This window comes from Castor canadensis, chromosome 4, assembly GCF_047511655.1.
Source record: "Castor canadensis chromosome 4, mCasCan1.hap1v2, whole genome shotgun sequence".
Classification (NCBI taxonomy): Eukaryota; Metazoa; Chordata; class Mammalia; order Rodentia; family Castoridae; genus Castor; species Castor canadensis.
The window spans coordinates 67,176,226-67,301,554 of NC_133389.1; the positions used below are offsets into that span (position 1 = coordinate 67,176,226).

At 41.5% G+C, this 125,329-nt stretch overlaps 1 protein-coding gene across 14 annotated transcripts; it reads right to left on the reverse strand.

The window, feature by feature from the left end:
• Nucleotides 1-9,079: 9,079 nt before the first annotated feature.
• On the reverse strand, nucleotides 9,080-103,979 carry LOC109699702 (uncharacterized). 14 transcript variants are annotated; one of them, XM_074070401.1, is made up of 46 exons: nucleotides 94,299-103,979; nucleotides 93,900-94,080; nucleotides 92,370-92,431; nucleotides 89,545-89,757; nucleotides 87,483-87,582; nucleotides 86,832-87,013; nucleotides 75,993-76,044; nucleotides 75,150-75,319; nucleotides 74,194-74,245; nucleotides 73,268-73,434; nucleotides 72,194-72,245; nucleotides 71,478-71,692; nucleotides 70,489-70,555; nucleotides 69,654-69,868; nucleotides 68,571-68,631; nucleotides 67,529-67,752; nucleotides 66,568-66,616; nucleotides 65,612-65,784; nucleotides 65,002-65,205; nucleotides 62,971-63,162; nucleotides 62,724-62,879; nucleotides 59,179-59,370; nucleotides 58,932-59,087; nucleotides 55,386-55,577; nucleotides 55,139-55,294; nucleotides 51,593-51,784; nucleotides 51,346-51,501; nucleotides 47,800-47,991; nucleotides 47,553-47,708; nucleotides 44,007-44,198; nucleotides 43,760-43,915; nucleotides 40,214-40,405; nucleotides 39,967-40,122; nucleotides 36,421-36,612; nucleotides 36,174-36,329; nucleotides 32,628-32,819; nucleotides 32,381-32,536; nucleotides 28,835-29,026; nucleotides 28,588-28,743; nucleotides 25,042-25,233; nucleotides 24,795-24,950; nucleotides 14,548-14,739; nucleotides 14,300-14,455; nucleotides 13,124-13,327; nucleotides 12,877-13,032; nucleotides 9,081-10,244 (listed from the first exon to the last, which is right to left on the reverse strand). In XM_074070401.1, exons 2-46 carry the CDS (start codon nucleotides 94,052-94,054, stop codon nucleotides 10,210-10,212), a joined length of 6,984 nt encoding a protein of 2,327 aa, XP_073926502.1. In that variant the 5' UTR covers nucleotides 94,055-94,080; nucleotides 94,299-103,979; the 3' UTR covers nucleotides 9,081-10,209. The 14 variants fall into 14 exon arrangements, with proteins under 14 accessions (XP_073926505.1, XP_073926514.1, XP_073926513.1 ...); XM_074070400.1 differs by having other exon boundaries at nucleotides 65,612-65,787; XM_074070404.1 differs by lacking the exon at nucleotides 58,932-59,087 and having other exon boundaries at nucleotides 9,080-10,244; nucleotides 65,612-65,787.
• Between the last annotated feature and the right edge of the window lie 21,350 nt (nucleotides 103,980-125,329).

A 125,329-nucleotide genomic window follows, 5' to 3' on the forward strand; every position in this document is an offset into this window, starting at 1 on the left:
AGCAACAGAACAGCCAAGATGCCCCACTATTGATGAATGAAGAAAATGTTGTATTTACATATGATGGAATTTTACTTCAGTCATAAAGAATGAAATTTTGTAATTTTCAGATACATGGATGGAATTGGAGCACATGGTCTTAAGTGATTACCCAGGTGCAGAAAGCCAAAGGCTGTATGTTTACTTTCATATGTGGAATATAGACCCACTACAAATACTAGCACTATTATGAAAAGCAGGTCACATGAAGAAGAGTTCACATATTAGAGAGGGAGGGTAAAGGAAGGAAGTTAAGAAGGTGAATATGGTTGATATACTTCCTGAACAAGAATAAATATAAAAATTTTAAGCCTGTTGAAATCACCATAAGAAGGAATAAAGTAGAAAGGAGAAAAATAGAGAGGATGAAACAATTCAGGTTACACAACATATACACATGGAAATGTCACAATGAATCATCCTGAATAACTATCGTAAACAGAAAGGTCATTTTTTTATAAAAATTGAGAACAGGAACAAAACAGGTTGTGTGGGGGTAGGTAACAGTTGGATGGATAGAGGAAAAAGGGATATGAGTGTGAATATGGTGGAAATATTGTGTACACATGTAAAATGGAAAAATGAGACCTGTTGAAACTATTCCAGGAATGGGGGGAGGGGAATAAAAGAGAATGATGGAGGGAGTAAATTCAACTAGGATATATTGCAATAACTTTTGTAAATGTCACAACATACTCTCAGAATAACAATAATTTGAAAAAAGGAAAACAAGGATGTGGAAAGAAAGACACTGTAAAAAAGTAGATGACAGGAGCTTGACAGGAGGAATCAAACACAGGATAGAGCAATAAACAGAATCCACACTCTGCCTGCTCTCCAAACCTCTCCTGAGCTGTCTTATTGTTCTGGCATTTGTGGAAGGCAAACAGGACACAGAGTGACAGGGAGCAGGGGCTGAGATGTGGTGTAGGTCATGGGAAGCCAAGGAGAAGGAAAAGAGGACAGGTGGAAGAGAAGATGGTCCAATAGTACAAGTTATCACCCTGTCAGGGATTTCTCATAGGAACTTTCCAAGTGTGAGACTTTGGCCTCTTATGCCACATCATCTCCTCCTTCGGACATTAGCATCAGGCAGCATCAGAGGCTCTAGGAGGTGACACTGAGAGTGACAAACAGCAAAGATGAATGTGATCCAGATGAAGCAGACATGAAGAGTTGAAATCTCACTCTTAAGAACATCTGGAGCTTGCCAGGCATGGTTCTTATGCCTGTAATCATAGCTACTTGAGAGGCAAAGATTGGTAGTGAAACCCAACTTAACCAATAAGCTGGGCTTCATGGAGTGTGCCTGTCATCGCAACTATGATGGAGGTAAGTAGCAGGGTCATGGTTCAAGGCAGACCCAAGGAAAACATGAGACCTTACTTAGAAAAATGAAGAAAAATGGCTGGGGTCATACCTCAAGTGGTAGAACACTTGCCTAGCAAGCAAGAGGCCCTGAGTTCAAAGTGTAGCATGGTGAAAAAAGCAAAGAAAAGAAAGAAAAAGAGAGTGATTTGTGCTCTTTACATATGAAGGTTTCAAAAAAGGGAACCCTAGAAAGATGAGTGTCTTTATTACTGAGGAATTGCTGTACCTCGGACAAAAAAAATCCCAAAGAGATAAACTTGTGTTAAATCAACAGAATGATCTAGGAATTCAGTATTAAATACTCAAAGCTGTACTGAATTCAATTGAGATGGGAACTGTGGAGACTAACTTCCCTGATGACACAAAAACATTCTAAATAGACATTATTTTTCAGGTCTCTCAGGTAAGGGAATTGAGATGGAAATAGCTAGAAAACAAATAACCTGCCAAGGCCAACTCAGTAAGTGGCCAGCCTGGGACCTGAAGCAGATGAGCTCTTCAAGCTCCAGCTTCTCCTAGTGCTTTTTTGAACAGGGTCTCACCTGGGCTAAAGCGATGCTCCTGCCTCAGCCTCTGGAGTACCAAGTAGTGGAGTAACAAGTGTGCACCACAGTGCCTGACTTCGCCAGTCTTAGGACAGAAAGTATTGTTCATCACATTCCTAATCTGCTTGTAAAAATGTTCTCTCCAGTGCCCATTAAACAATTCTAACTCCTCACCCACTTTTAATTAATCCTGGCTGCACACACTTATCCAACCACTCTTCCCACCAGTCCCTTACACAAATCATGGGCTGCAACCAGGTTGGCCCCTTTCTAAGTCCTGCTAAATGGCATGTGTCTTCCAGCATCCAGGTGTCTACAGGGATTTTCTTAGCCTATTGGTCTCCATGTTTGTACAAAGGCAGTTTATTCATTGCTAGTCATCAAACACTTAGGATACTCATAAGATTGGGTCATAGGACCTCATTTATAGAGGTCAACATCTTAATTCAACAAAAATGTTTTTTAGGGTTGGCGAGCAGCTTAAGTGGTAGAGTGCCTGCCTGATAAGTTCAAACCCAAAAAAAAGTTTGTTAAAGAAATTGTTAAGCACAGAATGAAAGGGGCCACTGCCACAAGATTCTTAAGGACCTTTGGCATGTCATGCATCTTCTTAGAAGTCTTGTGAGGCCAGCTTACTCACAAGGGTCCAGTCCAACATTACACAACTTGTGGTCAGGAGAGCATCTTCTATTCATCCAACCTGATGTCCTGAACTCTTCCTTCACATATTTTCCTTGTTTTGCCCCATGACGTCACAAAGGAATCTGCTCTCTTCTTACTAATTCCTTCAAATATTTGAAACTGCAGCCTGTCCCCAGATGATGGCCTGGTTCTTCCTAGGTTTTTATAGTAAAATATAAAAGCATAGTGATGAAAGTAAAGAAAGAATTGTTAAGTCAAAAGACTGTTAAGCCAATGGAGTTGGGTCCCATGGAGAAGACTAGTAGGTGGTTCCCCCCACACACCTGGACAATTTCCACCTGCCAGTTGCTAGTGCAGTGTTGCTTATTGCTAGTGCAGTGTTGCTTCCTTTTCCATGGAATGGCAGATTTGCTCCACCTCCAGTCCTGCCCCCACTCCCAATAAGTACATATGTCTCAGGTAAGGTTCTGAGATACAGCTATGGCCCACATCTTTGAAAATTCCTTTCACTGCACCCAGCATTCTTTCAAAAGTTTATAAATTCTCAATAACTGAATCCAAAGATACTGAAGTGATTGACATGCCAATCAAAGAAATAAAAAATGTAGTTTAAAAATGACTAAAGGAAATTCAAACAAATAGATGAATGAAGTAAGGAAGTCAATTCAAGAACCTGGATGAAAAGTTCAGCAATGTGGATGAGAACAGGAAATGTTGAAAATGAAAAAGCTAATAAAACAAATTTAAGATCACAGTAGAATGTATCATCAACAGAAAAAAAGAGTATCAGGGATTGAAGCAAAGGTTAAGGAATTCAGACGGCAATAAAGAAAAAATAAGAAATCATGATCACAACTTTCAAGACCTAGGGACATGATTAAAACACCAAACGTAAGCGTCCACGTGGTAGAAGGAGCTGAGATAAAAAATAAAGAAACAAAATTTACTCCATGAAAATATAGCAGAAACCTTCCCAAATCTAGGGAAAGAAAAGGACAGTCATTTAAAGGAGGCAGTTAGAACCACAAATAAGACATGACCAGGAAAGAACCTTTCTAGGTCACAATATAGTTAAAACACCAAGTATACAGAACAGAGACAATTAAAAGCTAAAAGAGAAAAATGCTAACTTAATTACAAAGACAAACCCATAGGAATTAATTAGACCTCTCAGCAAAATGCTGAAATCCAAGAAACAGAATAATATATTTCACACAATGAGACTAAATAAGTGCCATACATGATTACTATATTCAGCAAAGTTACTCTTTAAAATTGATGGTGAAAGAAGATCTTCCAAGATAAGCATAAGCTATAGAAATATATTACCACCTAGCCAGCACTGCAGAAGATACTTATGGGAAGCCTACGCAAATGAGGAAGAAAGTCAGTCACAATCACAAGAGCTCAAGAAAGACTACATTTCATAAGAGAAAGAGGAAAACAAATTAGGAATTAGGAAAGAATCAAACATGTTCAACTCTAAATCAGCAAAGATGGTTCCCTAACATGAAGAAATGAGAAAGAAAAAACAATACTCAAATCAACCAGGAAAAACAGCAACAAAATTACTGGAATCAGCAACATCTTTTAATAACAATGCTAAATGTAAATTTAACTCTCCAAAACAGGTCTGGGTGATTGGATTGAGTACATATCCAACTGTTTGTTGTCTGCAATAACATACTATAATGGGAAATACACAGATTTAAAATTGAAAGGATGGAAGATGATATTCTAAGCAAAAGAAATCTAAAAGCAAACAGGAATAGAGATATTCAAAAGGCAGACTTCAAGCCTGAGAAGAGACAAGGTCATTATATACTAATAAATGGAACAATCCAGCAAAAGATAGAACAATTGGGAAAATACATGTATTGAGTATCAGTGTACTCAATCTCTTAAATCAAATACTACTGGATAAAAGGGATAAATAGGCCCAAATACAATAATGGTGGGAATTTCAATACCACCCTCTTTACCAACAGACAGATCATCTAAGCAGGACACTGGTAGCTCACACCTGTAATCCTAGCTACTTAGGAGGCAGAGATCAGGAAGATTGTGGTTCCAAGCTAGCCTGGGCAAATAGTTCCACGAGACCCTATCTCACAAAAACCCTTCAAGAAAATGGACTGGTGGAGTAGCTCAATGTGTAGGCTTTGAGTTTAAGTACCACAAAAAATAACAAATAAAATATAGATCATCCAGGCCAAAACAAAGAAACTTCAGAGTTAAACTGCATCATAGGACTTAACAGGTAGCTATAGAATATTCTATCCAACATCTGTGGTGTATAAACTCTTCTCAGCAGCCCATGGAACAGTCTCCAAAACAGATCACATTTTCCGTCATAAAAGGAGCAGTAACAGCAACAACAACAGGACTGGAGGTGGGGCTCAAGTGGTAGAGCCTGAGTTAAAAACCTCAGTACTGACAAAACCAAGTATTAACAAATACACAAAAAAATTGAAAGAATTTCTTGTGTCTTATTGGATTATAATAGAATAAAAGTGGAAGCCAGAAGCATGAGAAAATACAGAAAACACACTAACACATGCAGATACAATTCACTTCTGAATGACCACTAGGTCACTGAAGAAATAAGAAAAAAAAATCAGTATTTCTTATAATCCAATGTAAATGAAAACAGCAGTAACCAGCATCCGTGGAATACAGCAAACAACGTTCTAAGAGGGAAGTGGATAGTGACGCGTGTCTACATTAAAAAAATAGAGATATAAAAAATATAAAACCTCAAGGTTGATACACCTGAAGTTCCTTAAAAAATAAGAATAAGCCAAACCCAAAATTAGTAGAAGGAAAGAAATAATAAAGATCAGAGCTGAAATAAATGAAATGGAAACCAAAAGAAAAATACAAAGGATCAATGAAACAGAGCTGGCTCTATGTAAAGATTAACAAGATTGACAAACACTCAGCCAAAGTAACCAGGTGAAAGAAAGAGAAGACCCAAATTATTAAAATTAGTGCTGAAAACGAGGCTACTATAACAGATACCACTAAAATACAGAGGAGCATTAAGGAATATCTTTAAAAACTATATTACAATAAATTGGAAAGGCAAGAAGAAATGGATACGTTACTAGACACAGTTGACCTACCAAAATTAAACCAAGAAGATCTAGGAAACCTAAATATATCTGCAAAGAGCAATGAGACTGAAGTAGTAATAAAAGTCTCTGAACAAAGAAATACCAGGACTGGACTGAAAATACCAGGACTCACAGCTGAGTTTGGCCAGACCTTTAAAGAACTAACAACAACATTTCTCAAACTATTACATCATATAGAACTGTAAGAAATGCTTCCAAACGCATTCTACGAAGTCAGCATTATCCTGATACAAAACCCAGATAAAGACAGAGTAAAACAGAAAGCTATAGACCACATTCTTCAATGAACATAGATACAAATATCTTCAATGATAGCCTTGCAAACTGAATTCAACAAGACATTAAAAAGATCAAATACCATCACTGAGTACATGTACATGTAATCTCAACATATACATGTAATCTCACAAATATGTGTAATCTCAGCATAAGAAACCAATAAAAATAATATAGCACAAAATTAGAATAAAGAACAAAAAATGCATGATCATTTTAATAGATTCAAAACATACCTTGGACAAAATTCAACATCTCTTCATGACTAATCCTGAACAATTAGGATTATAAGGAATATACTTTTAACTTAATAAAAGCAATATATAACAAACAAATAGTTAACATTATGCTGAATGGTAAAAAGCTGAATTCTCTGTAAAATTAGGAATGAGACAAGGATGTCTACTCTTACCTCCCTGAGTCAATACAATCCTAACCAGAGCAAGAAAGCAAGAGAAAGAAATACAAGTGATATGAATAGGAAAGGAAGAAGTCAAATTTTCCATTTACAAATGCCATGATTCTACATGAAAAAGACCTGAAAGAATCCAGCAGAACACACTTAGATACATCGAACACTTTCAACGAAGTAGCAGGACAAAAATGTAACATAAAAATCAGTACTTTGTCCATATACCAATAATGGACTTCCTGAAAAAGAAATCACAAACACATTCCCACTCACACTAGCCTCAAAAAACCAAAACCAAAACAAAAAAGGGCTGGGCACTGGTGGCTCATGCCTGTAAGCCTAGCTACACAGGAGGCAGAGATCAGGAGGATTGTGGTTCAAAGCCAGCCTGAGCAAATTGTTTGACAGATCTGATCTCAAAAAAAAAAAAAGACAAAAAAGGGCTAGTGGAGTGGTTCAAGGTATAGGCCCTGAATTCAACCCCCAGTACCGCAAAGTCAGCCAAAGGTTTTGAAGAACTCTACAATTAAAATGATAAAAAACTGAAAGATTGAAGAAGACACTAGAAGCTGGAAAGACTCCCATGTTCTTGGATCAGAATATTATGAAAATGGTTACACTATCAAAAGTGATACAGATTCACAGCAATTCCCATCAAAATTCCAGTGACAGTCTTCATGGAATTAGGAAAAACAATCTCAAAATGCATATGGAAGGACAAACCATTCTGAATAGCAACAGAAATTCAGAGCAAAAAGAGTATGGCTGGAAGTATCACATCTGACTTGAAACTACATTAGAGAACCATAGTAAAAAAAAAAAAACAGCACAGTACTGGTGCAAAGAGAAACATGTAGACCAATGAAACAGAATAGAAGATCCAGAAATAAGTCCACATAGCTACAGTCATCTGATTCTCAACAAAGGTGCCAAAACCATACACTGGAAAAAAGCTTCTTTAATGAGTGGCACTGGCAAAACTGGATATCCATGTGTAGAAGACTGAAACTACATCTCCATGTCCACTCTGTACAAAAATCAACTCAAAATGGATCAAAGACCTTAATGTAAGACCTAAAACGTTGAAATGACTACAAGAAAATATAGGGAAAACACTTCAGTGACTTTCTGAATAGGACACCAATAGCTTAGGAAATGACAGCAAGCATTGACTGGCTGGCAGCATGGCTCAAGTGGTAGCACAGCTGCATAGAAAATACGAGTCCCCGTATCCAAGCTCCAGTACTGCACCAAAAAAAAAAAAAAAAAAAAAAAAGGAAAGAAAAAAAAGTTGGCAAGGTTTCACAAGCGAGACTGCATCAAACTAAAAAAGACTTCTGCACAGCAAAGGAAACAATTACTGGAGCAAAGAGACAGGTATGGAATAGAGACAATCTTTGCCAGCTGTTCATCCACCAGGGGATCAATACCCAGGATATACAAAGAACTCAAATATCAAGCACCACAATATCAATCCAATAAATTGTATGGGCAAATGAACCGAGCATACAATTTTCAAATGAAGTAATACAAATAGGCATTACAAATACATGAAAACATGTTTAACATCTTTAGCCATCCAGGAAATGCAAGTCAAAACTACACTGACTTCATTCTGACTTCAATCAGAATGGCTACCATTAAGCAAACAAAAACCAGCAAATGCTGGTAAGGATGTGAGGACAAAGGAAACCTTATACACAGCTTTGTGGAATGCAAATTAGTTCAGTCCCTAAGCAAATAAGTATGGAGGTTCTGCAAAAAAAAATTCAAAACAGGACTTCCATATGATCCAGCTATACCAAATCTGGGTATATACAAAGAGGGACCCAGGTCAGCATGCAATAGAGATGCCTACATTCACACATTTATCACTGTAGTACTGGAGACCCAAACTGAGGATGCATCCCCTGGACACCTGTGGTGGAAAGAAGGAATGAAACAGCTGGTAGAAATTTAAGACTGAAAACCAGAATACAAATATAAAACATGCTTACCTACAAAAGCAAGGCATATAAATCTCAGGCAACTTGTGTCCTCTAAGGTACCTGTGTATCAAGGCAGTAGAAATGGAGTGTTAAATCATGCAAAACTTGGAGCCTGCTGACTCCACCCTGAGCTCTGTCCAGCAGGAATGCCACCAAGTGGTGAATGAGCAACTCAGCTTTGGTGAGCATTAATAGATCCAATTTTTATCTGAATCAAAATGCAAGGTGTGGAAAATATGGAAGAAATAGTTTGGGTTGAAATAACACTATAAATGGCAGGCACAGTGAGTAGAAATAAAGAAAGAAAATAATGTCATTGATTGCCTCAGCTGAAGTAGAATGGTTTCATGGAAAACTTACAAACCAATTATCAGATGTTTGTCAATTAAAGGATGCTAAAGATGTCAAAAACATTATCAGGATAATACTAAAGATAAAGCTATATAATGCTTCTTAAATGCCAAACCCCCCACCCCCCCACACACCCCATGGAGAAAGAACTATAATAAATCCCATCTACTACCTATGGTAAACACAGCCTAAATTATATGGAAGAGCTTGTACTCATTTATATCCTTACCCCAAAAATTTGATTATAGTAATAAAAGAACTTCAATAAAAACATGACTCCATAGTGAGGAACACAAATGTTTTAATCATTCTGGTTAATACTCACTTTGGATTAAATTAAAATTCAGGGAGAAAATGTCCTTTTTAAAACAGAATGCCAGCAAAAACAAGTATATGGAAAGAACTGAATTTTAGAACATTCAGGATATATATATATATATGAATGTTCAATTTTGGTATAAAACAAAAACCAAGATGTGGGCAAGGTGGAATGATGGACAGTAGTATTTTTAGAGGAAGATCATTGGAGACAAGAATATTTATACATTCTCAAAGTATTACTCTCCACATTGCTTAACAGTTTTAAGGAAAACAATAAGTCATTTTCATGAGCTCCCACAGTGGATGTCTCCTTCTCCAAGTGACAGTCCTAGATAGAGAAATGAGTGACAAACTGGTAGGTCTTCAAGTAGGATGCTACAGGAAGCATATGGCATTAGCTGTACATGGGATTTGCTAAAAGTTTAGGCTAAATTTAATGCTGAGAAAATTATGAGACAACTGAAGAATGTGGGCCATGTTGCCAGACACCTGACCTGTCCCCTGCAAACAGGTCAAGGTCACCACAGACTGACAACAAAAAAGAGAAGAGACATTTTTGATTCAAAAAGACTAAAAAAAATTTATCTTTTTATTCTTTTTCAACCGAAATGTCTCCTCTCCTTTGTTGTTGTATCATTTATGGTGACCCTGACAGAAGAAGATAGGTCAGTAGTCTCATTCATTGGTCTATATTCTTCATGTGTCTGATAATTTCCTGTGCTTAAATTCATTCTAAACATCTTTAGCAAAACCACTACAATGCTAATACTGCCTGCTTATAGCATTTGTGATCCTGAAATGGTCCAGTTTGGTCTGTTCTTTTCTTCCTGCTGTTCCTGCCCTTGCTTTTCTAGAGTGGGAACTTCAAGGGCTGGGATTAAGGTCACTCAATAGTGGTTATGGACCTTGGTCTTGGTCTTGGATAGTAATCACAATTAGAGGCTCAGAAACTGTTAATTTCTCCAATAAAACTGGTCTTTTGGAGTGTCAAGAGCCATTCATGGTTGTGAAATCCAATGATCATGAAGGATGTCTCCAGTGTTCTATTTGGCCATTCACTTGGTTTGTTGTTTTGTATTTCTTCAAGTGGAAAAGGCACTTTCTGTGATGCAGACTTATTTAAATGGTCAATATCTCTTCTTGTTCCAGCAACATTTAGTATCTGAGAGAGGGAGAGAGAAATCAAATGAGAGTCTTGGTCAGGTCCTGGGGATGGTTGATCCAGGAAGTACTGCCCATTGATAACAGAGGACAGAGACCACTTGAGCTCCTTTGTGAGAAGGAGCTGAATTGCTGGAACTCAGGCTGGCTAAAGTGGAAGGTGGCATCCACAACAATGTAGAGAAAACCCTCCTGAACTTTCAGTTCAGCTTGTGGTACAGGAATCAGGGTCCCTCCCTTGTACCATACAGAAGCTGGTGGTCTCAGCCACTTTCCTCCTATCCTTTTTATCCTGACCAAATCAAGCGCTTTTCATGCTTCTCAGTGCTCATTGTTCTTAGCACCCAGGATACACATTCAGAAACAGACTGCTGTGGGAGGGAGAAACAACTTTTATGACTCCAAAAAGGGAAGAGAGGGTGGGCAGTTGGCAGAGCCATAGGAAAGAGAGATAGCAGGCTTCAGACCACATCCAAGTCCAGTCCCACCTTTATTAAAGAGGAGACAGTGATGCCTGGGGGCTGACCTTTAACTGACTCTTTTCAAAGAGTTCATGAACACGTGAACTCTTAATAACACATGAACTCTGAAAACACTGGAGCAGACCCTCTTCATAAACATTTAGGAAGAGCAAGAAGGCACCCAATGGAGCAATAGACACAATGGATATTGGGTCACCTTGGCTAGACAGGGACAAAAAATTTAAAGAAAGCTCTGTACTGTTTTTCCACAGCAGATTAGGAAAGACAAGAAAAAGGACTCACTAAAAATGGAAAGAATGAAGGGAGAGTAGTGAGTTCAACCAGAGCACAACTCTTTTCTCTAAATTCCTGAAGGCTATTCCACACCAGGACATACCACAAAGCATTTCTAGGAACAGTCTCAATAGCTAGACTCATCAATCTCCAAAACAAAAGGGACTGCACTGTGTTTTACTATACTCTCCTCTGTTTGTGCTTTTCTTTCTCAATACTACTCTTTCAGAAAAGATTCCTTTAAGTTTTTCATGGCTGTCAAGAATGGCATAGAAGCTGGGCACTGGTGTCTCATGCCCAGCTGCTTACGAGGCAAAGCACAGGAAGATCCTGGTTCTAATCCAGCATGGGCAAATACTTTAAAAAACCCTATTTCAAAAATACTCTACACAAAAAAGGGATGGCAGAGTGGCTCAAATGGTAGAGTGCCTGGATAGTAATTGCGAGGCCACAAATTCAGTATCACCAGAAAAAAAAAGAATGACAAAGAAGTGTAAGTATAAAAATATTTCTTGACATTCAGTTTTGATGTATTATTATATGTTCTTCAGGAAAAGGAGACTGAAAAGTTTTATGTGGGGATTTTCTCTGACCAAAAGTAAAATATAAAAATAGTGCTCTTAATCACATTAGAGGAGTGGGAAGTTAATAATATATAATGCAAACTGACAGATTTATGGTAAAAAATGAAAAAGAAAAAACTGAGTAACATTATGTGTAATTGGAGGAAATATTTTTTTGGACACTGAGTTTCAGTGTAGCTACTATTTCTTAGTTCATCTTGTTACCACTTTGTGCACATGTGCTTCAAGTATGGAGGCTACAGGCCCAATTCATTCATCACCATGTTTTTCTGTGGTATGCAGAGTTTTGTTGAGAGGGAGATACAAATTTCATCAGCAGCTAATGGATGCTCAGCTTTTTCTATGGAGTAAGCCACACAAGTGGGAAAATTCCATACTGACAACTTGAGATCATCAAGAATCAGTGTTCCTAATTTTCTAAATATGTTAGAATCACTTGGGACCTTCTTAAAATCACTGATGCCTGTATGTCATCCCAGACTATTCACATGAGACTCTCATGTGTGAGTTCAAGGCACTCATTACCTCAGGTGCTTGTATTAGGGCATCTTGATCTGGAGATACTGAACGACCACTGATCCCATAACTTTCATTTCATCTCCCCCATCTCTCTCATGACTGGCTCCTGACCTACTGGCTCTATGGATTTTACTCTTCATTCTGATAGTTTGAAGCAAATCACTCTTTTGTCAGTTGAAATGGATTGATGCAAAGCTCATCCAGTATTTTCAATCAATCATACTAGGTCATGATATACATGGGGTTGGACTCCATCTTCCAATAAGTTAGTTAAATAAAAGTTGTGAAGTACTGCAATTGGAATATCATTTTTGACCATTGTCCCTTTACAGTACCATTTAATATCCTCCAGGTAATTTAAGAACCCAAGCAGTAAAGACAATGTGTCCTGGAAAACCCATGAAAATGGGCACAGGGCTCTACACACTGGGCTGAAGATAACACTGATTCCAGGTTATTATGCGCCTCCCACCTAAAGCCCAGCTTGCAATTTAGTTTTTTTAATCAGAGCACCTTATTGTTAATTTTAACCATTTTCATGTGCATGCCCAATTTAAGAATTAGGGATTGATGTGGTCTTGTTCCCTGAAGCAGGCACAAGAGGAGAAACTGTACAAGTAATTTTAAAGAGCACGGACCCAGAAGAAAGAGGCAGTGGAATTGGGAAGCTGGGAAGACAGGTGAAAAGCCAAGAAAGTATGGGGTTATGGGAAACTATATGTACTAAAAACCTCAAATAATGCTCTCCATAACATGAAACATGGGTCGGGCTTACCTGTGACATTTAAAGTATGAGGATGACAGCACTGGGGAGGAGCAGCATTCAGAATGCAAACAGGAGATGTGGATGGAGGATCAGACAGGGTAGCAGTCCTCAGAAATCCAAGGTAAGGATAGATAGAGATTACATCACTTGTTGGACAGAACATACCTTAAAGAGAAAACACAGTAGGAGAATGAGCTCAAACCTACATAGAGAATCATAAGGATTAAGTGCATCCAAGAGCCACAGGGGTGACTACCTCTGTATGTTGATCCAGGGAATCTGCTCTCTATTCTGCGCTTGCTGAGCAATAGTATTCTTTTGATAACCTTCTGCTTCAGGACATTTGGGGCGTCAATGAAGCCATGGTGAATCCCACATGCGTGGTCAACTGAGTCTTCCGGAACATCACCTTCTATCTTGGGAGGTTGTTTCATTCCAAAGAAAGCATTCAAATTCAGCTCTGAAAACAAAACCATACCCATTGTTACCTATGTCCTTACTGGGGTTTACGAGGGACATAAGGAAAAGAAAGGCCGGGACAAGGAAGTCCAGGAGGGACACGAAGTCTGTAGACAACTTTGCTATTTCCATAACGCAGACAGCTTTCACATATCCAGTCAAGTTAAGATCGCAGAAGACAAACGTACTTGCAATTTATTAAAAATCAAGAAAAACAAGACCAGTGAAACGCAGTATCTCCCAAGAATATGAGACAAAACAAGGAAATGACACCGGATATGGGCTGTGCTTTTGGAATGGAAGAGAAGATTAAAATGAAGCAAAATCAAAGTCCACAGAAAACCCTATGACAGAAAAGAGAACTGTGGGAGAATAAACCTAAGGAATTATTATAACATGCAAAAATATTTGATATCTTTTCATTGCACAACAGGTATAAAATACCTACCACAAACATAATACATGGGTTCCAGATACAAGTTTCATTATTCATATCTGGTGAGAACATCATGTACATATGCTTAATTATCTGAGCATGAATTTTTACATTAGAAACAGGAGGAATAAAATATAATATCACAATTACTATTTCAGTCAGTTGAATCAGAAATGAAATAAAAATATGGAAAGGAAGATGCTGTGAAAAGGAGATGATCTGTTACACATGAAGAAAACTCATAGCATAGGTCAGTGACTGAAGATGTACAACAAACCTCCTCCCCAAATGTCACCTGAGCAGGCTTACTGCGCTACAACCAAAGGAAGGCTAGCAACAGATACTGTGACTGAGTCCAGGTGATGAGTATTGGCGGGGAATGCAAAAAGCAAAAGGAGGGGAAAACACAAGCCATATGGCTGACGGGAAGACAAGTAAAAAGCCAACAAAGAGAGAGGTTTGGGGAAATTAGTTGCATGTGCATAGCAGGCCAAGAAATGCTCTTCCTATAGTAATGATAACATGGGGTGCACTTACTTATGACACTTAAAATGTTGGGACACCAGCGCTGGGTGGGAACACAGTTCACAGTACAAACAGGAGATGGAGATGGACGACCAGACCAGGTGGCAGCCCATGGAAATCCAAGGTACGAACACGCAGAGATTACAGGAGCTGTTATACAAGACAAACCTTGAGGAGAAAACATAGTAGGGGATGAGCTCAATCCAACATGAAGGGTCACAAGCAGTAATAAGTGTATCTAAGAGCCAGAGGTGGGTTACCTCTTCGTCCCAGTTCAGGAAATCTGCATCCTATTTGGCACCTGCTGAACAGTTGTTTTGTCTTCAAGATCTTCCGTTTCAGGTCGTTTGTGGCATTAATGAGGCCATGTTGAAACCCCGGTGTGTGGTCAACTGGTCCTTCAGGAGCACTACCCTCCAGCTTCACTTCAAAGCAGGCGTCCGAATTCAGTTCTGAAAATGCAATCACAGACATTGTTCCCTATGCCATCACAGACATTGTTCCCTATGCCCTGATTGGGACAAAAGAGCATCATCAAGGAAAACAGAGTCCAAGGCTGGGAGAGGCTGGCCAGGAGGCAAAGGTACTTCCAATTTATTAACATATTCAAGAGAAACTGGACTAGGAAAACCCAGTATCTCCCAAGAATATATGGCAAGACAAGGAAATGACACTGGGCATGGGCTATACTATTGGAGAGGAAGAGATTTTAACACCAAGCAAAATTAAAGATCAAGGAAAACCCCAGGATACAAACTAACTTGGGGACATTAATCCTGAGAAACTTACAAAACTTGCTTAAGTATCTGATATACTTCCTGTATGCATTCTGTTTAGAAAACACACCTGCCACAAACACATAATGTATATGCTCCAGATATAGATCCATTCATTATTCACATTTCTGAGGATAGAATTGTACAAGCACTTAATTATCTGATTTCACCACTTCTTCCACTGGAAAATACAGGGATCTTATACGAGATTATAATTCTATTTCACAGAGATAAAATTAGATATTGTTGAGAAATATGAGAAGAAAGTGGATAAAAAGAGCTTGTGAAAAGCAGATGGCCCTATAAGACATCAGGAAATGATAGTGTGGAGCAACAGACCAAGGATTAACACTCTCCCTGCTCCCCTAACATCCTCTGAGCTGGCTTACTGCTCTGGCATCTGTGGAATGTGAGCAGGAGACAGAGTAAATGAGTCCCATTGCTGAGTATTGTCTGGGCTTGGGGGAAGCCAGTGGCAAGGAAACGGCATGCCAGATGGATGGCAAGATGGTTAAATGCTCCAAGTTATTCACATGGGTCAGGTACTGCATGTCCCCAAAGACTCAGTAGTACTTTCCATAGGAACACTCCAAGTGGGTGACTGGGGCCCCTAATCCCACATGACCTTCCACCTCCTGACATCACCATCAGGAAGCATCCCCAGCTCAAGGTGTCATCATTTGGAATGATACTGAGGGTGAGCAAGACCCAGATAAAGTGGGCGTGAAGGACTGAAACCTCAGTCTTAAGAACATCTGGAGCAAGCCAGGGGTGGCGGACCAAGCCTGTAATCCACGCTACGTGGGAGGAAGAGATGGAGTGGACAGAAGGAAGAGATGGAGAGGACAGAGTTTGGTAGTGAGGCATCTTTTAAGACACTAGGTAAGCAGGGCTTTGTGGCATGCACCTGCCATTGCAGGCTTTTGGAGTGGTAGAGGCCCTAACATATGGGAGGCCTGGAGTTCAAATGCCAGCAATAACAAAAAGAGAGAGATGGAAACTCTTTGTTAAAGAAATTGTCAACAGAGACCGATTCAAGATGGTGACTAGAGTGCAGAAGAAGACAACATGAGCTCTGTAAATCAAAAATCTTGCTGAGACACTGGAGCCGCACTTGGCAGAAATAAAGCATCAAGAAGAATCAGAAGTTTGACACCCTGAACCTCAATCCCATACAAAGCTTCTCTTCACCATATTACACTGAGAATACAGGAGAGCTGCTGTGCTGCCAGACACCAGCTCCAAACCTGCTTGGGAGACATCAGCAGACCAAAGGTAAGCACCAGGCATCATGCGGTATTCCCATAGCCACCCCTAGGATACAACCAGTATAGCCTCCTGGACAGACTGACTCCCTGCCCCGCAAAAGAAATAAAACTGAGTAACAAACAAGGAACATGCAGCAGAGGGGCAGGGTACTGTAAGTGCACTAGAGATAGGGGGAGAGGCGAGGAGCTGATCTCCACTCAAACTTTCAGTAAACAAAGGCAGGAAAGGCACAAGGGCGACAGCAGGCAGGTGATAAGCTGCTATCGGAGACAGGGCAGCTATCAGTTCACAAAGCTCATCTCCTGAGCCTGTGAGCAACATCCAAATTCAAATGACACTGCCAAATTGAAAAACAATCAGCAAACCATCATAACATGCTGACAGCAGGGAGCCGGCTGACGGATCTCTGACCTTGCCCCAGAGAAAGGGAGCAAGGCAAAGGAACAAGCCCCCAGTAAACCAACATGGTGAAAACTCAACCTCAAAGCAGATGGCTGGTGGGCTACAGAGCTGTTCTCTGAAACCAAAGGACAATATACAAACTCAAACTGCCACACCTCACTGAGGGAGGAGCTGACTAATGAGCTGCTGCTGAAAGACAGAAAAAAAAAAAACAAACAAACTGGTGAGACTCCCCAACCACTTGGCGAGACTAAGATAGAGCCTGTCTTAAATATCAACACCAGGACTGGATGCTGAAGGAGTAATACCAGAACTACTAAGACAGAAATAGCATACATATACTAATTTAAAGCCAAACACATCCACAAAACAAAATTAAACTAAGGGAAAGAAAACAGGTGACTGAAACCATCAATAGTCTATCAAGAACATAGTTACACAGTACCATGTGGAGCGATGGGAAGACAAAACAGGGCTGGATACCATTCTCACTTTAAAAATAATTTAATACAGAGGGAAATGAAGAAAATTGATACCCAATTCCAGACTCCAACAAAACAAAGATAAGCTACACCAAGGAACCCAACAGATCCCACAAGAACACCTGAAGGAAGAAATCCTGCAAGTAATCACTGAGAATTTAATGGATATGTTACTGCACATGGTCACGCACAATGTACAAGAGGTAGTCAAGAAATTCCAAAACACCAAAAATAAAGAATATGAGAAGACACAGAAACAAATAAATGAACTCATAGGAGCCCTAAATAAACACCAAACTGAAGCAGAGAACACTACAAACAGAGAGATAAGTGAATTAAAGAAGAAAATTGACAATATTACAGAGGAGTGACTAGTAATATGGAAAACCTCAGAAAAAAGGATGAAACAGAAATACAAAATGATATGGAAGGTCAGTTCAGCAGACTAGAACAAGCAGAATATAGAATCTCAGAACTTGAAGATGAAATGAAAATTAAAGGAAAAACTGAAGAGCTATCAGTCAAACCACTCAAGACCTGTGTAAGGAATATGCAAGAACTCACCAACTCCAAACCTGAGAATCATGGGCACTGAAGAAGAAGAGGTGCAAGCAAAAGGAATTTGTAATATATTCAACAAAATAAAAACAGAAAATTTCCCAAAGCTAGAGAATGCTATGCCCATTCAGGTACAGGAAGCCTCAGGGCACCAAACAGACTTGACCAAACTAGAACTACCCCACAACATATTACCATTAAAACAAAAAGCACAGAGAATAAAGAACATTAAAGGCTATAAGAGAGAAAAAACAAATAATGTACAAAGGTAAACTCATCAAAATCACACCAGATTTCTCAATGGAAACCTTAAAACAAGGACATGGAGTGAGGTATTCCGGGCACTGAATGAAAATAACCTCAACCCTAGGATACACTACCCAGCAAAACTATCATTCAAAATAGATGATGCAATAAAAGTCTTCCATGATAAGCAGAAATTCAAACAATATATGACCACCAAGCCACCACTACAAAAGATTCTTCAAGGAATTCTGCACACATAAGATGAAACCAATCAAAACCATGAGAGGACAAAAAGTACCATACCACAGGAGAAGAAAAGACAAGGAATCAGAGAGTAACACTGATGCAGCTGCACACAAACCCTTAAACAACAAAAACAACTAAATGACAGGAATCACCACATACCTATCAATACTAACACTGAATGTTAACGGACTTAACTCCCTCATCAAAAGATATCATTTGGCAAATTCAATTAAAAAGGAAGATCCAACACTCTTGTTATTTACAGGAGACCCATCTCAACGAAAGAAACACTGGCTTAGGGTGAAAAGCTGGAAGAAAAAGATTTACCAAGCCAATGGCCCCTGAAAACAGGCAGGCGAAGCAATACTTATATCAGACAAAGTAGACTTCCATACTAACAAAAGGTGAAATACACCAAAAGGAAATAACAATTAACCTATATGCACACAATGTCAGTGCACACAATGTCATCAAACATACCCTGAAGGACATAATAGCATATATAGACTCCAACACAGTGGTTATGGTAGTGGGAGACTTTAATACTCCCAACCACCAATAAATAGGTCATCAAAAAAAATCCATAAAGAAATTCTAGAACTAAATCACAACACAAATCAAATGGACCTAGTTGATGTCTACAGAATATTTCATCCAGCTTCTGCACAATGTGCATTCTTCTCAACAGCCCATAGAACCTTCTCCAAAATTGATCATATATTAGGGCACAAAGAAAGCCTCAGCAAATGTAAGAAAACAGAAATAATCCCAGGCATTCTATCTGATCACATTGCATTAAAACTAGAAATCAACAACAAAAACAACAGCAGAAAATATGCAAACAACTGGAAGCTGAACAACACATTGCTCAATTATCAGTGAGTCATTGATGAAATAAAAGAGGAAATTAAAAAGCTTCTGGAAGTTAATGAAAATGAAAACACAACTTACCAGAACACATAGGACATATAAAAAGCAGTCTTAAGAGGAAAGTTTATAGCCATGAGTGCATATATTTAAAGGACAGAAAGATCTCAAATCAATGACCTAATGCTAAATCTCAAACTCATAGGAAAACAAGAACAAGCAAAACTGAAAACAAGCAGAAGGAGAGAAATAATAAAAATAAGGGCCAAAATTAATGAAATAGAAACAAACAAAAAAACATACAAAGAATCAATTAAACAAAAAACTGGTTCTTTGAAAAAATAAACAAGATTGACAGATCCCTGGCAAATCAGACTAAAATGAGGAGACAGAAAACCCAAATAGGGTGCAAAAAGGGTGGTAACAACAAACACCACAGAAATCCAAGAAATCATCAGAGACTACTTTAGGAACTTGTATTTCAATAAATTTGAAAATCTTGAAGAAATAGACAGATTACTAGGTATTTATGACCATCCACAATTGAACCAAGAGGATATTAAATCCCTGAATACATCTATAACACAAAATGAAATTGACGCAGCAATGAAGAGACTCCCAAAAAGAAAAGTGTAGGCCCTGATAGGTTTCTCTGCTGAATTCTATCAGACTTTGAAAGAAGAACTAATACCAATGCTCCTTAAGTTCTTCCATGAAATAGAAAGGGAAGGAACACTAACTCATTTTATGAAGCCACTATTACACTTATCCCAAAAGCAGAAAAAGACACCTCCAAAAAGGAGAACTATAGGACAGTCTCCTTAATGAACATAGATGCAAACATCCTCAATAAAACAATGGCAAACCAAATCCAACAACATCAGAACAATCATTCACCACGACCAAGTCGGCTTCATCCCAGGAATCCAGGGGTGGTTCAACATATGCAAATCTATAAATGTAATGCAGCACATTAATGGAAGCAAAGACAACAACCACTTGATCATCTCAATAGATGCAGAAAAAGCCTTTGATAAGATCCAACACCATTTCATGATAACAGCTCTAAGGAAACTAGGAATAGAAGGAATGTACCTCAACATTGTAAAGGCTATATATGACAAACCTATAGCCAACATCATACTTAATGGAGAAAAACTGAAACCATTTCCCCTAAAATCAGGAGCGAAACAAGGATGCTCTCTATCCCCACTATTATTCTACACAGTCCTGAATTCCTAGGTAGAACAACTAGGCAAGAAGAAGCAATAAAAGGAATCCAAATAGGTAAAGAAACTGTCAAAAAATCAGTATATGCAGATGACATGATCCTATATCTTAAAGACCCAAAAATCTCTACCCCAAAACTCCTAGACACCACAAACAGCTACAGCAAAGTGGCAGGATACAAAATCAACTTAACAAAAATCATTCGCTTTTCTATATACCACAATGAACAAATTAAAAAACAATATATGGAAATGATTCCATTGACAATAGCCTAAAAAAATAAAAATCAAATGCCAAGGAGTAAACTTAACAAAAGATGTGAATGACCTTTATAAGAGAGAACTACAAATCCTCAAAGATAGAGATAGAAGATGACTACAGAAGGTGGAAAGACCTCCTATGCTCATGGATTGGTAGAATCAACATAGTAAAAATGGCTATACTACCAAAAGCAATCTACATGTTTAATGCAATTCCCATCAAAATCCCAATGGCATTCATCACAGAGATTGAAAAATCAACCCTAAAGTTCACTTGGAAACACAAGAGACCATGAATAGCCGAGGCAATACTCAGTGAAAAGAGCAATGCTGGAGGTATCATAATACCCAACTTAAAACTATATTACAAAGCAATAGCAATAAAAACAGCATGGTATTGGCACAAAAACAGACATGAAGAACAGTCAAACAGAATAGAGGATCTGGATATGAATCCACACAGCTATGCCCATCTTATTTTTGACAAAGAAGCCAAAAACATACGATGGAGAAAAGACAGCCTCTTCAACAAATGTTGCTGGGAAAAGTGGTTATTCATCTGCTAAAAACTGAAACTCGATCCATGTTTAACACCCTATACTAGTATTAACTCAAAATGGGTCAAGGATCTTATTATCAGACCTGAAACTCTAAAGTTACTACAGGAAGGAACAGGGAGTACGCTGGAAGTAATAGGTATAGGCAAGTACTTCCTCAATAGACCCTCAGCATCTCAACCACTAAGAGAAAGGGTGGACAAATGGGACAACATAAAACTAAAAAGCATCTGCACAACAAAAGAAATGGTCTCTAAACTGAAGAGACCACCCACAGAGTGGGAGAAAATATTTGGCAGCTGTACATCAGACAAAGGACTGATAACCAGAATATACAGTGAACTTAAAAAACTCAACACTCCCCAAATTGATGAACCAATAAAGAAATGGGCCGCTGAACTAAACAGAACATTCTCAAAAGAAGAAATTCCAATGGCAAAAAACACATGAAAAAATGCTCACCATCTCTGGTCATAAAGGAAATGCAAATCAAAACCACACAAAGATTCCACCTCACCCGTTAGAATAGCCATCATCAAAAACACCACCACCAACAGGTATTGGCAAGGATGTGGGGAAAAAGGAACTCTTGTACACTGCTGGTAGGAATGTAAGCTAGTGCACCCACTCTGGAAAAAAGTATGGAGGTGTCTTAAAAATCTAAACAGAGATCCGCCATGTGATCCAGCAATCCTACTCCTGGGGATATATGCAAAGGAATGTGACTCAGGTTACTTCAGAGGTACTTGCACACCCATGTTTATTGCAGTGCTATTCACAATAGCCAAGTTATGGAAACTGCCAAGGTACCCCACTACTGATGAATAGATTAAGAAAATGTGGCACTTATACACAATGGAGTTTTACTCAGTCATGAAGAATGAAATTTTATTATTCTCAAATAAATGGATAGAACTGGGGAACATCTTCTTGAATGAGGTTAGCCTGGCTCAGAAAACCAAAAATCCTATGTTCTCCATCATACCCGGACTTTAGATGTATGGAAAATGCAGTAGTGTTGCTGGACTTGGGTCACAAGCTAAGGAGAGAGTACAACAGGATGTGTGAGGACAGGTAGGAAACCCAAAATTTGAAAGTGTTTCATGTCTCCACTTCAGAGGAGCTAATACAGTAACCTTAATGTGACAGAGGCCAATATGGAAAGGTGATTGGGAACTAGTTAAAAGGTCAGGTAGAGATGAATAAATTAGGGTTGTAATACACTTGTGAATGGAAGCAATGCTAGGAATCTCTCTGTACAGCTATCCTTATCTCAACTAGCAAAAATGCTGTGTCTTTCTTACTATTATTATGCTTTCTAATTATTGCTTATGTCTTCTCTTCAGCAAAATTGGAGAAAAGGGCAAAACAGGTTCTGCTTGGAAGTGAGAGAGGTGGGGGGAGAGGGAAGGGATGCGGGCCATGGGAGAGAAATGGCTGAAATAATGTATGCACACATGAATAAATGAATAAATTTTTAAAAATCTCAATTTAAAAGGAGGAAAGAAAGAAAAAAAAAACAAAAAAAGACCAACTGAAAAAGAGAAACATGTTCTCTCAGCCCCCAGATTCCACCATGTTCCCCTTTGTATTTTCCTTAACTAACTTTTAATGAACTCCGCTTACACCTCCCCAAAACAAATTGTCAAAAAGAGTATGCAAACACAGGAAAGGCCACGGGCACAAGATCCAAGTCCAGGCCTGACTTTTACTAAAGTGGAGACACTCATCCCTAGGCACTGAGCTTTTAATGAACTCATGTGACCTCTTGACAAACCTGGAGCAGACCCTTTCCATAAATGTGGATGAAGAGCAAGGTGGGTACCTTGCTACACAGGAAAGGTTTGAGAGTGCTTTTCCAAACAGATCAGGAAAAGCAGAAGAAAGCAGAGTGAACAGAGAGCAGTGAGTCTAACCAGAGCACAACTCTTTTTCCTACTTTCTGGAAGAAATACCACTCCAGGTCACCTGTAAAGCATTTCTAGGATAAGCTCGAATATGTAGACCCACAGACATTTAAATCAAAAGGCACTGCAGTATGCTGCTGCCTTTTTCCGTTTTCAAAGCGCTCCTTCAAAAAAAGATCCCTCTCTAGTAGTTCATACCATTCTAGAATGGCATAGAAGTGTAAACATACAACTTCCTATGTTTCACCTTTGAGGTGTATCATTTTTCCTTCAAGGGAGGATTTTTATTTCAGGAGTTTTGAGGATTTTTGTTTCAGGAAAATCATGGATGAAAAGTAAAACTTTTATACCATGGTACCTATCCCCTCACAGGCCAGACAAGTAAAGATGGCAAAGGCAGGCTATAAGTTTTATTTGAAGATGAAAAGGAAAATACTAAATTCCACCATGTGCACTTGGAGGAGGTTCTCCATGTACTTTCAGTTCCAAAACAGCTATTATTCTTTTCCGCTCTTGTACTCAAACATTTTGAGCACATGTGCTACTACATGGGTCTCTCCCATCCATCTCCACATTCTACTGTGGCACTAAAATAGTTTTGTTCAGAGGGAAGTACAAATTCAACGGTTAACACATTCTATGCTTTCTCTATGGCCTGTGCCACACAGCTGGGACAATACCGTCTTGTCAACCTGTCAACAGCTTAAGTCCACGCTCCACAGTTCATGCCACATATTACAGTCACCTGGGAGCTTTTTCAACACACTGATGCCCTAACCACATCCCAGACTATTTCGTGAGCCCCTCCGTTCCTTATTCCTGGCAGCAGGATCTGCACATAGGGAATGGACCACCCCCATTCCATCATCCCATCTCAATCATGCCTGGTTCCTTACCTGCTGGCTCTATGGATTTTGTCATTCCTCATGACAGTTTCAAGCAAATGACCCTCCTGTCATCTGCAGTGGCCTGTCCTGATGCCACTTTGGTCCTGTATTCACAATCAATTTTATTGGGTCTTGATGTAACTGACCCCCGACCCACATCCCTTTGAGTGACTTAAACAAAAGGCTCTCTTAGCCTCAGTCCTCAAGAGTCAATGGGGTTGTATTTAGACTCGAAGCTGGACATGTTAATGGAAACGACAATAAGGAAGAGGAGAGGACAAGGACCACCTAAGTCGTCCTTGATCTGTGCAGATTTGAGGTACTGCCCTTGGCCTCTCCTTATGGACTGACATACCTTTAAAGTTCCACTCAGTGTCCTCCAGTTAACGTCAGAGTTCATGAGATAGAGATACTGACTCCTGATGAAAACATGCACATTGGCAAAGGCCTGGAGATATGGCACTGAAGACAACACTGGCACTAGGGCCTAGCTTTCTCTCACCAATACCCCAGTTTGCAATGTGGGTTTTTGTAATCAGGGCTACATCTCATAATATTGGCACTTTTCATGTGCAGGTCCAATTTAAAAGTTCAGGAACTGACATGGTCTGGTTCCCCAAAGCAAGCACAAGAGGAGAATCCCATGATAGAGAATAGTTTAGGACATGCTCCCAGAGGAAAGCTCCCAGTGGGAGCCTGGGTAGCCGGGAAAACAGACAAAAAAGCCAACAAAGACTGGGGTTCTGGGGAATTAGTTGCTTGTGCATAGCAGGCCAATTGGTGCTCTCATACAGTAATGATAACAACAGTCTGGGCTTACCTAGGGCACTTGAAGTGTCGGGACACCAGTGCTGGGTGGGAACACACTCCACTATACAAACAGGAGATGGAGATGGATGTACAGACCAGGTGGAGGCCCGTGGACATTCGAGGTATGAACACTCAGAGGATACATTAGGTATTGGACAGAACAAACCTTGAGGAGAAAACACAGAAGGAGGATGAGCTCAATCCTCCATGAAGGGTTACAAGGAGTAAGTGCATCCAAGAGACAAAGGGGGAATTACCTGTTTGTTCCAGTTCAGGGAATATGCATACTATTCGGCACCTGCTGAACAGTAGTTTTCTCTGCATGATCTTCCCTTTCAGGACATTTGTGGCATCAATGAGGCCATGTTGAAACCATGGTGTGTAGTCAACTGAGCCTTCGGGAGCATCACCCTCCAGCTCCATTTCAAAGCAGACATCTGAATTCAGCACTGAAAATACAACCACAGACATTGTTCCCTGTGCCCTGACTGGGACAGAAGAGTGTCACCAAGGAAAGAAAGTAAGCTGGGACAACAAAGTCCAAGGCTGGGAGAGGAGGCCTAGAGACACACTTATATTTTCATGATGGCTGATGTTTCTCACGTATCCAGTAATGGTAAGATGGCCAGGAGGCAAAGGTACTTCGAATTTATTAACATATTCAGGAGAAACTGGACTAGCAAAACCCAGCACCTCCCAAGAATATACAGCAAGACAAGGAAATGTCACTGGCCATGGGCTGTGTGATTTTGGGGAGGAAGAGATTTTAATACCAAGCACAATCAAAGTTCAAGGAAAACCCTATGACACAAACTAACTGTGGGAGATTAATCCTGGGAAACTTACAAAATTTGCATAAGGATCTGATATACTTCCCGTATGCACATTCTATTTAGAAAACACACCTGCCACAAACACATAATGTATATGCTCCAGATACAGATTCATTCATTATTCCCATTTGCTGAGGATACAAATACACATGCATTTAATTATCTGATTGCACCACTTCTCACACTGCAAGATGGAGGGATCTTATACAGATTATAATTCTTATTCCACAGAGCTGAAATTAGAAATCGGTGAAAAATGTGGATAAAAAGAGCTTGTGAAAAGCAGATGGCCCGTTAAGACATCAGGAAATGATAGCACTGAGCAATAGAGCAAAGCTGCACACTCTCCCTGCTCCCCAAATGTCCTCTGAGCTGGCTTATTGCTCCGGCATCCACGGAAGGTGAGCAACAGACAGAGTAAATGAGTTAGGCTGCTGAGTATTGTCTGGGCTTGGGGGAAGCCAGTGGCAAGGAAAAGGCATGCCAGATGGATGGCAAGACAGTTAAATGCTCCATGTTATTCACATGGGTAAGGCACTGCATGTCCCCAAAGATGCAGGAGCACTTCCCATAGGAACACTCCAAGTGTATGACTGGGGCCCCTAATCCCAACGACCTTCCACCTCCTGACATCACCACCAGGAAGCGTCCATGGCTCAATGTGTTGTCATTGGAGTGACACTGAGGAAGGATGTGCAAGACCCAGATAAAGTGGACGTGAAGGGTTGAAACCTCAGTCTTAAGAACATCTGGAGCAAATGAGGGGTGGTGGACCAAGCCTGTAATACAAGCTGCATGGGAGGCAGAGACGGAGAGGACTGAGGTCGGAGTGAGACCCCATTTAAGACACCAAGTAAGAAGGGATTTGTGGCGTGCGCCTGCCATCCCAGGCTTTTGGAGCCTATGCAGTGGGAGAGGCCCTGACACAGGGAGGGTCTGGAATTCAAATGCCAGCAATAAGAAAAAGAGAAAGGCAGAAACTATTTGTAAAAGAAATTGTCAAGCACGGAATGGGAACAGTGAAAAGGGCCACTGGCACAAGATCCAAGTCCAGCCTGCCTTTTACTAAAGCGGAGACACTCATTCCTAGGTGCTGAACTTCTAATGAACCCACATGACCACTTGACAAACCTGGAGCAGACCCTTTCCATAAATGTGGATGAAGAGCAAGATGGGTACCTTGCCACACAGGAAAGGTTTGAGAGTGCTTTTCCAAGCAGATCAGGAAAAGCAGAAGAAAGCAGAGTGAGTGGAGAGCAGTGAGTTCAACCACAGCACAACTATTTCTCTACTTTCTGGAAGAAATACCACTCCAGGTCACCTGTAAAGCATTTCTAGGATAAGCTCGAATATCTAGACCCACAGATATTTAAATCAGAAGGCACTGCAGTATGCTGCTGCCTTTTTCCACCTTCAAAGCGCTCCTTCAAAAAACGATCCCTCTCTAGTAGTTCATAGCGTTCTAGAATGGCACAGAAGTGTAAATATAGAACAACTTACTACATTTCACGTTTGAGGTGTGTAATTTTTCCTTCAAGGGAGGACTTTTATTTCAGGAGTTTTGAGGATTTTTGTTTCAGAAAAATCATGGATGAAAAGTAAAACTTTCATATCGTGCTCCCCATCTCCTCACAGGCCTGGCAAGTAAAGGTGGAAAAGGCAGGCTGCACGTATTATTTGAAAATGAAAAAGAAAATACTAAATTCCACCATGTGCACTTGGAGGAGGTTCTCCATGTACTTTCAGTTCCAAAACAGCTATTATTCTTTTCCGCTCTTGTACTCAAACATTTTGAGCACATGTGCTACTACATGGGTCTCTCCCATCCATCTCCACATTCTACTGTGGCACTAAAATAGTTTTGTTCAGAGGGAAGTACAAATTCAACGGTTAACACATTCTATGCTTTCTCTATGGCCTGTGCCACACAGCTGGGACAATACCGTCTTGTCAACCTGTCAACAGCTTAAGTCCACGCTCCACAGTTCATGCCACATATTACAGTCACCTGGGAGCTTTTTCAACACACTGATGCCCTAACCACATCCCAGACTATTTCGTGAGCCCCTCCGTTCCTTATTCCTGGCAGCAGGATCTGCACATAGGGAATGGACCACCCCCATTCCATCATCCCATCTCAATCATGCCTGGTTCCTTACCTGCTGGCTCTATGGATTTTGTCATTCCTCATGACAGTTTCAAGCAAATGACCCTCCTGTCATCTGCAGTGGCCTGTCCTGATGCCACTTTGGTCCTGTATTCACAATCAATTTTATTGGGTCTTGATGTAACTGACCCCCGACCCACATCCCTTTGAGTGACTTAAACAAAAGGCTCTCTTAGCCTCAGTCCTCAAGAGTCAATGGGGTTGTATTTAGACTCGAAGCTGGACATGTTAATGGAAACGACAATAAGGAAGAGGAGAGGACAAGGACCACCTAAGTCGTCCTTGATCTGTGCAGATTTGAGGTACTGCCCTTGGCCTCTCCTTATGGACTGACATACCTTTAAAGTTCCACTCAGTGTCCTCCAGTTAACGTCAGAGTTCATGAGATAGAGATACTGACTCCTGATGAAAACATGCACATTGGCAAAGGCCTGGAGATATGGCACTGAAGACAACACTGGCACTAGGGCCTAGCTTTCTCTCACCAATACCCCAGTTTGCAATGTGGGTTTTTGTAATCAGGGCTACATCTCATAATATTGGCACTTTTCATGTGCAGGTCCAATTTAAAAGTTCAGGAACTGACATGGTCTGGTTCCCCAAAGCAAGCACAAGAGGAGAATCCCATGATAGAGAATAGTTTAGGACATGCTCCCAGAGGAAAGCTCCCAGTGGGAGCCTGGGTAGCCGGGAAAACAGACAAAAAAGCCAACAAAGACTGGGGTTCTGGGGAATTAGTTGCTTGTGCATAGCAGGCCAATTGGTGCTCTCATACAGTAATGATAACAACAGTCTGGGCTTACCTAGGGCACTTGAAGTGTCGGGACACCAGTGCTGGGTGGGAACACACTCCACTATACAAACAGGAGATGGAGATGGATGTACAGACCAGGTGGAGGCCCGTGGACATTCGAGGTATGAACACTCAGAGGATACATTAGGTATTGGACAGAACAAACCTTGAGGAGAAAACACAGAAGGAGGATGAGCTCAATCCTCCATGAAGGGTTACAAGGAGTAAGTGCATCCAAGAGACAAAGGGGGAATTACCTGTTTGTTCCAGTTCAGGGAATATGCATACTATTCGGCACCTGCTGAACAGTAGTTTTCTCTGCATGATCTTCCCTTTCAGGACATTTGTGGCATCAATGAGGCCATGTTGAAACCATGGTGTGTAGTCAACTGAGCCTTCGGGAGCATCACCCTCCAGCTCCATTTCAAAGCAGACATCTGAATTCAGCACTGAAAATACAACCACAGACATTGTTCCCTGTGCCCTGACTGGGACAGAAGAGTGTCACCAAGGAAAGAAAGTAAGCTGGGACAACAAAGTCCAAGGCTGGGAGAGGAGGCCTAGAGACACACTTATATTTTCATGATGGCTGATGTTTCTCACGTATCCAGTAATGGTAAGATGGCCAGGAGGCAAAGGTACTTCGAATTTATTAACATATTCAGGAGAAACTGGACTAGCAAAACCCAGCACCTCCCAAGAATATACAGCAAGACAAGGAAATGTCACTGGCCATGGGCTGTGTGATTTTGGGGAGGAAGAGATTTTAATACCAAGCACAATCAAAGTTCAAGGAAAACCCTATGACACAAACTAACTGTGGGAGATTAATCCTGGGAAACTTACAAAATTTGCATAAGGATCTGATATACTTCCCGTATGCACATTCTATTTAGAAAACACACCTGCCACAAACACATAATGTATATGCTCCAGATACAGATTCATTCATTATTCCCATTTGCTGAGGATACAAATACACATGCATTTAATTATCTGATTGCACCACTTCTCACACTGCAAGATGGAGGGATCTTATACAGATTATAATTCTTATTCCACAGAGCTGAAATTAGAAATCGGTGAAAAATGTGGATAAAAAGAGCTTGTGAAAAGCAGATGGCCCGTTAAGACATCAGGAAATGATAGCACTGAGCAATAGAGCAAAGCTGCACACTCTCCCTGCTCCCCAAATGTCCTCTGAGCTGGCTTATTGCTCCGGCATCCACGGAAGGTGAGCAACAGACAGAGTAAATGAGTTAGGCTGCTGAGTATTGTCTGGGCTTGGGGGAAGCCAGTGGCAAGGAAAAGGCATGCCAGATGGATGGCAAGACAGTTAAATGCTCCATGTTATTCACATGGGTAAGGCACTGCATGTCCCCAAAGATGCAGGAGCACTTCCCATAGGAACACTCCAAGTGTATGACTGGGGCCCCTAATCCCAACGACCTTCCACCTCCTGACATCACCACCAGGAAGCGTCCATGGCTCAATGTGTTGTCATTGGAGTGACACTGAGGAAGGATGTGCAAGACCCAGATAAAGTGGACGTGAAGGGTTGAAACCTCAGTCTTAAGAACATCTGGAGCAAATGAGGGGTGGTGGACCAAGCCTGTAATACAAGCTGCATGGGAGGCAGAGACGGAGAGGACTGAGGTCGGAGTGAGACCCCATTTAAGACACCAAGTAAGAAGGGATTTGTGGCGTGCGCCTGCCATCCCAGGCTTTTGGAGCCTATGCAGTGGGAGAGGCCCTGACACAGGGAGGGTCTGGAATTCAAATGCCAGCAATAAGAAAAAGAGAAAGGCAGAAACTATTTGTAAAAGAAATTGTCAAGCACGGAATGGGAACAGTGAAAAGGGCCACTGGCACAAGATCCAAGTCCAGCCTGCCTTTTACTAAAGCGGAGACACTCATTCCTAGGTGCTGAACTTCTAATGAACCCACATGACCACTTGACAAACCTGGAGCAGACCCTTTCCATAAATGTGGATGAAGAGCAAGATGGGTACCTTGCCACACAGGAAAGGTTTGAGAGTGCTTTTCCAAGCAGATCAGGAAAAGCAGAAGAAAGCAGAGTGAGTGGAGAGCAGTGAGTTCAACCACAGCACAACTATTTCTCTACTTTCTGGAAGAAATACCACTCCAGGTCACCTGTAAAGCATTTCTAGGATAAGCTCGAATATCTAGACCCACAGATATTTAAATCAGAAGGCACTGCAGTATGCTGCTGCCTTTTTCCACCTTCAAAGCGCTCCTTCAAAAAACGATCCCTCTCTAGTAGTTCATAGCGTTCTAGAATGGCACAGAAGTGTAAATATAGAACAACTTACTACATTTCACGTTTGAGGTGTGTAATTTTTCCTTCAAGGGAGGACTTTTATTTCAGGAGTTTTGAGGATTTTTGTTTCAGAAAAATCATGGATGAAAAGTAAAACTTTCATATCGTGCTCCCCATCTCCTCACAGGCCTGGCAAGTAAAGGTGGAAAAGGCAGGCTGCACGTATTATTTGAAAATGAAAAAGAAAATACTAAATTCCACCATGTGCACTTGGAGGAGGTTCTCCATGTACTTTCAGTTCCAAAACAGCTATTATTCTTTTCCGCTCTTGTACTCAAACATTTTGAGCACATGTGCTACTACATGGGTCTCTCCCATCCATCTCCACATTCTACTGTGGCACTAAAATAGTTTTGTTCAGAGGGAAGTACAAATTCAACGGTTAACAGATTCTATGCTTTCTCTATGGCCTGTGCCACACAGCTGGGACAATACCGTCTTGTCAACCTGTCAACAGCTTAAGTCCACGCTCCACAGTTCATGCCACATATTACAGTCACCTGGGAGCTTTTTCAACACACTGATGCCCTAACCACATCCCAGACTATTTCGTGAGCCCCTCCGTTCCTTATTCCTGGCAGCAGGATCTGCACATAGGGAATGGACCACCCCCATTCCATCATCCCATCTCAATCATGCCTGGTTCCTTACCTGCTGGCTCTATGGATTTTGTCATTCCTCATGACAGTTTCAAGCAAATGACCCTCCTGTCATCTGCAGTGGCCTGTCCTGATGCCACTTTGGTCCTGTATTCACAATCAATTTTATTGGGTCTTGATGTAACTGACCCCCGACCCACATCCCTTTGAGTGACTTAAACAAAAGGCTCTCTTAGCCTCAGTCCTCAAGAGTCAATGGGGTTGTATTTAGACTCGAAGCTGGACATGTTAATGGAAACGACAATAAGGAAGAGGAGAGGACAAGGACCACCTAAGTCGTCCTTGATCTGTGCAGATTTGAGGTACTGCCCTTGGCCTCTCCTTATGGACTGACATACCTTTAAAGTTCCACTCAGTGTCCTCCAGTTAACGTCAGAGTTCATGAGATAGAGATACTGACTCCTGATGAAAACATGCACATTGGCAAAGGCCTGGAGATATGGCACTGAAGACAACACTGGCACTAGGGCCTAGCTTTCTCTCACCAATACCCCAGTTTGCAATGTGGGTTTTTGTAATCAGGGCTACATCTCATAATATTGGCACTTTTCATGTGCAGGTCCAATTTAAAAGTTCAGGAACTGACATGGTCTGGTTCCCCAAAGCAAGCACAAGAGGAGAATCCCATGATAGAGAATAGTTTAGGACATGCTCCCAGAGGAAAGCTCCCAGTGGGAGCCTGGGTAGCCGGGAAAACAGACAAAAAAGCCAACAAAGACTGGGGTTCTGGGGAATTAGTTGCTTGTGCATAGCAGGCCAATTGGTGCTCTCATACAGTAATGATAACAACAGTCTGGGCTTACCTAGGGCACTTGAAGTGTCGGGACACCAGTGCTGGGTGGGAACACACTCCACTATACAAACAGGAGATGGAGATGGATGTACAGACCAGGTGGAGGCCCGTGGACATTCGAGGTATGAACACTCAGAGGATACATTAGGTATTGGACAGAACAAACCTTGAGGAGAAAACACAGAAGGAGGATGAGCTCAATCCTCCATGAAGGGTTACAAGGAGTAAGTGCATCCAAGAGACAAAGGGGGAATTACCTGTTTGTTCCAGTTCAGGGAATATGCATACTATTCGGCACCTGCTGAACAGTAGTTTTCTCTGCATGATCTTCCCTTTCAGGACATTTGTGGCATCAATGAGGCCATGTTGAAACCATGGTGTGTAGTCAACTGAGCCTTCGGGAGCATCACCCTCCAGCTCCATTTCAAAGCAGACATCTGAATTCAGCACTGAAAATACAACCACAGACATTGTTCCCTGTGCCCTGACTGGGACAGAAGAGTGTCACCAAGGAAAGAAAGTAAGCTGGGACAACAAAGTCCAAGGCTGGGAGAGGAGGCCTAGAGACACACTTATATTTTCATGATGGCTGATGTTTCTCACGTATCCAGTAATGGTAAGATGGCCAGGAGGCAAAGGTACTTCGAATTTATTAACATATTCAGGAGAAACTGGACTAGCAAAACCCAGCACCTCCCAAGAATATACAGCAAGACAAGGAAATGTCACTGGCCATGGGCTGTGTGATTTTGGGGAGGAAGAGATTTTAATACCAAGCACAATCAAAGTTCAAGGAAAACCCTATGACACAAACTAACTGTGGGAGATTAATCCTGGGAAACTTACAAAATTTGCATAAGGATCTGATATACTTCCCGTATGCACATTCTATTTAGAAAACACACCTGCCACAAACACATAATGTATATGCTCCAGATACAGATTCATTCATTATTCCCATTTGCTGAGGATACAAATACACATGCATTTAATTATCTGATTGCACCACTTCTCACACTGCAAGATGGAGGGATCTTATACAGATTATAATTCTTATTCCACAGAGCTGAAATTAGAAATCGGTGAAAAATGTGGATAAAAAGAGCTTGTGAAAAGCAGATGGCCCGTTAAGACATCAGGAAATGATAGCACTGAGCAATAGAGCAAAGCTGCACACTCTCCCTGCTCCCCAAATGTCCTCTGAGCTGGCTTATTGCTCCGGCATCCACGGAAGGTGAGCAACAGACAGAGTAAATGAGTTAGGCTGCTGAGTATTGTCTGGGCTTGGGGGAAGCCAGTGGCAAGGAAAAGGCATGCCAGATGGATGGCAAGACAGTTAAATGCTCCATGTTATTCACATGGGTAAGGCACTGCATGTCCCCAAAGATGCAGGAGCACTTCCCATAGGAACACTCCAAGTGTATGACTGGGGCCCCTAATCCCAACGACCTTCCACCTCCTGACATCACCACCAGGAAGCGTCCATGGCTCAATGTGTTGTCATTGGAGTGACACTGAGGAAGGATGTGCAAGACCCAGATAAAGTGGACGTGAAGGGTTGAAACCTCAGTCTTAAGAACATCTGGAGCAAATGAGGGGTGGTGGACCAAGCCTGTAATACAAGCTGCATGGGAGGCAGAGACGGAGAGGACTGAGGTCGGAGTGAGACCCCATTTAAGACACCAAGTAAGAAGGGATTTGTGGCGTGCGCCTGCCATCCCAGGCTTTTGGAGCCTATGCAGTGGGAGAGGCCCTGACACAGGGAGGGTCTGGAATTCAAATGCCAGCAATAAGAAAAAGAGAAAGGCAGAAACTATTTGTAAAAGAAATTGTCAAGCACGGAATGGGAACAGTGAAAAGGGCCACTGGCACAAGATCCAAGTCCAGCCTGCCTTTTACTAAAGCGGAGACACTCATTCCTAGGTGCTGAACTTCTAATGAACCCACATGACCACTTGACAAACCTGGAGCAGACCCTTTCCATAAATGTGGATGAAGAGCAAGATGGGTACCTTGCCACACAGGAAAGGTTTGAGAGTGCTTTTCCAAGCAGATCAGGAAAAGCAGAAGAAAGCAGAGTGAGTGGAGAGCAGTGAGTTCAACCACAGCACAACTATTTCTCTACTTTCTGGAAGAAATACCACTCCAGGTCACCTGTAAAGCATTTCTAGGATAAGCTCGAATATCTAGACCCACAGATATTTAAATCAGAAGGCACTGCAGTATGCTGCTGCCTTTTTCCACCTTCAAAGCGCTCCTTCAAAAAACGATCCCTCTCTAGTAGTTCATAGCGTTCTAGAATGGCACAGAAGTGTAAATATAGAACAACTTACTACATTTCACGTTTGAGGTGTGTAATTTTTCCTTCAAGGGAGGACTTTTATTTCAGGAGTTTTGAGGATTTTTGTTTCAGAAAAATCATGGATGAAAAGTAAAACTTTCATATCGTGCTCCCCATCTCCTCACAGGCCTGGCAAGTAAAGGTGGAAAAGGCAGGCTGCACGTATTATTTGAAAATGAAAAAGAAAATACTAAATTCCACCATGTGCACTTGGAGGAGGTTCTCCATGTACTTTCAGTTCCAAAACAGCTATTATTCTTTTCCGCTCTTGTACTCAAACATTTTGAGCACATGTGCTACTACATGGGTCTCTCCCATCCATCTCCACATTCTACTGTGGCACTAAAATAGTTTTGTTCAGAGGGAAGTACAAATTCAACGGTTAACAGATTCTATGCTTTCTCTATGGCCTGTGCCACACAGCTGGGACAATACCGTCTTGTCAACCTGTCAACAGCTTAAGTCCACGCTCCACAGTTCATGCCACATATTACAGTCACCTGGGAGCTTTTTCAACACACTGATGCCCTAACCACATCCCAGACTATTTCGTGAGCCCCTCCGTTCCTTATTCCTGGCAGCAGGATCTGCACATAGGGAATGGACCACCCCCATTCCATCATCCCATCTCAATCATGCCTGGTTCCTTACCTGCTGGCTCTATGGATTTTGTCATTCCTCATGACAGTTTCAAGCAAATGACCCTCCTGTCATCTGCAGTGGCCTGTCCTGATGCCACTTTGGTCCTGTATTCACAATCAATTTTATTGGGTCTTGATGTAACTGACCCCCGACCCACATCCCTTTGAGTGACTTAAACAAAAGGCTCTCTTAGCCTCAGTCCTCAAGAGTCAATGGGGTTGTATTTAGACTCGAAGCTGGACATGTTAATGGAAACGACAATAAGGAAGAGGAGAGGACAAGGACCACCTAAGTCGTCCTTGATCTGTGCAGATTTGAGGTACTGCCCTTGGCCTCTCCTTATGGACTGACATACCTTTAAAGTTCCACTCAGTGTCCTCCAGTTAACGTCAGAGTTCATGAGATAGAGATACTGACTCCTGATGAAAACATGCACATTGGCAAAGGCCTGGAGATATGGCACTGAAGACAACACTGGCACTAGGGCCTAGCTTTCTCTCACCAATACCCCAGTTTGCAATGTGGGTTTTTGTAATCAGGGCTACATCTCATAATATTGGCACTTTTCATGTGCAGGTCCAATTTAAAAGTTCAGGAACTGACATGGTCTGGTTCCCCAAAGCAAGCACAAGAGGAGAATCCCATGATAGAGAATAGTTTAGGACATGCTCCCAGAGGAAAGCTCCCAGTGGGAGCCTGGGTAGCCGGGAAAACAGACAAAAAAGCCAACAAAGACTGGGGTTCTGGGGAATTAGTTGCTTGTGCATAGCAGGCCAATTGGTGCTCTCATACAGTAATGATAACAACAGTCTGGGCTTACCTAGGGCACTTGAAGTGTCGGGACACCAGTGCTGGGTGGGAACACACTCCACTATACAAACAGGAGATGGAGATGGATGTACAGACCAGGTGGAGGCCCGTGGACATTCGAGGTATGAACACTCAGAGGATACATTAGGTATTGGACAGAACAAACCTTGAGGAGAAAACACAGAAGGAGGATGAGCTCAATCCTCCATGAAGGGTTACAAGGAGTAAGTGCATCCAAGAGACAAAGGGGGAATTACCTGTTTGTTCCAGTTCAGGGAATATGCATACTATTCGGCACCTGCTGAACAGTAGTTTTCTCTGCATGATCTTCCCTTTCAGGACATTTGTGGCATCAATGAGGCCATGTTGAAACCATGGTGTGTAGTCAACTGAGCCTTCGGGAGCATCACCCTCCAGCTCCATTTCAAAGCAGACATCTGAATTCAGCACTGAAAATACAACCACAGACATTGTTCCCTGTGCCCTGACTGGGACAGAAGAGTGTCACCAAGGAAAGAAAGTAAGCTGGGACAACAAAGTCCAAGGCTGGGAGAGGAGGCCTAGAGACACACTTATATTTTCATGATGGCTGATGTTTCTCACGTATCCAGTAATGGTAAGATGGCCAGGAGGCAAAGGTACTTCGAATTTATTAACATATTCAGGAGAAACTGGACTAGCAAAACCCAGCACCTCCCAAGAATATACAGCAAGACAAGGAAATGTCACTGGCCATGGGCTGTGTGATTTTGGGGAGGAAGAGATTTTAATACCAAGCACAATCAAAGTTCAAGGAAAACCCTATGACACAAACTAACTGTGGGAGATTAATCCTGGGAAACTTACAAAATTTGCATAAGGATCTGATATACTTCCCGTATGCACATTCTATTTAGAAAACACACCTGCCACAAACACATAATGTATATGCTCCAGATACAGATTCATTCATTATTCCCATTTGCTGAGGATACAAATACACATGCATTTAATTATCTGATTGCACCACTTCTCACACTGCAAGATGGAGGGATCTTATACAGATTATAATTCTTATTCCACAGAGCTGAAATTAGAAATCGGTGAAAAATGTGGATAAAAAGAGCTTGTGAAAAGCAGATGGCCCGTTAAGACATCAGGAAATGATAGCACTGAGCAATAGAGCAAAGCTGCACACTCTCCCTGCTCCCCAAATGTCCTCTGAGCTGGCTTATTGCTCCGGCATCCACGGAAGGTGAGCAACAGACAGAGTAAATGAGTTAGGCTGCTGAGTATTGTCTGGGCTTGGGGGAAGCCAGTGGCAAGGAAAAGGCATGCCAGATGGATGGCAAGACAGTTAAATGCTCCATGTTATTCACATGGGTAAGGCACTGCATGTCCCCAAAGATGCAGGAGCACTTCCCATAGGAACACTCCAAGTGTATGACTGGGGCCCCTAATCCCAACGACCTTCCACCTCCTGACATCACCACCAGGAAGCGTCCATGGCTCAATGTGTTGTCATTGGAGTGACACTGAGGAAGGATGTGCAAGACCCAGATAAAGTGGACGTGAAGGGTTGAAACCTCAGTCTTAAGAACATCTGGAGCAAATGAGGGGTGGTGGACCAAGCCTGTAATACAAGCTGCATGGGAGGCAGAGACGGAGAGGACTGAGGTCGGAGTGAGACCCCATTTAAGACACCAAGTAAGAAGGGATTTGTGGCGTGCGCCTGCCATCCCAGGCTTTTGGAGCCTATGCAGTGGGAGAGGCCCTGACACAGGGAGGGTCTGGAATTCAAATGCCAGCAATAAGAAAAAGAGAAAGGCAGAAACTATTTGTAAAAGAAATTGTCAAGCACGGAATGGGAACAGTGAAAAGGGCCACTGGCACAAGATCCAAGTCCAGCCTGCCTTTTACTAAAGCGGAGACACTCATTCCTAGGTGCTGAACTTCTAATGAACCCACATGACCACTTGACAAACCTGGAGCAGACCCTTTCCATAAATGTGGATGAAGAGCAAGATGGGTACCTTGCCACACAGGAAAGGTTTGAGAGTGCTTTTCCAAGCAGATCAGGAAAAGCAGAAGAAAGCAGAGTGAGTGGAGAGCAGTGAGTTCAACCACAGCACAACTATTTCTCTACTTTCTGGAAGAAATACCACTCCAGGTCACCTGTAAAGCATTTCTAGGATAAGCTCGAATATCTAGACCCACAGATATTTAAATCAGAAGGCACTGCAGTATGCTGCTGCCTTTTTCCACCTTCAAAGCGCTCCTTCAAAAAACGATCCCTCTCTAGTAGTTCATAGCGTTCTAGAATGGCACAGAAGTGTAAATATAGAACAACTTACTACATTTCACGTTTGAGGTGTGTAATTTTTCCTTCAAGGGAGGACTTTTATTTCAGGAGTTTTGAGGATTTTTGTTTCAGAAAAATCATGGATGAAAAGTAAAACTTTCATATCGTGCTCCCCATCTCCTCACAGGCCTGGCAAGTAAAGGTGGAAAAGGCAGGCTGCACGTATTATTTGAAAATGAAAAAGAAAATACTAAATTCCACCATGTGCACTTGGAGGAGGTTCTCCATGTACTTTCAGTTCCAAAACAGCTATTATTCTTTTCCGCTCTTGTACTCAAACATTTTGAGCACATGTGCTACTACATGGGTCTCTCCCATCCATCTCCACATTCTACTGTGGCACTAAAATAGTTTTGTTCAGAGGGAAGTACAAATTCAACGGTTAACAGATTCTATGCTTTCTCTATGGCCTGTGCCACACAGCTGGGACAATACCGTCTTGTCAACCTGTCAACAGCTTAAGTCCACGCTCCACAGTTCATGCCACATATTACAGTCACCTGGGAGCTTTTTCAACACACTGATGCCCTAACCACATCCCAGACTATTTCGTGAGCCCCTCCGTTCCTTATTCCTGGCAGCAGGATCTGCACATAGGGAATGGACCACCCCCATTCCATCATCCCATCTCAATCATGCCTGGTTCCTTACCTGCTGGCTCTATGGATTTTGTCATTCCTCATGACAGTTTCAAGCAAATGACCCTCCTGTCATCTGCAGTGGCCTGTCCTGATGCCACTTTGGTCCTGTATTCACAATCAATTTTATTGGGTCTTGATGTAACTGACCCCCGACCCACATCCCTTTGAGTGACTTAAACAAAAGGCTCTCTTAGCCTCAGTCCTCAAGAGTCAATGGGGTTGTATTTAGACTCGAAGCTGGACATGTTAATGGAAACGACAATAAGGAAGAGGAGAGGACAAGGACCACCTAAGTCGTCCTTGATCTGTGCAGATTTGAGGTACTGCCCTTGGCCTCTCCTTATGGACTGACATACCTTTAAAGTTCCACTCAGTGTCCTCCAGTTAACGTCAGAGTTCATGAGATAGAGATACTGACTCCTGATGAAAACATGCACATTGGCAAAGGCCTGGAGATATGGCACTGAAGACAACACTGGCACTAGGGCCTAGCTTTCTCTCACCAATACCCCAGTTTGCAATGTGGGTTTTTGTAATCAGGGCTACATCTCATAATATTGGCACTTTTCATGTGCAGGTCCAATTTAAAAGTTCAGGAACTGACATGGTCTGGTTCCCCAAAGCAAGCACAAGAGGAGAATCCCATGATAGAGAATAGTTTAGGACATGCTCCCAGAGGAAAGCTCCCAGTGGGAGCCTGGGTAGCCGGGAAAACAGACAAAAAAGCCAACAAAGACTGGGGTTCTGGGGAATTAGTTGCTTGTGCATAGCAGGCCAATTGGTGCTCTCATACAGTAATGATAACAACAGTCTGGGCTTACCTAGGGCACTTGAAGTGTCGGGACACCAGTGCTGGGTGGGAACACACTCCACTATACAAACAGGAGATGGAGATGGATGTACAGACCAGGTGGAGGCCCGTGGACATTCGAGGTATGAACACTCAGAGGATACATTAGGTATTGGACAGAACAAACCTTGAGGAGAAAACACAGAAGGAGGATGAGCTCAATCCTCCATGAAGGGTTACAAGGAGTAAGTGCATCCAAGAGACAAAGGGGGAATTACCTGTTTGTTCCAGTTCAGGGAATATGCATACTATTCGGCACCTGCTGAACAGTAGTTTTCTCTGCATGATCTTCCCTTTCAGGACATTTGTGGCATCAATGAGGCCATGTTGAAACCATGGTGTGTAGTCAACTGAGCCTTCGGGAGCATCACCCTCCAGCTCCATTTCAAAGCAGACATCTGAATTCAGCACTGAAAATACAACCACAGACATTGTTCCCTGTGCCCTGACTGGGACAGAAGAGTGTCACCAAGGAAAGAAAGTAAGCTGGGACAACAAAGTCCAAGGCTGGGAGAGGAGGCCTAGAGACACACCTATATTTTCATGATGGCTGATGTTTCTCACGTATCCAGTAATGGTAAGATGGCCAGGAGGCAAAGGTACTTCGAATTTATTAACATATTCAGGAGAAACTGGACTAGCAAAACCCAGCACCTCCCAAGAATATACAGCAAGACAAGGAAATGTCACTGGCCATGGGCTGTGTGATTTTGGGGAGGAAGAGATTTTAATACCAAGCACAATCAAAGTTCAAGGAAAACCCTATGACACAAACTAACTGTGGGAGATTAATCCTGGGAAACTTACAAAATTTGCATAAGGATCTGATATACTTCCCGTATGCACATTCTATTTAGAAAACACACCTGCCACAAACACATAATGTATATGCTCCAGATACAGATTCATTCATTATTCCCATTTGCTGAGGATACAAATACACATGCATTTAATTATCTGATTGCACCACTTCTCACACTGCAAGATGGAGGGATCTTATACAGATTATAATTCTTATTCCACAGAGCTGAAATTAGAAATCGGTGAAAAATGTGGATAAAAAGAGCTTGTGAAAAGCAGATGGCCCGTTAAGACATCAGGAAATGATAGCACTGAGCAATAGAGCAAAGCTGCACACTCTCCCTGCTCCCCAAATGTCCTCTGAGCTGGCTTATTGCTCCGGCATCCACGGAAGGTGAGCAACAGACAGAGTAAATGAGTTAGGCTGCTGAGTATTGTCTGGGCTTGGGGGAAGCCAGTGGCAAGGAAAAGGCATGCCAGATGGATGGCAAGACAGTTAAATGCTCCATGTTATTCACATGGGTAAGGCACTGCATGTCCCCAAAGATGCAGGAGCACTTCCCATAGGAACACTCCAAGTGTATGACTGGGGCCCCTAATCCCAACGACCTTCCACCTCCTGACATCACCACCAGGAAGCGTCCATGGCTCAATGTGTTGTCATTGGAGTGACACTGAGGAAGGATGTGCAAGACCCAGATAAAGTGGACGTGAAGGGTTGAAACCTCAGTCTTAAGAACATCTGGAGCAAATGAGGGGTGGTGGACCAAGCCTGTAATACAAGCTGCATGGGAGGCAGAGACGGAGAGGACTGAGGTCGGAGTGAGACCCCATTTAAGACACCAAGTAAGAAGGGATTTGTGGCGTGCGCCTGCCATCCCAGGCTTTTGGAGCCTATGCAGTGGGAGAGGCCCTGACACAGGGAGGGTCTGGAATTCAAATGCCAGCAATAAGAAAAAGAGAAAGGCAGAAACTATTTGTAAAAGAAATTGTCAAGCACGGAATGGGAACAGTGAAAAGGGCCACTGGCACAAGATCCAAGTCCAGCCTGCCTTTTACTAAAGCGGAGACACTCATTCCTAGGTGCTGAACTTCTAATGAACCCACATGACCACTTGACAAACCTGGAGCAGACCCTTTCCATAAATGTGGATGAAGAGCAAGATGGGTACCTTGCCACACAGGAAAGGTTTGAGAGTGCTTTTCCAAGCAGATCAGGAAAAGCAGAAGAAAGCAGAGTGAGTGGAGAGCAGTGAGTTCAACCACAGCACAACTATTTCTCTACTTTCTGGAAGAAATACCACTCCAGGTCACCTGTAAAGCATTTCTAGGATAAGCTCGAATATCTAGACCCACAGATATTTAAATCAGAAGGCACTGCAGTATGCTGCTGCCTTTTTCCACCTTCAAAGCGCTCCTTCAAAAAACGATCCCTCTCTAGTAGTTCATAGCGTTCTAGAATGGCACAGAAGTGTAAATATAGAACAACTTACTACATTTCACGTTTGAGGTGTGTAATTTTTCCTTCAAGGGAGGACTTTTATTTCAGGAGTTTTGAGGATTTTTGTTTCAGAAAAATCATGGATGAAAAGTAAAACTTTCATATCGTGCTCCCCATCTCCTCACAGGCCTGGCAAGTAAAGGTGGAAAAGGCAGGCTGCACGTATTATTTGAAAATGAAAAAGAAAATACTAAATTCCACCATGTGCACTTGGAGGAGGTTCTCCATGTACTTTCAGTTCCAAAACAGCTATTATTCTTTTCCGCTCTTGTACTCAAACATTTTGAGCACATGTGCTACTACATGGGTCTCTCCCATCCATCTCCACATTCTACTGTGGCACTAAAATAGTTTTGTTCAGAGGGAAGTACAAATTCAACGGTTAACACATTCTATGCTTTCTCTATGGCCTGTGCCACACAGCTGGGACAATACCGTCTTGTCAACCTGTCAACAGCTTAAGTCCACGCTCCACAGTTCATGCCACATATTACAGTCACCTGGGAGCTTTTTCAACACACTGATGCCCTAACCACATCCCAGACTATTTCGTGAGCCCCTCCGTTCCTTATTCCTGGCAGCAGGATCTGCACATAGGGAATGGACCACCCCCATTCCATCATCCCATCTCAATCATGCCTGGTTCCTTACCTGCTGGCTCTATGGATTTTGTCATTCCTCATGACAGTTTCAAGCAAATGACCCTCCTGTCATCTGCAGTGGCCTGTCCTGATGCCACTTTGGTCCTGTATTCACAATCAATTTTATTGGGTCTTGATGTAACTGACCCCCGACCCACATCCCTTTGAGTGACTTAAACAAAAGGCTCTCTTAGCCTCAGTCCTCAAGAGTCAATGGGGTTGTATTTAGACTCGAAGCTGGACATGTTAATGGAAACGACAATAAGGAAGAGGAGAGGACAAGGACCACCTAAGTCGTCCTTGATCTGTGCAGATTTGAGGTACTGCCCTTGGCCTCTCCTTATGGACTGACATACCTTTAAAGTTCCACTCAGTGTCCTCCAGTTAACGTCAGAGTTCATGAGATAGAGATACTGACTCCTGATGAAAACATGCACATTGGCAAAGGCCTGGAGATATGGCACTGAAGACAACACTGGCACTAGGGCCTAGCTTTCTCTCACCAATACCCCAGTTTGCAATGTGGGTTTTTGTAATCAGGGCTACATCTCATAATATTGGCACTTTTCATGTGCAGGTCCAATTTAAAAGTTCAGGAACTGACATGGTCTGGTTCCCCAAAGCAAGCACAAGAGGAGAATCCCATGATAGAGAATAGTTTAGGACATGCTCCCAGAGGAAAGCTCCCAGTGGGAGCCTGGGTAGCCGGGAAAACAGACAAAAAAGCCAACAAAGACTGGGGTTCTGGGGAATTAGTTGCTTGTGCATAGCAGGCCAATTGGTGCTCTCATACAGTAATGATAACAACAGTCTGGGCTTACCTAGGGCACTTGAAGTGTCGGGACACCAGTGCTGGGTGGGAACACACTCCACTATACAAACAGGAGATGGAGATGGATGTACAGACCAGGTGGAGGCCCGTGGACATTCGAGGTATGAACACTCAGAGGATACATTAGGTATTGGACAGAACAAACCTTGAGGAGAAAACACAGAAGGAGGATGAGCTCAATCCTCCATGAAGGGTTACAAGGAGTAAGTGCATCCAAGAGACAAAGGGGGAATTACCTGTTTGTTCCAGTTCAGGGAATATGCATACTATTCGGCACCTGCTGAACAGTAGTTTTCTCTGCATGATCTTCCCTTTCAGGACATTTGTGGCATCAATGAGGCCATGTTGAAACCATGGTGTGTAGTCAACTGAGCCTTCGGGAGCATCACCCTCCAGCTCCATTTCAAAGCAGACATCTGAATTCAGCACTGAAAATACAACCACAGACATTGTTCCCTGTGCCCTGACTGGGACAGAAGAGTGTCACCAAGGAAAGAAAGTAAGCTGGGACAACAAAGTCCAAGGCTGGGAGAGGAGGCCTAGAGACACACTTATATTTTCATGATGGCTGATGTTTCTCACGTATCCAGTAATGGTAAGATGGCCAGGAGGCAAAGGTACTTCGAATTTATTAACATATTCAGGAGAAACTGGACTAGCAAAACCCAGCACCTCCCAAGAATATACAGCAAGACAAGGAAATGTCACTGGCCATGGGCTGTGTGATTTTGGGGAGGAAGAGATTTTAATACCAAGCACAATCAAAGTTCAAGGAAAACCCTATGACACAAACTAACTGTGGGAGATTAATCCTGGGAAACTTACAAAATTTGCATAAGGATCTGATATACTTCCCGTATGCACATTCTATTTAGAAAACACACCTGCCACAAACACATAATGTATATGCTCCAGATACAGATTCATTCATTATTCCCATTTGCTGAGGATACAAATACACATGCATTTAATTATCTGATTGCACCACTTCTCACACTGCAAGATGGAGGGATCTTATACAGATTATAATTCTTATTCCACAGAGCTGAAATTAGAAATCGGTGAAAAATGTGGATAAAAAGAGCTTGTGAAAAGCAGATGGCCCGTTAAGACATCAGGAAATGATAGCACTGAGCAATAGAGCAAAGCTGCACACTCTCCCTGCTCCCCAAATGTCCTCTGAGCTGGCTTATTGCTCCGGCATCCACGGAAGGTGAGCAACAGACAGAGTAAATGAGTTAGGCTGCTGAGTATTGTCTGGGCTTGGGGGAAGCCAGTGGCAAGGAAAAGGCATGCCAGATGGATGGCAAGACAGTTAAATGCTCCATGTTATTCACATGGGTAAGGCACTGCATGTCCCCAAAGATGCAGGAGCACTTCCCATAGGAACACTCCAAGTGTATGACTGGGGCCCCTAATCCCAACGACCTTCCACCTCCTGACATCACCACCAGGAAGCGTCCATGGCTCAATGTGTTGTCATTGGAGTGACACTGAGGAAGGATGTGCAAGACCCAGATAAAGTGGACGTGAAGGGTTGAAACCTCAGTCTTAAGAACATCTGGAGCAAATGAGGGGTGGTGGACCAAGCCTGTAATACAAGCTGCATGGGAGGCAGAGACGGAGAGGACTGAGGTCGGAGTGAGACCCCATTTAAGACACCAAGTAAGAAGGGATTTGTGGCGTGCGCCTGCCATCCCAGGCTTTTGGAGCCTATGCAGTGGGAGAGGCCCTGACACAGGGAGGGTCTGGAATTCAAATGCCAGCAATAAGAAAAAGAGAAAGGCAGAAACTATTTGTAAAAGAAATTGTCAAGCACGGAATGGGAACAGTGAAAAGGGCCACTGGCACAAGATCCAAGTCCAGCCTGCCTTTTACTAAAGCGGAGACACTCATTCCTAGGTGCTGAACTTCTAATGAACCCACATGACCACTTGACAAACCTGGAGCAGACCCTTTCCATAAATGTGGATGAAGAGCAAGATGGGTACCTTGCCACACAGGAAAGGTTTGAGAGTGCTTTTCCAAGCAGATCAGGAAAAGCAGAAGAAAGCAGAGTGAGTGGAGAGCAGTGAGTTCAACCACAGCACAACTATTTCTCTACTTTCTGGAAGAAATACCACTCCAGGTCACCTGTAAAGCATTTCTAGGATAAGCTCGAATATCTAGACCCACAGATATTTAAATCAGAAGGCACTGCAGTATGCTGCTGCCTTTTTCCACCTTCAAAGCGCTCCTTCAAAAAACGATCCCTCTCTAGTAGTTCATAGCGTTCTAGAATGGCACAGAAGTGTAAATATAGAACAACTTACTACATTTCACGTTTGAGGTGTGTAATTTTTCCTTCAAGGGAGGACTTTTATTTCAGGAGTTTTGAGGATTTTTGTTTCAGAAAAATCATGGATGAAAAGTAAAACTTTCATATCGTGCTCCCCATCTCCTCACAGGCCTGGCAAGTAAAGGTGGAAAAGGCAGGCTGCACGTATTATTTGAAAATGAAAAAGAAAATACTAAATTCCACCATGTGCACTTGGAGGAGGTTCTCCATGTACTTTCAGTTCCAAAACAGCTATTATTCTTTTCCGCTCTTGTACTCAAACATTTTGAGCACATGTGCTACTACATGGGTCTCTCCCATCCATCTCCACATTCTACTGTGGCACTAAAATAGTTTTGTTCAGAGGGAAGTACAAATTCAACGGTTAACAGATTCTATGCTTTCTCTATGGCCTGTGCCACACAGCTGGGACAATACCGTCTTGTCAACCTGTCAACAGCTTAAGTCCACGCTCCACAGTTCATGCCACATATTACAGTCACCTGGGAGCTTTTTCAACACACTGATGCCCTAACCACATCCCAGACTATTTCGTGAGCCCCTCCGTTCCTTATTCCTGGCAGCAGGATCTGCACATAGGGAATGGACCACCCCCATTCCATCATCCCATCTCAATCATGCCTGGTTCCTTACCTGCTGGCTCTATGGATTTTGTCATTCCTCATGACAGTTTCAAGCAAATGACCCTCCTGTCATCTGCAGTGGCCTGTCCTGATGCCACTTTGGTCCTGTATTCACAATCAATTTTATTGGGTCTTGATGTAACTGACCCCCGACCCACATCCCTTTGAGTGACTTAAACAAAAGGCTCTCTTAGCCTCAGTCCTCAAGAGTCAATGGGGTTGTATTTAGACTCGAAGCTGGACATGTTAATGGAAACGACAATAAGGAAGAGGAGAGGACAAGGACCACCTAAGTCGTCCTTGATCTGTGCAGATTTGAGGTACTGCCCTTGGCCTCTCCTTATGGACTGACATACCTTTAAAGTTCCACTCAGTGTCCTCCAGTTAACGTCAGAGTTCATGAGATAGAGATACTGACTCCTGATGAAAACATGCACATTGGCAAAGGCCTGGAGATATGGCACTGAAGACAACACTGGCACTAGGGCCTAGCTTTCTCTCACCAATACCCCAGTTTGCAATGTGGGTTTTTGTAATCAGGGCTACATCTCATAATATTGGCACTTTTCATGTGCAGGTCCAATTTAAAAGTTCAGGAACTGACATGGTCTGGTTCCCCAAAGCAAGCACAAGAGGAGAATCCCATGATAGAGAATAGTTTAGGACATGCTCCCAGAGGAAAGCTCCCAGTGGGAGCCTGGGTAGCCGGGAAAACAGACAAAAAAGCCAACAAAGACTGGGGTTCTGGGGAATTAGTTGCTTGTGCATAGCAGGCCAATTGGTGCTCTCATACAGTAATGATAACAACAGTCTGGGCTTACCTAGGGCACTTGAAGTGTCGGGACACCAGTGCTGGGTGGGAACACACTCCACTATACAAACAGGAGATGGAGATGGATGTACAGACCAGGTGGAGGCCCGTGGACATTCGAGGTATGAACACTCAGAGGATACATTAGGTATTGGACAGAACAAACCTTGAGGAGAAAACACAGAAGGAGGATGAGCTCAATCCTCCATGAAGGGTTACAAGGAGTAAGTGCATCCAAGAGACAAAGGGGGAATTACCTGTTTGTTCCAGTTCAGGGAATATGCATACTATTCGGCACCTGCTGAACAGTAGTTTTCTCTGCATGATCTTCCCTTTCAGGACATTTGTGGCATCAATGAGGCCATGTTGAAACCATGGTGTGTAGTCAACTGAGCCTTCGGGAGCATCACCCTCCAGCTCCATTTCAAAGCAGACATCTGAATTCAGCACTGAAAATACAACCACAGACATTGTTCCCTGTGCCCTGACTGGGACAGAAGAGTGTCACCAAGGAAAGAAAGTAAGCTGGGACAACAAAGTCCAAGGCTGGGAGAGGAGGCCTAGAGACACACTTATATTTTCATGATGGCTGATGTTTCTCACGTATCCAGTAATGGTAAGATGGCCAGGAGGCAAAGGTACTTCGAATTTATTAACATATTCAGGAGAAACTGGACTAGCAAAACCCAGCACCTCCCAAGAATATACAGCAAGACAAGGAAATGTCACTGGCCATGGGCTGTGTGATTTTGGGGAGGAAGAGATTTTAATACCAAGCACAATCAAAGTTCAAGGAAAACCCTATGACACAAACTAACTGTGGGAGATTAATCCTGGGAAACTTACAAAATTTGCATAAGGATCTGATATACTTCCCGTATGCACATTCTATTTAGAAAACACACCTGCCACAAACACATAATGTATATGCTCCAGATACAGATTCATTCATTATTCCCATTTGCTGAGGATACAAATACACATGCATTTAATTATCTGATTGCACCACTTCTCACACTGCAAGATGGAGGGATCTTATACAGATTATAATTCTTATTCCACAGAGCTGAAATTAGAAATCGGTGAAAAATGTGGATAAAAAGAGCTTGTGAAAAGCAGATGGCCCGTTAAGACATCAGGAAATGATAGCACTGAGCAATAGAGCAAAGCTGCACACTCTCCCTGCTCCCCAAATGTCCTCTGAGCTGGCTTATTGCTCCGGCATCCACGGAAGGTGAGCAACAGACAGAGTAAATGAGTTAGGCTGCTGAGTATTGTCTGGGCTTGGGGGAAGCCAGTGGCAAGGAAAAGGCATGCCAGATGGATGGCAAGACAGTTAAATGCTCCATGTTATTCACATGGGTAAGGCACTGCATGTCCCCAAAGATGCAGGAGCACTTCCCATAGGAACACTCCAAGTGTATGACTGGGGCCCCTAATCCCAACGACCTTCCACCTCCTGACATCACCACCAGGAAGCGTCCATGGCTCAATGTGTTGTCATTGGAGTGACACTGAGGAAGGATGTGCAAGACCCAGATAAAGTGGACGTGAAGGGTTGAAACCTCAGTCTTAAGAACATCTGGAGCAAATGAGGGGTGGTGGACCAAGCCTGTAATACAAGCTGCATGGGAGGCAGAGACGGAGAGGACTGAGGTCGGAGTGAGACCCCATTTAAGACACCAAGTAAGAAGGGATTTGTGGCGTGCGCCTGCCATCCCAGGCTTTTGGAGCCTATGCAGTGGGAGAGGCCCTGACACAGGGAGGGTCTGGAATTCAAATGCCAGCAATAAGAAAAAGAGAAAGGCAGAAACTATTTGTAAAAGAAATTGTCAAGCACGGAATGGGAACAGTGAAAAGGGCCACTGGCACAAGATCCAAGTCCAGCCTGCCTTTTACTAAAGCGGAGACACTCATTCCTAGGTGCTGAACTTCTAATGAACCCACATGACCACTTGACAAACCTGGAGCAGACCCTTTCCATAAATGTGGATGAAGAGCAAGATGGGTACCTTGCCACACAGGAAAGGTTTGAGAGTGCTTTTCCAAGCAGATCAGGAAAAGCAGAAGAAAGCAGAGTGAGTGGAGAGCAGTGAGTTCAACCACAGCACAACTATTTCTCTACTTTCTGGAAGAAATACCACTCCAGGTCACCTGTAAAGCATTTCTAGGATAAGCTCGAATATCTAGACCCACAGATATTTAAATCAGAAGGCACTGCAGTATGCTGCTGCCTTTTTCCACCTTCAAAGCGCTCCTTCAAAAAACGATCCCTCTCTAGTAGTTCATAGCGTTCTAGAATGGCACAGAAGTGTAAATATAGAACAACTTACTACATTTCACGTTTGAGGTGTGTAATTTTTCCTTCAAGGGAGGACTTTTATTTCAGGAGTTTTGAGGATTTTTGTTTCAGAAAAATCATGGATGAAAAGTAAAACTTTCATATCGTGCTCCCCATCTCCTCACAGGCCTGGCAAGTAAAGGTGGAAAAGGCAGGCTGCACGTATTATTTGAAAATGAAAAAGAAAATACTAAATTCCACCATGTGCACTTGGAGGAGGTTCTCCATGTACTTTCAGTTCCAAAACAGCTATTATTCTTTTCCGCTCTTGTACTCAAACATTTTGAGCACATGTGCTACTACATGGGTCTCTCCCATCCATCTCCACATTCTACTGTGGCACTAAAATAGTTTTGTTCAGAGGGAAGTACAAATTCAACGGTTAACACATTCTATGCTTTCTCTATGGCCTGTGCCACACAGCTGGGACAATACCGTCTTGTCAACCTGTCAACAGCTTAAGTCCACGCTCCACAGTTCATGCCACATATTACAGTCACCTGGGAGCTTTTTCAACACACTGATGCCCTAACCACATCCCAGACTATTTCGTGAGCCCCTCCGTTCCTTATTCCTGGCAGCAGGATCTGCACATAGGGAATGGACCACCCCCATTCCATCATCCCATCTCAATCATGCCTGGTTCCTTACCTGCTGGCTCTATGGATTTTGTCATTCCTCATGACAGTTTCAAGCAAATGACCCTCCTGTCATCTGCAGTGGCCTGTCCTGATGCCACTTTGGTCCTGTATTCACAATCAATTTTATTGGGTCTTGATGTAACTGACCCCCGACCCACATCCCTTTGAGTGACTTAAACAAAAGGCTCTCTTAGCCTCAGTCCTCAAGAGTCAATGGGGTTGTATTTAGACTCGAAGCTGGACATGTTAATGGAAACGACAATAAGGAAGAGGAGAGGACAAGGACCACCTAAGTCGTCCTTGATCTGTGCAGATTTGAGGTACTGCCCTTGGCCTCTCCTTATGGACTGACATACCTTTAAAGTTCCACTCAGTGTCCTCCAGTTAACGTCAGAGTTCATGAGATAGAGATACTGACTCCTGATGAAAACATGCACATTGGCAAAGGCCTGGAGATATGGCACTGAAGACAACACTGGCACTAGGGCCTAGCTTTCTCTCACCAATACCCCAGTTTGCAATGTGGGTTTTTGTAATCAGGGCTACATCTCATAATATTGGCACTTTTCATGTGCAGGTCCAATTTAAAAGTTCAGGAACTGACATGGTCTGGTTCCCCAAAGCAAGCACAAGAGGAGAATCCCATGATAGAGAATAGTTTAGGACATGCTCCCAGAGGAAAGCTCCCAGTGGGAGCCTGGGTAGCCGGGAAAACAGACAAAAAAGCCAACAAAGACTGGGGTTCTGGGGAATTAGTTGCTTGTGCATAGCAGGCCAATTGGTGCTCTCATACAGTAATGATAACAACAGTCTGGGCTTACCTAGGGCACTTGAAGTGTCGGGACACCAGTGCTGGGTGGGAACACACTCCACTATACAAACAGGAGATGGAGATGGATGTACAGACCAGGTGGAGGCCCGTGGACATTCGAGGTATGAACACTCAGAGGATACATTAGGTATTGGACAGAACAAACCTTGAGGAGAAAACACAGAAGGAGGATGAGCTCAATCCTCCATGAAGGGTTACAAGGAGTAAGTGCATCCAAGAGACAAAGGGGGAATTACCTGTTTGTTCCAGTTCAGGGAATATGCATACTATTCGGCACCTGCTGAACAGTAGTTTTCTCTGCATGATCTTCCCTTTCAGGACATTTGTGGCATCAATGAGGCCATGTTGAAACCATGGTGTGTAGTCAACTGAGCCTTCGGGAGCATCACCCTCCAGCTCCATTTCAAAGCAGACATCTGAATTCAGCACTGAAAATACAACCACAGACATTGTTCCCTGTGCCCTGACTGGGACAGAAGAGTGTCACCAAGGAAAGAAAGTAAGCTGGGACAACAAAGTCCAAGGCTGGGAGAGGAGGCCTAGAGACACACTTATATTTTCATGATGGCTGATGTTTCTCACGTATCCAGTAATGGTAAGATGGCCAGGAGGCAAAGGTACTTCGAATTTATTAACATATTCAGGAGAAACTGGACTAGCAAAACCCAGCACCTCCCAAGAATATACAGCAAGACAAGGAAATGTCACTGGCCATGGGCTGTGTGATTTTGGGGAGGAAGAGATTTTAATACCAAGCACAATCAAAGTTCAAGGAAAACCCTATGACACAAACTAACTGTGGGAGATTAATCCTGGGAAACTTACAAAATTTGCATAAGGATCTGATATACTTCCCGTATGCACATTCTATTTAGAAAACACACCTGCCACAAACACATAATGTATATGCTCCAGATACAGATTCATTCATTATTCCCATTTGCTGAGGATACAAATACACATGCATTTAATTATCTGATTGCACCACTTCTCACACTGCAAGATGGAGGGATCTTATACAGATTATAATTCTTATTCCACAGAGCTGAAATTAGAAATCGGTGAAAAATGTGGATAAAAAGAGCTTGTGAAAAGCAGATGGCCCGTTAAGACATCAGGAAATGATAGCACTGAGCAATAGAGCAAAGCTGCACACTCTCCCTGCTCCCCAAATGTCCTCTGAGCTGGCTTATTGCTCCGGCATCCACGGAAGGTGAGCAACAGACAGAGTAAATGAGTTAGGCTGCTGAGTATTGTCTGGGCTTGGGGGAAGCCAGTGGCAAGGAAAAGGCATGCCAGATGGATGGCAAGACAGTTAAATGCTCCATGTTATTCACATGGGTAAGGCACTGCATGTCCCCAAAGATGCAGGAGCACTTCCCATAGGAACACTCCAAGTGTATGACTGGGGCCCCTAATCCCAACGACCTTCCACCTCCTGACATCACCACCAGGAAGCGTCCATGGCTCAATGTGTTGTCATTGGAGTGACACTGAGGAAGGATGTGCAAGACCCAGATAAAGTGGACGTGAAGGGTTGAAACCTCAGTCTTAAGAACATCTGGAGCAAATGAGGGGTGGTGGACCAAGCCTTTAATACAAGCTGCATGGGAGGCAGAGACGGAGAGGACTGAGGTCGGAGTGAGACCCCATTTAAGACACCAAGTAAGAAGGGATTTGTGGCGTGCGCCTGCCATCCCAGGCTTTTGGAGCCTATGCAGTGGGAGAGGCCCTGACACAGGGAGGGTCTGGAATTCAAATGCCAGCAATAAGAAAAAGAGAAAGGCAGAAACTATTTGTAAAAGAAATTGTCAAGCACGGAATGGGAACAGTGAAAAGGGCCACTGGCACAAGATCCAAGTCCAGCCTGCCTTTTACTAAAGCGGAGACACTCATTCCTAGGTGCTGAACTTCTAATGAACCCACATGACCACTTGACAAACCTGGAGCAGACCCTTTCCATAAATGTGGATGAAGAGCAAGATGGGTACCTTGCCACACAGGAAAGGTTTGAGAGTGCTTTTCCAAGCAGATCAGGAAAAGCAGAAGAAAGCAGAGTGAGTGGAGAGCAGTGAGTTCAACCACAGCACAACTATTTCTCTACTTTCTGGAAGAAATACCACTCCAGGTCACCTGTAAAGCATTTCTAGGATAAGCTCGAATATCTAGACCCACAGATATTTAAATCAGAAGGCACTGCAGTATGCTGCTGCCTTTTTCCACCTTCAAAGCGCTCCTTCAAAAAACGATCCCTCTCTAGTAGTTCATAGCGTTCTAGAATGGCACAGAAGTGTAAATATAGAACAACTTACTACATTTCACGTTTGAGGTGTGTAATTTTTCCTTCAAGGGAGGACTTTTATTTCAGGAGTTTTGAGGATTTTTGTTTCAGAAAAATCATGGATGAAAAGTAAAACTTTCATATCGTGCTCCCCATCTCCTCACAGGCCTGGCAAGTAAAGGTGGAAAAGGCAGGCTGCACGTATTATTTGAAAATGAAAAAGAAAATACTAAATTCCACCATGTGCACTTGGAGGAGGTTCTCCATGTACTTTCAGTTCCAAAACAGCTATTATTCTTTTCCGCTCTTGTACTCAAACATTTTGAGCACATGTGCTACTACATGGGTCTCTCCCATCCATCTCCACATTCTACTGTGGCACTAAAATAGTTTTGTTCAGAGGGAAGTACAAATTCAACGGTTAACACATTCTATGCTTTCTCTATGGCCTGTGCCACACAGCTGGGACAATACCGTCTTGTCAACCTGTCAACAGCTTAAGTCCACGCTCCACAGTTCATGCCACATATTACAGTCACCTGGGAGCTTTTTCAACACACTGATGCCCTAACCACATCCCAGACTATTTCGTGAGCCCCTCCGTTCCTTATTCCTGGCAGCAGGATCTGCACATAGGGAATGGACCACCCCCATTCCATCATCCCATCTCAATCATGCCTGGTTCCTTACCTGCTGGCTCTATGGATTTTGTCATTCCTCATGACAGTTTCAAGCAAATGACCCTCCTGTCATCTGCAGTGGCCTGTCCTGATGCCACTTTGGTCCTGTATTCACAATCAATTTTATTGGGTCTTGATGTAACTGACCCCCGACCCACATCCCTTTGAGTGACTTAAACAAAAGGCTCTCTTAGCCTCAGTCCTCAAGAGTCAATGGGGTTGTATTTAGACTCGAAGCTGGACATGTTAATGGAAACGACAATAAGGAAGAGGAGAGGACAAGGACCACCTAAGTCGTCCTTGATCTGTGCAGATTTGAGGTACTGCCCTTGGCCTCTCCTTATGGACTGACATACCTTTAAAGTTCCACTCAGTGTCCTCCAGTTAACGTCAGAGTTCATGAGATAGAGATACTGACTCCTGATGAAAACATGCACATTGGCAAAGGCCTGGAGATATGGCACTGAAGACAACACTGGCACTAGGGCCTAGCTTTCTCTCACCAATACCCCAGTTTGCAATGTGGGTTTTTGTAATCAGGGCTACATCTCATAATATTGGCACTTTTCATGTGCAGGTCCAATTTAAAAGTTCAGGAACTGACATGGTCTGGTTCCCCAAAGCAAGCACAAGAGGAGAATCCCATGATAGAGAATAGTTTAGGACATGCTCCCAGAGGAAAGCTCCCAGTGGGAGCCTGGGTAGCCGGGAAAACAGACAAAAAAGCCAACAAAGACTGGGGTTCTGGGGAATTAGTTGCTTGTGCATAGCAGGCCAATTGGTGCTCTCATACAGTAATGATAACAACAGTCTGGGCTTACCTAGGGCACTTGAAGTGTCGGGACACCAGTGCTGGGTGGGAACACACTCCACTATACAAACAGGAGATGGAGATGGATGTACAGACCAGGTGGAGGCCCGTGGACATTCGAGGTATGAACACTCAGAGGATACATTAGGTATTGGACAGAACAAACCTTGAGGAGAAAACACAGAAGGAGGATGAGCTCAATCCTCCATGAAGGGTTACAAGGAGTAAGTGCATCCAAGAGACAAAGGGGGAATTACCTGTTTGTTCCAGTTCAGGGAATATGCATACTATTCGGCACCTGCTGAACAGTAGTTTTCTCTGCATGATCTTCCCTTTCAGGACATTTGTGGCATCAATGAGGCCATGTTGAAACCATGGTGTGTAGTCAACTGAGCCTTCGGGAGCATCACCCTCCAGCTCCATTTCAAAGCAGACATCTGAATTCAGCACTGAAAATACAACCACAGACATTGTTCCCTGTGCCCTGACTGGGACAGAAGAGTGTCACCAAGGAAAGAAAGTAAGCTGGGACAACAAAGTCCAAGGCTGGGAGAGGAGGCCTAGAGACACACTTATATTTTCATGATGGCTGATGTTTCTCACGTATCCAGTAATGGTAAGATGGCCAGGAGGCAAAGGTACTTCGAATTTATTAACATATTCAAGAGAAACTGGACTAGCAAAACCCAGCACCTCCCAAGAATATACAGCAAGACAAGGAAATGTCACTGGCCATGGGCTGTGTGATTTTGGGGAGGAAGAGATTTTAATACCAAGCACAATCAAAGTTCAAGGAAAACCCTATGACACAAACTAACTGTGGGAGATTAATCCTGGGAAACTTACAAAATTTGCATAAGGATCTGATATACTTCCCGTATGCACATTCTATTTAGAAAACACACCTGCCACAAACACATAATGTATATGCTCCAGATACAGATTCATTCATTATTCCCATTTGCTGAGGATACAAATACACATGCATTTAATTATCTGATTGCACCACTTCTCACACTGCAAGATGGAGGGATCTTATACAGATTATAATTCTTATTCCACAGAGCTGAAATTAGAAATCGGTGAAAAATGTGGATAAAAAGAGCTTGTGAAAAGCAGATGGCCCGTTAAGACATCAGGAAATGATAGCACTGAGCAATAGAGCAAAGCTGCACACTCTCCCTGCTCCCCAAATGTCCTCTGAGCTGGCTTATTGCTCCGGCATCCACGGAAGGTGAGCAACAGACAGAGTAAATGAGTTAGGCTGCTGAGTATTGTCTGGGCTTGGGGGAAGCCAGTGGCAAGGAAAAGGCATGCCAGATGGATGGCAAGACAGTTAAATGCTCCATGTTATTCACATGGGTAAGGCACTGCATGTCCCCAAAGATGCAGGAGCACTTCCCATAGGAACACTCCAAGTGTATGACTGGGGCCCCTAATCCCAACGACCTTCCACCTCCTGACATCACCACCAGGAAGCGTCCATGGCTCAATGTGTTGTCATTGGAGTGACACTGAGGAAGGATGTGCAAGACCCAGATAAAGTGGACGTGAAGGGTTGAAACCTCAGTCTTAAGAACATCTGGAGCAAATGAGGGGTGGTGGACCAAGCCTTTAATACAAGCTGCATGGGAGGCAGAGACGGAGAGGACTGAGGTCGGAGTGAGACCCCATTTAAGACACCAAGTAAGAAGGGATTTGTGGCGTGCGCCTGCCATCCCAGGCTTTTGGAGCCTATGCAGTGGGAGAGGCCCTGACACAGGGAGGGTCTGGAATTCAAATGCCAGCAATAAGAAAAAGAGAAAGGCAGAAACTATTTGTAAAAGAAATTGTCAAGCACGGAATGGGAACAGTGAAAAGGGCCACTGGCACAAGATCCAAGTCCAGCCTGCCTTTTACTAAAGCGGAGACACTCATTCCTAGGTGCTGAACTTCTAATGAACCCACATGACCACTTGACAAACCTGGAGCAGACCCTTTCCATAAATGTGGATGAAGAGCAAGATGGGTACCTTGCCACACAGGAAAGGTTTGAGAGTGCTTTTCCAAGCAGATCAGGAAAAGCAGAAGAAAGCAGAGTGAGTGGAGAGCAGTGAGTTCAACCACAGCACAACTATTTCTCTACTTTCTGGAAGAAATACCACTCCAGGTCACCTGTAAAGCATTTCTAGGATAAGCTCGAATATCTAGACCCACAGATATTTAAATCAGAAGGCACTGCAGTATGCTGCTGCCTTTTTCCACCTTCAAAGCGCTCCTTCAAAAAACGATCCCTCTCTAGTAGTTCATAGCGTTCTAGAATGGCACAGAAGTGTAAATATAGAACAACTTACTACATTTCACGTTTGAGGTGTGTAATTTTTCCTTCAAGGGAGGACTTTTATTTCAGGAGTTTTGAGGATTTTTGTTTCAGAAAAATCATGGATGAAAAGTAAAACTTTCATATCGTGCTCCCCATCTCCTCACAGGCCTGGCAAGTAAAGGTGGAAAAGGCAGGCTGCACGTATTATTTGAAAATGAAAAAGAAAATACTAAATTCCACCATGTGCACTTGGAGGAGGTTCTCCATGTACTTTCAGTTCCAAAACAGCTATTATTCTTTTCCGCTCTTGTACTCAAACATTTTGAGCACATGTGCTACTACATGGGTCTCTCCCATCCATCTCCACATTCTACTGTGGCACTAAAATAGTTTTGTTCAGAGGGAAGTACAAATTCAACGGTTAACAGATTCTATGCTTTCTCTATGGCCTGTGCCACACAGCTGGGACAATACCGTCTTGTCAACCTGTCAACAGCTTAAGTCCACGCTCCACAGTTCATGCCACATATTACAGTCACCTGGGAGCTTTTTCAACACACTGATGCCCTAACCACATCCCAGACTATTTCGTGAGCCCCTCCGTTCCTTATTCCTGGCAGCAGGATCTGCACATAGGGAATGGACCACCCCCATTCCATCATCCCATCTCAATCATGCCTGGTTCCTTACCTGCTGGCTCTATGGATTTTGTCATTCCTCATGACAGTTTCAAGCAAATGACCCTCCTGTCATCTGCAGTGGCCTGTCCTGATGCCACTTTGGTCCTGTATTCACAATCAATTTTATTGGGTCTTGATGTAACTGACCCCCGACCCACATCCCTTTGAGTGACTTAAACAAAAGGCTCTCTTAGCCTCAGTCCTCAAGAGTCAATGGGGTTGTATTTAGACTCGAAGCTGGACATGTTAATGGAAACGACAATAAGGAAGAGGAGAGGACAAGGACCACCTAAGTCGTCCTTGATCTGTGCAGATTTGAGGTACTGCCCTTGGCCTCTCCTTATGGACTGACATACCTTTAAAGTTCCACTCAGTGTCCTCCAGTTAACGTCAGAGTTCATGAGATAGAGATACTGACTCCTGATGAAAACATGCACATTGGCAAAGGCCTGGAGATATGGCACTGAAGACAACACTGGCACTAGGGCCTAGCTTTCTCTCACCAATACCCCAGTTTGCAATGTGGGTTTTTGTAATCAGGGCTACATCTCATAATATTGGCACTTTTCATGTGCAGGTCCAATTTAAAAGTTCAGGAACTGACATGGTCTGGTTCCCCAAAGCAAGCACAAGAGGAGAATCCCATGATAGAGAATAGTTTAGGACATGCTCCCAGAGGAAAGCTCCCAGTGGGAGCCTGGGTAGCCGGGAAAACAGACAAAAAAGCCAACAAAGACTGGGGTTCTGGGGAATTAGTTGCTTGTGCATAGCAGGCCAATTGGTGCTCTCATACAGTAATGATAACAACAGTCTGGGCTTACCTAGGGCACTTGAAGTGTCGGGACACCAGTGCTGGGTGGGAACACACTCCACTATACAAACAGGAGATGGAGATGGATGTACAGACCAGGTGGAGGCCCGTGGACATTCGAGGTATGAACACTCAGAGGATACATTAGGTATTGGACAGAACAAACCTTGAGGAGAAAACACAGAAGGAGGATGAGCTCAATCCTCCATGAAGGGTTACAAGGAGTAAGTGCATCCAAGAGACAAAGGGGGAATTACCTGTTTGTTCCAGTTCAGGGAATATGCATACTATTCGGCACCTGCTGAACAGTAGTTTTCTCTGCATGATCTTCCCTTTCAGGACATTTGTGGCATCAATGAGGCCATGTTGAAACCATGGTGTGTAGTCAACTGAGCCTTCGGGAGCATCACCCTCCAGCTCCATTTCAAAGCAGACATCTGAATTCAGCACTGAAAATACAACCACAGACATTGTTCCCTGTGCCCTGACTGGGACAGAAGAGTGTCACCAAGGAAAGAAAGTAAGCTGGGACAACAAAGTCCAAGGCTGGGAGAGGAGGCCTAGAGACACACTTATATTTTCATGATGGCTGATGTTTCTCACGTATCCAGTAATGGTAAGATGGCCAGGAGGCAAAGGTACTTCGAATTTATTAACATATTCAAGAGAAACTGGACTAGCAAAACCCAGCACCTCCCAAGAATATACAGCAAGACAAGGAAATGTCACTGGCCATGGGCTGTGTGATTTTGGGGAGGAAGAGATTTTAATACCAAGCACAATCAAAGTTCAAGGAAAACCCTATGACACAAACTAACTGTGGGAGATTAATCCTGGGAAACTTACAAAATTTGCATAAGGATCTGATATACTTCCCGTATGCACATTCTATTTAGAAAACACACCTGCCACAAACACATAATGTATATGCTCCAGATACAGATTCATTCATTATTCCCATTTGCTGAGGATACAAATACACATGCATTTAATTATCTGATTGCACCACTTCTCACACTGCAAGATGGAGGGATCTTATACAGATTATAATTCTTATTCCACAGAGCTGAAATTAGAAATCGGTGAAAAATGTGGATAAAAAGAGCTTGTGAAAAGCAGATGGCCCGTTAAGACATCAGGAAATGATAGCACTGAGCAATAGAGCAAAGCTGCACACTCTCCCTGCTCCCCAAATGTCCTCTGAGCTGGCTTATTGCTCCGGCATCCACGGAAGGTGAGCAACAGACAGAGTAAATGAGTTAGGCTGCTGAGTATTGTCTGGGCTTGGGGGAAGCCAGTGGCAAGGAAAAGGCATGCCAGATGGATGGCAAGACAGTTAAATGCTCCATGTTATTCACATGGGTAAGGCACTGCATGTCCCCAAAGATGCAGGAGCACTTCCCATAGGAACACTCCAAGTGTATGACTGGGGCCCCTAATCCCAACGACCTTCCACCTCCTGACATCACCACCAGGAAGCGTCCATGGCTCAATGTGTTGTCATTGGAGTGACACTGAGGAAGGATGTGCAAGACCCAGATAAAGTGGACGTGAAGGGTTGAAACCTCAGTCTTAAGAACATCTGGAGCAAATGAGGGGTGGTGGACCAAGCCTTTAATACAAGCTGCATGGGAGGCAGAGACGGAGAGGACTGAGGTCGGAGTGAGACCCCATTTAAGACACCAAGTAAGAAGGGATTTGTGGCGTGCGCCTGCCATCCCAGGCTTTTGGAGCCTATGCAGTGGGAGAGGCCCTGACACAGGGAGGGTCTGGAATTCAAATGCCAGCAATAAGAAAAAGAGAAAGGCAGAAACTATTTGTAAAAGAAATTGTCAAGCACGGAATGGGAACAGTGAAAAGGGCCACTGGCACAAGATCCAAGTCCAGCCTGCCTTTTACTAAAGCGGAGACACTCATTCCTAGGTGCTGAACTTCTAATGAACCCACATGACCACTTGACAAACCTGGAGCAGACCCTTTCCATAAATGTGGATGAAGAGCAAGATGGGTACCTTGCCACACAGGAAAGGTTTGAGAGTGCTTTTCCAAGCAGATCAGGAAAAGCAGAAGAAAGCAGAGTGAGTGGAGAGCAGTGAGTTCAACCACAGCACAACTATTTCTCTACTTTCTGGAAGAAATACCACTCCAGGTCACCTGTAAAGCATTTCTAGGATAAGCTCGAATATCTAGACCCACAGATATTTAAATCAGAAGGCACTGCAGTATGCTGCTGCCTTTTTCCACCTTCAAAGCGCTCCTTCAAAAAACGATCCCTCTCTAGTAGTTCATAGCGTTCTAGAATGGCACAGAAGTGTAAATATAGAACAACTTACTACATTTCACGTTTGAGGTGTGTAATTTTTCCTTCAAGGGAGGACTTTTATTTCAGGAGTTTTGAGGATTTTTGTTTCAGAAAAATCATGGATGAAAAGTAAAACTTTCATATCGTGCTCCCCATCTCCTCACAGGCCTGGCAAGTAAAGGTGGAAAAGGCAAGGCTGCACGTATTATTTGAAAATGAAAAAGAAAATACTAAATTCCACCATGTGCACTTGGAGGAGGTTCTCCATGTACTTTCAGTTCCAAAACAGCTATTATTCTTTTCCGCTCTTGTACTCAAACATTTTGAGCACATGTGCTACTACATGGGTCTCTCCCATCCATCTCCACATTCTACTGTGGCACTAAAATAGTTTTGTTCAGAGGGAAGTACAAATTCAACGGTTAACAGATTCTATGCTTTCTCTATGGCCTGTGCCACACAGCTGGGACAATACCGTCTTGTCAACCTGTCAACAGCTTAAGTCCACGCTCCACAGTTCATGCCACATATTACAGTCACCTGGGAGCTTTTTCAACACACTGATGCCCTAACCACATCCCAGACTATTTCGTGAGCCCCTCCGTTCCTTATTCCTGGCAGCAGGATCTGCACATAGGGAATGGACCACCCCCATTCCATCATCCCATCTCAATCATGCCTGGTTCCTTACCTGCTGGCTCTATGGATTTTGTCATTCCTCATGACAGTTTCAAGCAAATCACTCTCGTGTCATCTGCAGTGGCCTGGCCTGATGCAAACTTTGGTGCTGTATTCACAACCAATTTCATTGGGTCTTGATGTAACTGACCCCTGACCTACAACCCTTTGAGTGACTTAAACAAAAGGCTCTCTTAGCCTCAGTCCTCAAGAGTCAATGGGGTTGTATTTTAGACTTGAAGCTGGACATGTTAATGGAAACGACAATAAGGAAGAGGAGAGGACAAGGACCGCCTAAGTCATCCTTGATCTATGGAGGTTTGGAGTTGTGCCCTTGGCATCACCTTTTGGACTGACATACCTTTAAGGTTCCACTCAGTGTTTTACAGCTAATGTGAGAGTTCATGAAATGGAGATAGTGACTCCTGATCAAACCATGCACATTGCCAAAGTTTTGGAGAAATGGTGTGGATGACAATATTGGCACTAGGGCCTACCTTTCTCTCACCAATACCCCAGTTTGTAATGTAGTTTTTTGTAATCAGGGCTACTTCTCATCACATTAGCACTCTTCATATGCAGGTCCAATTTAAGAATTCAGGAACTGACATGGTCTGGTTCCCAAAAGCAGCAGAAGAGGAGAATCGCACACTAGAGATTGGTTTAGGGTTTGTTCCCAGAGGAAAGTGGCAGTGGGAGCCTGGGTAGCTGGGGAGACAGACAAAAAGCCAACCAAGACTGGGGTTCTGGGGAAATAGTTGCATGTGCTTAGCAGGCCAGAGATGCTCTCATACAGTAATGGTAACAACAGGTTGGGCTTACCTCGGGCACTTAAAGTGTCAGGACACCAGCGCTGCTTGGGAACACAGTCCTCAGTACAAACAGGAGATGGAGATGGATGACCAGACCAGGTGGAGGCCCATGGAAATTCGAGGTATGGATACACAGAGGTTACATGGGCTGTTGGACAGGACAAACCTTTAGGAGAAAACAGAGTAGGAGGATGAACTCAATCGTATATGAAGGGTCACAAGGAGTAAGTGCATCCAAGAGCCACAGGTGGGATTACCTGTCTGTTCCAGTTCAGCGAATCTGCATACTATGCGGCACCTGCTGAACAGTAGTTTTCTCTTCAGGATCTTCCATTTCCTGACATTTGTGACATCAGTGAGGCTGTGTTGAAACCCTGGTTTGTGGTCAACTGAGCCTTTGGGAGCATCATCCTCCAGCTTCATTTCAAAGCGGGCGCCTAAATTCAGCTCTGAAAATACAACCACAGACATTGTTCCCTATGCCCTGATTTGGACAAAACAGTGTCATCATGGAAAGAAAGTAAGCTGGGACAACAGAGTTCATGGCTGAAAGAGGAGGCCTATTGACACACTTATATTTTCATGATTGCTGATGTTTCTCACATATCCAGTAAACTAAGATGTCCAGGAGGCAAAAGTACTTTCAATTTTTAACATATTCAAGAGAAATTGGACTAGTAATACCAAGTACCTCCCAAGAATATATGGCAAGACAAGGAAATGACACTGGCACTGATTTTGGAGAGAAAGAGATTTTAATACCAAGCAAAATCAAATTTCAAGGAAAACCCTATGACAGAAACTAACTGGGGGAGGTTAATCCTGCAAAACTTACAAAACTTGCATACATATCTGATATACTTCCTGTATGCTCATTCTGTTTAGAAAACACACCTCCCACAAACACATAATTTGTATGGTCCAGATACAGGCTTCATTCATTATTCACATTTGCTTAGGATAGAATGTACATGCATTTAATTATCTGATTTCACCACTTCTTACACTGTACAATGGAGGGATCTTATACAAGGTTATAATCCCTATTCCACAGAGCTGAAATTAGAAATCGTTGAGAAATGTGAGAAGAAAGTGGATAAAAAGAGCTTGTGGAAAGCAGGTGGCTTTTTAAGCATCAGGCTTTCTCTATGGTCTGTGCCATACCTTTGGGAAAATTCTGTCTTCTGAACCTGCAAACAGCATAAATCAGTGATCAACAATTCATGACACATGTTAGTCTCTTGTGTTCTTTTTTAAAACACTGATGCCCAAAGCACATCCCAGACATTTTACAGAAGTCTGTAGACTTCTTCATGGCAGCATGATCTGGGATAGGGAACAGGCCACTGATTCTCATCTCATGGCCCCATCTGTCATCCTTATCTACCGGCATAATGGATTTTCCAATCCTTTTGTCAATTTCAAGCAAATTCCTCTCTTGTTAATTACACTGGCCTGATGAAAGGCTTGTCCTGTATCCACAATCAAATTGGGTCTTCATATAATTGGCCCTGGAGTCACTTCTCATTGTTATTTAAATAAATTGTGCAAGTACTGCCTTTGGTTTCTATTTTGGTCTCGTGTTGCATTACAGTGCCATTTAATATCCTCTAGTTGACTTCAGAGTCTATGAATTACAGACCTTGAGTTCTGGAAAATCCTTGCATATTGACACAGGGCTTACACATGGACCTAAAGACAACAATGACTCCAGGCCAGTATATATCTCCCGCCTATACTCCTGTTTGTAATTTAGTTTTTGCAATCAGGGTACCTTCTCATTAATTTTAGTAATTTTCATTTGCATGTCTAATTGAAGACTTAGGGAATGACTTAGCCTGGTTTCCCAAATACGGCAGAATAGACTCTGCATAAGTGATTTATAATGGGTGTGCTCCCAGAGGAAAGGGCCAGGGGAGCTAGGGCAGCTGGGAGTTGAAGGCTAAAAGCCACGAATGTGTGGTGTTTCCAAGAAATCACATATAATCAGCAGCCAAAGAAATGGTCTTCATACAATGAGTGTAACAACTGGCTGAGCTTCCCTGTGGCAGTTATAGTATCAAGACAGCAGTAGTGGTTAGAAATAAAGTTCAGAGAACAAATAGGAGATGAAGATGGAAGGGCCTGCAGAGTGGCTCCCAATGGAAATTTGAGGTAAGCACAGACAGAGGTTACATTAGCTGTTGGACAGAACAAATGCTGAAGGGAAAACACAGTAGGCAGTGAGCTCAACCCAACATAGAGTGCCTTAAGGACTACGTGCATCTGAGAGCCACCGGGGTGATTACCTTTGTAACCTGGGCCAGGGAATCTGCATGCTATTCTCCACTTGCTGAGTAATGGTTTTCCTTTGATAATTTTCTCTTTCAGGACACTTGCAGCCTCAATGAAGCCATCTTGAATCACACGTGTGTTTTCAACTGAACCTTCAGGAGTATCACCCTCCTTTGTGGCAGGTTTCCTCATTTGAAAGGAGGCATCGGAATTCACTTCTGAAAATAAAAATACAATCATTGTTATCTATGACCTTATTGGGATGTAAGAGGGTCTTCAAATTAAGATAGTAGGCTAGGAGGGTAAAATGGTCTAAGGATAAGATGGCCCCTTCAGACAGGTCCGACACACCCTTGCTGCTAACAGGCTCATGGCTCATTATTCCCTCCCCAATCTGCTGCCTATGGATCTCTGGCCTCCCTCAGGACCTGGCTAAGAAAGACCTGGCCTGCCACAAGGAAGACAGCAAAGCTCTAGAGCCACCTGACCTCTCATCTTTCCTGAACCAAAATGGGCCTCATAGGTGGCCTATGAACAAACTTCAGCTCAGACAGGATGGGAGCACTGGAATGGGGGTTCCCTTGGGAGACCAGCTGTGTTTACTGCATTGTCAGGAGTACTCACTGTCTTGATTCAGAGCAGGACTGACTTTAGGCCCATCCAAAGGCAGGGCACTGCCTCTGAGAAGTTCTTGTGAGTCCAATAAATATGGAGGAGTAAAAGGGTGGAAATACTGTTCACCTAATGAATCTGTGAAGACTTCTTTCACTTTATCCTCCTGCAGATGACTGGTATGTCTACTGAGATCAGGAAGAACAAAAAATGAATTCAAGATGGATTATACACCACAGCAACCCAGCTAGTCCTGATCAGAAGCTTATAGGTGGAGCCCAATAGTATGGAGCTCTCTTTTCAAAAGGGACAAAGGAAACCATTGTCCTCTGACTTCAGCACAGCTTGATTGCCATGGACATAAGAGAGTGGCAGAGAGACAGAGATTGAGTGCAGTTCTGGATCAGTGCACTGGGCAGCTAACAAGCTGATGAGGAAGGAGACCGAGCTTCACCTGAACGTGCAGAGGACACAGCCAAGGAGAACCACGATGGTGGGTGGACCTTCTTCATAAATGACACTGAATTTTACATACAGCTGTCCAGTGAATTTGGACTCCATCAATATGGACTCCCAGTGAACTTATGCCTTCTAGGCCCTTTTCTATCAATAGTGGGATGTGACAGGACTATTTACATTTCATGGCATATCTGTGCATGACCTGGGGCCAACAGTGCAGAAAAGAGATGTGCATCTCATCCTGATTTTAGCCTTACAAAGGGAACAAGGGATTTCTTTCAGTGTGAGAAGTCCTGCGACTGCTTCCTTCTCCTTGGTCACTCACTCTACAAGTAGGTAACCTTGCTAATGGGTTATGTCATCTTGGTTGAGTGAGTGACATCACTATACCTCACCAGTCTTTATCTTCAGTGAGGAAATCTGCAGCTATTTTCACCTATATATGTTTACAGCCCTCCTGCTGCCAATATGTTAACCTTGCTTTTTAATCCCTAATCTTTCAACATTACCTGGAAACCAGTGACTCTTCTTCATCATCATCTTCACCATTACGATTTTCTGTAAAAAAGTACAGGCATGTCCAGAGTCATGAAAGAGTTCTACCTGACCTATTTCAGTGGCTTATCTGAGCATTCAGCTATAAATCATGTAAGTATGAGTTTAGAATGCACTTGGAAAACTGTACTCAATGATCTCATATGCTGACTTTGGTAATAGGGAGATAAATACAATCGAAGTACCATATGGACAAGTAGGAAAAATCATACCAAAACACTCTTTTGTAAAATGAATTTACACTAATAAAGAATCCAAGTAGCATCCAAAGAAAAAGAATGATATGGTCTGTGACAATATGCAGAATACCCTGAGTTGATGGATCATTATTACGGCATGCTGGTGTTTAATTGGGCAAAGTTAAAGTATATTTTGGTCTCCTGATCACTGGATACTTGCCCATTTTCTTCTGGATTTATCTAGCTATGTCTTTCTTCCTTCTACAATGCTATTGCAAAGCTTTAGGAGCACTGAAGTGTTTTATTCTCACTTAAGTGTGTGCACTTGTTCACACTCCCTCATTTGATCTTTACAACTAGGAAGCAAAACATGATTTGTTCCATTTTACAGATGAGAATGCTGAAATCTAGAAAGGATAAATCAGCCACTTGGCTACAGTCATGAAGTGAGTGCTCAGGCAAATATGGGAAGCTTTCATTCTTAGTCCAGGCTCTCAGTACTCTCAGAATCTGCTTCCTGTCCTTGATCACTTGATGGATGCATCTTAGGCCCCAAAAGCAGCTGCCACCCTTCATGGATGACAGAGAAAACTGTCATACTTCCAGGCTTTGTGCACCCTCCCATGACCTCACTTATGACTGGAAACCAGGACAGCTGGTAAAAGGTTACTACTGAGGTTGTGGAGTGTCCTCTGAGCTGGGAACCTTGGTACACTCAGGGCTGTGGCCAATGTACCTGCACCTTTCTTGTAGACAAAGGGCTCAACCAGCCTGGACCACTCAGTCAGCTGCTCTCCATGGTCCTGTCTCTGGTGGTTGTTGGGGATTTTCTGTGTGAAGAGGTCCTTGAGATGCTGACTGGGGGAGAAGTAGGTCTCTCTTTCTTCCAGCAGTAGTAGTAACTGCTGGAGCAACTGAGTCACCTCTCCCACCTGAACTTCAGCCAGGACATCTTTGTTCCTAAGGTGGGATAGAAGAAATTGTTAAAGTAGAAATAGTATAATCAGAGATTATATATTAATATATATATATTATATATATTATATATATATAATAATATATAATTATATATATAATATATAATATATATTATATATTATTATATATATTAATTATTATAATATATATTATATATATATAATAATATATAATTTATATATATATAATATATATAATATATATTATATATTAATAAATATATAATTATATATATATATTAATAGTATAATAAGAGATTTCTGTCAGAATAATCCCAAAGTGTCTTTCAGGTGTAATTCTGACTCATTCCTTGGTGAACTGTGCCTTTCTCTATAATTATATTCTGTATTCAGTGATTCAGTGGAAACATGCTCTTGAGCTATTTATAGACCCCTGGAAGTATTGTGACTTCTAGGCACATTTTTCTTAATGTTAGGGCAGGAAAAAAACTTTTATTTTTGTGGGGGCTTTTCATTTGTTTGGCTGTGAAATGAATGCCAACAAGTGAAAGTGAACAATGCAGAAAATAGATGCACCTCTAGATCTTAAGGAGTTAGAAGAGAACATGTCTTCTTTGAATGCAGGATATTCCTTACCCTGCTTGGGTTCGATCTGGATGAGACAGACTGCAAAATGCAGAACAGATAATGCTTACAGGCTGAGTAAATGAAACCAGAGTAACAGCAGCTTTTCTTTACCCCTGCCTCACGTATGGCTACCTTTGGCTTCTTGTATGATCTTCAGGGGTAGCTCTCCATAGTTTTCATTATCAATACCTTCCCCTGATCTCTGGTTTTTACCTGGAGTCCAATTCTGATGGTACTTGTTCTTCATCATCATCATCCTCATCTTCAAGGTTTTCTACAATCAAATTCAAACAAGCTCACTTAGATATTAGGTAGTTCTACTCGAGCATTAGAAGTACAGTGGCTTATCTTGGCACAGAGACATAAATTATCTATGTGTGAATTCAGAAGTGCCTCATGTTTGTCTTTAAAGAGATGCATGCCATGACATTCTAACCCATGAAGTGAGTGGCCACAATCTAAGGGACCTCCATAATGGCATGCTCTACATTTAATTTGGCAAAGAAAGAAAAATGTCTTTTGTTATCCAGATCCACACTGGATCTGGAGAATCCAGCTACCATCAGGCCTTTCCAGTTATACCTCCCACTGGAACATAGCTGGTCCTGAGGTTCAGTGGATCTACCATGGCTCTCAAATCAAACCAACTACCTTCTCTAGGAAGAGGAAAAATAGCCCTATTCCATGTCTCTCCATATATCTAGGGATTTCACTGGTTCCTTCATGCCTGCTTTGTCATTTGTTCAGACATATTACTTATTAAATATTCCAGTATCCAGCATTCCACTGCCATATTCTACTACATCAGGTCCCTACTCCAACCAGTGACTTTGTCCTACTATACGTATACTCATGAATAGTACTTATTCCAATGCTACAACTACCCATAACACATATGTTGAACATGTTAGAGATGAGGAAACAGAAATCCAGGAAGCAAAATCACCTCTTGCCCACAATACATCAGGGTGAGGATACCTGGAAAGCTTCCATTCCCATCCCAAGGTCTTTTCTAAGCATCTGCCTGTCATACCCTCCTTTCTGTGGGGTTGCTGATAGATGCTACCTGTGTCCAAACACCACTTTCCATCAGGGAGCACAGCAGCATTGAAATACACTGCCATCTACCCAGTGCATTTCTTCTCTCCTCAAACTGAGGCAGTTCTGCTCTGTCAAGGATCCAAATGAAATGTAGATAGCAGGAGAGCCAGAAAAAGCATCATTTTCTAATGGAGTCTCATGTGAGCGGAGCACAGGGGAGCAGCTCAGTGGAAAGCGGGGCTGTGGCCTCCTCACCTGGGCAGAGCCTGCGGGCTAGGCACTGTGCCAGCCTACACCCCTCAGCCAGCTGCTCTCGGGGGTTCTGCCCCTCCTGGCTGTCAAAGTCGTCCTGGGTGAAAAGTTCGTTAACATGCTGACTGAGGAAGGAGGCGGCCTCTCTACCTTCCTGCAACTTCTGCCTTAACTGGGTCAAGTCTCGTGCCTGAACTTGAATTAGAGAATTGAGTTCCCTAAGGTGGATATAGAAGGGAAAATTAAGTTAGAACAAAACGAATAACACATTATTAGGACTTTCACAGATATTACTATGAGAATGTCCTTTGAAGATATAATTCTGGTACATTTTGGGCAACTATATGTAAGTTTTTAAATGTTAAATACAATATTCTGGGCAGCTCCTAGAGCCTTTCAAAAACCCAGAGTTCTTGTATTTCATGGGTTTCTTTTACTATGGTTTTTCTATATACATATAAACGTATATATGTTTATATGTATACATCACATATGCATTTATACTTATGTATGTATGTTTTATAGAGAGATAGAGATAAATACTACACACGCACACATCTAACTTCCTTTCTTGCTGGTAACTGCCTGTCAGTGACCTAGATGCAATATGGAACCAGGCATGAATCTCACCTGGCCATTTTTACCATACATATGAGAAAGGAGTCTGAGAGAACAGAAAATCCCCTGAGACTGATTCAATCAACCCTACAAGTACCAGAAAGAGAATATATGTGGTTGACTGGGTGAATGAAATTTGTTAAATCTGTATGTTTAAACTGGCATCATGAATGTGACTACATCATTCTTTTTCCTTTCAACAACTCTCTCCATATTTCACCTGTCTGTATCATTCATTTTTGACAGTGGTTCCTTTTCTTTTTTTTCTTCTTCATTTTCATGATTTTCTGCAAATTCAGAAAAGACAAGTCAGACATAGTTCTGTGTCTCCCTGGTCCTCCTGACATGGTGACATAAATATTTGTGAATAATTTTAAAGTGCACTGAGAGAATTGCACTGAATGGTACCACATTTAGTCTTTAATGAAACTGTCTAGCTTACTTTTATGATCCTTCAGAAAAAGCATCAGTGACCTGGTGAATCCCATCCTGGAATTCTGTCTAAAACTGTGGGAAAGTTTAAAATGCCTTTGGCTCCCTTGGTCACCAGATCCTTGTCTGGCTTCCTTCTGGACTCATCCATCTGTATCCCACCTCCCGCCACAAATCGGGAGCCTGGCACAGACTCTTATGTATTGACGCGGTTCTCATACGGGGTCAACTCCTATCTCTGAAAAGGTCATAGTTGATCCTGTCCCAAGCCCCTTACCCATCTCAGCACCACAGGGGACTGCCAAGTCAGCCTCTGCTGTGTTATCCTGGAAAGTCCTCTGTGTGAAAAGTTTTTCACTGTAGACCAACATTCCCACCACCAAGTTCCTCTGCATCAAGTTCTTTGCATAACCCCACCCACAATGGCTGTATCGTTTTTGAAGTGTATTCACAAATATTCCCATGTTTATTGCTACAGCTACGTTACAAAACATCTGTCATCACATCATAGAGGAAGAAACAGAACAGAAGGAAGGAGAACTCAATCACGTGCCTCTGAGAAAATCACTCTGCTTCCACAGCTTCCTTCCCTCCAAAACCATGTCTCCTGCTACCCCAGAGCACTTCTCCTCTACCTTCCCAACCACACAAGACTGATCTTCACACCACTCCAAGAGAGATGTGAAAGGATAAGCTTTGAAAAAAGAGATGCAGAGTGTCCTGTGAACTGGAGACCTTGTAGCAGCTCTGAGATATCAGGACCTGTGGCCACCTCACCTGCACTGAGCTTACACACAAGGCGCTCCACCAGACTGCGCCCCTCATCCAGCTGCTCTCGAAAGCCCTGTGTTTGGTAGAAGTCAGGGTCTTTCTGGGTGAGGAGATCCTTTAAATGCTGGCTAAGAGACAAGGAAGTATCTCTTCCTTCCTGTAATTGCTGGCGTAATTGGGTCAGCTCTCGAGCCTGATCATGAATTAGGGCACAGTGTTTCCTAAGGTAGGTAGAAATGAAACATCAGAGTAGAAATGAGTGATTATAAGTGACAAGGCCTTTGAGATAAGAGTTCTCAGAATACAATCCAGAGTAGCCTTACAGAAAGCAATGGATCACATGTTGAGTGTTTAGTGCAAAATTTTTTGAATACTTAGAACAAAAACAAGTGAATTCATCTTTTTCCTTGAAAAACCTGTGAAAGAGCTAAGGAGTAAAATGCAGAGAACAGGTGTGCATCCCTTTCTTATTTAGATCATTCAGTGGGGACTACTACCATACATGTGTGACTATTGAAAGCCAGTTTGCTCATATGAACTCTATTTTTATTTAAAAAATAATTAGAAATGATTTTCAATCTGAGAAAATCAAAGAAGGGAACCAAAATATTTTAAGCATACACTTTGTGGTTGGCTAATTGCAGATCTGTTTTCTCCTGGGATCTGCAGGTGAGATGTCCATTCACCTTACATACCATTAACAGTCCTTGGAAATCACTTACCTGGAAGCCTTTACCTCTTGTCCTTCACCAGCTTTGCAAACAATTTTGTTTTCTGAAAATACAATCAGATGGAAAGAGTCATCTTACATTGCTACATTGCTACTGCTTTACCTGCTGCAAACACAGGGACATAAATGTTCTATGTTGAACTGGGATATTCTGAGAGGACCACTGGAGTTGACCTTGGGATGAACTCTAGGAGTAGCTGGCTCTGTTTTCCTGACCATTGCATAGACAGTCCTGTTTGCATACATCATCAACATGTATCCACTGCCTGAACACTGGAAAACAGTTGAGTATGCATTTTCCCTCCAGAGATCATGGAGGACTTGCCTAGCTGTCTTCTGAAGCTCTTGCCTAACTTGTCCAATCAGACACCTTCCTTTTCACTAGCTCTGATGGCAATGGACACTGAGATTGATTGAGGTGAAATATACAAACTGCTGCAAAGGAAAGAATACTGGGAGCTCTCCAGGGCACAAGATCTTTGCTATTCATCTAGGTTTGGGGTACCAGGATGCAGCCTTGCCCACAGAGAAAATCCCATACACAAGCAATGATAGTGCAAGGATGTTCAGGTACTCAGAGGAATGGTTAAGGAGGACAATCAGGAGGAGATGGACTGGAGTCTAGAGATCAGCAGTCTCAGTAACATCTCCAGAAGTATAGGTAAGACTACCATCCTCCTTGGGCAACTACAAATACTGAAGGAACACTGTTCAAAAATGATATTTAACAAAACAACTGAAGAAGAGATGAGATGACCCATTATAAAACAGAAAGTGGGATTCACTCACTCTCCTCACCCTGGCTTGCACGGTCCCCACATCCTGCATTTGCCATGTGGAACAAGGTGAGAGAGGTATGGCCTGAAACCAAGAAGAGTATAAGCTGTCTGATGTGCCTTATGTCTGTACTTAAAACTCAGACCTAGAATTTGACTGAAACCCAGGTGTAGATGCAGGGTGTGCAGCAGAGAGGGCTCTCTACCACACAGAAGGCTGAGATAAAGAATAAGGAATCTACATGGGAGACCACTGAGAGACTTATTCTCTTTGCACTGGGTGTACTCACCAGACGGAGTCATGGAAGAGCATACCAGGTCCTCCTCAGATAGGAATACTGGACCGTTGGGAGGCTGGTGGAACTCAGTCAGGTCACTGCAACTGGAATGCACCAAATACCGCTCATCCAATGAGTCCTGCAGCACTGCTGTAATACTCCTGTCCTCTTGCACCTCTCTGCTGAGCCCAGTGTGTGAGGAGAAGAGAATGTTAAACAATGAAATTTTGGACTTGACAACTTCTCACTTGTACCTGATGGGTAACCTAAATGAGTGGTCATAGAAGGCAGAAAGAAGAAAGCAAAAAAAAATCCCCTCTGACTAAGGCAGAGTGAGACCATCAAGGGAGTTGGAGAACAGTGTGCGAGTGTGTGTGTCGGGGGGGTTTTGAGCGGAGCAGCTGCTCAATGCACTGGTCAGATAACATGCTGGTGAGGAAGGAGACTCAACCACCCTGTATGGTGCAAGCACAGCATCCACAGCATGGGAACCACAGAAGTTGCATTTTGCTCCACTTGCAGGGGTCCAGTGAAGAGAGCTTCCTGATATGGGGATTCCAGGCTTTCTTCATTCACTATTATGTTTAGATGATAGTTTTTTTTATCTCATTACCTCTACTTTCTATGGAATCCCAGACAACCAACTGCTCAGGAAGAGTAGGTACATCTCCTCCCAATTCCCTAACACAGAGAGTAAAGGGGTTCACCCTGATTGCAGGAAAACCTGGGTTTAGTTCACCTTGGGTTTGCCTGACCCAAGGTTAGTAAACTTGGAAAAGTAATACAAGGTGGAAACTAATAGAAGAGCCATCAAGAAAATAAGGCCATTTCAAGCTAGCAGAAAGAATGAAATAGATATATTCAGCCCATTCTGCTTTTCCTTGGACATGAGCTGTCCAGGTGACACCACTGCATAATAGCCATTGATTTCACATCACCTGAAGAACACAGGCTCTTCCTCTTCTTTTTGCTTCTGATCATGTTGAGTTCCTGAAAAATACATGCAGACAGAAACAGACAAAATAAAGACTTTTGTTATGACCCATTATACTATGCCAATTTAAGCAAATGGATGTAAGTATTCTTGCTGTGAGAACAGGATACCTTAATAGGAATACCAAAAAGTCTTTAGATTTTTTCCTCTGAGAAATGGAAAGGTTTCTTTCCCTTGATCATGGGGAAAGTTGTCCGTGAGCTGCTCAAATAATATCACAGTGCTCTCTGTCCTGAATCTGGTGATAAGTTACAACTGTTGTTTATCCCAGTGAGCAGAAATGCCTCAATAGTGGCTTTCTAGAAATGTTTCTGCAAGATTTAGCCCTTATCCCATCAGGTACTCTGGTTGTTCTTGATGGAGTTCAGATCATATATCAAGACTAAACTGATGGATGGAATCTATAGACCCTTAGGGAGAAAAGGCTTCTGATGCTACAAAGAACAAAATACTTTATGTTCAAGGGGATGGAGAGTCATGGCACATGCCATGCCTTCAGGAATACTTCTAAACACAGACAAGAAGTGTTTGCATGCTGGTAGTTATATGGCACCTTATTGTTGACAAGGCAACCTATAGAGAGGAGACAGACTGAGGCTTGTAGTTGAGAAGCCATAACAACAGTTATCTCCAATGATGTAGTCAAGAGTACAAGAGAACCAGCCTGTTTGGATGGTCAAAGTACACTGTTCAGTATCAACAATTTGCAAGAATATTACAGGAGAGACTAACTGTTCCAACTTAAACAATGAGCTCAGGCATCAGTGATGGCTGTGTCTATTTATAGTCTCTTCAACCTTCCCTGTCTGGTTCATTTGTGTTCACCACTCTGAAATTTCCATTGCACCTCCAGAAATGTGGTTGGCATGAATGCAGCTCTCTTTATAAGCTAATGCTTACCAACTGAATCCAGAGAAGATTGTCCATGGTCATCCAACAGAACAGCAGTGATGCTCAGAGGATGGTGGGTGTCAGACAGGTCATGACAACTACAGGAAGTCTTAAGACATTCATCCAATGAGTTCTTAAGAGCTTCTTTAACTCTCTCCTCCTGTCCCTCTCTGCTCAGCCTGGTGGGATAGAATGTGATTAAAATTAAGAGGATGAGATAAAAGATTCCCAGGTGCTCTGACAGTCATAAGGGAATAGTAACTTATGGTTCGGACACACCCATCAACACAAAGAAAACAATCCCCCAGGAGGAGGATGCCTTGATGGCAGGAGACAGGAGGAGGAGCTAAGAGCACTGACTGGACAATGAGCTGATGAAGGCTTTTCAATTCCCCCCACATGCTATATGATGCATAGCATACACAGACAGATCTAATAGTGGCTTAACATTTCTATAAGTTATGCTGACTTTTAAATCAAGCAATACAGTCAGTGCTCCCAAGACACTGTAGATTCCAAGAATCTTAGGCATTTTATGACTCTTTGTGTACAGAGTGACACTACAATTTTCTTTCTGGTCTGGTTAGATTCCTCGCAATGAAATCTTGGCCAACAGGGTAAGACCAACCATACAGAAACTAGATATGCATCTGATTGTTAATATATCCATCCAGAGGAGAGGTAGATTTTGTGAGTTCAAAGACTTCACAGGCTCATTAGTTCTACCTAGGTACAGAGGAGTACCACCAGGACAAAGGACACCTTGTGGCTGCTCTTGACTTGGACTGTTCATTTGCAGACTCTTTTCATATTTTACTCATCTTATTCCAAACTCTAAATATATATTGTTACCTGGGGGGCAGCCATTTCCGTTTGTTATCATTTCCCTCATCTTCATTATTTCCTGCAATCAAAGCCAAAGGTGTCCAGTTAAACACTGGATAGTCCTACTTTACCCATGGAGAAATAAATACCCTTGGAGAATTTCAAGATACACAGAGAAAACTACAGTGTACATCTCACATATTGTATTCTCATAAATGGCATGTGTTGGTTTTATTGCACACTGTGCTGCAAATGGAAACACTGTTAAAAGTATAATGTGTGACTCAGTTCATCTTATTATCTAGGTACCTCTGGATTCTATAGCTTCAACAGTCATGGAAAAGGGAGTAAAGAACACAAATAGGAAAGGAAAAGGAAAAATAGAACAAATAACCCAGTGATTATCTACATAAATAAAGTGACAGTCCATGTTTAAGAAGAAGAAATTTCAATGCTATCAAGATGTCAGTTCCTCCTAACTCAATCTATCAATGCAGTGCCTTTCCAGTTAAAAACCATCACCTTATTCTGAAGTTACCAAACACAGAATCTCAAGTGTATAGGGAATGTCAAAGCACCCACAAAAGACAATGTTGAAATAGAGCAAAGTCAAAGAGCTGACACTGCCCTTAGAAGACTTCCTCAAATGTTACAGTAACCAAGGTATGGTGGTACTGAGAGAATCCATTAATCATAGAGCTCAGAAAGAGACCCTCACAAATACACTTAACAAAGAAAAGATCACATGATGGCAAAAAGAGTCTCTTCAACAAGTGATGCTGGGGGATCCAAAATGGCAGTTAGAGTAGGGGATCAGAAATGCTAAGCTCCGTGACCCCAGAAACCTCCTTGAAACATTGGAGCTACACTTGGGTAATGCTGATTGCTCCTAGCCAAAATAATAAGCACGATTACATTAGATGGAAATAAAATTCAAAGATTGACACTTAAATCAGCCTTTAATTGCACCTAGCAGCCACAAAAATCCCATGTGGCACAGCCAGTAATGTGTGTCTGAGAAAAATGCCCGGCACTCCGGCAGTTCCACTTTTCTTGTTTTATTCTTCCTTCTGCCAACAAGCAGAAGACAGAGCATCAATCAGAAAAAAACTCTGCAACATCCTGGACCCCTAGCCTGTGGAAAGCCTCCCTACACCACACCACACTGAAAAATGTGAGCCATTTCTCCCTGCCAGCTGGTTCCATAGTTGCTTGCATGAAACTGCAGAACAAACAGATGAGCATCATGCACCACAAGCAACTGCCCTAGCCACTCCTGGGAAAATAATCCAGTTCAGCCCCTGGGCAGACTGAACACCCCCCTCCCCAGAAAAACTGAAAAACATGAATAGCAAACTGTAATCTAACAGTGAAGGGGGTGTGTGTAAAGCTGAATCTGCCCAAGAAAAGGTGCATGCGGAAAGGAGCCAAACTCTCAGTGTTGAACTCTCAGTGAACTAAAAGCAGCCAACTTCCCAGAGGAGCCACGGGCACCCAGCAGGGATTGGGAGAAACATAAAGGCTGAGACTAAGAGTGGGGTGACAAGCCAACCTCTCAAAGGAGCTGCTAGCACCCAGCAGAGACCAGAAAACACCCAAAGGCTGAGAGCAGGGGTGGGGTGATGGGCAACCTCCGAAAGCAGGGCAGATGGTGGAATCCAGAGCTGATCTCTAGGACAGAGCACAGCATTTAAAACTGAATAGCCCCACCTTGCAGGGGGAGGAGATGACCAAACACAGCTACATTTGAAGGGCAATACAGCTCTTGCCTGGTGCAAAGAACAGCTCTGACCACCTTGCATGAGCTGGCAGTCTTACCTCACCTCACAATTCCAACTAATCTTGTGGACAGAAGGAACCAAACACTACTCACAAGCCAGTCACCTGGTGAGACCACATCAAAAGCTTCTGCTTGTATGTCAATACCAGGATTGGACACCTATGGAATAACTGCAGAACTTTTACCAAAACAGTGAACTTTCTGCAGTTCCTGAAACGTGTTGGTTTTTATTGTGCTTTGTTTTCTTTTATTCTAATTTTTATTTTTATTATTCCTGTATTATTAACTTCATCATCATAATCCTCTTATCCCTATTCTTACCCTCTTCACTTTCTCTCCTTCTCCTGTGCTACAATCCATTGTTCTCCCTCCAAACTACTCTTTCTGCCCCTTCTCATCCACTCTTTCCCCGTCTTCACCTCCTCTTCCTGTCCTCCCCCAATCAGTCACCATACTGACCACTCCCTCCTACACACTCACCACCCGCTGACTAGCCTATTGTACCAACTGTACACAACACTAGCCTCCTTCAATCCCTGACTCAAGCACCCTCCATTACAACAACAGAAATATACCCAAACACACAAAAGAGCCAGAAAACCCAGCAGTCCCCATACCTCTTCCCCCTACACACTCACCCCTTTTCCTAACCCTAGTTTTCTACTGCCACCTTTACCAATTCCCCAAAATCTATAACTAACCTAACAACCAATACCCTGCCCCCTCCAACATGTACTGTTTATAGATATTATCACCAAGGGGTTTTCTATATAATATGTACACAACTTGTCTGGCAATGAACCTATGAATTTATTATTGCTAAGTTATACCTCCAGCCCAGGGACAGAAAGAACACATCAACCTAGCTAACAACCAAGTCAGTCTCAACACAAAAATTAAATCAAGCAATCAAAACCAGCAACTAGCCTATCAAAAACATAGTTGCACACCACCATCTGGAGTGACAGGAAGAAAAAGAAGGGATGGAAACCACTCTCCTCAAAAAACCAGTTCAATACAGGATTCAGTGGGAAATGAGGAAGGTGGATACCAAGTTCCTGACCTTAACAAAAAATGATAAATGTCATTAAGGAGCCCAGTGACACTCACATGAAAACCAAGAAGGAAGAAATTTTGGAAGATATCACCAAGAAATTAAAGGAGAAGATACTAGACATGGTTAACCAGAACGTACAAGATACACTCAAGAAATTTCAAGATACCAAAAATAAATAACATGAGAAGACACAAACAAATAAATGAACTCAGATAATACTTTAACAAACACCAAAGTGAAACAAAGGACACTATAAAAATGGAGATATGAATTAAACATGATAACACAAAACATAAAAGAGGAGTTGAACAAAGATATGGAAAACTTCAGAAAAAAGATTGAAACAGAAATCCTGGAAATAAAAAGTCCCCTTAGTCAAACAAAAAACATAGTGGAAGACCACTCCAACAGAGCAGAACAAGTGTAAGACAGAATTTCAGAGCTCAAAGACAAAACAGAAATTAAAGAAAAAAACCAAGAAATTTTGTGTGAAAGGAACATGCAAGAACTTAGTGAGTCCATCAAAAGACCAACCTGAGAATCATGGGCACTGAAGGAGAAGAGGTACAAGCCAAAGGAATATGTAATATACTCAATAAAATAGTAACAGAAAATTTCCCAAATCTTGAGAAACTTTTAGCCACTCAGGTACATGAAGCCTCCAGGACACCAAACAGACTTCACCAACAAAGAACTTCCATGTGGCATACTATCATTAAAACAAGCACAGAAAACAGAGAAAGAATATTGAAGGCTGTTAGTGAGAAAAAAACAACATATAAAGGTAAACCCATCTCAATGGAAACCTTAAAAGCAGGATGAGCATGGAGTCCTCACTCTATTTTGGGCAATAAATGAAAATAACTTCAGCCCTAGGATATTCTACCCAGAAAAACTATCATTCAAAATTGATGGAGCAATAAAAATCTTCCATGATAAACAGAAACTAAAATAATATATACCACCAAGCCACCACTACAGAATATTCACAAGGAATTCTGCACACAGAATATGAAAGCAAACAAAAGCACTAGAGGATGGGAAGTATCAAGCCACAGGAGAAGAAAAGACAAGTAATCAGAGTAGCATTGATTCAACTGTACACAATCAATTCCTTAAACAAAAACAACTAAATGGCAGGGGTCACCACGTATCTATCAATGGACTCAACTCCCCCATCAAAAGACACCATTTGGCAAATCCAACAATCTGTTGTTTACAAGAGACCCATCTAATCGACATAAATAAACACTGGCTTAGGGTGAAAGTCTGGAAGAAAATTAACAAAGCCAATGGCCTTGAAAATACGCAGGAGTAGCAATACTTACATCAGAAAAAGTAATTTCCATCATACACTGGTCAAATGAGGTAAAGAAGGACACGTCACACTAGTGAAAGGGACAATACATCAAAAGGAGATAACAATTATCAACCTATATATACTCAATGTCAGTGCACTGAACTTCATCAAACATAGACTAAAGGACTTTAAGGACAGACATACAGACTCCAGCACAGTGGTAGTGGGAGACTTTAATACCCCTCTATCACCAACAGAGAGGTCATCCAAACAAAAAATCAGCAAAGAAATCCTAGAACTAAATGACACCATAAACCAAAGGGACCTAACTAATATCTATAGAATATTTCATCCAACAACAGCATAATACATGTTCTTCTCAGTAGCCCATAGAACTTTCTCCAAAATAGATCCTATCTTAGGGGACAAAGCAAGACTCAGGAAATATAATAAAACAGAAATAACCCCCTGAATTCTACGTATTCTATCTGAATACAATACATTAAAACTACAACTCAACAACAAAAGCAACAGCAAAAGGCATACAAATAATTGGAGACTGAATAACAACATAGTTCAATGACCAGTGGGACAGTGGGTCACAGAAGAAATAACATAGGAAATAAAAAGGATCCTGGAAGCTAATGAAAATGAACATACCACCTACTAGAACCTATGGTAAACAGCAAAGGCAGTCCTAACAGGAAAGTTTATACAGGTGAGTACACACAGTAAAAGGACAGAAATATCTCAAATTAATGACTAATGCTACATCTCAAAGTCCTGGAAAAACAAGAACAAGCAAAATCCAAAAGAAGCAGAAGAAATAATAAAAAATAAGGGCCAAAATTCATGAAACAGACAAAAAAAACAATAGAAAGCATCAAGAAAACAAAGAGCTGGTTCTTTGAAAAATAAACAAGATTGACAATCCCCTGGCAAATCTGACTAAAATGATGAGGGAAAAGACCCAAATTTGTCAAATCAGAAACAAAAAAGGAGAGATAACAACAAACACTATGGAAATCCAGGAAATCCTCAGAGACTTTGAGATCCTGTATTCCAATAAATTGGAAAATCTTGAAGAAATGGATAAATTTCTAGATGCCTATGACCATCTGAAACTGAACTGAGATGATATTAACCACGTAAACAGATCTTTAACACATAATGAAATTGAAGCAACAATAAAGAGTCTCCCAAAAATAAAATTACAAGACCTGACAAATTCTCACCTGAATTCTATGAGACCCTCAAAGAAGAATACCAACACTCCTTAAATATTTCCATGAAATAGAAAGGGAAGGAATATTGCCTCACTCATTCTATGAAGCCAGCATTACATTCATCACAAAACCAGACAAGAACACATCCAAAAAGGAGAACTACAGGTCAATCTCCTTAATAAACACTGATGCAATAATCCTCAATAAAATAATGCAAATCAAATCCACAAACATATCAGAAAGATCATTCACCATGACCAAGTCAGCTTCATCCCAGGGATACAGGGGTGGTTCAACATATGCAAATCTATAAATGTAATACAGCTCATTAACAGAAAAGCCACTTGATCATCTCAATACATGCAGAAAAAGCCTTTGATAGTTTCCAACACCACTTCATGAAAAAAGCTCTAAGTAAACTAGGAATAGAAGGAATGTACCTCAACATTATAAAGGTTATATATGACAAACATGTAGCCAACATTATACTTAATGGGGGAAAAACTGAAACCATTTCCCATAAAGTCAGGAATGAGACAAGGATGCCCACTATCCCTACTCCAATTCAACACAGTCCTGGAATTCCTAGCCAGAGGAATAAGGCAAGAAGAAGAAATAAGAGGAATATGAAGAGGTAATGAAATAGTCACAGTATTTCTATTTGCATATGACTTGATCCTATATCTCAAAGACCCAAAAAAACTCGACTCAAAAACTCCTAGACACTGTAAACAGCTTCAGTAAGGTAGCAGGATACAAAATCAACTTACAAATGCCAGTAGCCTTTTTATACACCAACATTGAACAAACTGAGAAACTATGCGGAAACAATTCCATTTACACCAGCCTGAAAAAAAATCAAATACCTAGGAGTAAACTGAACCAAGGATGTGAATGACCTCTACAAGAGAACTAAAAACCCCTGAAGAATGAGATTGAGGAAGACTACAGAAGGTGGAAAGACCTCCTGTGCTCATGAATTGGTAGAATCAACATAGTAAAAATGGCTATATTACCAAAAGCAATTTACATGTTTTATGCAATTCCCATCAAAATCTCAATAACATTCATCACAGAGATTGAAAAATATACCCTAAAGTTCATTTGGAAACACAAGAGACTACCAATAGCCAAGGCAATACTCAGTAAAAAGAGCAATGTTGGAGATACCACAATAACCGATTTCAAACTATATTACAAAGCAATAGCATTACAAACAGCATGGCACTGGCAGAGAAACAGATATGAAGACCAGAGAACAGAACAGAGGACCTGGATATGAATCCACACAGCTGTGCCCACCTTATTTTTGACAAAGTTGCCAAAAACATACGATGGAGAAAAGACAGCCTCGTCAACAAATGTTGCTGGGAAAAGTGGTTATCTGCCTACTGGAAACTGAAACTAGATCCATGTCTTACCCTGTACTAGTATCAACTCAAAATGGATCAAGGACCTTAATATCAGATGCGAAACTAAGAAGTTAATATAGGAAAGAGCAGGGAATACTCTGGAAGTAATAGGTATAGGCAAGGACTTCCTCAGTAGAACCCCATCAGCTCAGCAACTCAGAGAAAGGATGGACAAATGGGACTACACGAAATTAAAACACTCTGCACAACAAAAGAAATAGTCTCTAAACTAGAGAGACCACCTACAGAGTGGGAGAAAATATTTGCCAGCTATACATCAAAGGACTGACAATCAGAATATACAGGGAGCTCAAAAAAACTAAACTCCCTCCCAATCAATGAACCAATACAGAAATGGATAACTGAACTAAACAGAACTTTTTCCAAAGAATAAATTCAAATGGCCAAAAAACACAGGAAAAAATGTTCACTATCTCTGGCCATAAAGGAAATGCAAATCAAAACCACACTAAAATTCCACCTCACCCCTGTTAGAATAGCCATCATCAAAAACACCACAACCAACAGGTGCTGGTGAGGATACGGGGGAAAAAGGAATCCTCGTACATTGCTGGTAGGAATGCAAGCTAGTGCAACCACTCTGGAAAAAAATATGGAGGCTTCTTAAAAAAGTAAACATAGATCTGCCATATGATCCAGCAATCCCACTCCTGGGGATATACCCAAAGGAATGCAACATAGGTTACTCCAGAGGCACCTGCACACCCTTGCTTATTGCAGCGCTATTCACAATAGGCAAGTTATGGAAATAGCCAAGATGCCACACTACTGATGAATGCATTATGAAAATGTGGTATTTATACACAATGGTATTTTACTCAGCCATGAAGAAGAATGAAATTTTGGTATTTGCAAGTAAATTGATGGAACTGAAATACATCATCTTGAGCGAGGTTTCCCAGGCTCAGAAGACCAAAAATCATATGTTCTCCCCTCATATATGTACTTTAGATGTAGGACAAATGCAGTATTGTTGTTTAAGGGGAGAGCACACACAGGAGGAATGGGGATTGGTAGGAAACCCAAAACTTGAAAGTGTTTGATGTCCCCACTGCAGAGGAGCCAATAAAGTAACCTTAAAGCAACAGAGGTCAATAAGGGAAGGTAACCGGGAAGTTCTGAAGAAGCCTGGAAGTGATGAATCAATTTGGGTTGTAATACACTTGTGCATGGAAGCAATGCTAGGAATCTCTCTGTATAGCTGTCCTTATCTCAACTAGCAAAAACACTATGTCTTTTTATTAGTGCTCATGTCTTCTCATCAACAAAATTGGAAAAAAGGGCAGAACAGGTTGTGCCTGGAAGCAAAGGAGCTGGGGGCAGAGGAAAGGGGGTGGTGGAGCCTGGGTTAGAAATAACCCAAACAATGTATGCATATAGGAATAAATGAATAAAGAAAAAAACACACTAAGTTTCCACTTCACCCCTGTTAGAACAATAAAAATGTTGGAGAAGATGTGAGGAAAAAGGAACCCTCATATTCTGATGGTGGGAATGTAAACTAGTACAACCACTTTGGAAAATAATATGGATGCTTCTTTAAAAACTAAGGACAGATCTGCCATATGATCCAGCAATCCCACTCTAGGGATATACCCGAAGGAATGTGACTCAGGTTACAACAGCGGCACTATTCACAATAGGCAAGTTATGGAAACAGCCAAAATGCCCTACTACCAACAAATGGATTAAGAAAACGTGGTATTTATACACAATGGAATTTTATTCAGCCACAAAAAAGAATGAAAATTTGCCATTTGCAAGTTAATGGATCGAACTGTAGAACACCATCTTAAGCGAAGTTAGCCAAGCTCAGAAGGCCAAAATTGAGTGTTCTCTCTTAGGTGCGAATTATAGACAAATGCAGTAATATTATTGGACATGGGTCATGCACTAAGGGGAGAATGCACACAGGAGGAATAAAAAATGGGACAGAAACCTAAAACTTGAATGTGGTTAATGTGGTCACTGTATAGAAGTGAATAAAGTAATCTTAAACTGGCAGAGGCCACTATGGATAGGGGGCCAGGAAGTAGTGAAGAGGTCTGGCTGAGATGAACCAATTCAGGTTGCAATACACAAGTGCATGGAAGCAACACTAGGAATCTCTCTGTATAGCTATCTTCATCTCAAACTAGCAAAAATGCTATGTCTTTCTTATTATCTCCTATGTTTTCTCTTCAGCAAAATTGGAGAGGGCAGAATAGGTTTTGCCCAGAAGCCAGGAGTGGGAGTGGGGTAAGCCCAAACAATGCATATACATGTAAGTACATTTTACTTAGAAGCCCCCCCCCAAAAAAACCAAAAAAACAAAAAGTAAAATCCTGTTTGCTCACAGCTATAAATGGAGCAATGTAAAAGAAGCTACTGGGAAGCCTTCGTGGAGAGCTCCCTGAGCCACAGGCTGTTCTTCCTGAGCCAGAGCCAAGAGCGGGGCGTGGTCCCTTGTCAGCAAAGCAATGATGACAGGGATTCCAGTGGCAAACAAAGTGGAAACCAGTAGCACAGACTGAATTGTGTCCCCCACAAATTCCCTTGTCAAAGCCCCAGTCTCCAGTACCTCAGAATGCATCTATCTGGAGGCCACCTTTAAAGGAGAATTAAATTAAAATGAGGCTCCGATCTGTTGGGGAGGAGGGAATGTGGACACACTAAGAGACACCAGATATGTGACCCTGTGAAGAGGTGGTAGGAGGACAGCCATTGCAAACCCAGGAGGGAGGCCTCAGAGGGAACCAACCCTGCTGGCACCTTGACTTTCAGGTCTGGGACCTGAGAAAATAAATTCCTGTTGTTTAGCTCCAAAAAAAAAAAAAAAAAAAAAAAAAAAAAAAAAAAAAAAAATCCTGTTTGCTAATAAAAAATTTAAAAAGTGACACTGGACCAAATGAACATTCACAGACCACAAAAAAATGGATTGAAATATAACTTATAACCTTCACAAAAACTATATTAGCATGGATTATAGAACTCAAGTGTAAACCACAAATTGTTGTTTGCCCCAGTGCTGGGAATCAAACCCAGGGTTTTACATATGCTTGGCAAATCCTCTATCACTAAGCTACACCCCCAGCCTACAAACTTTTTATAGAACTCCCAAAGAACAAAATCTAGGTGAGCATGGGTTTGAGTTTAGACAGACTGCCAAAAGCACAATTCACATAAGAAACAATAGGTAAGTCAGACTTTGTTAAAATTGATGTCTCTTCTGTGAAAAACACGGTTAAGGTAACTAAAAGAAATTACACACTGGAGAAAATCTTTGCAAACGCAGCTGGTGACATATAAAGATATGATTCTTTGGAGTTCTGGATATGGGACAGAGGAATGAATACGTAGAGTAAAGTGGACTTTTAGGGCTGTGGAACTATTCTGTCTCACTGCAGGGGAGGATATATATCAATGTTTTCAGAACCCACAGATACACAACACTGACAGTGAGCCTTAATATAAACTGTAGTCTTTACAAGTCTTTGGAAGTTGATGAAATTTAACAGAACATTCCCATTAATGCACTGTCAGGTGCTACTATTCCAACTACCTAACAAGCCCCCAAAATGAGGGTCCTTGTTTTTATAAGTGCATTCAGGAATATTCCATTCCTATCTATGATGGCTATACCTACTATCAACCATTTTTTATAGCCCGGAAGACTGAATTTCAGGAAAGATAAAGTGATTAATTGTCCAGTTATAAAGAAAGCAAATAAGCTGGAGGCTGGGGAGCTTTCCTTCTTATTCTGGAACAACTTTAACGCTAACCAGCTGCCTCCTGTCATGTCACCTTCTGCTTTGACACTGGAGGGATGTGCCTCCTCATCGAAGGCCAAGATCCATCAGGGAGCAGAGGACAGAGGAGGTAGATACTCTGACTCCATGTTGTGCGTTTATTTTGTGTTTCCATGCAGACAGTCCTGCTCTTGCATGGCCTATACTTGACATGGAAACCAAAACAGCTGCAAAAGTCACTTTGTAACTGGACAGTCCTTGAGCTGGGGACCTCCAGCAGCTGGGTATATTCAGGGCCTGTGGCCACCTCACCTGGGCTGAGTTTGAGAACGAGGCACTCACCTATCCAGCAACCCTCAGCCAGTTGCTCTTGGAAGCCCTGCCCCTGGTCACTGCCAGGATCCTGGGTGAGGAGGTCCTGGAGATGTTGACTGAGTACAAGGGACACATCTCTCCCCTGCTGCAACTTCTGCGTTAACTGGGACAGCTTCCTGGCCTGGTCTTCAATGATGATATTGGATGCCCTGAGGTAGAGTACAGAGAAAATTAAACCTTGAAGAGAGTTACACCACAGATTATATGAGCTTTGACAGAAATGTCTGTGGGAATATCCCCAATGAGCCCTTAGCAGAATTTCACAACTTACTTGGTGACCTGCCTGAGGCAAAAGAAAAAAGAACAAAGTCCTCCCAAGTGTCAGAAAATGATCCTTCTGTAAGATTCCTCCACACGGTCCAGGTCCATTCTGTGACCAAACTCAGGTGTCTTCCTAAATCTCCATCACAAACCCATCATAAACATGCCCTTCAGCTCCTCATTTGGCCATGAACTTTTTTTTTTTTTTGGACATGGACCTTTTTTATTTGAGGGGAGGTCAGTACTATGAGTGTGCACCTTCTCCTGGCCCAGGCTAGCTCTTAGTTCCCCCAGCTGAGCTGTACCTCAGAAAGCTGCACATCTGCCCACCTTCTGCCCCACACAGAGCCCCCTTACCTGAGCTTCTCAGCTAGTGTCAGCTTCTCTGCCAGCTCCCCCTCATCGGGCTGCAGCTTCTCTCCCAGCACTGACTTGATGATTTTGTAGTCTCCACACTCTGAGAAAAGACAGATGCACCCGCCCAGTGGACAGCTGGACATGCTGCAGTGGGCACAGCCTTCAGAGGAGGAAGCAGGGTCCTCCCCCAGACAAATGTTGCCCTAGGGACAGGCTCTGTCTAGATATTTCCATACTTTAATTTCCCAATGTCTTGACTAAATGACATTTAATTGTCCCCATTGGAGAGATGAGCCTTAAATGCAAGTAATTTCACAAATGACTCAACTGGTAAAGAGCAGAGTCAGAATTCACATCCCTGAGTTCTGACACTGATCCAGGGGCACTGTAATTATCAAACCTTGCAGCCTCTAAGTCAAAACATTGAGCTGGGCCTGAAGCAGTGATTTCCATTATGCTCAAACACTAGGGACAACAGTTCCCTTGTGTTGGAATTCAACTCATGCACAAGTTTCTCAGATTGAAAAAAATAACTTCATAAAATAGAAGGCATAAGATCATAAGGACAAGAAAGAAATATTGTCAACACTAATAAACTTTGTTATGCAAAAAGTACTAGAACAACAAGCTATCAGTACCTATTCTGTACAAAGCACTTGATACAAGAGTTTTACTAGAATTAATTCATGTGCTCATTACGACCTGAAGAGTAGGTAGCCAGGGCTAACAGAGTGGCTTGAGTGCTAAAGTGCCTGCCTAGGAAGCATGAAGTCCTGAATTCAAACTCTAATACCACCAAAAAAAAAAAGACAGAGAGAGAGAGAGAGAGAGAGAGAGAGAGAGAGAGAGAGAGTATTTCACAGCCAATACTCTCTACACATTGTTACCTCAACAGTGTCTTAGCAGTATCTTTCTTCTTCTTCAGGTTAAAAACTGTTTCCTACAATTATATTCTGATTCTAAGGAAAGAAAATATACTGTGCCCTTTCCCAAAACTCATCTCTTGACTTACTTAAAAGACCCAATTTTTTACTTTTTAAAATCCTTTTCAATTTAAAAAAATTTCTGCTGAGAAGTTTTGATAAAGAAGTTGTACATAAATGAGGATAAGTGCAGCTCAAAGTTGGAATGCTTCCTTCTAAACTTGCTTATGGTACATGGCCCCTGTTCACATGATTCCTGGAGTTGCTACAGCCTGTCTTACAACAAGCAAGTGGGCTCCCTCCCATTCCCACCTGGCTATAGGAGGGAAGAGCCTGCCTGTATCTTGACATGCGTATTTCTGTGCTTGATGATCTCCTCCATACACCCTCATTCTCACTTTGGCATCATGTCTCATACCTGAGACACCTCATATGCACCCGGACCTGCTGGTCCTTAGGTATTCCTGAAGTTTCACCACCTTAGAGGGAGATAAGGCATACTATAGATTGTCTCCTATCTCAGATGCTTCTACCACTGCTCCACAGAGCATTAAATGATCCTCCTGGACTCATAAAATGAACTTGTCCTCTAAGCTGTCCTAGTGCTTCCCCTCAACAAGGTTTCCCTGGTCTCCGTGGGCTCACCTATGATGCCACAGTTTCAGTTAAGAACAGACTCCCCTGTACCTCCTTTGAAGTAGGTACTGTGCTCTGTCACCATGTCTCCAGCATAGGGCTTGGATAATCAGAACTCAAAGGAAGCTTAAACTCAGATGAAGCTCATTAATACCAGGCCTTTGTATTGTTCTCAACACTGATGTTGTGTCTGCAGGATCTACCACGGTATAGAAGGGATCCTAATAAAAATCGTCGACCAGTTCTTCAGAAAAGCAGGCAGTTCTTTCCCTGAATCAGAAATCAATCACTACCTCATATACTTTGTGACCCTTTATGTTGTCGTTTTTCTATCCTCAGAAAATTCAGGGAGAAACATCAACTTCTATATTTCTAGGAATATGGGAAGGATGAAATTTACTTGATAAAGGGAAGTGAAGAATGAAGTTTGGGAGACATTTCATTTCTCATAGAAAACAAGTGCTCATTCATCACTTGCGTGACTGTGAGCCTACAGAACTTACTGTACTTCCACAGCTGGTTGGCCTGGTTATACACAGTAGCTTCAGACATAAGGAGTTTCTCTTTGAGGTCTCGGAAGCACTGTTTCCTTTCTTCCAGCTCAAAGCGCAATTTCTTGTTGATTTTTAGAATGTTCATTTCTCCCCTTGGAGTAGACAAAGGACTGAAAGATCCTGCCATGATGGTGTTTGTAGCAGAAAAAGCCAAACCAGGTACTGTGGAGAAGAAACCAAAACACATGAAATCAAACTAGTGTCATCAGGTCTGAGGGATGACAATAACTCTAATAACTAACTTACTGTTGAGAAAAAGTTGATCAACACCCCACTTCAGAGTCCTTATCCCTGCAATCAATGGTTAAGATGCCAGAGTTCAGAGCCAAAGGCACTATCTGTAGCTCAAACTCCAACAGAAGTGAGTGAGGTAGAACACAGTGCGCCAGGTAACAGCCTGGAGTTGCCACAACAAAATTAGAAGGTTGAGGGTGTCATAGAAGATCAGGAGCCCCTGCCTTTCAACTGCCAAGCCCACTTTGATAGATAAAGCCATATGGTCCCAGTGGAAGTAACTATTGATGACGTCCTCCCGGTCATCTGCCAGTTTTACAAAAGCTGTGTGCTTTTGTGCCAACACCACCTCTCTTTCCTACACTACTAAGACTATATCTCATTACTCATTCTTATGTATGGACAAAATCATCCAAGAAGAAATGGCTTCCCAACAAGTGATACTTTCTTCACAGCTACCCAGAAGTCCACTTCTTTAACATTACAGCATATTTTATAAGGCTGTCATCAAGTGAAAACTGTAAAACTTTGCCAATGTAAAACTGTCATGTTCTTTGAATATTCACGAATTATTTCTCACTGGGTTAATAACTATGAAACACAGAGATATATGTATCATACTAAGAGAATAAATTCCTAGTGTTTAAATTTTTTTCTGTCCTTTTTCAATATTATTTTTGCTATACTCATTTTTCACCTCTTTTTCTTTTTCCAGATTATTATGGTTTTGTGTGAGGGTGGGGGAGAGGGAGGGATTGGGATTTGATCTCTGGGCTTGTGTTTAGCTCTCTTGCTTAAGCCACACCTTCAAACATTCCATTTCTTTGTTGGCTTCTTTTCTCTCATTGGGGCAGATGTTAGTTTTCCATTAAACCCATGTCAAGTTTGCTATTGCTACCTCTTAACTTCTTCCTCTATGATGGGTTGTTTTGATTCCATTTATACTTTGTTTGCTTGGCTTTTTGTTATTTATTTATTTATGGGACTGGGATTTGAACTCAGGGCTTTGTGGTTGCAAAGTAGGAGCTCTACTGCTTGAGCCACACCTCTAGTTCATTTTGCTCTGGCTAGTTTGGAGATGGGGTTTCTGCAAGAATATGCCTGGGGTAGCCTCAAACTGTGATCCTCCCAATACCAATCTCTCAAGTAGCTAGGAAAACAGGTGTGAGCCACCACAGCCCAGCTGTTTTCTTGATTTTTGAAACAAGGTCTCCCTATGTAGTCCAGGCTGGCCTCGAACTCATGATCCTACTGTCTCTGCCCAGCTATTTTTGTCTTTAATGTCACTAGATAGCAGTTCATATGTGTTCTGAGCAAGAGCTCTTTCCACACGAGCCCTTTCCAAACTGGCAGTGGGATTAAAATGGTTATCTATGTAATGTTGAGTACATGTTGTGACCATCTATTTTGGAAAGACTTATAAATGTTATTTCATTGGTTCCACATATTGAACCAAACAGGACCCATCATTGCTACATAGACTGTGTGAGTGAGTTAGCTTAATGCTGCTGACTTGTGGTTCAATTCCACTAACAGAGCATGGTAAGATCAAGGGCATGAGTCTGAGGTGCAACAGGGTCCAGTGGCACAGAAGCTGGGATTGGATGAGGGGGCAGGCAGAGAATGAGTGATGCCCTGAACAACCTCCTCACTTTCTCAGCACCCTCATGAGCCTATCACCTCTAAACAGTGCCACAAGCTAGGGACCAAGCCTTTAACACACAAACCTTTGGGACTGGAGAACCTCATATCTGACCACAACACCCACTGAACCTGTCTAGTGTAACAGTCTAATATCTAAAAGGGAAAACTGCATCTACTTTCCACTCAGGAGATAGAATCCTCCAGATACCCTGATGCTGGGTTGTATGCATGTGGGCCTGGGAGACTCTCTGGTGTCCAAAAAGTTCCAGACCAAAGGACTAGCTGCTGAAGGCTGAGGGTCTGACTCAGTCTTTCTTCCACCTTCCAATCATCTCTCCACCCATATTTGAGACTACAGTTGTAGCCAGGAGAGAGGAACATACCTGTTTCTCCCTGCATCCACCTCACTTCTAGTTTGTTAGACTTAATCTCACCATGGTGAGTATTGCCCTGTGTTCTTTCCATCTTCTCTGCTTGGTACCTCTGGCACAAGCAGCCCAGGGTACATTGGACACCAGGTCACAAGGAGGTTAGGAAGGGAGCTATCACACTTTTCTCAATAAGGCAGTGATTCAGTATCTCTGGACTTGGCAGGTAGTGGCAAGCCTTGCAGGACACAAGGTTCCTCAGAGTCACCATGTAACAAGGCTTAAACTGCTTTTGTTGAAAAGCACCAATCCTTACTTAGGCCCACAAATTAACTAAAAGCAAGAGAAAAGTTTGTCATCTCTGCCTTCATTTTGTATTCCTCTTTGTCTTTGAGCCATTCTCTCTGCAATCACCTTGCTCCAAGAAGGACAGGACTGACTGATAACATCTTCATGACAAAGGATCAAAACTACCCCTTAAGAAACAACACAGCCATACAGGACAGAACACCAGATAAGGACAATTACCTGTAATGATGAGGCTATACCCTGAGACAGGAGTAATCATCTCATGGAAACCAGACTGTTCCCTTCAAGTGATGATAGTGATAAAAAAAGGAAAAAAAAAAAAACCAGAAGTGAGATAATAATCAGGCCACAATTCGACCAGGACTGTTTAATTATGCATCTTTCTCCCTCTGCCCCAATTCTTCCTCTATTTAAACATAAAGCTCATGTCTGTACCCCACAGATGTTAAAATGCTTGCTTTGCTTCTTCCCATGCCATGTACTCAGGCTATATAATAAACTTCCTTCCTCAGCTCTGTCATTTACACATTTGTCTTATAGGGGTGACACATTTCATTTGTGTTTGGGATAAGTATTACTTGACACTTTTATGTTCCTTGCTCTTACTGTATCATCAATGAATGAGAACTGACTATGAATATGAGGCCCACAAAACTGTGATAAAACATTGCCACAGGAAAGACCCTTTCAATGTTTCTTTTTTTAAAACTACAAAGAGTTATGTGTGATCAGTGTCCCCCTGAAATTAGGATGTCTGCACTTGGATAAGAAAGCTAAAAAGCCAAGGTTTGTATGGGGGCTCGGCTGCCATGGGTGGTGGGGATGCTTGGGAAAGTCTCCTCCTCTGTGGGTCCCAGGTGCTCATTCCTTCGATAAGGTTCTTACTGTGCCACTTCCAGGGCCCTTTCTGTTCACTTTCCTCTGAGTACCTAGAGGACTGAGATATGTATGTGATGGGCCTTACAGACTGCATTAAAGCAACTTCCATGTTTAAATGGAGGGGAGAATGTAGGTCTAAAATCCTGGCTTTCTGACACTCAAGTGGTTGACAAATAATGACTTTTGTACCCCTGATTCAATGCACAAGTGGGGTTGTCAAATAGTGAGAAACACTATCACCACTTACTAACTTCTGGAGGATGCACATTTCCCAGATGACCCAAATGACACCTCATATGTCAAATAACAAAGAGAACCACTCCCTTCCATAGACCTCACAGAAGCACAAGGCTTTCAGCGCACTTCAACCAACTGGAAGAATGACTTTGATTCTAAGGCCATGAAAGAAAACAGATCCCACCCTAGGTGGCATAGAAAGAGACAGAGCAATTTGTGTAATAACCAGTTGATAATGGAAAAAATGTCTTGGCCTGACCCATGGTTATTTGCTGATGTGAAGGAGGCAAAGCAAGACACAGCCTCAAAATAAACAGATAAATCAAAATAATATAGGTTTAAAAAAAAGGACTAGCTTATCCAAGTCACCTGAGGCAGAAGTGAGGAACTGTGCCAGGGTCGGTGGCACAGGGCGCCCTAGACACAAGCAGAATCTAGGATGAGCCAGTGACAAGGACCTGATCACCACACCTGTCCTCAACTGTGGCTGCGAGCTGGGGAAAGCAAGAACTCCCCCTCTCGGTCCTATTTTGAGCCGGCACCTGGAGAGAACTTGCCACCAGACACTTTGTCCTCGAAACCCCTTTAAGGCGGTTCAGAGTGGACAACCAGTTGTGGGTACAGGGACCTTACCCGGGCATTAAGCAGGCTGAGAATGCTGGGGTCATCGCTGCTCCCCACCATGATCTTCTGCTCCTTGCTCGGGGCATGGACGCCAGTGCCCTGGGCGCAGGTGGCCTTGGCGTCTTGGCGCTCCAGGACATGCGCTCGCTGGTGGTGTTTCCCATGGCTGCAGTTCGGCTCCCGGGGCCACCTGCACCAGAGCGACACCGGGAGAGGACAATGAAGCTGAGTCCGACAGGGAATCTCTCAGCCAACAGCCATGCACCTGTTCCCCTCCTGCCCACCTTCCTCCCTCAGGCCTGTAGGGCACCCGCCAGTGCCCGGTGTCCCGCCACACTCGCTCAGGAAGCCACTCAGGGAACCCCCGCACCCCGCGACCACCAGCCGGGGTATGGGCAACCCACTCACCTCTGCCGACATGCTCTCAGCATCAGCGCGATGACTGTATGGCCACAAGGCCCGCCAAACCTCAGAAGCCATTGTCTCCAGGTGCCACCAGGGTCCTGCTGGACTACCACTAAGCTGTGCAGCCCGCCCCTCCGCCACGCCCACCGCTCTAGCCACCCCCCGGGGCCACGCCCACCGCTCTAGCCATCCCCACTTCCCCTTGGTGGTACCACTCTGTCTCCCCTCTGGACGGAGCCCCGCCCCGTGGGTGGAGCCTCAAGCGCCTCCCCTGTCTCCTGAGCAAATCAGGGAGGTGGGTTCCTGCGGGGAATGAATGGATGGCCAACTGCAGGCTGAAAGCAGTACTGTCATTGTGACAGGTTAAAACCATGCCTTGGAGACGCAGGAAGGAGCAGCCAGAATGGGGTCTCAGGGAAGAATAAAGATGGAGCTATTAGACAAACCTTGACAAATTGGCGAAATGTCAGTCTCTGCAGAAAAAGGAGAATGCTCTACTAGGCTAAGAAACAGCACATATTGAGCAACTCAAAATCAAATTCAGGAAACAGAGTAACAAAAAACATCGGAAGGAACACTAAGGGTATAAAATGGGCAAAAGGTTCAGAAGGATCCAGGTTTTTGAGATAATTAGTGTAACTACTAAGATACTGACAAATTCATACTTTGTATTATATGCATTTCTCCATCCCTACTAGAAACCTTTGTCACTCAGCGTGCTATAGAGGCCATCATTCATGTCACCTGGCAGCTTGTTAGGCTTGCAGACTCTGAGGCCCTCCATCCCCTACATACAGAATTTAAATCTGCATTTTAACAAGGTTGCATAATCTGTGAAAAGCTCTGCCATGACAGCTGGTACAATGTTGGAGCCAACGTGGCTATTTTTTGGCTTCCCCACTCTGAGTCTACAAGCAGCTTTTTCTGGTAGCTCTGCAAAGTTGCAAACCTCCAGCCAGCTCTGCAGTGTTTGCTGTAACTGTGATCACATTTTGTAGTGGGGGTTAGGGGAAACTCTGTAACCAACTCCTTTCTCTGTAACTGACTTGTCTTTCTGACCACCTGTGAACCATACACTGAAAAACTCCCTGGTTACATTACCCACCTGGGGGGTATATAACCCATCTCCTGAAACTGATCAGGGCTCAGGGCTTTGAGAATTTATCTCCCTGGAGTCTGCTTGCATAATAAAATTCCTATTTCCTGCAAAGTGGTCTTCGTGACTTTGTTTCCCTTGCCATTGCCGGCAGCACAGAGCGGATTCAGATTTGATTCTTGTTCTGATCCTACACACACCTGTGTAGAGTAAGCTTTTAATAAACATTTTCAGAGTGACGTTAACTTTCTAACAAGACCTGCCAGTAGGCTTATGGACGACACCCCAGTTTGCACAAAAGAAAAAAAAAAGGTTGAATTTAACAGTGACTTCTGGCACACCCCCTCAAAATTCTTGACTTTCTGGGCATCTCCTTTTTGATGAGCCTTACCTTCCTACTCTCTCACCCCAATTCCTTCCATCTTTCCCATGGACTCTGAAGCAATTCTGACTGCTTCTGTTTTCTAGGAAGGTGCTCTACAGTTGATCCGTGTCCCCAGCACTCTCACTGCTTATATTTTCTTAAAGAAAAAAAAGCAAGGTGATTAGCTGACTGAGAGGGGCCAAAAGTATCTGAGGCTTGAGCAGACAGGAGGTATGAAATAATCAACTAGAAGTGTGGGGACTGAGAATTGACTAGATAAATGAAGTGTTGTAGCAAGAAAGGGGAGGCCAGAAAAGAAACAGACAGGCTGGTGTTCTGACAACAAGACAGGGGGAGGGAATGGCAAAGCAGAGAGATAAAACTTAAAATTGAAACATGAAAGTCACATACCATTATAGAGTCAATGTAAAATTATTACTCTGTTCTGCTGCTACTTTTAAGAAAACAAGTTATTAAACTTACTTCAATCAGGTCTCACTAAGATGCAGCGATTCAGGGGTCAACACTCCAGCTCAAACCAGAGGAGAGGAAAAAAAGAAAAAAGAAAAGGGGGGGCCACAGCCTGCAACAAAAATCTTGGAATTTGGTTAAAGAAATGACTTTCATATGTTTCATTCTTCCATAATTACAATCTGGAACTTAATTCCCTCTTACAACACATGGGTCTATTAACAAATGAGCTTTCTATAAATTGTTTTTATACAAAAATAAGTTCAAGGTTGCTTTCTTTCTTGTTTTTTCATACAAATGTAAGGCTCTAGGTTTTATGAATTATTTTCAACAAATAACAAAAATATGTGAATGGTGTTAAGGATATTGCTTTTTTAAAAAGTTAAAAAAATAATAATACATTTAGATTAAAAAAGGATAATGACAAGCTCCCCCAGAGGGTACATATTAAGTTGTCACAAAGATACAGATGCTTATGTAAGTGATTAGCTAAAATCTAAGACTTACATTAAAGGTTTTATAAGGTCAAAATTCATACTGATGTTAAACTGAAACAATTCATAACAGCAAGGCTATTTTTAAAATATTGTATTGTTCTTAATAACATTTGCAAAAAAATTGTCTCAAAGAATGGTTTTTGTTTTGTCCAGATAATGTTCAAAAGTTTTTGGTGCTATAGGTTAATCCACAAATTTGTCAAGACAACAAGAATTTACTAAAACACAAAAAGACAACAGGCAGCTGAGCACAGGGAGTGCTGCTGCACTGATATAAATATTGAGACACATTTACTTATGTAAAACAAAGCCAAAGTACACCCTCAAGATAGGATGATAAATAAATAAATAACTCAAAGGAACACTACACTGGAAGTCAAGACCTCCAATTTTTATTGGACTCAACAAAGTGGAGGTGAGAGTCCTAATCCTTCCACATGTTGGATGGAGGGAATTGGTGTCCTGGAATGGCCAGATTGGGCCTATTATTTTAGGGGGGACTCCACTGACTACAGGTTGGTGTGATCCTGATGTATGCTATGAGCCATATGTAAATGTCAACAATCAAGGATGTGATCCCTTATCAACAGCTAAGCCACGATTCTTGGCCACTGTGTTTCCTAACTCCACACTTCATCCCACAATTATTTAGCAGTGTTCTCTGGTGATTTTTGTCAGGGTTTTAACTACTAAGGTAACTGAGTCATGTTCATTTAAGAGTTGGTTTATATTAGGGTTAACAATGAAGACAGCCATGTTAGGATTAGACCTCCTCCCCCTTGCAGATGGCTAACCTTTATCTCCCTGGATGGATGCCAAGGATAGTTGGGCAGACAGTGGCTTAACTACAACTTATCTTTGTTGGTTGCCCAGCAACAATATCCCTTAGTGACCGTCCTGGTACTTCTTCACTAGCCCCCTATATCTAGCCCAAGCCTGTGTATGGCAATGGGTTCTAGCTCTCTTGCTGAGGCCCCCCTCCACAGGGCTCCTGCCTAAACAATAAACCCTAAACTGATGTTTAAGTTATCTCTCTGCCTCTTCTATACCTCTTATTTTCTAACAGTTTATATAAAACTTTCTAGATGACCTCAGGGTTAAACAGCTGTTGTCTTAGGTAATTCTTATACAGTTGGTATCCTATATGTGTCTGTGACTGGGCTATTTGGGGGTCACTGGCCCTGTTCTCCTGCCCCAACTGATAAAAAAATCTAAGGTTTTACTTCAAGAACAGCTAAACTAATATGTATATATAACCTCTATAAAGTTGCGATGCTGTTGCTGGTTCCTGTATTTATGTTTTTCAAGTATATCAAGCCTTCTAAAATACAAAATTTAGATAAACATGGTAAAAAAGTTAATGGTATTGATCTACTATTCAGTTAGTTGCTAAATTGTCCATCAAAATTTTAATCATGACTCTTTTAAGTTATTGTCATTACAATTCTGATCCTTCTGGGACATTTACAATCAAGTCCATAAAAAAATGAGTGTCAACCAGGTTAGCTTTTTAGAAATCTGCTTTTTGTCAGATTTTTGTTTTGTATTGTCCTTATCTAGAAGACCACCACCTAAAAGCAACTCCTTCTAAGCCTCTTTGTTGCTTAAATTTGGCCGAAAGGGTCTAGTTGGCACTGACTCCTGCCTAATCTGTTCATTATTCCACCCCGCCCCCCGACATGGGATCAAAACCAACCAAACAAACAAAATCCAGGAAATAATGACCAATCAAGAAAGATCTTCAGTCTATGGCCCTAGCACCCTGAACGCACCCTAGCTCATCTGGTCTTGGAAGCTAAGCAGTGTTGGGCCTTGTTAGTACTTGGATGGAAGATGGATCTTCAAAAGACACTGCTCATAGACAAGCAGTTTGGAGACAAAGGGAGGAGTGCCATCAAAGTTCCAATGGACTCACTGGTGCTAGACCTCTCAAAAATAACCAAGGCTGAGAGGATTAAAGAAATGGATCTTATGCATGTGTGGCTATCTGGCATTAAAGGCCTTCTAGACACAAACTCGTATTTTTAGACAGGTTCTTCTACTTAAATAGAGAACAAAATGTCTGTTTTTACTGGCTTTAAACATATCCTTTGATACTTAAAGATGGTGGTTTTAACTTTTTAAAAATAATGTGTTTTCTTGGACATATATACTGATAATATATTGTTGCCATGGTAATTCTACTCAGTTAAAAAAAAGACATTGTCTAGATTAAATATATACATATATAATGTCCACCCACTGCAACCCCATTGGAGATGCCCTTTTGTTTTTATTTTGTCTGCTCCCACTGCAGTTAAAGTAGCAGAGATTTCTCCTTGGATCCACCACAGCCAAGTCAAACCAGCTTCTCTCTAGCAGTGCATCCCTGATCAGCTTCACTGTGCAGGATCACCCTTGGGAACCTGAGTATCCTCCCCTGCAGGACTCCACTTCCCAGAAAACAACAGGGGACCAAGAATGGCGGGACAATAACTCTGCTCTAGTCACACCTTGGAAGCTGACTAGTCTAAGCACGGCAGAAACTTGAGGAATCAACTTTTCAATGAGACACCCAGACTGTTTTTATACCAGTTATCTCATTGTGATGCACTGTCACCCCTTGTTTGTATCTGTTGCTGTAATTCTCACCACAATCTTTGCCATAGATCTGGCAGAAACCGCTCCTGCTGATTGGATTCATGGTGGAAGGTTTTTATTTGCTCTCTTCTATCTCTTTTGGGCAGGATGCATAATTACTGTTTATTATTGCTGATCTGGTTTCCCTTTATGGCCTCAGAACCCTATTCCTGTGACCTATGTATGCATTCTACTCAGGCAGGAAATGTTGTCACTAGGACTCTTCTGTTCCATACTTACTATTCTTGTGCAGGCTCTGTCATCGGGTCATGCACTCACAACTATACCATCTATTCTATGTGTTCCCATGGTAATCAGCATATCTGCCTCCACTTGGCTTATCACCCCGGGAACAATGGTTAGAGATCAAGAGCGTTCACAATCCTAGAAACCTTATCAGCCACACCCAGGTGTTTAGTCCAGATAAAAAGGTGTCAATGTTCTTTAATGCATGTACAGCCATAGACAAGGGTGGACGTGGAGGTATAGGCTATGGCTATGGGGGCCTAACTTGGGAAAGAGCCCATACATCCAATGAAAAGTACATGTACAGGGGAGACAAGTCTAGGCCACATGATGATGTGGGTTCTTATTATTGTCCTTACTGGAGTTGTGTTTCATGGGCCACATGGCAGAGAGCTAAGCACGAAACTCTCCTTCACAAAGGGAAAGCTGCCCCTGACTGCACTCATGGCGCCTGTAACCCTGTAAATTTCACTGTACTTAAGGCATCGAATTGGACATGGGGACATATAATTGGCATAAGGATAAGTGGAAAAGGCCTTGACCCTGGAACTCTGATACCCATGAGAGTTCCTCCTACCAAGTTTTTCACTCCTTTTATGAGGAAATGAGGAATGAATTTTCCATCTCTGCCAAAGCTAAAAACTTGTTCCTCTCTGGCTGTGTCTATAGCCCAATCTAAACATTGCATTGAACCCCATAAATATCTACCACTACAATTTACCAACTGTAAAACACATTGATAAAAAGATGGATAAATACAGAAGAGCAGTGGAAGCACCTAATCTGCTTAGTTTTCTCTCTGTCTTTACTATCAATCATTTTTATTGGAAACATGTTTTCCCTGAAAACATGGTGTGTCTGGCCAGCAGGCAGAATTCAGTGACCAACTTCCTATCTCCCCTCTTCCAGCCCTGGCTCTTGTCATAGCAGACAGAATTTGGGAGTTGGGCAGGGCCCAACTGCCAAATACAGGGCCTTAACATTGATAGTGGAGACACCACATGGCTGTCTGGTGCTGCAGCACAAGAACCAAGGTCATCGTCTCCTCAGCAAAGTCTCATCTTAGCAAGGATACCTGGATCTCATTGATTAGAACCTATGAGGACCTGAGAATCAAGATTCTGTTTTTCTGGTGATTAGGAGGTCCTCTCTATGAGGTCTCATTAACTCTTTCTCACCCTCACTGAGCCCTGCAATATAGTTAGTGTGGGTCTCACCTTGTGTGGAGAGTTTGTGGAGTTGGGCGAAACTTTTCATCTACATGGAAGACTAGAAAGGAATCTGGTACCATCCACACAGGAGTCAATTCTGTAGCTCCAATGACTTCCCTGCAGCAAATGTGTTGTACCTATGACTGACATTGTGAAGAAATCTGGGTCCTAGAAGTCTTCTGGAAACCATTTTGATTTTTGACAAATAACACTAGGGCATAATATAGGAGAGTGCTACAGAATATGCCCTGATTCTCTCCAACTATGACCCTCTTAGTCATTGCCAAAGTCACTGATTTGAACCTTCCATGCAGTGCAGCAAGATCATCTCATCTTTTAGGCTTCTGTGAACAATTCCTTTCTGGTGAACAGAAAATTCAATGAGGCAATGGCCACACAGCTCATGATTCAGCAGCAGATACAGCAGGACATTGTCTGCACAAGTCAGTTTAAGCTCGTGCATTAGCTGGTTATGTCTTGGCCATGCTCTGCTGCCTTTTTGCCTTGGCTTTCCATACAAGGAGTAATTCCAGAGTCTCTTCCTTTTGTTTTAATTTTTCCTTCCTTTAATTTTTTGCCTTGTGATAATCAGCCTAGTGATGACAAACGAGAAGGGCAGCCAAAGAGCTACTGTACCTTGCATCCAACTCCTCAGGCTGCACAGGAAGATCACATGCATAGCTCCACAAGCAGTCCCGTGGCTCCTCCATACACCCTCTGCACAAACAGCAGCGGGAGGTGACAAACAGCCAGAACTCCGTGGGTCCATTTTCATTGGAAAACTCACCCCAGAGTGCAATCCCATGGTGTGACCACAGCCCCAACCACTGAAAAGAGCCGGGGCTGGAAGAAGAGTGGCTAAGCAGTGTGCCACCTATATTGGTGGAATATTTTCCTGCCTGACAACTCAAAGGACACACTGAGGAGCAAAAAACCAAAAGTGGCTCCAGTGGAAGGGATAGAATTCTGACACAGACAGATCACCAATAGGTGAAGAGGACTAACTACTCTTCTGCCTTTTTATTTTCTGCATGTTTTCATTAATGTCTTTTCAATTGACAAATCATACCACTATATTTACTGGGTGCAATTTGATGTTTGGCTGTATCTGTACACTGTGGCATGATTAAAGCATGCTAATTAATATTTCCATAACCTCAGAAAGACATATACAACTGGGTCTCAATTATGTGGAATCTAATGAAGTTGACCTAGAAGGAGACAGGAGAATGATGTTTACTGGACTGTGCAGTGTGAGAGGGGGACAAGAAGGGAAGGTGATGTGGGTGATTAAAGTGAACAGCACAGTGACCACAGTCAAGAATAGCAGCCTGTCTATTTCGAAGCACTAACAGAGTCCATTTCCCCTGTCTCCCTGCAACTCAAGTGGAGAGCCAGAAGACCCTTGGCTCTGTGGACCCTGACATCATGGTATGAAGATTGGCCAGGTACAGACAACAGCACCTTCAGGAAGTAGCCAGGCACCAGTCTTGTGCTGCTGTATGACCTGCTCTCCTGCCCCAAAGGCCACCACCCAGTGGTGAACAGAGGTGTGCTGATCCCCATGAGCTTCTCCACAAGGGATTCCAGCCAGAGGTTGTTGGGTACCACAGGACTTCCAAACCATTCTGTGCAGAGTGGCTGAGACCAAAGAATACTCCAAGCTCCCTGGAGCCCAGAGACCATCCCCCAACATTAGGGAAACATCTCCTGAGACGCTTCCCACTGCCTGCTCTTCACTATTCCCTCTCCAATTTTGCTGGTACAGCAGAGACCCCTGAGTTGGCCTGGCCTCATTGCAAATTTCCATCCCTTTCCCTCATACCTTAACTCCTTCTGCCCTGACATTTGTAAAGGGGTGACAATTATTCAAGAGTCTATTGCTTTGCTTTACAACTGTTCTATTAATATGCTCTTGAGCTTGCTTGTGATTTGGAGCTATCATAAATATTGTTGTAAGTAACAGTTAGTTAGTACGTGAGTGGTTGTCACCATCTCTATTCATTTTTTAAAAATAGCTCTGGAGTCTGAAGTCAGGGTCTGGCATGCTGCACCACTTAAGCCACACCCCTAGCCCTTTTTACTCCTTTTGATTATTTCACTGCTGGGATCTGGCATTTTGCCTCAGGTCAGCTTCCTAGTCCTACACTGCTATATATGGCCTCCCACAAAGCTGGTTCCATGGGTGTGTACCACTATTCCTGGCTTATCTGTTGAGATGGACTGTTTGCTAAATTTTCGCTGGCTGACCACCAACTGCTATGTTCCCCACCTCAGCCTCCCCAGTAGCTGAGTAATCATTTTCTTCATAGGATCCAGAAGTAGTGGCACTGGGCAGGGAAGGTACATACCATTCAGTTTCTGCATATCTATTATGCTCCGAAACAGTTTTATGCAAAAAAGTGTTTACCCATCAGAAATGTGAAAGGGGATGATGACGGTGCTTGCCATAACTGTCACTGTTCTGAGTCCTGACTATCTGTGTATACAGGAAGTGGAATTTAACACCCAAGTTGAACTTATCTTAGGAGATCCCTATGAGGAGCTGAGGTGGAGAGTTCTCTCAGGGACTTTGTGTGGCTCTATGAACCCTGGGTGTGCTCTTCCCTACAGCACTACCTCAGGGTGAGAACAGCCTTGTGAGTCAGTACCCATTTGTACTCTCCTACTCTGTGGAGCCTCCCTCTGCCTTTCCTGTGTCTGCTCTGCACATTGCCCTTACTCCTTCCAGTCACCTTATGTGTGTTAAGTCACCTTAACCTTAAGCCTGTCACCTTAACTTGCAAGGGCATGTAATGGCTAGGATGCATCCCACCAGGCATGTGCCAGCAAATCTAATGAATTGCCCCCTCTGTCTGGTATTTTCAGTTGATCCAAGGACAATGAATCATCAATTAGATTTCCCTGACAGACAAACTCCCACACAATGTGAGCTCTGGCAGGGAACAGTCAGGAATGGAAGGGACATTAAAGGGGTTGAAGGGGACATCCTGGTAGTTCCTGATGGCAGTGTCCATTTTCCCTTAGAGAACATTGCTAATCAGAAGTAGATACCTTAAAAGCAACTGAGGCCAATAGGAAAAGGGAAACAGGAACTAGAGAAAAGGTTAGATCAAAAAGAATTAACCTAGAAGGTAACACACACGCACAGGAAATCAATGTGAGTCAATTCCCTGTAGCTATCCTTATCTCAACCAGCAAAAACACTTGTTCCTTCCTATTATTGTTTATACTCTCTCTACAACAAAATTAGAGATAAGGGCAAAATAGTTTCTGCTGGGTATTGAGGGGATGGGGGTGGAGGGAGGGGGTGGAGTAGGTGGTAAGGGAGGGGGTGGGGGCAGGGGGGAGAAATGACCCAAGCGTTGTATATACATATGAATAATAAAACAATAAAAAACAGAAGTTTGTTACTATGACAAAATTCCTGAGATAAACAACACTGATGGTCCCCCATTGCCTCATGCCTAGAATCCTGGTTACCTGGGACATTGAGATGGAGGATCAAGGCTTGAGGCCAACTCAGGCAAACAGGTGGCAAGACTCCACCTCAACCAATGGCTGGGCACAGTGGCAAGGGCCTATCATCCCAACTGTCAGGGAGGATGAGATCAGAGGGAACATGGTTACAGGTAGCTCTGACAATAAAGTTTGTGAGATTGTCTCTCAATGGAATAAAATCTAGATATGATGACACAGCTGTGGAAGGAAGCATAAATAGGAGGATCTCGAATGAAGCAGGGTTGGACAAAAAGGGAGACTCTCCAAAATGATTGGAGCAAAAATGGGTATGGTATAAACAGTAGAGTGTAGTTTGCCTATGAAATGCAAAGCGCTGAGTTTGAACTACAGCACATATAAGAACAAAAAGAACCAAACTACAAACCCAACAACCTTGGGGCTGTTCAGGTGGCCATCCATGATTAAAACCCTCACACTTCCTCCCAGACAGGTTCTGGTGTGACTCAGCCTTCCCTTCAAGGGACAAAGAGCAATTTTTGCCACTTCTGGCTCTTTCCACTGGGGAAAGGCAGGTCCTTCCTTCTGCCCCTTACCTGTTCTGTTCATGCACAGGAAACAGGCTGGAGCTCAGCGTTCCTGTTTTGATAGATGTGGTGTCCCCTGGATGACATGTCCATTGGGAGAAGACTTCCTGAACAGCCCTACTCATGCTGGCTGAGCCTGTCTGCCACTAGACAGAGACGCCACAGACACGACTTTGCCCCCTTCATCTTGGCTTCACCAACAGAACTTCACCCTGATCAACTCAGCAGGCTTGCTGGAGATGTTTCTGTGCAGTTCCTTGGGATGGGTGGCTCAAAGGAACCCACCATATGGGCTGATAGTAGAGTCCAGGTCCTGCCCATTCTCCTGGAAATGTCAGGGGCAAAGGTCAAGGCCCCCATTTCACAGTGTGTGGAGCCCACTCCTCTAGGCCACAGTCTTGTTCCTCCTCCCACACTTAGGGGGGCTGGTTTTGCAGTATCACTACGTCTTTCTCTGCTGAGACTTGTAATTTCTAATTAAGAAACTGAGGGAACAGACTTTCCCATGTACTATGGAACTTGAATATCACTAGAGAGGCGAGTTTGACTGTACTGCACTCACAATACAGTAGAGTACTGTACTATACTGGCTTCCTACCATGCCTCCTCCTTTCTAGTCAGGAGTGCTGCTTAAGCAAACCATCCCCAATCATTCCTTGTTGTAATTGGAATGACCCTTCTAAAATGCAGCTGACATGTGGCATGCCCTAGATACTAGGCCCTTTCTGCAAGTCTCCTCTGGCTCCTTCATAGACTCTTCTGTCCCATCATCCTACCATGCAACTCTGTTTCCAACATACTTATCTCCTAGCAGGCCCACGAAACGCCATGCTTTGCCTCACTTTAACTGAAGTTAGCCAGGTTCAGAAAGCCAAAGATACATGTTTCTCTCATATGTACAAGACAGGCCCAATACGAACACAAGCAATATTATGAAAAACAGGTCATGCTAAGGGGAGGTCAAATCAGAGAAGGAGGGTAAAAGAAGGAAGTTGAGAAGATGAACATGGTTGATGTACTTCCTATACAAGAATGAATAGAGAATTTTTGAACCTGTTGAAATCACCATAAGAAAGGGACCAAGGTAGAAAGGAGAAAAATAGAGGAGAGGAGCCAATTCTGGTTTTAATACATATATACATGGCAATACCACAATGAAGCACCCTGTATAGCTATCATGAACAAACAAAAATACCAATGCTTTTTCAAAAAAGAACTGGAAGGCAAAAAGATCCTGTCTGGTGGGTTGGTATCAGTGGGAGGGGGAGGAAATAAGGAAAGGGTATAAGGAGGGTGAATGTGCTGGAAATACTATGTACACATGTATGTGAATGGAAAAATAAGACCTGTTGAAACTCTTTCAGGAATAGGGTGAGAAGGGATAGAGAACAATGATGGAATGGGTGAATTCAACTATGATGTAAGAACTTTTGTAAATGTCAAAATGCATCCCCAGTACAACAATAAATAAAAAAAAATTGAAGGCTTTCAATCATCAAAAAAATACTTCCAGCCTTCAGACAGTAGATTTGGCTCCTTCCATTCATCCATCTAAGTAATATCCTAGACATTCTTGAAAATCAAGTTTTGGCCTGACTTTTTCTTAGGAAAATTTGTCTGACAACACAGTGCTCCACGGTAGCACATTGTAGTTCTCCCACCTGGTGTACTTCATGTCTGCTTCTCTTACTTCTTAATGAGTTCCATAAGTGAGTGCAGAGATTTTGTTTTATTTATTTTTTACCTTTACTTTAATCCAGATGGACACTGAGAGGCATTTAGCAACTGCATGGATAAATAAAGGGCTTCCAATATAGTTAGAATGAAAGCTGGATTTACAAAATTAAACTATATTTTCCTTAGATAGCGTCTCGCTTTTTCCCAGGGTGCCCTGGACTGCAATAATCCTATTTTAGGCTTTTCACAGTTGCTGGAATGACAGGCCCAGGTGTTTCTGTTGAAGTGGGGATGGGGTCTCATGAACATTTTTGCCTGGGCTGGCCTGGAACTATGATACTTCCAATCGTAGCCTCCCACATAAAGAGGAAGACAGGCATGCACCACCATGCCCAGCTGTTGATTGAATCTCCCTGAGTTGATCTTGGACCCAATCCTCCCAATCTCAGTCTCCTAACTAGCTAGGATAATAGATGTATACACAAACTCCAGGATATTTTTCTTAAAAAAACACATTAAGAGATAATATTATGTAGTGACTTAGAGCATGGTCTCTGGGATCAGAAAACTAATGGCCAAATTCCAACATCACTGGAAATATGTGGTAAGTGACAACTTATCTATAGCTTTGTGCCCTTGTAAAATGAAGCTAAAATTTAGTGTGAATACTAAACCATATTAAATAAAGTAAATAATATTAAATCACATAAATATGTAAATTTCTCAGTTCAGTGCCTTGTATAAAAAAAAAAGGAATGTCCAATAAACATGGTTCATGTGCTTGAAAAATGCTACTAGGAACCTGGGAAGTAAATGAACTAGATAAAACAGAAAACCAAGTAACGATATTGTGAGTGAGGTCGTGTCTGAACAAAATATTTGCATATTTAAATCATGAGTAGAATCTTCTTGAGTGTAGAATGTAGCAGGGCTAAGAGGTTGTCCCTAATTTGTGAATGATTCATTTGTTCTTAAGAATGAGTTCGTATTTAAACTTAATTTTTAAAAATTATTTTAGCATGTTACGGTTTTACAGGGATATACATTGATATTTACATGTGCTTACATACATCTTAGATTTATCCTCTCCATCATTCTCCTCATTCCCCCTCTCCACCTCTTAGAAAAATTTCAACAGGTTTCATTCTTATATTTTCATCTATGAATGCAAAATACATCGACCATATTCACACTCATTCATCCTTTCCTTATGGCTACCTCTCCCATGAGTACTCACCCCCAGAAAAGATCTTCTTAACCCAACTGTCCTTCAGTTTTGACTTGTATACTGATAGTCTAAGGGGGGTTCACCTTGGCACTGCAGGCCTGTATATCTGGTGCATTAATCAAATTAACCCCCCCATTACTTATTCTGTCTCTTTCACCATGCTCCCCTAATACTTAAGAGCTTATGGTACAGTGCATCATATTATATTCATATATCTACAGAGTATTTTAATTTTTTTTTCTTTTTTATAAAGTAAAATGGGCTACTTTTTATTTTTTTTATTCATATGTGCATACAATGTTTGGGTCATTTCTCCCCCCTTCCCCAACCCTCTCTCTTACTCCCCCCACCCTCTCTCTTACTCCCCCCACCCCCTCCCTTCCCCCCCCACCCCTTGACACCCGGCAGAAACTATTTTGCCCTTATCTCTAATTTTGTTGAAGAGATCTGTAACATCTTCTTTCCCTGTCCCACCTCCTGCAGTCCCCTCAGATTCACAAATTTGTTCTCTTGCTCACTATATGAATGTATATATATGATCTTATGTGTATGTGTACCTTACATTTAACATATAGGTCTAGCTTCCACATTTGAAGGAAAACATTCAGCCTTTGCCTTTTTGAACCTGGCTTACTTCGCTTAATGTAATGTTCTCCAGTTCCATCCATTCACCTGCAAACATCATAATTTCATTTATTCTTCCTTTTGGCTTATTAAAACTCCATTTTCTTAATGCCTTAATCACATGTAAGCTGTATGTACTGTTTCCATAGCTTGGCTATTGTCAACAGTGTGGCAATAAACATTGGATATGCAGGTATCTCTATGGTATCCTGACTCACATTCTTTTGGGTATCTTCCCAGGAGTGGTATCATTGGAACATATAGAAGTTTTATTTTTAGTTATAGAACCTCTATACTGCTTTTCATAATGGTTGTACTAATTTACATTCCCAAGAGCAGTGTATAAAGTTTCCTGTTTCCCACATCATCACTAACATTTGTTGTTTAGTTCTCAAAGATAGTCATTCTAACTGGTTCAAATGAGAGGAAATCTTAGTGCAGTTTTGATTTGAATTTCTTCTATGATCAGGGAAGTTGAACATTTCTTCATGCGTTTGTTGGCAATTGTACCTCTTCCTTTAAAAATTCACTATTCAATTCATGTGTTTGTTTCTTCATTGGGTTGTTGATTCTTTGGGGTTTGAGATTTTTTTAAAATTTTTTTTCTTTTATTATTCATATGTGCATACAAGGCTTGGTTCATTTCTCCCCCCTGCCCCCACCCCCCCTTACCACCCACTCTGCCCCCTCCCTCTCCCCCCCACCCCCTCAATACCCAGCAGAAACTATTTTGCCCTTATTTCTAATTTTGTTGTAGAGAGAGTATAAGCAATAATAGGAAGGAACAAGGGTTTTTGCTGGTTGAGATAAGGATAGCTATACAGGGCATTGACTCACATTGATTTCCTGTGCATGGGTGTTACCTTCTAGGTTAATTCTTTTTGATCTAACCTTTTCTCTAGTTCCTGGTCCCCTTTTCCTATTGGCCTCAGTTGCTTTTAAGGTATCTGCTTTAGTTTCTCTGCGTTAAGGGCAACAAATGCTAGCTAATTTTTTAGGTGTCTTACCTATCCTCACCCATTCCTTGTGTGCTCTCGCTTTTATCATGTGCTCATAGTCCAATCCCATTGTTGTGTTTGCCCTTGATCTAATGTCCACATATGACGGAGAACATACGATTTTTGGTCTTTTGGGGGTTGAGATTTTTTAGCTCCCTATAGATTCTGGTTTTTAGTACCTTATCAGATGAATAGCTGGCAAAGATTTTCTCTAATTCTGTAGGCAGTCTCAAGTCTAGTGACTGTTTCTTTTGCTGTGCAGAAGCTTTTTAGTTTGATGTAGTCCCATGTGATCGTGCTTTCTCTTAATTGACAAACCATTGGCATTCTGTTTACTCAGTCATGGTGTATGTCTATATGTTCCAGTGCATTTTTGACTGCTTCCAGTAGATTTTTTTCAAAAAGTTTCAGGTCTTATATTAAGGTCTTTGATACACTGTGAATTGACTTTGATATAGGGTGAGAGGCAAGGATCTAGTTTCAGTCTTTTACCTGTGATATCCAGTTTTCCCAGCAACATTTTTTGAAGAAGCTGTCTTTTCTCCACATGTGTTTTGGGCTCCTTTGCCAAAAATCAGATGACTGTAGCTGTGTGGCTTTAGGTCTGGGTCTTCTGTTCCATTGGTCTTGTGTCTGGTTTTGTGCTGTTTTATTGTTATGGCTCTGTAGTACAGTTTGAAGTCAGGAAATGTGATACCTCCAGCATTGGACTTTTTGATCAGAATTGATTTTGTTATTTGAGGTCTTTTGTATTTTCCGTATGAGCCTTAGTATTGATTTTTCCACCTCTGGGAAGAATGCCATTGAAATTTTGGTAGGGATTGCATTAAACATATACATTGCTTTTGTTGGTATAGCTATTTTCACAATATTGATTCTGTTTATCCATGAGCATGGGAGATTTTCCATCTTCTGATGTCTTCTTAAATTTCTGGCTTAAGTGATTCATACTTTTCATTGAAAAGGTCTTTGCTCTCCTTTACTAAATACATTCCTAGGTATTTTTTGAGGCTATTGTAAATGGGATTATTTCCATAATTTCTTTCTCAGTCTGTTCATTGTTGGTATACAGAAAAGCTACTGATCTTTGTATATTAATTTTGGATCCTCCTACTTTGCCAAAAGTGTTTATGATTTCTAAGACTTTTGGTGGAGTTTTTAGGATCTTTTAGTTATAAGATGATATAATCTATAAATAGGGATAGTCTTCCTTCTCTATTTCAATCCCATTAATTTCTTATTCCTGTATTATGCTCTGGCTAGGAATTCTAAAACTATATTGAATAAGAGTGGGAAGATTGGACATTCTTGTCTCATTCTTCACTTTAGTGGAAATGGTTTCTGTTTTTCAGCATTTAGTATGATTTTGGCAATAGATTTGTCATATATAGCCTTTATTATGTTGAGTAACATTCCTTGTATTCCTTGTTTCTTCAGTGCTTTTATTATCAGAGTGCTGAATTTTGTGAAAGCTCTTTTCTGTTTCTATCGAGATGAGTATGCGGGGCTGATGAAGTGGCTGAATTGGTAAGTGCTTGCCTAGCAAGCCTGGCAAGCATGAGGCCTTGAGTTTAAACTCCAGTACTGCCACAAAAAAAAGATGAAAAATGTGTGATTCATTTCTTTGCTTCCATTTATATGGTTTATTACATTTACAGATTTGTATATGTTAAACCATCCCTGCATCCCTGGAATGAAACTGACTTGGAAAATATTTGCCAATTATACATCAGACAAAGGACTGATAACCAGAATATACAGGGAACTTAAAAAACTAAATTCTCCCAAAACTAATGAACCAATAAAGAAATGGGCATGTGAACTAAACAGAACTTTCTCAAAAGAAGAAATTCAAATGGCCAGAAAACACATGAAAAAATGCTCACCATCTCTAGCAATAAAGGAAATGCAAATTAAAACCACACTAAGATTCCACCTCACCCCTGTTAGAATAGCCATCATCAGCAACACCACCAACAACAGGTGTTGGCGAGGATGCGGGGAAAAAGGAACCCTCTTACACTGTTGGTGGGAATGTAGACTAGTACAACCACTCTGGAAAAAAATTTGGAGGCTACTTAAAAAGATGGACATCAATCTACCATTTGATCCAGCAATACCACTCTTGGGGATATACCCAAAAGATTGTTACTCCAGAGGCACCTGCACATCCACGTTTATTGCGGCACTATTCACAATAGCCAAGTTATGGAAACAGCCAAGATGCCCCAGCACTGACGAATGGATTAAGAAAATGTGGTATCTATACACAATGGAATTTTATGCAGCCATGAAGAAGAACGAAATGTTATCATTCGCTGGTAAATGGATGGAATTGGAGAACATCATTCTGAGTGAGGTTAGCCTGGCTCAAAAGACCAAAAATCGTATGTTCTCCCTCATATGTGGACATTAGATCAAGGGCAAACACAACAAGGGGATTGGACTATGAGCACATGATAAAAGCGAGAGCACACAAGGGAGGGGTGAGGATACGTAAGACACCTAAAAAACTAGCTAGCATTTTTGCCCTTAATGCAGAGAAACTAAAGCAGATACCTTAAAGCAACTGAGGCCAATAGGAAAAGGGGACCAGGAACTAGAGAAAAGGTTAGATCAAAAAGAATTAACCTAGAAGGTAACACCCACGCACAGGAAATCAATGTGAGTCAATGCCCTGTATAGCTATCCTTATCTCAACCAGCAAAACCCCTTGTTCCTTCCTATTATTGCTTATACTCTCTCTACAACAAAATTAGAGATAAGGGCAAAATAGTTTCTGCTGGGTATTGAGGGGGGGAGCGGGAGGGGGTGGAGTGGGTGGTAAGGGAGGGGGTGGGGGCAGGGGGGAGAAATGAACCAAGCCTTGTATGCACATATGAATAATAAAAGAAAACTGAAAAAAAAAAAAAAAAGAATTAACCTAGAAGGTAACACCCACGCACAGGAAATCAATGTGAGTCAATGCCCTGTATAGCTATCCTTATCTCAACCAGCAAAACCCCTTGTTCCTTCCTATTATTGCTTATACTCTCTCTACAACAAAATTAGAGATAAGGGCAAAATAGTTTCTGCTGGGTATTGAGGGGTGGGAGCGGGAGGGGGTGGAGTGGGTGGTAAGGGAGGGGGTGGGAGCAGGGGGGAGAAATGAACCAAGCCTTGTATGCACATATGAATAATAAAAGAAAAATGAAAAAAAAAAAAAAAAGAAACTGACTTGGTCATGATGTATGATCTTTTTGATGTGTTGTTGAATTTGGTTTGCCAGTATTTTGTTGAGAATTTTTGCGTGTATATTCATTAAAGATATTGGTCTTTAATACTCTTATTTCTGCTGCATCCTTGCTGTGACTTCATTAAATGAGTTTGGTAGTGTTCCTTTTCTATTGCCTCAAAAATTTTGAGGAGTATTGATTTGAGTTCTTTAAAGGATGATAAAATTCAGTTATAGGTTCCTGGGCTCTTTTTTGTTGTGAGACTCTACTTTAATGTTTCAATTTCATTGTTTGTTATAGATCTATTTAAGTGGTTAATATTTTCTGGGTTCAATTTTGGTTGGTTAAATGCATCCAGAAATGTGTCCATTTCTTCTAGGTTTTCCAGTTTACTTCAAAGTATTCCCTAATGATCCTCTGGATTTCATTACTATTTGTAGTTATATCCCTCCTTTTATTTTTATTAATTTGGGTCTTTTCTCTCCTCCATCTAATAAGATTGGCTAAACATTTGTCAACCTTTTTAATCTTATCGAGGAACCAGCTTATTTCATTGATTCTTTGTACAGTTTTTAATCTCAGTTTCAAAGATCTTGACCCTGATCTTTATTATTTCTGCTAATTTGGGGTTTGGTTTGTTCTTGATTTTCTGAAATCTTAAGGTGTACCATTAGGTTGTTTGAGATGCCTCTTTTAATGTAGGCACTCATGGCTGTAAACTTTCCCCTTAGTATGGCCAATGCTGTGTCCCACAGGTTATGGTAGATGCTATGTTTTCATTAGATTCAAGCAACTTTTTGATTTCTTTGATTACCCACTGGTTATTCAGCAGTGTGTTGCTCATTCTCCACGGGTTTAAATTTTTTCTGTAGGCTTTTGTTATTGTTGTGTTGTTGAGGTCTAATTTTGCTCCATTGTGAATAGGGATTTTTTTCAACTTTCTTAAGTGTTTCAGACTTACTTTGTGTCCAAAAATATGATCTATGTTGGAGAAAGTTCCATAAGCTGCTGAGAAAAATATGTATTGAGTGGTGGTTGGTGAAATACCCTGTAGATAGCTTTCTTTTCATACCTATGGAAGGATTTTTGGGGCCGGCAGAGTAGAGTAGCCAAAACTAAGGACAGTGGGGAGAATACTGGAAGAGATTCACAGAGGGACAGACCCTCAAATCAATGTCTCTTTTTCTTTTTTGGAGCATGGGTTTGAATTCAGGGACTCCACCTTGTGCTACTACATCAGAACTCTTTTTTGTGATGGGATTTTTTTCAAGTTGGGTCTCATGAACTATTTGCCTGGGCTGGCTTCGAACTCTGACCCTACTGATCTCTGCCTCCTTAGTAGCTAGGATTATAGACGTGAGCCACTGGTGCCCAGTTCAAATCAGTGTTTGATTAATAAACCATGGATTCTTGGGAAGGCTGCAGAGATGCCCACAGGGAAAAAAAACTATACTCACAGGCTAAAATAACTGAATTATGATTTCAGGTGTTGTTGAATGCTGAAAAGACAGAATTTGAATTATTCTAGTCAAATTTGCTGACTGTTAGAATAGCAACAACAAAACATCTTCAGTAACAGTGAATATCTAACATCCATGGTTTTTTCTCAATGGATTGCAAACAATATCCAGCATCAAGTCAGAAACAACTGTATTTAAGAAAAAATGTAACTCATACTTTTAAAACAGATGGAAGTCATTAGAAAATTAACTAGAGATAACCTAGATTGCAATCTAGACTTAAAAGCAGCTTTTACAATCAGGCTCACTTAAGGAAAATAAATACTCATAATGAATATAAAGATGAAAGATTTCAGCAGAGAAATTAAAACTTAAAAGTGAGTGTTTTAAAAGATGGAATACACAAAACTAAAATGACTATGGCCTTCACAGTAGAAAAAAATGAAAACCAGGAAATAATGGAATAATGGCCATCATATTCTCAGATAAATAATTATCAGCAGATCTGCACTAAAATAAATCCTGAAAAACTGACCTAAAATGTAACATGATTGTCCAGAAATGAATGAAGATCCCTGGTTATGTGGGGTGTGAGGGGAGATAGATGATAGATAGGTGTATGAACAGATGATTGACACATAGATAGATAGAATATACCGTACACATACCCACACACAAGTACTTCTAATTTCCTTAAAATCATATCTATTTTAAGGAGAAAGCATACTGCTATACTGTATGGCTCAGAGTAATATATTTGACAAGAGAAAAGTGGATGGTGGATTGAGTAAATGGAACTAGAATGTTCCAAAGTTCCTATATTTAAAATGAACTAGTATATTAATTTTAAGCCAGCTGTAAGTTAAAAGTATATACAATTATCCCGAGAAACACTGAAAACATATGCAAATACGTATATAGATATAGATATATGTATAATATACAGAGGAATAAAAACGGAATACTAGAAATATTTTTAACATAAAAGAAGTCATTGGAAAATTAGAGGGAAATGGGATATACAGTGACACAACGACAAAACTACTGCAGTGATTTGCTCAGGGATATGCATCATAAACGAGATGGCATCAAAAATAAAAAAAGGGGACAGCAAATGCTATGATTGAATTTGTCTTCATTAGCTTAAAATATCATAACTAAGATGTTTTACATAAGTTTTTGTAATCGCAAAGCATAAACCTATAGTAGGCATTCAAAAGATTAAAAAGTAAAGAATGAAGCATGTAACTATAGAAAATCACTTACTTACAAAGAAAAATACAGGGATAAAAGACCAACAAAGCAAGCAAAAAAATGAATACAATAACAGCAGTTAAGTCCTTTCCTATCCTGAGTGTAAAATGAACTAAGATCTCCAATCCCAAAATATAGAGTGGCTGAACAGATGTAAACATGAAAACCCAACTATGCACTATCTGTAAGATTCAATTCATTCTTAAGGAAACAGAGTGATGTGAAGTGATATAAAAAGATTACTTGCAAATGGAAACCAAAAGAACAGAAATCATTGCATTTACATTAAATGAAATATATGTCAAAACTATGAAAACAACTAAAAATGGGCAACATATGCAAATCAATGAGTGTAATACATCACAGTGACAGAATGAAGGCCAAAAATCATATGCTCATCTCAGCATATGCAGAAAAAATTTTACAAAATGCAGCATATTTTCATGATTAGCACTCTCAAGGAAGCTGTTTGTAGCAGCTCACATCTATAATCCTAGGGACTTGGGAGGCAGACAAGAGAAGGTTCACAGTTTGAGGCCAGTCCAGGGTGGGGGGACCATTCACAAGACCTCATCTCAACCAGTAACAAGTAACAAGTTGGGTGTGTTAGTATGCACCAGTCATCCCAGTGACAGAAGCATAAGTAGGAAAATCACGGTTCAGAGCAGCCTGGACAAAAAGCAAAACCCTATTTCCAAAATAACTGGAATTAAAAAGGGCTGGAAGTGTGGTAAAGCATCTACCTAGCAAGTCTAAGGCCCTGGGTTCTAACTCTGGTACCACCAAAAAGTAAAAATAAAAATGAAACAACTTCTCAATGTATTAGATACAGACAGAACCTACCCCAACTCAATGAAGCCCATATATGGGAATCCCACAACTAACGTCATATGCAATTGTAATTGTGGAGACCTGAAATATTTTACTCTAAGATCAGGAAAAAGACAAGGATTCTTCCCAGTATTTATTTGAAGGAAATAGAATCAGAATCTTGAAGCGATACCTATATGCCCGTGTTCACTGAAACACTACCCATAACTGCCAAGATATATAAACAGTTTAAGTGACCATAAATGGGTGAATGGATTTTAAAAATATAAAACCAGGACTGGTGGAGTGCTCAAGTGTTAGAGAATCTGCCTAGCAAGAATGAGGCCCCGAGTTCAAGCCCCAGAACCAAAAAAAGTGTAAAACAATGAAGGACAGGAAGGTAAAAGAGGTCATGATAAAGGGAGGGAATTAGATAGAGGGGGAGGGTAAGTGAAGAGGGTAAAGGAGGGGGAATATGGTTGATGTCTTTTCTATACATGTGTGATTATGGAACACTGAACACTACTGAAGTCATTTTAAGCAGGAGGAGGGGTAAGAGGAAGAACAATGGAGGGGATGAACTAAACTGGGATACATTGTTTGCATATGTGGAAATGTCACAATGAAACCCACTGTACAACTATTATATATTAACAAAAACATTTAAAAATGTGATACATACACACACATACACAAATGGAATATTACTCAAGCTTCTAAAGGAAGGAAATACTGCCATTTGGGATAATATGGAAGAATTTGGATGACATACTCCACAGTGCAATAAGCGACACAAAGAAAGATAAATACTATATAGTATCACTTCTCTGTGAAATCTAAACAATTGAAATTAAAACTTTTACTCACAGACATATAGAGTAGCATGGTGTTTACTAGAAGACAGGATTTGGGGAGATATCAATCAATGGGCATAAACTCATGGTTAGCCCCAGTAAGTTCTGAGAATCTAATATACAGCATGGTGACTAAATTAATAGTGTATCGTACATTTGAAATGTACTATGAATATACCTTGAGTGTTCTCACCAGGAAATAAAGGGTAAATACATGAGATAGTGGGTGTGTTAATTAACTTGATGTTATTAATTCACAATGTGTATGAGCTATACAGTAAACTACAATATATAATAAAGTTTAGTTTGATTAAAACTAAAATTATTTTTCAAAGAAGGTTTAATTAAAAAACAAACATTGAGCAACTAGAAGAAATAGTAAAAGCAGAAATCAATGGAATGGAATTCAGGCAAAAAATAAAATTAACAAAAGTGAAAGTTATGACTTTTAGAAAAATTAATACAATTAATTGTCATAGAAAAAATGAAAGCAGATTCCTAATAAGAAACTACAGAGTGGGCATCTACATACCTCATAGATATGAAAAGGAAATATGAAAATATTGTGAATACCAATAACCTTATTAACTTGGATGTATTAAATGAAACTGAAAATAAACTGCCCTATACTTTTCAAGGACATTTTCTTTGTTATCAACAATTTTCTCTCAAAGAAATTATCAGATATGAATGGTATCATTAGTAAATTCTAGAAAATATTTAAGGAAGAAACAATACTAGATTTACATACTTCCTCAGAAAACAGAGAAATAATAAATGTTCCTGATTCATTATGATGCCAGCAATATCCTGACACCAACCACTGGTGAAATTGCATGAAAAATATATACCAAAACTCTTAGCAAATATCAGCAATGAATAAAATAGAGAATACAGAGAAGAGATAGGACACAAGCCTCAAAGGAGAATTTTTACATAAGAATAGATGAATATTGGCTGGGGTAATTAGAAGATAGGTAACATGAAAATACCTTAGTAAATACTACATTGCTCTCCATTATTATATAATCTATAGAATTATATTTTCCAATTGATAACTATAAGCAACTTAAAAATAAATATGTCAGGCTTGTTAAAAGACTGCAAGATCACAGAAGACAGAATCTTCAAGTTTTTATGCACTAGGCAGAGTTTGGAACATATTTTGAGGGATCTAGCAAATATCTATGATTTGACTAAACTTTCTGTACTACCAAATTGTACACACTATTATGTTTCAAATTTGAGAACCATCTGGACAAAGTTTGAAAGTTTGGAATAAATAATGAGTAAAGCCACCTATGATTCTTTAACCAACAATAGGAGTATTCTTTCTAAGAAATTAAAACTGAATTTTATATCTTAAAAATCAAATATGATTTTTTGACAAGATATGTTGAATATGCATATGTTTTATGTATAATAAAATGGTAGCAAAAAAAGGAGAGATTGTGTAAAAGAACTATTTTAAGAGGACTATATTAAACCTTTCTATTGCTAAAGTAAAGTAATTCATGTCAAAATTCTGAATATTTAATAAAACTAATCTTCTCAACATCCTAACAAAAACTATAGATAGCTTATTGGTATATTTCCTTCTAGGATTTCAAATTAATAATTATTTTCATAGTGAATACTATACTGAGCATTAAATATGTTTCATATTTTAAAACATTACATCAAAAAATAACAAACTAAATACTTTATACAAAATGATTACTTTACAGAAGCATATAAATTTCCAAGAAGGTATACTACCTTGCCCAGTGATTCATTTAAGCAGTCATACATAGTGCACTTTGAAAGGGAACATTCACATACAAGCACACTATGAATACTAACCACATACATAAGCTATTTTAAAATATGGTAGATATTTTAGCTTAATCAGAGGTGTAAGCTAGTTAGAGGTTGTCTTATTTTGTGTCTTGCATTTCAATTAATATCATAGAGACTATTATTACCTGCTAATTCACAGTATTAGTGTTTGAACAGCTCTCAGATTTCATTAAATTAAACAACTTTCATTACCTCAGTAGGAAAAGTGATTTTTATACTTATATTTCTGATAGTCACAGGACACATTTGCTCTCCAGGAATGTAAAACCTTGAATGGTCACTACTGGAAAGTTGACTCTAAGGTTGGTCCTGTGATAATCAGAATTCTAAAATGGCCCTCATATTTCTCAGCTCCTTATATGCACATGCCTTCTCCCAGCTATTGAATCCAAAACTAAGATAAGGACTCCTGGGAAGGTACTTGCAGATATAATTAAGGCCTGAATCAGTTAACATTAAAACAAGGAGGTTATTTGTTTCCATGATCTAATCACATGAGCCCTTTATATGCAGAGTTTCTTTCAGCTGTTCACAGAAGACAAAATCAGAGATATGCTTAGTCTGGCCTATAGGAAATCAACCCTCAGTGACAGGAACTTCTTATGGGAACCACATAGTAAGGAAGTATGGACAGCCTTCTCAGTGAACTGAGTCTGCTCCCAGGCTGACAAGAGGACCACAGACCCCAGTCATACAAACACAAGAATAGTGATGTGCCACACAAGACATTTCATTTCATCCATGAAGGTAGTCCCATAGATTATCCTATCACCCAGCAATACCTCAGTCTTCCTAGTTTATGTTTTGTATACTTTGTGTAATGACGGAATTACCTACTTACACATCCTTTTCATTAAAAGGCTCTACCTGAATTCTACTCATAAGCAGTAGACTTGGAGAGGACCCTGAGCTCCAACAGGAACCCAACAAACCCAACACTGCTTTCAACTTTGTGAGACTCTACAGAGAGAACCCAGTACAACACGCCTGACCTTACAAGACCTTATATCACCTTATATGGGTGACAGTTTAAGCTGCTAAATGTGTAGCTATTTGTTGGGCAGCAATATGAAATTAATACGTAAAGCAAGTACAGGTTATCTGTCATTCATTAAAAAAGTGTGCTACATAAAAACTGAAGTTTTCCCTGAACCTAAAAATTTTGTCCAAATTTTACTCATCATGCTTCTTTCCTTTGATTTATTCAATGTCTATACTTTTAAAGCTCTAGGCCAAGTGCCTGGCACTCTGCAGGCAATCAGGAGAGAATCACAAGAGGAGTCAAGTTTGACGGGCACTCTGTTGGGCTTTCCAGGACAAATCTGACTAAAATGGTCTTCTCTCCATCTGTCACCACATACATGTGCACCACCTTTTCTGAGCATTTTTAGTAGACATACCATATTCATTTTCATGTGTGGCTTTCCTCTAACTGCTAAACCCTAGGATGTCATATATCATCCATTTCATTTCATCTACAAAGAATTCTTATTACTTCTTCCTAGCAAAAATGTTAGTTAAGTCACCTGTATCTGTTAAGTTAGCTGAGATCATTTTAATGTCACTTTTAATACCAAATTCTGTGTTATAATGTTTTTAAAAATGACTTTAAAATAAGTTCCCTGACCATATAATTGGAATATTGTAAACAATTTGCATAATCGACTAAAATTTCCCTGAAAAATTTCTAGATGATTGCATGGGTTCCCTTTTTTTTGTTTTTGATCCCAGGATGATTGGCAGAACAAGGAAAATTCACCATAATTTTTGCCACTCCCTTCACTATAAAAATCACTCTGTACCTATGGTCAAGATACACAATCACACATGTTCTTGACACAAAACAAGAGTAAGGCTTAGGATGACAGGAATCTGAAAAATGGTTCTGCCCAAAGTAAGAAAAAAAGCATAGAGTTTATTAAGCTTAAGGATTTGGTAAGAAAAATCTGTATTTTGTTCCTTGTATTTTCTTCTTTCTTATGTGGGTAACATTTGGCAACAATATTCATTGAGATTTTTTTTGGAAGTGTAAAATATATATAATAATTGTATCTATTTCTTCACTGGATACAGAAAAGCTGAGGATTGCAGAAATGTTCTGAGTAAAGATGTCAAATAGAGTAAGTGGTACTGATACTACTTGGCAACACCTAGTTACTTGTATTCTAACTGAAAATATTGCTAGCTCCAGTAAACAACTCTTCATTGAACATTAAATAAACGTTCACCCTAAGGAGACCTCAGAGTAGAGTGGGTAAATGCATACATATTAATGGCCTAATGATATCAATAGTAGCAACATTACCAATACTCGTCTTAAACTGAAAATCCAGCGTCTTCTTTTCCTATCATAATATATAATCCAGTTTACTTAAGTATTCATAATACTATTTATGGGCATCATACAAGCTATAGGATTATGGTTGAAGACATGTGGGCAGTCATGACTGCTTAAGAGATGAGCTAAGATAGAAATGACCATACTTCTTGGCTTAAGTGTCAAGTGTGTAGGTAAAGTCAAGGATAAAGAAATGACATCTATGTCTCTACAGATGAGAAGATATGGAGCTTGGAACACTACGGAGGTCCAGAAATGTAACCTGCATGAATACAATCAATAAATTGGATTTCCAACAATAAATTAGCTTTGATAGAATTTTTAACATGCATTTCTTAGAAGATAGTGCCTAAAATATTAGAAAATAGCTCTGAAATCATATATGCTACAAACAGCAGAAAGCTGTATAGATAAGTACCAGATAAGGTTTTAATATTGTTGGGATCAAATTCCCTCAACAGATGTTTCTGAAATTTTTCCATGAATGAAAACATTATCTGAGGAGAAAACTAAATTCTGGGCATTTTATATGCATTATTTGAGTTAGTATTCACAGAAAGGATTCAGACTTGTATTATTTTCCTCAAGTTTGAGATGAGGAAGCAAGACATGGAGTAACCTGTGAACTGTTACACACCAGGTAAGTTTCAGTGTAAGGATTTCAATCTAGTTCAACCTGACACCAAAGTCCACACTCTTTCTAGTTCATTAAGTTGTCAAAATAGCCATATGTGCCCTTTCAGACACTAGAAATAGACTAAGCATACTGACAACAAGAAACTCTGATTCTGTGAGAGGTTTTAGAAGGATCTCTAAGCTGTGAACTGAATTTCAATAAAACATAACAAATTCCTCCTGAATTTCCTTTCCAACTTTAAGCTTTTGATCTCAAATACACACATTTGAAGTACAAAGCAAGACAGTCTCTGACACTGAAATAGCATAGAAAATCATAGTAAACAATTAACTTTTGACTCAGGTACAAGACTCATATGTATGTAGTACTTTTCTAAACAATGTTTATATGACACGATGTGTGAATATGTATCTGACACTATTCACTGATTATAAAATTTCCCCTCCTTTCCACTATAAGTCAGAGAAAATGAGGTTTTGTTTAGAATTTCTCTAACGCTCAGTAACACCTTCACTCTATTAATGAGCTATTAGTTCCGACAATATTTTAGCATTTCTCAGAAAGGAAATTATGTAACTTGCCTCCATCACAATAGTAAAACTTAATTATGACTAATTCCTCTGGTCATTAGAAGCACATGTAGCATCTAGTTCATCATGCAGGCTGCTCAGGAGAACTTTAAACACATCAAGCCCTTCCCAGGGGCATTACTGAGGTTTATATTTTCATGGTGGTGGCAGATTACATGCACCACCTACCTTGACTTTTTCTAACACACCATCTCTGACATATACTGAAGGATGAGATTTTGAAGTCTGAAACAATCACTTGTAGAAGTACTGAAGCAGGTCTAGCGCCCCTGTGTGGGAAGAATTTGTTTTGGTCCGCATTACCAAGGAGGCACTCTGCACACACACATGAAATCCATGAGAAAACATGGCCTTGGCTACATAGAGAATAAGTATGGCCCATGACAATTCAGGCCCACAACATACCAGTGCTTCCTAAATCAGCAATATAAGATGCAAAAAAACCAGAAAATTAGATATCCTGTTTTTCTTTTTTTTAAATTAATTTATTTTTTATTATTGTGCTGGGGATACACTGCAACACTTACAAAATTTCTTACAATATATAATAGTTAAATTCGACTCCTCCATCATTCTCCTTTATTTCTGTCTGGTTTTAAATGCTTAATGCAAGCCTAGCTAATAGTAATAATATTTAGGAAAACTGCAGTTGCAAATTAACTCTCAGACCCAATGTAACACGTATACAAAGGCAGATTCCCAGGCCACTCACCCTCTGTCAGATGGGAAGATGTACGGGATTTTACATTGTAAAGACTCCTAGGCGAGGCTGATAGTCAGACAGATTTCAGAGCATCCCTTTAGGAAAACTACACTTCTCAAGGTGTAGTAACTTCACCCACATTCAGTTAGTCTTGGAACTTGAAATAGAGTGTCTGAACTCTACACAACAAAACCTTCTCTGTCACATCATGTCTTTGACTCTAGTGAAATTTTGGCACAAGAGCAACCTAATAGTTCTACTTCTATGTCCATGTTAAAACTACCTACTATGCCACTCAATGACCACAATACAAAATTGTGAGAGAATTTTTTTTCAGAATATGGTATCAAAAATAATTTTCTTCTGCTACATAGGCAAGATTCCTCATTGGCATAATGATGATTGGAATATTTTTGGCTCCCATTTGCTTACTTGTCCATAATCACAGAGTTAATTTTTATGCTCAGACACAGAAACTTTGTAATCCTTTAAACTAATACTTTGGTTTCTCCTTTCTCTTTATTCTTGAATGCCTCATTTATATCTTCACTCACTAACTTTATAAGCATTTTTATAACAGTTCAAGTCTTCACAGCACCTTTTACATATTAGTAACTATACTGTTTTCACATACAATATTTCATTCTAGTAACATAACACAAATTTGAATATAGAACCAATTATCATTGTATTTTTTGATGCTATGGCATCTTTGGTTTCTGTTAAATCTTTTTCATGTTTTCTAAAGTGATTGTAGAGCAAGGGAAAGAAGATGACAAGGCAGGAAGAAAAAGAGAAACTTAACGACAGATGCTTTGTGTATCCCCATGATAAATGATTTTATTGTGTTAGGTTCTTGCTTAATCTATCCTCCATATTTGAAATAATCAAATGTACAAAATAAAGCAGCAAAATAATTCATAGAGTCCCTATCTTCAGTAAATAATCTCCATAGGATATGGGAACATTACTCTCTCATTCAGGATGGTAAATAATCTACACCATTCATACATTGTACAACTGATTCATCATTACCTCCAAATAGCACATTTCCAATAAAGTAGAGAGAAACTAGATTTTTCTATAGATAAGTATGAGATGCACAAAAATATAGTTGGAAATTTATGAAATGATACAATTGTAGCCAAATGTTTATTAAAAGTCCTAGATTTTGTTATTATAAATATGGGTTTGGGGTTTTTGTGTTAGATTTTTCTATGTGCAAATGCTTTGTATTGTAACCTGATAAAGATTGTCATGTTCACAAAAATCTGTTCAGATTCCTCTAAACTTTCTTCATAATAAGACATGACAAAGGAAGTGAATGACCTCTGCAAAAAAAAACTGTAAACCACTGAAGAAAGAAATTGAAGAAGACTACAGAAGATGGAAAGATATCCCATGCTTTGATTGATAGAATCCATATTGTAAAAATGGCTTCATTACCAAAAGCAACATGTTCAAAGAAGTCCCAATCAAAATTTCAATGACATTCATCACAGAGATTGAAAAATCAACCCTAACGTTCATATGGAAGCACAAGAGACCACAAATAGCCAAGGCAATAATGAGCTAAAAGAGCAACACTGGATGTATCACAATACCAGACTTCAAACTATTTTACAGAGCTGTAGCAATAAAAACAGCTTGACACTACCACAAAAACTACATGAAAATCAATGGAACAGATACAAGATTCAGATATGAATCTACACAGCTACATCCAGCTGATTTTTGAACAAGATGCCCAGAACATACAATGGAGAAAAAACAACCTCTTCAACAACTGTTGCTGGGAAAACTAGATATTATGCATTCAGAAAACTGAAACTAGACCCATATCTTTCACCCTGTAAAAATGTCAACTCAATTTGAATTAAGGACATTAATGTAAGACCTGAAACTTTGAAGCTAGTGAAGGAAAGAGCAGGAAACACAGTGAAACTTAGGCATGGGAAATAACTTCCTAAATACTACTCCAATGGCTCAGCATCTAAGAGAAAGGACTGAGAAAAGGAACTACATAAAACTAAAAAGCTTTTGGACAGCAAAAGAAGTGATTACAAGATTGAATAGACAGCCTACAGAATGGGAGAACAATCTCTGTCAGCTACCCATCTGACAAGGGATTAATAACCAGAATACACAAGGAACACAGAAAATTAAACTCCCAAAGAATCAATGACTGAATAATAAATGGGCAAGAGAACTGAACAGAACTTTTTCAAAGGAAGAAATCCAAATGGCCAAAAGACAC

Excerpts from the sequence above, each read along its gene's own strand:
- LOC109699702 (XM_074070400.1), bottom strand. The coding sequence starts at position 94,054 with ATGGGAAACACCACCAGCGAGCGCATGTCCTGGAGCGCCAAGACGCCA. Across the intron at positions 29,027-32,380 it reads CGACACTTCAAGTGCCCTAG|TGCTGAATTCAGATGTCTGC; the intron begins GTAAGCCCAGAC and ends TTGTATTTTCAG. Across the intron at positions 25,234-28,587 it reads CGACACTTCAAGTGCCCTAG|TGCTGAATTCAGATGTCTGC; the intron begins GTAAGCCCAGAC and ends TTGTATTTTCAG.